The 144,179-nt window shown below is 38.3% G+C and overlaps 11 protein-coding genes across 15 annotated transcripts; 10 read left to right on the top strand and 1 right to left on the bottom strand.

The window, feature by feature from the left end:
• The first annotated feature begins 3,931 nt into the window (after positions 1 to 3,931).
• Positions 3,932 to 8,563, top strand: LOC6053941. The gene is made up of 6 exons (XM_038250979.1): positions 3,932 to 3,936; positions 7,344 to 7,656; positions 7,735 to 7,879; positions 8,208 to 8,294; positions 8,404 to 8,493; positions 8,559 to 8,563. Exons 1-6 carry the CDS (start codon positions 3,932 to 3,934, stop codon positions 8,561 to 8,563), a joined length of 645 nt encoding a protein of 214 aa, XP_038106907.1.
• A 17,739-nt stretch (positions 8,564 to 26,302) lies between these two features.
• Positions 26,303 to 26,940, top strand: LOC6053939 (histone H2B). The gene is made up of 3 exons (XM_038252550.1): positions 26,303 to 26,525; positions 26,571 to 26,598; positions 26,629 to 26,940. Exons 1-3 carry the CDS (start codon positions 26,484 to 26,486, stop codon positions 26,937 to 26,939), a joined length of 381 nt encoding a protein of 126 aa, XP_038108478.1. The 5' UTR covers positions 26,303 to 26,483; the 3' UTR covers position 26,940.
• Positions 26,941 to 32,012: 5,072 nt separating this feature from the next.
• Positions 32,013 to 33,826, top strand: LOC119766782 (leucine-rich repeat extensin-like protein 5). The gene is made up of 2 exons (XM_038252547.1): positions 32,013 to 32,223; positions 32,339 to 33,826. Exons 1-2 carry the CDS (start codon positions 32,221 to 32,223, stop codon positions 33,773 to 33,775), a joined length of 1,440 nt encoding a protein of 479 aa, XP_038108475.1. The 5' UTR covers positions 32,013 to 32,220; the 3' UTR covers positions 33,776 to 33,826.
• An 810-nt stretch (positions 33,827 to 34,636) lies between these two features.
• Positions 34,637 to 35,647, top strand: LOC119766783. Its single transcript, XM_038252549.1, has 2 exons — positions 34,637 to 34,925; positions 34,978 to 35,647. The coding sequence occupies exons 1-2, from the start codon at positions 34,817 to 34,819 to the stop codon at positions 35,277 to 35,279; spliced, it is 411 nt and encodes a 136-aa protein (XP_038108477.1). The 5' UTR covers positions 34,637 to 34,816; the 3' UTR covers positions 35,280 to 35,647.
• Positions 35,648 to 54,965: 19,318 nt separating this feature from the next.
• On the top strand, positions 54,966 to 64,357 carry LOC6041512 (putative gustatory receptor 28b). Its single transcript, XM_038250978.1, has 3 exons — positions 54,966 to 55,829; positions 64,055 to 64,216; positions 64,280 to 64,357. Exons 1-3 carry the CDS (start codon positions 54,966 to 54,968, stop codon positions 64,355 to 64,357), a joined length of 1,104 nt encoding a protein of 367 aa, XP_038106906.1.
• A 320-nt stretch (positions 64,358 to 64,677) lies between these two features.
• On the top strand, positions 64,678 to 71,964 carry LOC6041513 (gustatory and pheromone receptor 39a). The gene is made up of 3 exons (XM_038250977.1): positions 64,678 to 65,544; positions 71,642 to 71,803; positions 71,857 to 71,964. The coding sequence occupies exons 1-3, from the start codon at positions 64,678 to 64,680 to the stop codon at positions 71,962 to 71,964; spliced, it is 1,137 nt and encodes a 378-aa protein (XP_038106905.1).
• Positions 71,965 to 74,161: 2,197 nt separating this feature from the next.
• LOC119766432 (gustatory and pheromone receptor 39a-like) lies at positions 74,162 to 78,961 on the top strand. The gene is made up of 3 exons (XM_038250976.1): positions 74,162 to 74,170; positions 78,639 to 78,800; positions 78,854 to 78,961. The coding sequence occupies exons 1-3, from the start codon at positions 74,162 to 74,164 to the stop codon at positions 78,959 to 78,961; spliced, it is 279 nt and encodes a 92-aa protein (XP_038106904.1).
• Positions 78,962 to 79,114: 153 nt separating this feature from the next.
• LOC6041514 (mediator of RNA polymerase II transcription subunit 12) lies at positions 79,115 to 132,705 on the bottom strand. Its single transcript, XM_038251126.1, is given in 15 exon segments — positions 79,115 to 79,790; positions 79,919 to 80,102; positions 80,164 to 80,293; positions 80,361 to 80,484; positions 80,564 to 80,691; positions 85,485 to 87,027; positions 87,086 to 87,521; positions 87,578 to 87,751; positions 87,809 to 87,935; positions 111,950 to 112,009; positions 112,011 to 112,070; positions 112,133 to 112,206; positions 113,217 to 113,323; positions 127,228 to 128,043; positions 131,437 to 132,705. Coding segments are annotated over 14 exon segments (3,705 nt in total). The 5' UTR covers positions 127,764 to 128,043; positions 131,437 to 132,705; the 3' UTR covers positions 79,115 to 79,768.
• On the top strand, positions 89,011 to 110,297 carry LOC6041515 (gustatory and pheromone receptor 39a). Of its 4 annotated transcripts, none has more exons than XM_038251128.1 (3): positions 89,011 to 89,069; positions 109,036 to 109,197; positions 109,277 to 110,297. In XM_038251128.1, the coding sequence occupies exons 1-3, from the start codon at positions 89,019 to 89,021 to the stop codon at positions 109,394 to 109,396; spliced, it is 333 nt and encodes a 110-aa protein (XP_038107056.1). In that variant the 5' UTR covers positions 89,011 to 89,018; the 3' UTR covers positions 109,397 to 110,297. The 4 variants fall into 4 exon arrangements, with proteins under 4 accessions (XP_038107056.1, XP_038107057.1, XP_038107058.1 ...); XM_038251129.1 differs by lacking the exon at positions 89,011 to 89,069 and adding an exon at positions 93,771 to 93,850; XM_038251130.1 differs by lacking the exon at positions 89,011 to 89,069 and adding an exon at positions 103,062 to 103,092.
• Positions 132,706 to 134,826: 2,121 nt separating the features above from the next.
• LOC6041516 (RIP-like protein) lies at positions 134,827 to 135,815 on the top strand. Its single transcript, XM_001850714.2, has 2 exons — positions 134,827 to 135,099; positions 135,161 to 135,815. The coding sequence occupies exons 1-2, from the start codon at positions 134,980 to 134,982 to the stop codon at positions 135,665 to 135,667; spliced, it is 627 nt and encodes a 208-aa protein (XP_001850766.1). The 5' UTR covers positions 134,827 to 134,979; the 3' UTR covers positions 135,668 to 135,815.
• Positions 135,816 to 138,266: 2,451 nt separating this feature from the next.
• Positions 138,267 to 141,686, top strand: LOC6041517 (U4/U6.U5 tri-snRNP-associated protein 1). 2 transcript variants are annotated; one of them, XR_005277377.1, is made up of 4 exons: positions 138,267 to 138,777; positions 138,836 to 141,189; positions 141,259 to 141,534; positions 141,605 to 141,686. XR_005277377.1 is itself a non-coding variant. In XM_038255178.1 (3 exons), exons 1-3 carry the CDS (start codon positions 138,396 to 138,398, stop codon positions 141,394 to 141,396), a joined length of 2,874 nt encoding a protein of 957 aa, XP_038111106.1. In that variant the 5' UTR covers positions 138,267 to 138,395; the 3' UTR covers positions 141,397 to 141,539. The 2 variants fall into 2 exon arrangements, 1 of the variants encoding a protein (XP_038111106.1); XM_038255178.1 differs by lacking the exon at positions 141,605 to 141,686 and having other exon boundaries at positions 141,259 to 141,539.
• Positions 141,687 to 144,179: the final 2,493 nt, after the last annotated feature.

The following is a 144,179-nucleotide window of genomic DNA, read 5'->3' as shown; positions in this document are numbered from 1 at the left end:
CCGCCGTTGGAGAAATATGACAATTTTCCTATATTTTGACAAAGTTGCCAACTTTGATGAATTTTCAGAATTTTTGGCCACAGTGAATCTCGCTCATAATTAGCATGGGGTTAGTATACATACTAACGAACATGAGAAAAATATTTTGAGCGGGCGGTTTGAAAAAAGTACCCGCCGTTGGAGAAATATGACAATTTTCCTATATTTTGACAAAGTTGCCAACTTTGATGAATTTTCAGAATTTTTGGCCACAGTGAATCTCGCTCATAATTAGCATGGGGTTAGTATACATACTAACGAACATGAGAAAAATATTTTGAGCGGGCGGTTTGAAAAAAGTACCCGCCGAAGGAGAAATATGACAATTTTCCTATATTTTGACAAAGTTGCCAACTTTGATGAATTTTCAGAATTTTTGGCCACAGTGAATCTCGCTCATAATTAGCATGGGGTTAGTATACATACTAACGAACATGAGAAAAATATTTTTGAGCGAGCGGTTTGGAAAAAAAAGTAGCCGTAGTTTGAGTTGATACTGCATCACTTTAATGGTACGTAATTAAAGAACGCTCTCATAATTATTTTTGCCGCAGTAGTGTTTCTACTCGCCACCAGGTTGCGTCGCGGCAACTGCAATGTCTGCATCTTCGAAAACCGAATTTGTATGTACAGATAAATCATATTCTTCTCTGACAGGAAATATATAGTAGGCGTCGACAGATGTGTCAACGTGTTCCCGCTTAAATTTTTTTCGCGAAAGCCGAGCAAATTGGTCTGAAATCGCTTTTGCGAAGGGCTTTATTGGTGGCGGGTTCGCCGGAAAAGGCTCCGGTCGCGTGTTCCTTCGGGTGTTTCGCACGTCTTGGTGGTGGAGGATTGCGTTAGATCGGTCGGGAGTTAAAACACCCGTTTGTTGGGGTGGTGTCGGATACGGAACTAAATTCACGAGTTTGGTCGCAAGTGGCCACGCGTGTTTGGTGGTGGTTGCGGTTTTGCCGGAAAGAGCACCGTGCGCGAGCTCGGTCGGATGTTTCGGGCGTCGTGGTGGTGGAGGAGGACTCCGTGAGGTCGATTTGGAGTGGAAACGCGAGGTTGGCCGGAAGTGTCAACGCGCGTTAGGTGGTGGAGGCGATCATAAACTCGCGAGGTCGGTGAGGATTGAAATAACATCGTTTCCGGAAGGTTTGTGGTCGGTCGGTTGGACTTGACGACGCGCGAGTTTGTGTGGTCGGCCAACATAAATAGAATTGAAAAAGAAAACTAACCAAAAACAAAAAAAAAAACGGTGAATTCTAAGAGACAAGTTGTTTCTTTTAATTTCCCTTTTTTTTGAATAATAATATATATACAACATTTGTTGAGTTTATTTATCATTAGTTTAAATATTTCTTAATTTTCAAAATGACTTTTAATACTATTGATTTCTCATCACAAACTACTTACAACAAAATTTCAGAAGCCCTTAACAAGTACCCTTTTATCGAATTACCTCTCAGTTCTTCTGGTGTAATTTACCACGAGTTGTGCTCAGCAATTGGAATTGGGAAAAAGACTCGAATGCAAAAACACATAATTAAAAAATTAACTATCATGTTGAAAAATATATAATTCAAAAACTCTTGAAAATGGTGTAACATCGTCAGCTCACGATGTGGCACTGGAAATGATAGATCATCATAGTATTATTTCAAATACATTTTTGGATAGTTTGCCTAAACCAAATACACAATTTCACGAAGAAAATTCTAATAATTGGCCAGTTGAGATGTTAGACACAGACACGTCTTTTAACGTAGTTGATACGGATGATTACTTTCCGAACAATGTAATTGATACGGATGATTACTTTCCGAACAATATAATAAATAATGTTATTAATGTCGAATGCGTTGAACAAGAAAATTGTAAACAAATTTTAGATGGAGTAAACGGATCTGAAAGCGTGGAGATACAGCAAACTGTAGAATCATATGTTGAGAAATTCACAGAAAGTTTGACATCAGATGTAACTGAACCGAAAGAACCTTCACATATTGATTTATCGAATTCTTCACATGTTTCCGATGAAAAATCAAAAAAATGCCATCAAGTTAGGCTACCCAAGGGCCAGAATAAGAAAAGCAAAAACAAAACAAATGTGGATAAAAGCCCAAATAACTCCTCAATGAAAAAAGAAAATGAAGCAAACAAAAAAAAGTGTAGATCGATACCAGGTTATAGAAATAACAGAATTTTACCCATGAATAAGAATGATTTTCATGATTCAGGACTTACCATGACCGTTGCACGGGAACTTTTTTCTAAAATGTTTGATAATGAGACTGGTAGATTTACCACATATCAAAAAATTAAAAAATTAAGATCGCAATGTGATACAATCGAAGAAGCTAAAACATTTATTTCATATCATGACTATTTTAGAAAAAAACACCCTACATGTGTGTTATACTTTAGAGAAACAACTTATAGACTTGATAAAAACAAAATTTACAAAACAGTTACAATTCTTGGTCATTGTTATCAAGTTCCTTGCAAAAGATTTATGTTAATTGCTACATTTAATCAGAATGATAGTTCTGACATTGTTTTCAAAGTTTTTGAAGACATACATGAAATTGTACATCCTGATTGCATGGTCTCTCACATCAAAGGGTTAGAACGTTTGGAAGCAGGTGAAGAGATGCTAGTTGAGACGCCAATGGCCTTTAAACAAAAGCAATTAGTAGAAATTGAAAAAGATGCAGAGAAATTTATGGCCACGAAAGATTGTAAAAAAAATATGTCTGATTCCGCTGCTCAAAAATTATCATCACAAATTAGGATGTTTCTGAGAACGCATTCTGATGAACTGCAATCCCTTATTAAATTATCGTTAAGAGAAATGTCCATGGTAAGAAGTCTTTCTGTTAAACCTTTTTGTATAATTATTAACACTGACGAAATGTCAAGAGTAATTTTAGAGGCTAGCAAATTAAATCTTTTGACTGGTTATCTTGATGCAACAGGTGGCACATTTCGAGATCCTAGAAAATCGATAGGCATTAAGGAAACACTTTATATGTACAGCCTCGTAACTCGATTTCCTTGTCATCCTACGGATGTTAAATTGACCACTTTTCCATTGTTTGAAGCATTTACCACTTCTCATACAACGCAGAATATTATTATGATATTATTGACTGTGATTCACAGTTTACAAAGATTAACAAATCGAAAATTGTATACAATATTTTACCAAGTCATAAGTGATTTTTCAATGGCGGGTATTAATGCTCTAATTAGGGCGTTTAATTCAATGGACGTTATTACTTATTTAAAACACTGCTGGGAATTCATCGAAAAATGGATTGAAGACCCTACAACGACTGTTGATTTTGTTATTATTAGATTATGCTCATCGCACATTTCAAAAGCTGCGTATAATGATATAAATCTAGCTTTCCCGAACAAGCAGGACAAGGATAGATATATTTGCAAGAAAGTAATAAAAGCATTGTTTGATTTTCGAGTGCTAAATGATATTTATTCTATGCTAAAACTGTTGTGGAAGGTTTTAACTGAAACAGATTCTGAATTAAAATTAACACTCTACAAAAAACTCAAAGCTTTGATTGAATTTGAAACTGAAATATTGAATAACGACATTGAAGAGGATGATGTTTTCGTCGAAGATGAAAGATTACAAAACGAAAATATGAAGTTCGATCAAGCTACAACGATCGTATGGCTCTAAATGATTACACCAAAGTTGTTGAAGAAAAATACGAATCAATAGATAATTTTAAAGAATCGCATAAACAATTGCATGATTTTATAACTAAAATTATTCGCAAATATATTACATACTTACCACTTATAAGCCCAATAATAGCTTATAAAGAAAATGTAAATCCAAATGATCCCAAAAAAAAAGACGCTAATCGCGCTAACAATGGGGTAATTGAGGCGCATCATAATAACATAAAATCAGCCCTTCGAAATTGCACATTCATAACAAGATTTCCTGTTAGAATTGATGACGCTCTCGTTCATGTATTATTTAAGGATATTAAAGCTAAAATAATCAAATTCAATTTCGGTATTATGAATTCAAAAGCTACCAGAAATTTTAAAGGTATTAAAACACCTACTAAGAAAAACAAGCATCCAATACAAATAAGATCACTTGATAGAGATTTCACTAAGTTTGACGTCCATGCTTCGACTCCAAAATCTATAGTAACAGTTAAGTCGATTGATAACGAAGAATTTATGGAAAACATGGAAATTGATCAAGTAGTTAACACTAAGGAAGGTTATGGAAAAAGACCTATGAGAGGTGAACATTATAAAAAAAAAACCTAAAAAACCACGATTTAATGTTAATGCATCAACACCAAATTCAAAATCAAAAACTTGGATCGTCACGAAGCTGGCCTACGATGAAACCTTTTCAGTTAGATAACGAGACATCAAGATTAAGTACAATACACGAAGAAGATTCATCTCGCATGGAAATAGACATTTTCGAACCACAACAACCAGTAACATCAAGCAGTATTGATAAAACTAATATTCTTACAAAAAAATCGAAATTTGAGGGATTTTCTTTAGCATCGACCAACTTCAAAGGTAGTGATTCACTTTTGCCAAATAGTCTGAAAAGAGACATTAAATACTACATGATTGAACGATCCCAAGACTGTGAAATGTTGAAATTACTGTTTAGTGATAAGGAATATATAACATTCGGATCTTTAAGTACGTTTTGGAAAAATGGTTTCACAAGTTGGATTGACAATTATGGTGCTGATTTTGCTTTACAACTTTTGTGTGGCAAGTATAAGGACACTACATCATGTCTAATGACCTACCACGGACAGTATTTATTTGATCCCGAAAATTCGGTTGATTATGTTAGAGGAACTCTTGTAGAGCATTTAGAGTCTCAGTATATAATTATTCCAATATTTGTCGCAAGCCATTTCTCGGTGGCAATAATTGATCGAAAGAAAAATGAATTTCTATTTATGGATTCGAAAAAAAAAAATTTATCTCGAAGTAAGTACGAGTTCTTGAAGAATTCTGTTATTAATGCTTGCAAAAAATTAACGGATAAAAGAAACTTGAGAAACTCGAAAAACTTGAAAAACTTAAAACTGTTGATGGAACGATTAAATCCTGTCGAGAAAAATATTAATTTTCAAGATGACAATGACCATTGTGGTGTTCATCTGTTTAGAAATGTTAGAAACTTTCTGGAGGAAAAAGAAACATTTTACGATGAAAAATTTAATCCGATTCAGTACCGTCTTGAAATAATAGACTATATAATTAAAAACTCAGATGACGTTGAAAACATATGCCCAAAATGTGGCGTTAAATTAACGGAGTTTACAATTATACATAATTCAATAATTCATGTCAGCAAAACTGATAACTCATTTTGGTGCCAGTGTGAACGGTGTTCTCGGTGGTGGCATTCAGATTGTGCAAAAGAATTGAAAACGTACGATGCAGTATTTGAAAGGTTCATTTGCGTGATGTGCAGAGATTTACCGTTGTCTTCACACAATGAATGATACAATTAACTTTCAAGTAACAGATTTAAGTCTACCTTTACAATTACTATATAATTACTATATACTACAAACATCTTATATGAATTGAATCTACATTTATAATAACAGCTAAGACTTCGAATATTAGGATATTTTTTTGTAGATAATAAAAAAAAACAAAATCTGGAGATTGGTTCTGAAACGATTCTTAAGATTGCAGAAATGGCCCCAGACTAGAGATGGAATAAATGCTACACGCCAAAAAAAAAATCTCTATACATTTATATATAAATATATGTACATTACTACTACTATATAAATACATTTAATTCCACTCCACACACTCCAAGTATTATGTATTGTATAAATCGTCATTAGAAATGGTTTCCAGACATTTGAATGTGTGACACGTATTAAAGCTATAAATTTTGATTGAATAATAAATTAAAAAAAAAATCGAAATATACGAAGTCCTGGCTATTATCATTATTAATTATAGTCGTTATTAAAATAATAAAATCAAAAATAGTCATTGTGATAAAAATAATATTGTTTGATAATTTAAAAATATTAACTTTAAACATACAATTACTACTAAATAATAAGATATGTGGGTTAGGGTAAATCCGCCAGTATGTGATAAATCTCAACAAATTATAACATTTAAATCAGAAGGCACCATCCACAAACCACGTTAACACTTTTTTGGGAATCACAACCCCCCCCCCTCCCCCTCCCCCTCCCCCTCGTGGACAATTGTTTACAAAAAAACAACTTTTCTATATGGAGCGGACAATCGTAATCACCAACCACCCCCCCCCCAGCGGCCAAGTGGTTTATGAATGGTCCCGAAGTAAAATTTGGGAAAAAATACTAAAATGATAAGGAACATACTGCCGGTCACAAGCCCGGATGAAGGACGAGTGACCTAACCTAAAGTAACAATAATACAATGCAATTTACGTCATGTATATTTATACATTGCATTGCATTGCAGGCCAAGGATTGCTACCTAAGAGCTTGCAATGGCACTGACCCTCTTGGGTTGACATCCAGGTAAGGAACATCCTGAAAGGAGCGCAACTAACTACATCAGTAGTTCTGTTAGATCATCAGAATTATCTTGATCAGAACAGTATAGCTCCGAGGCAGCGTGCGCTTCTGGATTGGCAAAAACAATGGGACGATGACACCAAAGGACGTTGGATGTATTCCATACGACCTAAGGCGCAAAGAAAAGCCTGGTTCAAGGGAATGGACTTGACGCGTGGATTCATCAGAACGATGTCCCGCCTTATATCGAACCATTACTAGTCCAAGGCTCATCCGCTTTTGGCCAACTTTTTTAAATTGCAATTTTGATTACCAATATCAAAAACCATGAATATTGATACCAATATTGCCCAAAATCGTATGGTTCGGTAAATGTTCTTCTGGGAGAACCTCCCTGGGGGCACCGGCCACTCCAGGTTGTGGCCAATACTGTCAAAATGGCCATTTGCATTACCATTATTGAAAATCATGAATTTTGATACGCATATTGCCCATTTTCATCACTAGTATCAAACAGGCCTGATATTTTTGCCTGTGGTTAAAACTGCTGTCCCAATTCACCCCATGTGTCTCAATTCGCCCCAGTTGACGGTATGCCGCAAAATCGAAACTCACATTACCGATCAGGATTTCCAGTGAAGGAATCTGGCTTTGCTGAGCCAGACAGGAATCGAACCCATCACCTTCCGCTTACTAGGCGAAACCTATAACATCTCAGCCACGGTTACTCGGCAAATTATTATTTATTAGAGACGACAGCGAAGGAGAAGGCAGCAGTAGCCAGGAGCGCTTTACGGTGACGATGACCTCATCGAGTACGTGTGGTTCCGTAACGGGAGACGCTGAAGATACCGTACAACCGTACAACCGCGAGTTGAGCAACATCTCTGCAGGGGCTTACCGGTGCAAAGCGAACCTGTCACGCGCGAGTCTGTGGTCACTATCGCTTACCTCGAGCGGCCCAGTACGATTACAGACGCCTGTGATACGTCTGTGGTACGATTATCTCGGACAACAACACCGTAGTAGCAGCCGCCCAGCAACCGCTTGGACTGCACTAAAGGTTTCTTTTGATCCGTTTTAATCCCGTTGAGCTCGCTATTCAGTGAACTCAATTTACATCTACCAAGCCTTTAATTAGATCACACTTGTTCTTAACAGGTACTACCAACTACAGAGCGGCAGTCTGCTCATGGCCGACGTGTGCCTCTCCAATGCCGGTCGACAACGTCGCAGCGAAAACCGTTCGCAGTTACAATTCAAGCTGAACTGCGCCAACGAAGCGGGTCGACCGCGGTGGACATTCACACCCCGGTAGGGCAAGATTTCGATCAGTTTGGCCATCTTCACCTAGCAGTTGGTTTTCGTCAACGTTTCGATAGACAAGCACAACGGAGTCTTAACTGCTCAGTCGGGAGTGACTTTCAGCTGTTCAACGTGACCGTACTCGTTCCGCCGGGTTTCTGGAGCAAAATCACCTCCTGCTGATCCCCAATACGAACAAGCTGGTCGTGAGGATTCTGGGTTCAATCTACCCCCAGGAGAGCCGATGGCGCAGGGCTACCGGTACATCCAGTGGCTTGGTCGAATCAACTTCTACTTAAATACTTCCAGATCGACGCCGCCCATCGTCGGAGGCGAGCAACCGGTGTCTGATGCTGTGCTACAAGAACGTTAACCACGACGTCGTCATCCGCGGAGGCTTGAACCGGGTTAACTGTCTGAACATGTGAGTCTGCACGGAGATTGTTGCTCCTCGCTTTCCGTAAAATCTCTTGCTTCACTTACTGATGATGACATTGTATTTCAGTCTGTTACAACAACCTGGCGGGTTTGCTTCCGTTTACGCTGTACAAGGCGTTCATTCGGCGCCTGCTGGATTTTGAGACGAAGCAGAATGGTACGTTTGGGGGTGATGTTTGTATTGAAAGAACTTTTTTTCACGGTTATTTTTGTTTCTTGCAGACTGACCCGTGACGAACCACATGCTGGAACGGAATCATGCTCTCGTACGGTCTACCGGAGAACTGCTACAAGGCTATCAGATCACGTGGATCGACAAGGACAACGTGCCCTACACGGCGAATCAGACGGTGGACGCACAACGCTTCCACTTCCCGAACGTGTGCGCAGAGAAAAGGTCAACTTCTATTGGAAGCACCGGAATGGGCATACCGATCTATGTGAATCTCCTCAACAACGTGGTCGTCATTCCGGAACCATCCGTAGTTGATACTGTTCCGAGGGTGGACGTGACCACCGTGCACCGGGGCAATCACCAGGCCAACGGTGGTTTCGGTGCGGCTTCTGCCACCTTTCCTTGCACGTGTCTCAGCTTGAATCAAACGGAGGTGCGAATTATCGAAAATCCCAAGGTGAGCCTAACATTTCAAAACGGCACAACACTTTTGTAAGCAATAGTGTATCCCTTTTACTAAGGCTACCAACTGTACTGTAAGCAATAACTGTAAGCAATAGTGTATCCCTTTTACTAAGGCTACCAACTGTACGGATTTTTTCCTCACCATACGGATTTTCGACCCTCTTCGCGGATTTTTAACAGGCTGGAATTTTTGTAGGAAATTTCACGCATAATACGGTTTTGTATGGAATTTTATCAACTTTTGAACATTGAATTGCTTTTTTGATTTGGTCAAAGCTTTTGTTAATTAGACATTTTAATTTAACTGTGAGTTTGATTTAAAAAGGGTGAGTTTTCCGGGTTTTTCTCAATTCAAACCTGATTATTTATTTTATTTTATTTTTTCATTCATATGTTAAAAGGACCTTTTAGCAAAACACTCTAGAATTGTTCTTTTAGACACTCCCAGGGTTACAACTTTACCAAAACCAAATCCGCGAAAACCGCGCCGAGTTTTGTCAAAACCGCGAAATCCGCGCCATACCTTTTTGCCGCGAAATTTTAAAACAATTCAGGTTTTTGACGAAGAACTTCGTCTTAGGGCTCTATACAGGGTAGCAATCCAAAATTTCGCGGAGCGAAATGTAACGAAAAGAAACTAAACGCGACTACAAGATTTGCAAGTTCAACACACGTAAAAGTGGTACCCACCAAACGAAATGGGAGATTTCAAGCTTTCTTAATATACCTAATTAATGGCCATGAAACTTTGTTGAAGCACTTAAAAACTGAGTTTAAATTAATAAAACTGCAATTTGGCGATTTTTTCCAAACGCCATCACGATTTGACATAAAAGGAAGTGCCGATCCAAAATCAAGTCAAATCAATTTTGGACGCCGACCTGGAAGGAGCTCCTGCTGCTGCTGATGCGGGCCCGAGGAGGAAACCAGCCACGAGGAATCCACGATCGGACGGAATCAAGTCAATTTTCCCAAGTAGCATTTGGCAACATGATAAATTTGACTAAGTCCAGGTTTTGTTTTGTTTTGCTGTAGAAACATAAAATTGACATTTTAGCAACAATACGTTGCAATGTTGCAAACCTTTCGAATTGAAAACAACTTTGCAACAATGCATTTCATTTTGTAATCGAAACATATTGAAAACTTATTGGTTCCATTGTTGCAACATGTGACTTAGCCCGATTTGTGTGCCAAGAGTAATATTGAAATCAAAAATCCTTAGATACAGTTGAGCCCAACCATTTCACCTTTCATCAATTCAACCATGGTTCAGTGGTAGAGGCAAGGTGTGAAGATCTGAAGGTACCAGTCTAGAATCTCGACTGGGGCACTTAAATTTTTTTGTTAAAAAAGTTTTATTTTTGTTTCACGCAAATTAAACGACAACATAATGGCAACATCATGACAACACAACAAACTACTTTACCGATATATTTAGACAAACAAATTGTTTCTGGAACTTCGTCGTAACAAAGTTGAAACAAGCGGCTAAATGTTGCCAACACAAAATTTTCGTGCGCTTTTTAAGGCACCACGAGTGTTCTAATTATGTTGTGGTTGCACATTTTGGGTGTTACGAAATAGGGTATATGACCCTATTTTGGACCTAGTACCTATTTTGGACCTATTTTAATTAATCGAGGTAGTTCAGGCTTTTAAAGTACGAATTCGCTGAATCCAACCAACAGAAAGTGTAGGCAGGATCGTTTTGTATCTTACCTCTTCAAAAAATGTTAACATTTTTGATTATTTCCGCTTTTTCAGCCACTTTTTCCAACGCCATTCGAACTTCCTTTCATTTTCCTAGCACATCGATTAGGTCCAAAAATTCCGACCTCGTTGCTTATCAGATTTGGCTCGCGACACCTTGATGATTTTTTCTGTTTTGCACTGACACCAAGCAATTTCGTCCGGTTTCCAAGTAATGTAACTGTTGTTTATTTAATTCTTTCTGGTTTTCCGTCACTAAACCATTGAAATAACTATTCTATTATCGAAAAAACTCATTTCTAAATATTTTTTCAAATCAGCCGCGTTGGATCAGTTTTTGGACCTACTTTGCCGTCGGTTCAAGGCTATCACCAACACATGTATAACAAGGTGTTGCCAGTTTAGTTTATCAATTTATTTCGATATTTCATTGAAATTAATTGATAATTTTTAATTTAATATTTTGAATTGAATTTCTTTACTGTAATTATTTGAATGAAATCTAAGCTTTAAAAAGCAAATGATTATCAGGAACAATGAAAATATGTTTTTTAAACGATAAAAATGCAAATTGATGCTAGAGATTTAGATGATTGTTAGGACAGATTGTAAAGTATCCCAAAATTTAAACTGATGTTGATTTATTTTTGTCTTAACATCATTATCACCAATTTAGCCGCATATATTTTTAATTTTTGCTTCAAAAAATGCAAACTGGCTACCCTGTTGGAATTGAAGGGGAAACGATTGAAAAACCTAAAGGGTCTAGTTCATTAAATCGTCAGCTGTCACCGTGACAGGAGCTGTCAACATCGCTTACGAGTGGTTTTTGAAAAAGTCGTATGAATTAAATTTAAAAAAACTTGAGTTAGTTTTAAAAGATCCTAAGCGCTAGTTGTAAACAAATCAATTTTTCGATTAGTTCTCGATCAATTTACGAATTATAAATAAAAAATGCTTTGAATTATCATCTGCACGTCTTTTAAATGCTCTTTAGTGGAAAACAAACAAAATTTGGTTTGGTTAAGAAAAAAATCAATATGTGTCGAAGATCGTGATGGCTTTTAAGACGTATTGCTAACTTATTAGAGAAATATACATGTGGAAAATATATTTTTTGTAAGTTTTATCTGATTTTTGCATATTTATCTATATATAATTTTTAAAAATACAGGTATAACGATTTTTTTCACAATTGGCAGCGTTGGTTTATAATAAATTACACTTTTGAATTTTACCGTGTCAATCATGTTAGAAACACAATTAAACCAGCTAGAAAAATAAAAATCTTCGAAAAAAAATAAGCACAAGAGGTAAATGCGATGTTAACATTATGAATTTTATGATTTGAGACATATAGCCGGGGTGCCTTTGATAGGTTTGATATTTTTCCGCAAAATGAAGAGTAAAAATTGAATACGTACGGAATGGTATGGAATCATACTGACCGTGGTAGAGAAGTGCTCAAAGTACCTCATGAAGAACTTTTCATGAAATTTTGAAAAGATTAAAAAGTTAGTTAACTATAACTAAGAAAATGTTGATAAATAGCATTACTTTCATCTTCTCAACGTGTCATGATTTTTTTTCAATGAACATGATTTTAAATCGTAAAACGGAATGCATTTTCGGATTCTTCAGACAATCTTCACTAGGAAAAGGTAAAATAAGTAATATAAATATTATTAAATATTATTTGTTTTTGAAACGTAATTTAAAAAATCTCATAATTTAAAGGCCAGTAAAACAAATTTCATATAAAATGTGAAAATTTTGATTCATTCTTTAAATTCAGTTATACATGTAATATACATCCATAATTTAATAAACAAAACTAGTTTCAACGAATTTCAGGCAAAGTTCTGAATTTTGAACAATATTACCTAAAATTTATATGTATTATATAAAGCTTATAAACATAATTAACTAAGTATTGACATAAATGATTTTCTTAAAAATCACATCAGCAACCTAAGTGATGGTAAGTTCGAAGTAAAAATAATGTTTGAAAACCTCAAATCTGCTTTTAACAAGACAAACTATGACTATCAAAGGCACCCTGGTATTCAAACAAAGATTTTTTTCAAATATTACATTGTTTTTAAAGTGCAACATGTAGTTAGACTTTTTGTCAAGCAACTGTAAAGTTTAACATGACAGATGAGAAAGTTTCACACCAAGTTACAAGCTATAATCTCCCTTTAAAATTTCTTGATTGTTTAATAATATTTGAACATAAGCTCTGCGTAAAATTTAGAACCTTTTTTCATTGTAACTTGTTATGTACCTGTGTCATTCATTTAATTTTAAGATAAGGTGTTTTTATTGCGAGTAATAACGGGTTGTCTTTTATGTTCTAATGCTTGAACAATTAGGTCGTAAGAATATGCAAATTGTAAATAGGACAGACCCCTGCTAAAGATGCGTGAGTTTCCATTCAATATGATTGAAACACGTTTTCAAATTCAAATCCATTGTTTCATCATAATTGTTTAATTTCTGAAATAAATATTTTCCAAATTATAATCGTGGATAGGCCCTTTGGTTTATCAAACCGAGTTTTTGTAAGTGTGCGTGTTGCCGCCGCACGCCGCAATTCGAGTTGTCCAAATTTCAACCAATCAGAGTGTGGGTCCAAAATAGGTTCAGCGATGTCTCCAAAATACATTCAATAAGTCCAAAAAGCATCCAAAAAATGTTTTACTTGAAATGCTTATTACAATGGAATGGTTAAATTATTTTAAATTTTCAATAGTACACTTTGTTAAGCATAAGTTAAGGCACAAAACAATCCTGAAACGAGCCAAATTAGTTAGACCGTTCCTGAGAACTATGTGAAATATGTTGACGCTTTGCATAGTAGGTCCAAAATAGGGCCATATACCCTAGTTGCATTTAAGGATCCGCAACAAAAAATGTTACTTGGGTTGGACGCCGACCCAGACGGAGCTCCTGATGAAGCAGCAGCAGCAGCAGAGAACACGAACAGCACCAAGTGCATTTCTTGGAAGGAGGAAGAAGTTATTCTCGAATATTCAAAAATCCTGGTAATGTGGAAAAAGTAAAACGATTTCCGGGGATGAGTTGGAAATCATCCGTCTCGGAGGTCTCTTCCACCTCCATCCGTCAAACAACTCGAGGCACGCAACGATGCCTTAGCGCACACGACACACCAAACACGTCTACTCTCTCAGAGCTGTCGAAGACGAGTGCCGACACTCCACCCTCCAGCGCAAAATCTGGCTCGCGCGAATGTATAAAAGAAAAATCCCAGCGCAGAAGCCTCTTCATTCTATCCAGACCACCGACGAGTGAAGGTCGAACCGCGGAGCAGCACCGACAGAGAAGAAGAGCAGCACCAGCAGAGGGGAAGAGCAGCACTACCAGAGGAGAGAAGAAGAGCAGCCCCAAGTCTTCTTCAGTACCGTTCGGGCCGGCGAAGAGTGTGTTTCGCACACATTGCGGCAGAGGAAGATAAATTAAAAGCTGCGGGAGAAGAAAGGCCATCAAGTAGGATCACGAAAAGTGCGGCCGCACTAGATGCAGCAGGTTGAAGGCAACCGGAACCACGTAACGATGAAACTGGGGCAAGCTGCCGAAATAGTATCCGAATGAGTCGCGGATTGGACGAAATCTGCATGGTACACCGCTTATAAATTCAAACGGCCCTTTTCAGGGCCATCAAAACAATCACGAAAGAGTTATTCATCAATTTCAAAATGAATTGCATGCCAAAAGGCCACATGGTCGGTGTGTGTGTGTTGTTTGTGTGTGTGTGTGTGTGTGAGAGGGAGAGAGATGGGAGTAGCGAGAGAGGGAGGGAGAGAGAGTATATTTTTGCGTTACTATATAAGAAATATCGCCCGTAAAACTGCAAACACTTTGCTCTTGGCATTCAGCTAGTGAGGGTGTCACGACACCTGGCGGCGAAATACCTTGCGAGTCATGGCAAGCGTAAGCGTGAGGAGAGAGAGAAGGGGAACAGAGTGCCCAGTCAAATCAATCCGAATTCTGAAACGGAATCTAATTAGAATCGTACACAAATTCCGTTTCAAACGCAACAACCGGTTCGAACACGGAACCGGTTGTTGCGTTTGAAACGGAATTTGTATACGTTTCCAATTAGATTCCGTTTCAGAATTCGGATTGAGTTAACTGGGTGGTGGCGCCACTGAGGCAAGCTGAGGAGGCGATTGCTGATCGTGATGAGGAGGAGGAGGAGGGAGAGCAGGAGATGGAGAACGAGGAGGGAGAGCAGGAGATGGAGGAGGAAGAGGAGATCAAGGCACCGAAACCGCGGAGGCCTGCCAAGACGAGCGCTGAACACGTCAGGGAATTCCGCCAGCGGAAGATACTGAAAGCGCAAGAGGAGGCCGAGCGAGGAGGTACAGTAGCGGCCGGTAACCCAGCAGCAACTGTGGATTTGGAGCCAATGCCCGGCCCGATCACGGGGCTAGTACGGTTCTACCCACGACCTGACCCGGTACAGATTCCATCGGGTTCTGGAAGGGGCACGGTCCAGGCCGATTCCGAGACATTTCTTGGTGAGTTTTTAGCAAAATGTGATAAACTACAGAACAAAGATTTGCTTTAATTTTATTGTCTATTCTTTCAAGACAAGATAACGCCAAACTGTTAAACTATTACCAAGATTTTTAACTTTCGCTCAATTCAACAAAATATTACAACTCAGCAATATAATGCTGATCATGTTTGAAAGTTTTCACATTGCATGCACAATTTGTGTTCTTGAAATGAATTTTCTCTGTATAAAGCGGATGTTTTAACCTATGAATATGAATTTAGTTGGCAGAATAATTGAATTTTGTTCTTAAAACAAACACAGTTAATATATGCAATAAATAATCTGGCAGTGTAGAGTCCATCCTCGGGGTTATCACTGAGCGCCGGCAGCGGCGTTGGGCGATTCGTTGGTGACTTGCGCGAAGCTTCGGAATCCCGGAGGAATCGGCCTGCCCTCGGCTTTGTGGTTGGTGCCTGGTGCTTGGTTCTGGCTGGTGCTTGGGGTTGGGTTCAGGCTGGCTCCTGGATTTTGTTTCTGCCCGCGGCCGGGAATGTGGTTCAGCGGAAGCGGTTGTAGGTTTGGTACCACAAAACGCGGCCTTGGTGGTTGGAACTGCGGGAAATCCGCCGGGTTCGGCGTAGCGTCCTTCTGCTTGGATTGGGGTGCACGCCGGGCTGCGGCTGCTCGTCTCATTTGAATGAATTCCGCCCTCTTCCAACCTCACCACAACGCTCCGGATTCCGGATTCCGGATCAACACCTCCCAAAAACCAAATAGTCTTTTTCAAGACTCACGAATTCTCACGAAAGAGTTATTCTTTTCAATAAAAAGGTGCAGGTGGTTATGTTACACATGACCAGTATGACAAAGAACTTTGCAAGATGATTGTTGAAATTTTCGATTAGAATGTCCGGTCCAAATTCCCCCCTTATAATAACCGTCCTATCGAACTAAGGGGACGGAAATTGCAAGTGGAGCTGAAATAGAAATCGAAGTGAAATCAATTTACTTTCCTTCACCACTCGAAAGTTACCAAGATGCGGGAATGTTTTTGCAAGGCTGTTGCAAGCAATCGGTGGCAGTAAAGGAAATTTGAACAGCAGACATTAAAAACTACCCTTTACAGGGCTCTTAATGATTACGAGATAGTTATTCTAAATTTCCAGAAACAGATTTTCACAGTGGCACAAAAAAGTAGTCTATTTATTACTTCCTGCCTAATAAGCAATATATTTTAACTGCTTAGCATTAGCATATTTTAACTGCTTAATTTCAGATAATGGCCAAATGCAACTTTTTATGTCCAGTATCAAAAATCATTAAGTTTGATACCCATATTGCCCCAACTCTTACGGTCCGGCAAATGTCCCCTCATCGGAACATCCCCGGGGCCTCCGGCCACTTCGGATTGTGGCCACTACTGCCAAAATGTCAAATTTCATGCCCGGTATCAAAAACCATTAGGTTTGATACCCATATTGCCCCAACTCTTACGGTCCAGCAAATGTCCCCCCATCGGAACATCCGCGGGGCCTCCGGCCACTCCGGATTGTGGCCACTACTGCCGAAATGTCAAATTTCATGTCCAGTATCAAAATCCTTAAAGTTTGATACCCATATTCCCCCACCTCTTACGGTTCGGCAAATGTCCCCCCATCGGAACATCCGCGGGGTCTCCGGCCACTCCGGATTGTGGCCACTACTGCCAAAATGTCAAATTTCATGCCCGGTATCAAAAACCATTAGGTTTGATACCCATATTGCCCCAACTCTTACGGTCCAGCAAATGTCCCCCCATCGGAACATCCGCGGGGCCTCCGGCCACTCCGGATTGTGGCCACTACTGCCGAAATGTCAAATTTCATGTCCAGTATCAAAATCCTTAAAGTTTGATACCCATATTCCCCCACCTCTTACGGTTCGGCAAATGTCCCCCCATCGGAACATCCGCGGGGTCTCCGGCCACTCCGGATTGTGGCCACTACTGCCAAAATGTCAAATTTAATGTCCGGTATCAAAAACCATAAAGTTTGATACCCATATTGCCCCAACTCTTAGGGTCCAGAAAATGTCCCCCCATCGGAACATCTGCGGGGCCTCCGGCCACTCCGGATTGTGGCCACTACTGCCGAAATGTCAAATTTCATGTTCAGTATCAAATACCATAAAGTTTGATACCCATATTGCCCCAACTCTTACGGTTCGGCAAATGTCCCCCCATCGGAACATCCGCGGGGCCTCCGGCCACTCCGGATTGTGGCCACTACTGCCGAAATGTAAAATTTCATGCCCAGTATCAAAAACCATAAAGTTTGATACCCATATTGCCCCAACTCTTACGGTCCGGCAAATGTCCTCCCATCGGAACATCCCCGGGGCCTCCGGACACTCCAGGTGGTGGCCACTACTGCCAAAATGTCAAATTTCATGTCCGGTATCAAAAACCATAAAGTTTGATACCCATATTGCCCCAACTCTTACGGTCCAGCAAATGTCCCCCCATCGGAACATCCGCGGGGCCTCCGGCCACTCCGGATTGTGGCCACTACTGCCGAAATGTAAAATTTCATGCCTCCAAGCCATCTGCTCCCGGACCTCCAGGCCGTCTGCTACCGGGCCACCAGGCCATCTGCTTCTGATGTGTCCTCGTCGTCGTCCAGCAATAGAATGAATTTTCGGGACCGACCGAGCCGAGTTTTGTTGGCTCGTCGACGATCCGAAAATTATGTGGTGGAGTGGGGGAGATTTTAGATACATCAATCTCACGTCTCTCGATCGACTGATTGGGAAACGTTCGTTCATCCAACCAGCGTGCACCAAAAAGAGGGGAAATTTGCCGAGAGGGGAATTCGTCACGTAACGTTTTCGCTTCGCGAAAATTTTGGATTGACACCACGTATAGAAACCTTAGGACAAAGTTCTTTGTCAAAAAATGCAATTTCGCGCCATTTGCGCAATTTAATTAAACATTTCTTTTCACAGCGAAAATTTTCTTCAAAAGCAGCAGACCGCCATTTTGTTTTGGGGTGCCGCTCTTGCAGAGCAAAATTCATCGCGCCATGTGCTCTCCTCTCTCTCTCACACACGCGCGCAAAGTCAAACGAAAATTGCGCGACCGAAACCTCTCGCTGAGTCGAGGTTCAGTTGCGATTGACAAGTTGGACGAACAACATCGACGAGGACGAAACGGAAAAATCCGACGGAGAGGACCATTTCCGTGGAGGATTTGATTGGATGCCAGAAATCCGTGGCCAACGTGACGGTTCCGGAACAAAACCCCCAGGAGAGGACCATTTCCGTGGAGGATTTGATTGGCTGCCAGAAATCCGTGGCCAATGGACCGTTCCGGATCAACACCACCCAAAAACCAAAAAGTCTTTTTCAAGACTCACGAATTCTCATGAAAGAGTTATTCTTTTCAATAAAAAAAAATGCAATTTCGCGCAATTTGCGCAATTTAATTAAACATTTCTTTTCACAGCGAAAATTTTCTTCAAAAGCAGCAGACCGCCATTTTGTTTTGGGGTGCCGCTCTTGCAGAGCAAAATTCATCGCGCCATGTGCTCTCTCTCTCTCTCACACACACACGCGCGCAAAGTCAAACGAAAATTGCGCGACCGAAACCCTCTCGCTGAGTCGAGGTTCAGTTGCGATTGACAAGTTGGACGAACAACATCGACGAGGACGAAACGGAAAAATCCGACGAGGAGGACCATTTCCGTGGAGGATTTGATTGGCTGCCAGAAATCCGTGGCCAACGGACCGTTCCGGATCAACACCACCCAAAAACCAAAAAGTCTTTTTCAAGACTCACGAATTCTCACGAAAGAGTTATTCTTTTCAATAAAAAAGTTCAAGATGGTATGTCAGAGACATAACCGAAAGACATAGGACCAAACAATTTGAATGTGTTTTTGGATTGCTAGTGAAATCTGAAATAAGATTATTTTATTTTGTTTCATAGATTTGTCGGCAAAATTGTCATAAATGTTCTCCCAAGGTGAACCTTCTATGAGGGCACCGGCAACTCCAGGTTGTGGCCACTACGGTCGAAATGACAATTTTCATGTTCAGTATCAAAAACCATGAGTTTTGATATCCATATTGCTGTAGCGTCGTGGCCGCTCTCAAGCGCTGCATCTAAGCCGCCGGTAAATCCTCCCAACCACCCGCTTACCGACGATCCGTGTCCTGCACTTCCGGCCCGTAATCGTTCGGACTCGTCGTAGATTCCTCGTCCTCTGCTGCTCCCAATGCCTTCCACCGACTCTCTCTCCCATCACCTTCACACTCCCTCCTGCCAAAGTACTCGATGTAGAGGTATCCAACATTTGGCACTAAGATGGTATGTGTAGGGGTGTTTACAAAGGGCACGACTCTACATCCCCCCCTTACTTTATTAGACCTTAAACGTGATCAGAAACCTCAAAGTTTCAGTACAATCATTTAATTCCATTATTTTGAAAACCCATATATTTAGTTTTATTTGTAAATTGATGATATATATGAATTTACATCACAATCTCTTTGGACGTATCACGTAATCAGACTTTTTTCCTCAGACTTATGAATCTTTGTATGTACTCCTTCCCTGCCACTTTAATTTGTTTTTTTTTCTCCTTCATTCAATATGTACTGTTTGTCATTATATGATACTATTTTTTTTAAATGGAAGGACACACACTCCATGGAAAACCATATTAGGAAAAAAATAGTCGGAATCAGAATACATTTGAAATGCTTAATTGAATTAGATTTTTTTTAATGAATCAAACTCATCAGGATATACCTTAATTGTTTCTCGAATCCACTCATTTCAACTATAAACTCTAAAAACTTCTTGCTTACTCGTTCAAAAATCATTACAGTAACTCATCCTCTGGAACTTCTCAGGATATCCTCATTGAAAAATATTATCCGCGCACCACCAAACCGAAGTGCGCAACACTTCTGTTGCGCGAAAAAATCTGTTGCGCCGAACAAAAATGTAGTGGTTTGTCGTTAGCGTGTACATCAGCCTGTGGCGCAACAGCTTTGACAGGTTGCGTTCGTATTTTGATTTTTGTCTGCTTTCACAATAATACTATGAAAGTAAAATCAGCTCCATATGTCTACTCATGATTCACTTCTCAGAGCTTGCACTGTAGCATCAAAGTCCATTTCTCAGAAAATTGAATCAATTAACTCCTCAGAGTTGGCTTTCATTCTTTCCTCAGAGCTTTATTTACCGACTCCTCTGAGTCAAATTTAAATTAACTCCTCCAAGCTTCAACATGTTTATCCACGGGATTGAAATCTCCTAAACTCCCAGAAATGTAGCAAATGTAAGTAATTTTAAAACTTAGAAAGCAGCACTTTTCAGGATTTTTTTATTTCTTTTTTTTCGAATTTTCCAAAGCAGTAACAAATTTTCTTGATTTCAAAATTGCTTAACCAGCAAACCAACAAAACTCGATTCCTTTAAACCAACTTCCATTCATAGGTTTACATACTCCTCCGAGTCAAGTTACAATTTATCTCGATTTTTTTTTAAATTTCTTGCAGTTGCATTAGACCTGTTTTCAAGCAGGGTTTTTTAAACGCATAAAAAAATGTATAAAAGCAGGAAAAAAAAATCCTTAAGGTTAGTTTGAATTTTACTCATTTACTATTAATAATTATTCAATCAATTAGAACATTTTTTCAATTCCTGAAATCTTTGAACTAATCCAACTTATCGGAACTTTTGAATTTTCGAATTCAAGGGCTTTACCTTTTCAAACAATTCCTTAAATCAACTGCATCAACATATACTCCTCAGAGTAAAAGCTGTAAAGTCAATGCTTAGTAAACTCTTTAGAACTGTAAATTCTAACATCCGTTTTAAATTTAGACAGCAATGTTATTCTATAATATAATCAAAATGATTTTTTTTAACAAGATTCTTCTGCAAAACTCGTCAGATTTTCTCAGAACAACAATATTTTCTCCATACAACTTCACGAATCTCCAATACAACTCCTCAGACTTCTTCAGCAAAACTCCTCAGGGTTTCTCAGAACAACTCCTCAGAGTTCATCAGTTCAACTATTCAGAAGATGCAATAACTCCTCAGAGTCTTGAGTTTGGAAAATTAGTCAGAGAATGCATTACTCCTCAGAGTCTTGAACATAAACTCCTCAGAGTCTTGGATTGGAAAATTACTTAGCACATTCATCAATCCTCAGAGTCTTGTACTTGCCAAATTCCTCAGAAAATGCATCTACTCCTCAGAGCCTTGAACTTGGAAAATTACTTAGAAAATTTATCAACTCCTCAGAGTCTTGTACTTGGTAAACTCCTCAGAGTTGAATCTCACTCCACTCCTCAGAGTTTGAACTCAGCTAACCCCTCAGAGAGCTTGAAATTGTTCTCGGCAAACTCCTCAGAGTTGCGTCTTTACTCACTCCTCAGAGTTTGAACTTAGCTGTCCTCAGAACTAGCTCACTTCTTAGAAATTGGTTAAACTCCTCAGAGTAGCATCCTAATTCACTCCTCAGAGTTTGAACTCATCATACTCCTCACAGTTAGCTCACTACTCAGAGCTTGAAATTGTACTCGGTAAACTCCTCAGAGTTGATTATTTGTTCACTCCTCAGAGTTTGAACTAAGCTTACTCCTCAGAGCTCACTTCTCAGAACTTTTACATTGTTAACTCCTCAGAGTATGTTTTCAGGTTACTTCTCAGATCTTGAACTATCAAGTTTCGTCAAGAATTTAAGTAGACTCCTCCGGGTGTATAAAACATTTGTTAAAACTGGTGCCCCATAAAGTTGAAATCTTGCAGTCGATGAAAGAAAAACTGAAACGATACTTAAAAATCGATTATTTTCAAATAAATGTATCAATACCAAAAGTCAATGTTTCATTGTAACTTAAATCCGAACAAAACGCAAAAAAAAAATTCAGAGATTTTTTTTTGTCTGAACTCAACTTTTACAAAAAAAAACTTTTAACTCCTCAGAGTTTTTTTTTATCAACAGCAACTGCTATTTAAAATGTATTTTGTATATACAATCAACTCCCGGTAAATACGCAATAACCAAAAATTTGCCATAAAATAGAATTGTTTAACACCATTAAACTGCTTTGAATTCCAAATTGAACCAAAACTGACTACTAATGTGAAACATCTTAAATAAATTAAACGTAATTCTACGTCAAATCAAAAACTAGCAACAATGTTTCCTTCAAACTAGTACTGCAGTAACAGAAAAAATAAACAAACATGAAAAGCAAAACCACCTTTCAACATAACACTATTGCCCGTATTCTCGAGAAAGACACGCGGCAAACCAGCCTCGGAACGACGCGCCGCACTTTCGGCAAATGCGCGCTGTCAAATCCCATACTGCACGTTTTGTTTTTGTTGATCTTCTTCTTAGAATCGCCTGGCATTGTTGGCAGATATGTTTTTAATTGCATTAAAAGTGCAGAAAATCGCTGGCAACAATGTCGCGCGGCGTGTACCTTTAAAAGAAACGTACAATACTACAAGGAAGCATAAAAAAACACAACACTAGCGTTACGCCCCGCACTGAAAACTTCCTCCAACTGATAACTTCTTACCGTTCATCCTCGTCGCCAGATGTAGCGTCGTGGCCGCTCTCAAGCGCTGCATCTAAGCCGCCGGTAAATCCTCCCAACCACCCGCTTACCGACGATCCGTGTCCTGCACTTCCGGCCCGTAATCGTTCGGACTCGTCGTAGATTCCTCGTCCTCTGCTGCTCCCAATGCCTTCCACCGAATCTCTCTCCCCATCACCTTCACACTCCCTCCCTGCCAAAGTACTCGATGTAGAGGTATCCAACATTTGGCACTAAGATGGTATGTGTAGGGGTGTTTACAAAGGGCACGACTCTACAATTGCCACAACTCGTATGGTTCTGTTAAAGACCCTCCGGGCCCCGGGGAAACCTGCTTTGAGATCACCGGTCACTCAAGGTTGTGGCCACTACTGTCGGAATGTCAATTTTCATGTATGTACAGTATCAAAAACCATGAATTTTGATACCCATATTGCCACAACTCGTATGTTTCTGTAAATGTCCCCCCAGGCCCCGGAGGAACCTTCTTTGAGGGCACCGGCCACTCCAGGTTGTGGCCACTACTGTCAAAATGGACATTATTATGTTTAGTATCAAAAACCATGAATTTTGATACCCATATTGCCACAACTCGTATGTTTCTGTAAAAGTCCCCCCAGGCCCCGGGGGAACCTTCTTTGAGGGCACCGGCCACTCCAGGTTGTGGCCACTACTGTCAAAATGGCCATTATTATGTTCAGTATCAAAAATCATGAATTTTGATACCCATATTGCCACAACTCGTATGTTTCTGTAAATGTCCCCCCAGGCCCCGGAGGAACCTTCTTTGAGGGCACCGGCCACTCCAGGTTGTGGCCACTACTGTCAAAATGGCCATTATTATGTTTAGTATCAAAAACCATGAATTTTGATACCCATATTGCCACAACTCGTATGTTTCTGTAAAAGTCCCCCCAGGCCCCGGGGGAACCTTCTTTGAGGGCACCGGCCACTCCAGGTTGTGGCCACTACTGTCAAAATGGCCATTATTATGTTCAGTATCAAAAACCATGAATTTTGATACCCATATTGCCACAACTCGTATGTTTCTGTAAATGTCCCCCAGGCCCCGGGGAACCTTCTTTGAGGGCACCGGCCACTCCAGGTTGTGGCCACTACTGTTAAAATGGCCATTATTATGTTCAGTATCAAAAACCATGAATTTTGATACCCATATTGCCACAACTCGTATGTTTCTGTAAATGTCCCCCCAGGCCCCGGAGGAACCTTCTTTGAGGGCACCGGCCACTCCAGGTTGTGGCCACTACTGTCAAAATGGCCATTATTATGTTCAGTATCAAAAACCATGAATTTTGATACCCATATTGCCACAACTCGTATGTTTCTGTAAAAGTCCCCCCAGGCCCCGGGGGAACCTTCTTTGAGGGCACCGGCCACTCCAGGTTGTGGCCACTACTGTCAAAATGGCCATTATTATGTTCAGTATCAAAAACCATGAATTTTGATACCCATATTGCCACAACTCGTATGTTTCTGTAAATGTCCCCCAGGCCCCGGGGGAACCTTCTTTGAGGGCACCGGCCACTCCAGGTTGTGGCCACTACTGTCAAAATGGCCATTATTATGTTCAGTATCAAAACCATGAATTTTGATACCCATATTGCCACAACTCGTATGTTTCTGTAAATGTCCCCCAGGCCCCGGGGAACCTTCTTTGAGGGCACCGGCCACTCCAGGTTGTGGCCACTACTGTCAAAATGGCCATTATTATGTTCAGTATCAAAACCATGAATTTTGATACCCATATTGCCACAACTCGTATGTTTCTGTAAATGTCCCCCAGGCCCCGGGGGAACCTTCTTTGAGGGCATCGGCCACTCCTGGTTTTGGCCACCACTGTCGAATTGGCCATTTTTCATGAGAACCGCCGCATCATAGCGACTTCCACGCCGTCCGCTTCGCTCGAATTTTCTCCTTCTGCTGCCGGTGGTTCTTCCTTCTGGTTGCTGGTCCTCTTCTTCTATTGGCCGCTGCTGCTGCTGCTGCTCCGCGCCGGCCCGACGTGCACAGTTCGAGTGCTCGTTCCAAAGTGACTTGCTTTTGCGAAATTTTCTGCTTAAATAGCGGCACAGCCGGAGAACGGCACAAAAGGGGCGCGGTCTCGAATGCATACGCTCGCTCTGATTGGTCATCTGTCCGATTTGTACTGAAAAATTACTCATTTTGATTGCATGTTTTAAGTGCTTTAACTATGTTTAGTCAGACTATCTATGTAGTTAAACAATAGCTGAAGTCTTCCTCTTTCGATTGGTGGTCCAACCGTCTGGATTGATTCACAGGGAAAAAAGATATAAGCGTTCAAAATGTCCCCTTTTTAACGCTTAAAAGTGACGCTTTGGATCGAATTTCTGAACTGGCCCCCCAATATAGTAAGTAAAGACATAGTCCTATGTCAAAAAAATGCAATTTCGCGCCATTTGCGCAATTTAATTAAACATTTCTTTTCACAGCGAAAATTTTCTTCAAAAGCAGCAGATCGCCATTTTGTTTTGGGGTGCCGCTCTTGCAGAGCAAAATTCATCGCGCCATGTGCTCTCCCTCTCTCTCTCACACACACACGCGCGCAAAGTCAAACGAAAATTGCGCGACCGAAACCCTCTCGCTGAGTCGAGGTTCAGTTGCGATTGACAAGTTGGACGAACAACATCGACGAGGACGAAACGGAAAAATCCGACGAAGAGGACCATTTCCGTGGAGGATTTGATTGGCTGCCAGAAATCCGTGGCCAACGGACCGTTCCGGATCAACACCACCCAAAAACCAAATAGTCTTTTTCAAGACACACGAATTCTCCCGAAAGAGTTATTCTTTTCAAACTATAAAATTGTATTTCGCACCATTTGCGCAATTGAATTAATCATTTATTTTCACAGCGAAAATGTTCATTACCAGTATTGAACATCATGAATTTTGATACCCAAAATCTTATGGTTCGGTAAATGTCCTCCCCTAAGAACCTCCCTGAGGGCACCGGCCACTCCAGGTTGTGGCCAATACAGTGAAAATGGCCATTTAATACCAGTACCAAAAACCAAGAAGTTTGATACCCATTTTGCCCAAAATCTTATGGTTCGATAAATGTCCTCCCCGAAGAACCTCCCTGAGGGCACCGGCCACTCCAGGTTGTGGCCAATACTGTCAAAATGGCCATTTTTATCACCAGTATCAAAATCCAAGAAATTTGATACCCATGTTGTCCAGTCTCGTATGGCCTTCCATCGGAACACCCCTGAGGGTTCTGGCCACTCCGGGTCTTGTGGCCAGAATATTCCGGCTGGCCTGCCTCTGCTTGGGTTGCTCCTTGCTCCAGGCCAGCTGCTTTTCAGCCAACTGCTTCTGGGCCTCCAGGCCATCTGCTTCCAGGTGTTGTTGTTTACTCCTCGGCGTTCAGCGATAGAATGATTTTCCTGGGATGATCGAGCGGGGTTTATTGGCTCGAAATGGTGACGGATACCCCGCCTCTTTGCGCCGGTTATCCCAAACCTCATCATTCGCTTTTTGTTGCAAACGGCAAAGCGAACAAAAGGGGCGGAGCATACGTTAACGCGTTTTGCGCACAAAACCAGTGAACCGTGTCAAAATTTCATCATTTCTCGTTGGACCAGCAAGGAAGACACATCGCACCGAAATTCTCCAAGTCATCATGGCACCGAAGACCGTTGCGGAAAAGGCGTCTGCTGCTGCCGTCTCGGCCTCGAGTTCGACCGTTCCGGCCAGGAAGATCGGCAAGGGCAAGACTAAGAAGGCGCTTTCGAAGAGCAGCGCTTCGGTCATCGCAAGTGGAGGAGCGGACAAGCCGAAGAAGAGGAAGTCCAGCCACGAGGAGCATTTTGGAACGTACCTGTACAAGGTGTTGAAGCAGGTCCATCCGGACACTGGCATCTCGACCGATGCCATCAACATCATGAACAGCTTGATGAACGACATCTTCGAGCGGTTGGTCAGAGAGGCGGCGTTACTGACGCGCTACAACTCGCGGAAGACCTTGACATCCCGGGAGCTCAACACCGCCGTCCGATTGGTACTGCCCGGGGAGCTGGCTTGGAATGCCGCATCCAAGGGGTTGAAGGCCTTTACCAAGTACACCACTTCGAAGTGAAAAGCTGGCGCTGCGACTCATAAACAAACGGCCCTTTTTAGGGCCACTAAATTTCTCACAAAAGAGTTATTTTCAATTTTAATTCGTGGGGCATCAGACTAAAAAGTCTAAACAAAGTATTCATGGGTTCGAACATATTATCTCACCCCCCAGACCCAATGTTACCCCTGATGACGGTACTAAAAAAGAGATGACGTTTAGAAATTTTCACAGCTTCCTTCTCAATAATTGCAATAACATATTTTCAAAATTCTCAGATCATCCTAGTAAAAATCTAGTAACTAGACTGCATAACCTTTCTAAAGTCGAATTTGAACGCAAATTTAGTTACAAGAAGTGAGAGGCGACTCGCTGGTTGAATCTTCTGGATTCTGATGGAAAACTAAACAGTCCAGACTCGATTATCCAAAGGCCTCGGAAATTTTTACTTCGGATAATCTGATTATTATATTCTAGGCAGTCAACTATTCAAATTTAACTAAAATAGGGTCGCTGAACTCGAATTTGAAGAAAAAGTTTCATTCCGAAATAATTGGAATGATGAAGATGATTTTTCTATTTCATGAGTATTTTCACAGAAGAGTGCAAACTTAAAACATCGTCCAACATGAACAACTAGATTTTTTATCGCGAGGTTTGTTTTTTCCATTTTAAACAGAGTAAAATGGCCCTTGGATGGCCGAGGAAGTGGACGAAGCTGGTCGCCATCGCCACAAGGCAAATGCAGTAAGGGCAAGCGGACGCTATCCGGCCACTCCGCAGCTGCTCAAATGACATCCGGAGCTGATGTCAGCCTGGTATAACTAATTACAACAGCAACACGCAGGAATTTCCCTAGAATTTGGAGACCCAGAACTTCAACAACACCCAGAACTTCGGCATTCTAGCTAATCCGTCGCCGTAATACCACACTGCACTTAAAACATCAACTTTAAATTAACCCGCAAAACACATTCTCTTCTTTCAGGGTCCAAAAACACCCGGCCAGAATCTGCACATAACCGTCCGACGTCGTCGCTTCGACGCTGATCGCCCTTGCAGGGTTGATCGCCAACATCAGCTGCGCGTCCGGTGCCCTTGTCACTTAAGAGCAAGGAGAAGCACGGTGCACGGTGTTCAATTTACGGACGGCATCGCTGTGACAAACCATGCCACTAAGGGATCGTGCAGCACCTTCCATCAGGTTTCCTTCGAAGAATTGACCGGCGAGTGCGGTGCGGTCGTCATCTTCCCGCCGAGCAACTCAGCATAGCTACGGCAAACACGTGTGGCCGCCTCACGTGCATCAAACCGGGCCACGACAATGAATGCCAACGTCGCCAACAGGTTCGAGAAAGACGTTTGGATACATGCTCCTTGTTATCGATGGTCCGATCGTGCTGCCGCCGACCCACGAACTCGACCAGCCAATCCAGACGGCGGTGCGCTGAAGGAACCACAAGTGAGTAGCGCCAGATTGACTTGATTTGCTGAAGTTGACTTTTTTTATTTCTTTTAGATTACACGTACCTGGTGCTCGACGAGGTAGATCGGATTCGCAAAATCATCGAGCTGATCTGGCTGGATAGGCAGGTGCTGATTGGGACTGCGACGTGACCGAAGGAGGTTCAGGCGTTGGTGGAAGACTTTTTATACGATTACATTCAAATTAATGCAAGTGCGAATGATTCTGATGATACCTCTTCAGTTGACGCTTAGGCGAGGAACATCCTGGAAGGAGCGTCACTGACTACGTCCGTAGACCTGTTAGATCATTTCTTGATCAAGACAGTATAGCTCTGGTTCCTTGCAAGTGTCCTATTTTCTTACCTCCACGTTGGCTTGGTTTTCATGATGACCTAGCTGGTGGCCTGTGGAAACGGATCGTAAACCTTTGACCACCGCGGGTCAAAGTCGAGACGGCTAAAAGAAAGGGGCGCGACAATGTGGGAATTAATTTGTATGTATGTATGTAACGTATGTAACGCGGCTTCTGTTTACTTCTGTTTACTCCATTTGATTTCGATTTTACTCATTTGATTTTCTTATTTCTCAACGCTTTTCCACTCTATTTTACCAATTCATGCTGCTGTAACAAACTGTCTGTTTTTCCTTAATTTGGCAGCGATGTCAATGTTGTTTATCTTTATTTATCTATTTGAATAATTTTTCATCCTTTTTTTACCTCTTTTTATTAACTATTGTTAATTTCATTATCTACTTAACAAATTACTACAATTACTTACAAATTACTTGATTCTTCAAATAGTATATTTCTGGAGTTTTTTTTGAAAAGGACCAATAAACCAAATTTTCAGTTTTTGCTTTTTGGGTGTTTTTCAATACCCTGACTCAAGGCGGTTCTAAAACACCCAAAACTGGAAATTTGGTTTATTGGACCTTTTAAAAAAACTCCAGATTTCTTTCACTGTCCATTGTTTTCAATCTTCACCCTTTTCTTCAAACAAATGAGGTTCGAGCCCTTACTCAATTTTTGGAATGATCAAAGAATTAACACAAATATTACTATTGTACTTTTGAAAAACTTTTATAAAATGCTTAGGACCAAAAATTGTAACAAAACACCGCGACAAAAGAAATAGCAATATATAAACACGACTCAACACTAGGAAAGATTTCAGGAGAAAACAAAACACAGTAAATAACAATTAGTTTTTGAATTCAAACTAAAAATAAAACAGTTTTTGCTTTAATGAAAGTTGATAGGTTTCCAGCAAAAGGCGGTCGAGAACCGCATCGATGGACCGCCTAGAGACATGTGATGATTCCGATTCGTCATGGAAGTTTAGATGTTAAGTGCATTTTTCTATTACGTATGTACCTGTTTAGCTTGTAAAATGTATGTATAATAAAAGGTTAATTCACGTTCTTAAATACCCTAATCGTCCTCAAAACTCGAGCCCGACATCATACGACCGATGACGATATCGTTGCAGGCCCACATGAAATTTTACTTGACTTTGTAGAAGGTTTAGTAGGCCTTATTTGTCACGATCGTTGCTTCCTTCGCTTTCTCCCTCCCTTACCCACTTATCTCATGAGTGTTTCCCACAACCAAGTAGGTAAACCACACAGAAAAGAGCTCAATACCAATAGACGTATCCAGTTTGAAATGGCCGCTAGGTGGCCAATGGTGTTAGAAATGACAGCTTCCATGTATTTGAAAATGGGAGCTCAGGAAAACTCAATTTTTAAGCAATAAAATGATTATTTATGATAAAAGTATTGATTGATTAGGTGCACAAAATGTGTCTAGAATATTATTAAAATAAAAACTGTTCAAAAAATTTGCAGTTGAGATAAGTACACCATTCGATTCAGCAGGAATTTTGGGCACCAAAAATATATAGTTTTCATATGTTAAGTGTTTTATTTTAGAAGAAAATTAACAAAAAGTATGAAAATCGAGACATTTAGTATGGGAGCTGTCAAATCTCTCACCATCAAAAAGCAGCGTTGAGCTTTCGCTGGATTTGTCTATACTAACGATGCGGTGCACTATTAATTGTAATTTTATTTGTCTGCAATATCGTCTTAGTTAGAGTTTGTATCAGGGCAAGGAGGTGTACAAACCAGAACCTAGAATAAGGACAAATATGTAATTTGACGCCATACAGCTTCTTGGCTGCGACTTTGACGTGGTTCTTGTTGGCGCCCAGACCAGGTCAGACCAGACCAGGTGATTTTTCACGCTCGAAAATTGCAAATTTCGCGGGGACCTCAATTTAAAAACACCAAATTTCACGCAAATTTCGCGGAACGTAAAAAATGTTAAAATAACTCTGAAAATCGTATGTTTAAATCAAAGAAACTACTTTTATTCTTCATTATATATTATTCTTCAATAAACTTGAAAAACTGTACTAAATTTGAACGTGACACCAAAAAATTCTCCTGATTTTCAAAAAAGTTTCCACCTGGTTTATGGATGAGCTCTATATATTTTTTCTCATTTACTGAACTGCTTTTTTTATATTCGACTAGTAAAGCTTACAAGTTTTCGCTGATTTGCTTCTGTCTTATCATTCCACATTTTATTAACTTTCATATCAAAGCAAGATTAAACAATCTTGTTCAGGCAAAATGTGTAAAATAATATGAATTTTCTGCTACAGTTAGCCTATTCAAAATATTTTTTAAAGTTTTCATCTCACTTATCGCAAACTAAATTAAAAATCAATGGGAAAAAGAAATAATCAAATATTGTTAAAATTAATCAGGACTCAGAAAATATTACTAAATTTAGTTAGTTTCTAAAAGACTGAAAAAAAATCTCAAAAGGTTCATATCAATTGAAAACCAATTTATTTTAAGTCTTTATGGATCAAATTTGTATTATTTATTTATGAAAAAATGATTTGAAAAAATGATAAATTCCACGATTTCGCGGTCCGCGTAATCGTGAAGTTTCACTAACCCTATTTATCACCCTTCTGCACATTGGCATCGATGGTTTCTTGGCGCCGACCGCTTCTTGATCTTGGTGGCGGCATCAGCTGCCTTGCACCGTCGGAGCATTTCTGACAGCAACGGCACCGATTCCGGCAGCAACAGCCGATTCCGGGAGGATTGTTTTTTTCGCAGATCCCCAAGGAAGGTGGACTTCTGGCGGCATCGCTGTGGTTCCCGGCTGGAATCGATGAGCTTTTTCAAACCTCCGGTGGTCGCCGCCTTTTGCCTTCGTTGCCAAATGCTGCAGCGTCAACCGTAAATCCGTATTGATGTCTTGGCGCACGAACCGCTCGAAGGCATCTTGTGCAGCAGTAACTGGGTGGATTTTTGGCAAATCTCGCGCATCGCTACGCTTTTCAGCTTCTTCACTTCTCCGGTGGCCGACGCCTTCTTGCTTGCGAGGAGCTTCCGATGCGATGTTTCTCCAGTCGAGTGATGATGTGAAGTGAAGCCTGTTTTCCGTTTCCATTTTCTTTTATATCATCTTTTGTGAGTGTGTGTGTGTGCGTGTGTCAAGAGGGGAGGAGTTTAGATTCCTTCCCCCTCCATGATCTTTTCGCCGCTATAAATATATGCGTCAAAGTCAAGGCAGCAATCAGTCCTTTGCCATCTTAAGGCCAGTGAAGCAGCGCAGCAGAAGGATCGGATCGAACCAGCTTTTTTTCGTCAGCCAGTCCTCTGCCATTTTAAGGCAAGTGAGCAGCCCACCAGACCCTTGGAGTGGATCGAACCAGCTTTTTTTCGTCAGCCAGTCCTCGGCCATCTTAAGGCAAGTGAGCAGCGCAGCGGAACGGAATCTATATTTTGGATTGGAACTTTTTTGTCAGTCATGGTAAGCTCGCGTTGTTTTTTTTCTCATTTGCGAAATAAAATTGCCTAAACAAAAATTAAACGCAAATTTTGAAAAAAAAAAAATAACTAAAACTTTTGTTTTCTATTATTTCCAGAACCGCTTCAGCCCGTACAAAGTACGGTACATAAGAGAAGACATCTACATGGTTGATGGCGGTTGGTTGGCATCACCATGGATGATGGACTCATCATTCCCGTTCCCACCCGTCATGGGCCCGTGGGCGCCTACCATGGGCCAAGTGGCACACGTGTTGCCGCAGTGGACACCACAAGCACTGTGGCCACAACCACTTCAAGGATTGTGGCCACAACCGCCACAAGCAATGTGGCCACAACCGCCACAAGCAATGTGGCCCTATCAACAGGTTCCGCTGCCTGGGCCCGTCGCACCGTACCAGCCCCCAGAGCCGTTCGCAGCTGCACGTATGGCCCAAATGCCACCGCCGCAACAGCAGGCAGCACCGGTGCAATACCGGTCCATGCCAGCCCCACGAGTATCAGCCCAAGAACCGCCGCCGCCGCAAGAACAATATCAGCCACCGGTGCAGTACCGAGCCATGCCGGCACAAATGCCAGCCCAAGGACCGCCGCCGCAGCAACAACTTCAGCCACTGGTACAACAGCAGGCAGCACCGGTGCAATACCGGTCCATGCCAGCCCCACGAGTATCAGCCCAAGAACCGCCGCCGCCGCAAGAACAATATCAGCCACCGGTGCAGTACCGAGCCATGCCGGCACAAATGCCAGCCCAACGACCGCTGCCCCAGGAACATCCGGTTCCCGTCCAAGCGCAAGAATATCTTCAACAACAGCAACCAGCACCGGTTCAGCAACGAACCATGCCGGCACAAGCACCTCGAGCACCGTCCCAAGGACCGCCGCCCCAAGATCAACCGGTTCCCATACATGCACTTCAACATCCGACAATACGGCCCCATGTCACCGCTGTTCAGCGCCCGGCTCCGTTCCCGAATGGCCACTCCCAATGGTCGATGCCACCACCGGGGTATGGTCGAACATATGCCCAGGTCCTGGCAGGACAGCCGCTTCTGAGAGGACGATCAATTAGTCGGCAGCGCTATGACCGTCAACAGCCGCGTCAACAATTTCAGCAACAACACCAGCAACAACCACGCCAGCAACAACCTCCGCCACGTCCGCAACAACAGCAAAATCAACAGCCAAAACAGGTACAACCCCAAGAACCGCAGCAGACACAACCCCAATCTCAGCAACAGCAAACCGATCAACAGCCAAAGCAGGTACATCCCCAAGAGCCGCAGCAGACGCAACCCCAATCTCAGCAACAGCAACACGATCAACAGCCAAAGCAGGTACAGCCCCAAGAACCGCAGCAGACGCAACCCCAATCTCAGCAACAGCAGAATCACCAACAGCATTTGCCACAACCTGATCAACAACAACCTTCAACTTCTGGAACACAAACACAACTAACACCGCCTGTGGACAATTCCAAAGAAAAATCCACCCCTAAGACACCCAAGACACCGAAAAACCCAAAGAAACAATGAATTCCCCGACAATACCAGCTTTGGCAACATCAAACTGAATAAAAATAAATTCCTGTAAACTCAATATTATTTATTTATTTTATTACAAACATAAAGCTTTCAGAGAAATACCTACTTATACTAAATATTACTTACTAATATTAATTATACTAATACAACATTGAAGGGTGATGAGAAATTACTTAACCTTTCCAAGATAATTTCTATGAAGTTTGATCACTTTTATAAAAATAGTAGCTTAGGAAAACAAACATTTTTAAAATAGTGTTGAAATAAGACACTTTTCTTTTCAAATAAGCATTAAAACAACTGAAAACTCAACTTATGTTGCATTAACCGTTAATAATAATTTTAATAATTAATAATTTTGTTTTTGTAAGTCAAGAAAAGGGTGGTCCATTCTGCCCCCAAGTGGATTTTTTAATACTTCTAAGTACAATGATTCCTCTTTTTACGCGGTGGCGTTACGCTTTTCGTCTATTTTGTCGATTTATCTTAAACCATACAATATTTCTACATGCTTCAAAAAGTCTAAGTAGTTATGTCACAGACATAACCGGAATGGCGTAGACTACGTAAAGTTTTGATATGTGAACCATTTCTTAATTTTGATGAATTAGCTAGACACTTGAAATACATTAACGGAATAAGATCGTGAATGCGATCGGTAAATTTAGACGGACCGTGTACGTACCGGTTGTTGAAACACTAGAAAGAGATGGCAAATCTAATGCGAACAAAACCGCAGCTACCATGTAAACATACTTTGAATGTGTTGATAAATCTTTGACTAGACAACATCGAATGGAGGAAGGAAAGAGAAGAACGAAAAACGATTTTTCGCGAACCGAGTGAATGTTTGGTAGCAGAATGAGGGGGAGGGCAGCCTCAGAAAGCTGTGTAATCCGCACGGGGTTGGGCACAAGGTTGATCCGTAGCGCATTGGATTTACTTCCGTAAATATTCCATAAATATCGTAAATATAGGTAAATATTATTCACCTGCACGATATTCGGCACAACATTTTGTTCAGTGTGGATAATGACAGTTAAGAACTGTCACTTGTTTGTTTCCTTCGTTTACAAACTGTCACCGCTCCAATATTTTTCGAGCTTGAGGTTTTTTGACCATCTACTGCCTCGGACTTGGGGTGAGTAATCCTCCGAACTTTTGCTTCATTTCTAATCGTTCCGCCTTCGCAGATTTCACCGGAGGTCGATACGACGGTGCGGATTTGCGCCGGCTGTGCCGAACGCTGCGCGTCGACGCCTTCCGGACGCGAGACCTGCACTGCAACAGTTACGTCGAGAACGAGCAGGAGGACAAGGAAGACGAGGAAGTGTGCCGGTTCTGCTTGAAGGCGGATGGCGGGGCGGCGTTGGTCGAGTTGTTTCCGGGCGGCGGCGGGAGCGTGGCGGATGATGCCGGTGCCGGTGAAGCTGGAGGACGTGACGGATTCGTCGGATTCGTACAGCATTGGCAGCGAGAATGGGGAAGGGGGTGAGGGTTTTGAGTCGGACAGTTCGACGGCGGATAACGGGGAGAAGCGTGGGGAAAAGCGGAAGGTCACGGCACGGTTGCTGCCGTGGATTGGAAGTGACCACGAGGTTACGAAGGTTACAAGTCTAAATGTTTGAACGGAGCGGAGGATGGAGTTCAAGCGAAGGTGAAGGCCAATAATGTGGATATTTACAAAATCCTCCAGCAGAAGGATCCCGCGCGCATCTTTAAGGTGCTTCTGCACATGGTCAGAAAAATGACAAATTCGGCATATAACAACCGTACGCCATGATTATTGTTTTTTTTTTTTCATCATATTTAACAATACAAAAAATACAGCTGAAACCACAAATAAAAAGAAAATCCAAGAAACTTCAATGTTCGTCTCTCATTAAACTCCAGGTGACCAAATTAGGTCAAATAAATTTAAAACATGCATATGAAACAGTCAGATTCGTCTGCAGCGTAATCGCGTGCAGGAAGTAATCGCCGGCGACATTTCCTTGGCTAGGGCAAACGCGTCCCGGACGAGCTTGGCCCTGTCTCCGATGAACATCTGCACCAGCTGCGGGCCGGCCAGCTTCAGGAAGGCCGACTTTGTTTGCGCCACACAGGTACCAGCCGAAAGCGTGCAGCACTCCTTCGGCGGATGAATTCCCAGGTTCTTGAACATGTCCTTGTGCGTCATCGGCAGCACGACGGCCTCAATTAGTTCCTGTATTTGCTTGTCCAACCCGCCAATGAATAGTGATCGGTGGCCGCTCGTCCACCTCCATCGCCTTGACGTGCGCGTCGTACTCGGCCGGAAGTGTCCAGGATGAAGTACGACGTACGAGTCCTTGTTCACTCTCAACGTCCGGCTTGAGCTTCTCCGGAACAAGGCCAATCACAAGCAAAAGATACGTCTGTCAGTGTCGTGTCGTAGTCTTGATGACGGGGCGCTTGCCCTTCCGCTGGTAGTCCAACTCCACCACCGCACGGTCATCTTCCGTCTCTTGCGGGTCCACGTCCAGCAGCTCGATCGGTTTCTACTGATCTTGATATCCCGTCCCGATTACTCCTCGGAATTCAACATAGCATGCCGCAATCCAAAAAATGTGGCCGGAGAACAGCAAAATTTAAGGGATTTTTTTTTGTTTGTAAACAATCAGCAGTGCGCGCGTTTGCGATGACAGCTGTAAAAACACTGAAATAAAATTCATAGAGGAATCGTGTATACACGTGAATATGGATGCACATACGGATCAACTTATGAAATAAATGCAATATATTTGGAGTGACCACCTCGTGGTAATCCGTCACCCCAGAAGTAAATCGTGTCAATTCAATTAGAGGAAGGAAGATATAAGCGTTTGACGGATGACGCCTTCGGCCCGGTTTTTAGGAGTTGGGGGCGAGAGCAGCCTCAGAAAGCTGTGCAGACCGTCGCCCCCGACAACCAAAATTTGTTCCTGAAATTTAAACTGTAATTATTCATTGCGCTGCCTCGCCCGGGTGGGACGAGGGATGGGAAGAGAGGAACTCCGAAGAGTTGGAAAGTTTAACAACTAGAATATGGAAGTTTCACAACCACGGCTTGACCCACGAGAGGCAACTTTTCGGCGAGAAGGAGCAAGCGCGCGCCCCATCTTGTTGCTGCCTCGTCCCGGGTTGGACGATCCAAACGGTCCGGCCATCGAGAGGCAACTGGCTGACGGTGACGACGAGAAAGCGATGCGCATTTCTTTTGCAGTTCTGGTCCTCTCTCTCCTGCTGCTGCTGCTCTGGTCTCTCTCCTGCTGCTGCTGCTCTGGGCTGAGCTTTCCTGCTGCTGCTGCTGCAGCTGCTGCCGGTCCGACGTCTGAGACGTGAATGATAGAATGGGCTGAGCGCGCGTTCTTATATATGATTCCGGTCTGCTACTTCCTCCTTTTTCGCGACCGACACTCGGTCGCGTTGCTCGGATGATTTTCCCTCAAAATAGGTACTTGACATTCCCGTCCGTGAGTGGGAAGCGCTCATTTTGCTTGCAAAATCTCTGCTTTTTGAAAACATTTTAAAACATTCAATTGTTCCAATAGTAAAACTATTTTGCCAACAATGAAAGTTTTATAGCAAATTGCTGAATAATTTTCGAATCGAATGGAACCAAAATCGTGCCGATTCGATTTGAGGGAAGGAAGATATAAGCGATTGACGGATGACGCAATATTCCAGGGCCTTCGGCCCGGGTTTTTTGGAATGACACCCCAGTACCTTCGACAAAGACGTAAGTCTACGTCAAAAGCGTTTTCTGGATCTGAACAAAACCTACAAACTGCTTTAAAAAGATAGCAGAAATGTTCAATTCAATTGTGTTTTTATTAGAGTTTAACAGTTCTGCTCCAGGATGTTACATTTGCAATTCAGAGTTTGGAGAACATTTCAACTGAGATCAAAATTGCAGAAATGTTTCGTCGTTCCAGAGAAATTAACGGAATAAAAAATAAAAAAGAGTTTTCTCTGTACCACCAAATCTCTAAATTTGATTTGAAGGTTCCGTTGTTGTTTCTTTACCTTGGTAATAGCTCTCGGTAACATTCTAATCATTGAATTTTTTTAAAACTATCTAAATTTTTAAATAGCTTATTTAAGAACTTCAAAATAAACAGAATGTTATGTACAGAATTTTACATGTTTGATCATAATTTGAAAAACGGGTCATAAGGTCACAAGAAACACACAATTGTTGAATGAAAAATTTCTATTACAATAATTTTAACGGAATTGATTTATTTTCAAATTAATTATAAACAAACTAACACCAAAATTGAGCATCTATCATCTTCTTTTACATTCACTAATTATTATTTGACAGCAATCTGAGTAACGCTTGAAATATTAGTTCAAATAAACTATAGCTCGAAATGGAAGAGTAAGCATGTTTTTTTTTATAGATTTTCCATATAAAACTATATAGAATGTCAAATAAATAAACTAGTTTTTTTTTCTAGGAGAAAAAAAAGAAAATTTCGCGTCAAGGCAATTACTAAACATTGAAAATTTACGTCAATCTGCAAAAAAAAGTAGTATTTTAGACAAATTATCGGGTCAGTTTTCAAGAGGCCTTAAGAGTCACCGAGACCTCCGACACTAATTTTTATTTGTTCTCTAAATTGAAAATAAAAAATAATTTACAGGGCATGTACATGAATAATCGCAGCATTTTTGAAATCAGGTTTTCGAAAGTAACTGAAACACTTTAGCATAATTCAAGATAAAAATATCCTTTAAAACTAAATATTCAGTACAAACGAAACGAAATTTAAATAAATTCACTTCCGCCGAATTTAGTAAGCAAACATTATTTTACTATTTACATAATCATTTCACAATCTTAAAACTAACTCTTCTATTTTACATCAAATTTGTAATTACACATTGTTAAAAAAAATAATTTGTTCAGTATGAACTGCCGTTCTACGCATAATTGTCCCATGTTCAAAAAGTGCAACTGAGAAAAAACGATTGAAATTTTTCGACCGTTTTTTGTGTTTCTACGCATAATTGTCCCGTGGGTCCCTATTCACCCCAAAAGTCCATAATCATCCCAGTTAGCAATTTATCACTCTAATTTGTAATCTACTTGCTATACAATAGGTAAACAAGACACAATACTTCGTAAAACTGATAATTTTATAAAAGAAAATACTGCGTAGAAGTACAACCATGGGACAAACAGACTTGGTGTTGTTTTTGATAAGTTTCCGAACAAAGTACTAGATTTTATGGGTTTTTCTTAAAGTATACGACAAACTAAACTTAAAAATGTCAAAAAGTCAAAATCATCCAAAAATGACATGGGACAATTATGCGTGGAATGGCAGTGAACACTTTTTCAGTTTTGCTAAACGTTTCCAAAGATAAATAATAAATTCGAAAATTTAAGTATAGTGCTCGCCTTGACTCATAATTTCTTCTCAAAGCTCTATTCCTTTATAAATTTATATTGAAACATTTTGTAAACATGTGATCTAGATCCTCAAGAAATGTTGGTCCAATTTTTTGACCAATTTGCTTGTATACTTGTTTCAATATACGGTTTTAGATTGAATAAATTAAATTTTCTCAAATATCGAAGCTCATCATCAATTTTGTCTTGTTTCTTTCTTTCTTGTTTCCTCAGAAAACGGGAAAAATAAGCATTTCAAACATGTTTAGGCATTTACAGTCCAGACACGTTTATCCGAAGGCCTTTGAAATATTTCACTTCGGAAAATCGAATCACGAATAAAATTTTCGTTGTCTTATTTTAGAGACTTTCAAGCTATGACTCCTAAACTACTCTTTAAAAAATCGATTTTTTAAATTTAATATGGCGGTAAAAATTGTTGTTAAAAAATACTCTAAAACTGGTTTTCACACTATCATGTAGCAGAATGTTATTACACAATTGACGGTACTGACTTAACTGGATTAAACTTAACAATGATTGATTTTGAATGATTTTACTCTAAAACTGGTTTTAAATCACACAATCATGTAGTAGTGGGAGTGTTAACCAAAACTCCACTTAGAGTTGCAATGGGCCAGGCTTTCACGGATACTAAAAACAAACAAAAAAATTCTCCTTAATAATCATGTTTTTAAACTTCTGGCGATTTCACTAATCTTGTTCAATAATACATTAGCATGTTTAGCATGTTTTGAGGATAAAGTACAGTGATTTTTTATTGCACGGTTACACAAATTTCCAGATTTTTGTAGTGGACTAACTTTATAAACGTGATCTAACTGGATGAAATTAAGGTTGGAAAGTTCCTTCAGCCAAATCTAATGAAATATACGAATGTTTCCGTAAACGGAATGGACAGTCTTCTATGGTGGCCTCAGAATGAGCCGTCTTAACCTGCTTTCAAAAAACATTTGAAAAATTTATTGTAGTAGGGTCATACTTTTAGATTTTCTCTTAATGTAGATGTTAGATGTTTTTTAATTCAAATTATTTTTGACGCACTTTGGTTTTTCCTATTCTGATACCTTGCCTTGCCGGTGGTGAGTACCAGATTGATCGCAATGTGGTTCAGCAGATATTCCAAAAGTCAAAATAGCTCGACTGGCGCAGTTGGTAGGTTGGTGTTCGACGTGCTCCTTGGGCTGCGAACAGTGTCGTCGAGGACCTTGACGGAGAGAGCGGAGTTCCGCGAAGATATGCATTTCTGCGACCACGTAGCTTTTAAGCATCGAGATCTATATCAAAAGGAAGGAAAATACATTTGAGAGTCTTAATTATTTTTACAACAAAAAAGGTAAAGTGGTAATGCTACAGGCATAACCATCATGACGAAGAACTTCGGACACAAAAGTTCTTGGCCTAAAAATCAATCACGAAACCGTTATTTCTTAAGATTTATTTGGGGAGCGTTTTGCCTTCCTCACCTTACTGAGGAAAGGCTATAAAATCACTCGAAAAATGAACGTCTTAATTCGACCTCGTAGACACACCTTCACGTATACCTATCGACTCAAAATCATGTTCTGAGCAAATGTCTGTGTGGATGTGTGTAGGTGGGTGGACAAAAAAATTGTCACTCGATTATCTCCGGACTGGATGAACGGATTTTGACCGTATTAGTCTCATTCGATCCGTCTTGGGGTCCCATAGGTCTCTATTTAAAATCAGCAAGTTTAGTTAAGTACTTCAAAAGTTATGCTAAAAAGCGATTTTGGCGTATGTCCGGAAGATTGTAAAAAGGGTGATTTTTGCAAGAAACCCTATCATGTTATACATTTTCAGAAAGGTATTAAAAAGACCTTTCAAATGAGCCTAAAACATCAAGGATCTGATAACCCTATCAAAAGTTATTAGCACTTAAATGTTATTTATACACTTTTTGGAGGCCGGATCTCAGATATTTCAGTAAAAATGCAGGAAGTTGCTGTGTCCTATCCCTCGCCTAGACCAGACCAAAATCCATGATAAAGCTGTCAGACCAAATCTGTCAGACCAAGACTGTCAGACCAAAGAGCAAAAAGTAAACAATCTTGATCTTCGACGTAGGTGCACACAAATCAAGAAAAGAAAATTTGTAAAAGAATTTTATTTTTCCAATTCAATAACTGATTTTGGGCATGAATGTACGCCAGAAAATGATTGAACAGTGCGGTTTCCTGTACACCGACAATTAAATATGCAGTTTAAAGCCTTATATTTCGACTATAATTTTTGATCGCGTTTTCGGGTTACACCTGAACAATCTTGAAATTATTTTTGTGGATTTATGATTCCTCTTGTTCCATCATTCCCTTGTAAAAATGATGTCCGGGTCCATCATGCGACCCATCGTTTGTTAGATAATTGGAAGACCTTTCAAATGAGCCTAAAACATCAAGGATCTGACAATCCTATCAAAAGTTATTGGCAATTGAGTGTTATTTATATACTTTCTGGAGGCCGGATCTGAGATATTGTGATAAAAATATTGTCTGAATCTTCCATGTGAACTTTCGTTGGATAGGTTTTTTTTTATCAGACCTTGCCAATGAGCCAGAAAAATTGAAGGTCTGCGAACCCTATCAAAAGAAATCAGTAATAAAATTGATTTGTTAAACATGTTAAGGGAATGTTGCTATTTTTACTGAATGTATTGACTTTATGAATGTGAGGAAGGCACCAACCACCTAAAGGTGGATTAAGTATCGTTTTTTTATTACGTAACGCAGAAAATCGGATTTTGCCCCCTCCCACCCTCGTAACAAAATTTTGTATGGAGCGCAACACGGCCTCCGACCCCCTTTCCCCCCAACTGCGTTACGTAATAAAAGAACGCTCCCTTTCTGCTAAAAAAACCCAGTTAAATCAATCCGAATTCTGAAACGGAATCTACCTAATTAGAATCGTATACAAATTCCGTTTCAAATGCAGCAACCGGTTCGAAAACAGAATTTGTATACGATTCTAATCACATTTCGTTTCAGAATTCGGATTGATTTGACTGGGAAGATGATCTTATAGTATTTTGACGTTGGATAATGTCTAAAGATTTCAAACCTTGTTTCAAACGCTTCTTCAGCTAATCGAAATGGCAAGATTTTCGGGCCAGTTGATATATAGTAGTTTATGCAACAAGTTGCAAAAAGAGGATTTTTTCAGCACGAGTCGTACATTTATCCAACGAGGTTCACCGAGTTGGATAAATACGACGAGTGCTGATAAAATCAAGTTTTGCAACGAGTTCCATACAACATTTTTGCAATTTCAAAAACACCCATTGAGTGGAATTTTAAGTCGAATTTTCATTTATTTTGTCAATAAATCGTTAAAATCAATAAAATGTTGAAAAGTGTTACTTTTCGAAACAAGTGCTGAAAAGTTCAACTTTTCAGCACCCATTTCAGTGCTGAAAAGTAGAACTTTTCAGCATTTATTTTGAAAAGTGTTGCTATTCGATTCTGTTATTTTTGGTACAAAAAAGTAGGCTATTTCGTCGTTCAAGAATGACAGGAAAAGTAAGTAGTTTCACGACGGAATTGCAAAAAAATCATTTCATCAATTCTCTGTTAAACTTTCAGCATTGAACAATTTTTAAGAAATATTTTGCAAAAAATAAAAAGGCGTTATCAGGACTACAATTCCTTACAAAGAGTCATTCTGAACCATGTGTTAAAGACACAACACACAAACCCTAGAGTTTGATACTCATATTGCCTCAACTCTTATGGTTCCGCAAATGTCCCCTTATCGGAACATCCACGGGGCCTCCGGCCACTCCAGGTGGTGGCCACTACTGCAAAAATGTCAAATTTCATGTCCAGTATTAAAATCCCTAAAGTTTGATACCCATATTTATTGTCCCAACACGCAAATGTCCCCTTATCGGAACATCTCCGGGGACTCCGGTCACTCCAAGTGGTGGCCACTACTGCCGAAATGTAAAATTTGGCAAAGAGAGAGCGGTTCCGTCCCGCAGTCTTCATGGCAACACGATGCACGAAATCCGGCCGCTTCCTCAACCCGGATGGGAAGGACAGGTATGATAAAGGATCACTAATTCGTGTGGAAGAATTTGCAGGGTGAGAGCAGCTACCTCGAGCTGTGAAATCCGTCACCGGTTTGGGGGAGCGGGGTGAAGGCAGCTCGCCGAGCTGTGAAATCCGTCACCCCGCGCCTCCTTCCTTGGTTCCGTCCCGTAAAATCTCCATTGCAACGTCGTCCGATCGTGGATTCCTCGTGGCTGGTTTCCTCCTCGGTCCCGCATCAACAGCAGCAGGAGCTCCTTCCAGGTCGGCGTCCAAAATTGATTTGACTTGATTTTGGATCGGCACTTCGTTTTATATCAAATCGTGATGGCGTTTGGCGAAGCAGCAGCACAAAAGGAAAAAATCGCCAAATTGGCAAAGCGAACAAAAGGGGCGGAGCATACGTTGACGCGTTTTGCGCACAAAACCAGTGAACCGTGTCAAAATTTCATCATTTCTCGTTGGACCAGCAAGGAAGACACATCGCACCGAAATTCTCCAAGTCATCATGGCACCGAAGACCGTTGCGGAAAAGGCGTCTGCTGCTACCAGGAAGATCGGCAAGAAGGCGCTTTCGAAGAGCAGCGCTTCGGCCATCGCAAGTGGAGGAGTGGACAAGGAACATGCGTGTACAAGATGCAGGTCCACCCGGACACGGGCATTTCGTCCATTGCCATGTCCAGCGTCGGATGGATCAACCGATACCTACGGAAAGGCAACTATGCCGATCGCATCGCTGCCGTGTTGGAATATCGACGGTGGAAGTTCTCGAGCTGGATGGAAACGCTTCACGGGACAACAAGAAGACCCGGGTCATCCCGCTATCGCGATTTTTCACTTCCCGTGCCTACGCACACACACAAGCGCGCATGACATTTCAACTCAATCAGAATTCGATTTCACTGAGAGATACCACCAGATTTCCAAATTTGGGATTAATCCACGGGTTTTTTTTATACATAACTTTAAAATGGCCATTTCGACAGTGGTGGCCACAACCACCAAAACACGCACGTACCGACTTCGCCGAATTTTCTCGGTGCTTTACGGCCAATCAAAAACTCACAAGAAACACTTTTAACGGGAAAAAAAATTAAAACACGTCGACGCCTACTAGATGTTTGTCAGGGATGCCTGATTCAGATTCATTTATCTGTAATTCCGAAATTCGATTACTGAACCTACAAAGAAGATCTTACGACGCAACCTGGTGACGAGTAGGAACACTAATTCTGCAATGATCATTATGAGAGCGTTCATTAATTACGTACCAAAAAATTATGATGTTTATACGCTTTTCTCACTAGTGTTGGTTAGTATGTATACTAACCCAATGCTAATTATGAGCAAGATTCACTGTTGCCAAAAATTCTGAAAATTCATCAAAGTTGGCAACTTTGTAAAAATATAGGAAAATTGTCATATTTCTCCAACGGCGGGTACTTTTTTTTTTCAAACCGCCCGCTCAAAAATATTTTTCTCATGTTCGTTAGTATGTATACTAACCCCATGCTAATTATGAGCGAGATTCACTGTGGCCAAAAATTCTGAAAATTCATCAAAGTTGGCATCTTAATGGTTTTATTTTAATTTAATTTGCTTAAGTTATTTTAAACTGATGGCTTATCATTTTTTCTTTATCAACCTAACGGAGACAGAAAATAATGCAAAGAAGTTGAAAATGTACAAATTGATGATTTATTTGCGTTACGTACTTAAAGAAAGCTCCCTTTGGGGTAGAAAATTAGTTGCTGTTAGTTCCGCTATTCGCCACTAGGGCCCAGTGGCGCTGGCGGCAGTTTAGAGAAAATCTGCGCACTCCCAAAACTGCGGAGTTCTTGTGGGTCAAATTCCGCCATTAGAACTGCAGCCAGGCAGAGACACAGACAGCAGCAGCGAATCGGCGGAGAGAGCTGTCAAAAGTGCGCGTGTGTGTGTGGGTGCGCACTAGTATGTCCCAAAATGATAAAATTTATATTTACCGAGCCAAAAAGTCTATTTTTCTTAACATTTTTATTATTAAAACCACTGTTACTTTAAAAGGATTGGACAGATTTAGTAAACAATTTTTGTATTTCTTTTAGGAGAGTAGATCCATCCTACATACATTTTTTGTGAGTCTTTTTGTAACATCTTACGCTATTTCCCCCAAAATTTTGAACGAACAAAATCGTGGGCTCACCTTAAAATTTTACTATTAAACTTAAAATTCATAAAATCTCATAAAAGTGGCGTGCTTTTTTTTCTTTAATCCTTTCAGGCCTGAATTTTCAAAAAAATATTTATTTTTATTTAATTATGGGAAAATGATTCTTTTGACCACACGAAAATTATAAGCTAGTTTTGGAAATTTTCATACATGGGTCATTAGGGTGTAATATCAAAATCGATTTTCCAGCACAGCAATTTTTCAGTTCCTTTTGGGGTCCTAAACAACTCCCCAAAGTTTGGGAACGATTGGTTTAGTCCTCGCTTTGCGCAAAGCGATTCAATTTTCCATATAAATTTGTATGGGAAAAATCATTTTTTTGAATTTTAATATTTAAAAAATCCAGGTTTCACGCTGTACTAAAACCGGATTCATATTCGGATGCTCTGGAAGGTGCTCTGCAACTTTCCCGAAGAGGGTATGGTGCTAGCTTGTCCCTGAAAGAAGATACAGCGTCCTCAAAACTCGTCTAAAACGTGATTTTCGAGCAAAAAACACGTTTTAGACGAGTTTTGAACACGCTGTATCTTTTTTTAAGAGCAAGTTAGCACCATACTCTCTTCGGTAAAGTTGTAGAGCACCTTCTAGAGCATCCGAATATGAATTCGGTTTGAGTACAGCGTGAAACGTGGATTTTATAAATATCAAAATCCAAAAAAATGGTTTTTCCCATACAAATTTATATGGAAAATTGAATCGCTTTGCGCAAAGCGAGGACTAAACCAATCGTTCCCAAACTTTGGGGAGTGGTTAAGGACCCTAAAAGGAACTAAAAAATTGCTGTGCTCGCTAAATTTGGACAACTTTATTTTTTTCCATACAATCATATTACACCCTAATGGGTCATATATGACCCATCAGGCCCAAAGGGTTAAGTGATTTTTTTCAGAAAGCCCGTCAAATTTTCTACAAGTTGGTCACTGGCCACTTTTTGATACGATTCAACTACTTCGAGATACATGCAATTATGTACAGCAATTAGGTTTTACCTATTAGGTTTTACAGCGTGACGTCACATGCGCACACGCACACACATTTTAACTGAGATACACGTGCAAAAAATGTAAACAGTGCAGCCAAGCTGTCAAATTTCTAACCTAAAAAACCAGGAAGGTGCTGTGTCCTATCCCTCGCCTAGACCAGACCAAAATCCATGATAAAGCTATCAGACCAAATCTGTCAGACCAAGACTGTCAGACCAAAGAGCAAAAAGTAAACAATCTTGGTCTTCGACGTAGGTGCACACAAATCATGAAAAGAAAATTTGAAAAAGAATTTTAATTTTCCAATTCAATTACTGGTTTTGGGCTGCAAAATTTAATGTACGCCAGAAAATGTTAAACAGTGCGGCGTCATGTACACCGACAATTACATAAGCAGTTAGACGCTTTATTCTTTCACTTTTATTTTTGATCGCGTTTTCGGTTTACACCTGAACAATCTTGAAATTATTCATGCGGATTTGTGATTCCTCTCGTTCAATCATTTCCTTGTAAAAAACGAGTTGGCGTGAAAACTAATAGGGTTTTACGCCGTGACGTCATTTGACAGCTCGTGCGCACTGTTTACATGGTCTTCGTCGATTGTTGACGAATTTCCCCGCGCTCGGAACTCCACTGACCTCATGTCCGCTTCCGTCGTGTCCTGATCCGGATCGAGCTTAACGTGAAGACATCCATCATTGTCATGATTTTTCGTTCAAAGATATAACTTTTGCGTCGCTTTCAATATTTTGACAAAATTCCTTCAACAAGTTGTTTAAAATAGTGACATACACATGCTGATTCTTTTTGGTTACGATTATCTCATTCCTTGTAAAATTATGGAAATCCTCATTAATCAATGATTGCCAACTAGGACGTCAATGACTGTGCCACAAAATTATATAAATTTTGAAGCACATTTGATTTAGATCAAAAATTCTTTCAGTGGCTTTATGAAGACAACAACCGGCACATGCTGATTCCTTTTGGTGCTGAAATTCGTTAAATTGAATTTAATACAGAATATTTTATAGTGATGATTATTTTCTTCGAAAATGATCAACGGCTTCACCTTAAGTATTAGGTTTTACGCCGACTCAATTTTTAGGTTAGAAATTTGACAGCTTGGCTGCACTGTTTACATTTTTTGCACGTGTGTCTCAGTAAAAATGTGTGTGCGTGTGCGCTCGTGACGTCACGCTGTAAAACCTAATAACCTTCAAACTACGCGAAAGTGATGAAAATTTCAATTAATATTTAATAAAAAAGCATTTTGTAATTTAATAAACAACAAAAGGGGCGCAGAAGTGAGCACCGAAGTCTTCTGTGCGACATCGACAAACAAAAGTAATATTTCACTTAATCGATACATCTAAGGAAGCGTTCTTTTATTACGTAACGAAGTTGGAGGAAGGGGGGGGGGCGATTGCCGTGTTACGTTCCATACATTTTTTTTAAATTTGTATTTGGGTCCAAAAATCCTAATTTTTGCGTTACGTTATAAAAGAACGCTCCCTAAAGCTAATTTAGTGAGTGTTTGTAAATTTAATTTCACTCTTCACAAACAATTTCTATTGGTTTAACTAATAACTTTTGATTTTATAATTTAGTTTAAGCAGAATGCTTCTGAATGTTAATGAAGTACAAATAATGAAAATCATCAACAAAATTTAACTTATCAAAAAAAAGTTCCATACAACGTTGATCAAATCTGGAGTTTTTTTAAAGGTCCAATAAACCAAATTTCCAGTTTTTGCATTTTGGGTGTTTTTGAAACCGTCTTGAGCCAGGGTTATTAAAAAACACCCAAAAAGCAAAAACTGAAAATTTGGTTTATTGGACCTTTTCAAAAAAAAAACTCCAGAAATCTGCGCTTTCTGCTTTGGAGCGACGACCAGTAAACAGGTATGGTACCTGTAGTTAATGTTACATATTATGCTTTAGGGGAAGTATACCCTTTTTAGTCAAACTCCTATTTTCGACATATGGAGAGTTTGATGCTCGATTAATGCTCTAAAAATACTATTTAGGCTATAAACTTACCTGCAACAGCACCACCTCGAGTATGCACGCAAATGTAGGCCACTTACTGGCAAAAAAAGATCAAATGTTATGCAATTTTGATCATAATTTCTATTTTGCGAGACCTTTTCCCATCATTTTGTTGGCACACACATCCACACGCAAGATGAGAGCTTAACTGCTTATCGAAAGTCGCCATCAATAACTTGTCACTTGCGCTAACGTTTTCAAAGCGCTTAAGATGAAATTCCTTCCAACTTCCGGCAACATGTTCTTTTCAACATTAATTAGTCACTCACATGAAAAATAGTCCAGAAACACGACAATAACTAGCAAGCGCCATCAAAAAACAAACGCGCCAAGTCTTTTGACGTTTGACTTTTGACGACCCATTCCAATCGAAGGCTGATGAAAACCGAGCGAGAAGCGATGGCAAATAAAGAACAAAGGGTGGCCACCAACACCACCACCAGCGCCTGCACTATGGGGTTTCAGGCGGCCATAAATCGAAAAACCGACATACTCTAATTATTTTTTTGGTATTTTTTTCGAAAATAAACATTCTAACAAAGAAAAATCCGGAGTCTGAAAGTTGTAGGTTCAAAATTCACTGAATTGCAGACCTTCAAAGGCGAAAATGGTAAGAAAAAACATGTTTTTTGACAAAAAAATGATTATTTTTCATAGTTGTACTGTGTAGCTGTTTATGTATTTTTTCCTGCATCATTATATATACTTATGTGCACTTTTTGAGTTATGCCATTTTGAACATTTTGATTCATGCAAGGAAATTAATGATTTCGCGTATACGCTTGGTTAAAATCACATTATTTACCTGCGGAGGCAGAAATGACGTACCTGCTATGTATGTTTTGAAATTGATTTGATATTCATGACTTTGTTGGTACTTAGGTACGTTTAATAAAATTAGAAATTCCTATTCTAAGTATTTTACAGAAACGATTCGTCGAATATTCGTATCAGTTCGTTGTTGTGTTCTTTTGAAAACGAAAACGAAACTATTGGCACTACGCCCCCCGGGGCATGGCCTTCCTCTAACGTGGGATTTCTGCTCCAGCGCCTCTGACGAGACAGGAGAAACCGGGACCGACGTTTTACTTCACCATCCGATAGAAGCTCAGTGGATAAGGCGGGAATCGAACCCGCGTCTCATAGCATCATCGGGATCGGCAGCCGAAGCCGCTACCCCTGCGCCACGAGACCCACACTCTTTTGAAAGTATGGATAATAATACCGTAGTGTCCCTGTACGATATAACGAAGCACTATTCTGAAAACGTGAGAACTGCTTTCGAGTATATTTGTAAGAATTACAACATTGCAGAACCATCACATGATCAACTCGGGGAAAACCACAGAGGAAAAACTACGCACGTTGTTCTGTAGCTTCAAAACGAGGTATACAAAAGCCCATAGAAGAAGTTCATATTTTAAGTAATCTAACGACAATCGGTTACATAGTGATTTTGATTTAGAAGAATTTATCTTGGAAAACGTAAATTTTGCAAATGGATCAACAAAAAACGTGGACGAGAATCCATACAATGTTCCATAAAATAAACCGTCTAAAATTCTAAAACACCGCAAAAAATCAAATTTTAATTGGAGGGGGGGGGGTTTCTTCAAAGAGAGGTGGATTTTAACTCAAGAAAAAGGGGAGGGAGATTGAACGTAAATCAGAAACTTTAACATAGCATAAACCGCCATTCCGTGCATCAAATAGACAGAGCAAGAATATTAAAATTCACCACTTTAATGCATGTGGCCTCAAATATATGAAAAAATCGAAAATTAAACTTTTTTTTTGGAAAAATATCAAATTTCATTTGTTTTCATTATACTAAGTACAAACAACACAAAAAAGTCACAAAAAAGCAAAAAAATATTTTTGGCCGCTCGCTTATATGGAAATACCCCATAGTGGCCTGTTGGAGCGAGCCAGTGCACAGTGGTCCGAAACCGAAATCTAGCGTGACAAAATTGATAGCGGCCACACGTTAAGATTTAGAGCTTTGGTGTCTTGGGGACAAATGATCAGGGTCAATAGGGGCATCTTTTGGTATGGTGGGCATTAGGTGGTCCAAATTTTGGTTCAGAATTTTATTTGGCGGGATGAGATAGCGCTTTGGCGTCTTCAGAAAATAGAGAACACCATTTTGAGCAACTTTGTTGAAGAACACAAAGCTCTATCTTCAAACGGGAAGTTTCTAGAGCCATTTTTGTAATTTAGGTTGAAGTGTTTATGAAAAAATGAGTTTTTTGAATTTATCAACTCAGGCTTGTGTCGTAGCGAGTTGGTGTCTTCTAGACATTTGTAGAGCTTATCAAAACACACATTTATCTTCCAAGAGAGTAAAAATCGGACCTTTAAAACGAAAGTTATAGCCAAAATACGACGAAAAAGACGCCATTTTGAAATGTAAATAACTCAAAAAGGTGGTAGAGTTTGACCTCGCTCTTCGAAGCATCTGAAAGTACACATTTTAGAGTACATTTGCTGAAAATATCTCGGGGGTCTTTTTTGTTTAACTTATTTAATCTCAATTTGAAAATGAGCATTTTTTAATCGTTTTTTGCCCATAACTTTTGATAGAATTGACCAAAATTCATTTTTCAAGAACAAAAATGTTCATTTTGACAAGCTCTACAATTGTCTAGAAGGGTTCAAAAATGTACAAATTGATCTAGTGGTTGTAAAAGAAGAAACAAGTTTTGGCTGAAATATTTCAGGAATAAATTTAATTATTTTTTTGATTCCTGAAATATTTCAGCCAAAACTTGTTTTTTCTTTTACAACCACTAGATCATTTTGTACATTTTTGAGCCCTTCTAGACAATTGTAGAGCTTGTCAAAATGAACATTTTTGTTCTTGAAAAATGAATTTTGGTCAATTCTATCAAAAGTTATGGGCAAAAAACGATTAAAAAATGCTCATTTTCAAATTGAGATTAAATAAGTTAAACAAAAAAGACCCCCGAGATATTTTCAGCAAATGTACTCTAAAATGTGTACTTTCAGATGCTTCTAAGAGCGAGGTCAAACTCTACCATCTTTTTGAGTTATTTACATTTCAAAATGGCGTCTTTTTCGTCGTATTTTGGCTATAACTTTCGTTTTAAAGGTCCGATTTTTACTCTCTTGGAAGATAAATGTGTGTTTTGATAAGCTCTACAAATGTCTAGAAGACACCAACTCGCTACGACACAAGCCTGAGTTGATAAATTCAAAAAACTCATTTTTTCATAAACACTTCAACCTAAATTACAAAAATGGCTCTAGAAACTTCCCGTTTGAAGATAGAGCTTTGTGTTCTTCAGCAAAGTTGCTCAAAATGGTGTTCTCTACAATTTTTCTGAAGACGCCAAAGCGCTATCTCGTCATCCCGCCAAAATAAAAATTCTGAACCACCCTAAAATTTGGACCACCCTAATGCCCACCATACCAAAAGATGCCCCTATTGACCCTGATCATTTGTCCCGAAGACACCAAAGCTCTAAATCTTAACGTGTGGCCACTATCAATTTTGTCACGCTAGATTTCGGTTTCGGACCACTGTGCAGTGATGCCAGGAAACTTTCTCTATAAATGATGCTGCACTTTTATAGAAAGTTATTTTTTTCCTTTTGCAGGCATTTAAAAAAATATTTCTCAAATGTATTCTAATCATACGAGAAGGCATTGGGCCACGCCCATTTTTCTATTTTCAGCTTAGTTCTTTTTTCTTCCAGCGCTCTTTTGGGTCTGTTCAGCACTAAACAGACCCAAAAGAGCGCTAGAAGAAAAAAGAACTAAGCTGAAAATAGAAAAATGGGCGTGGCCCAATGCCTTCTCGTATGATTAGAATACATTTGAGAAATATTTTTTTAAATGCCTGCAAAAGGACAAGAATAACTTTCTATAAAAGTGCAGCATCATTCAAACACGACCGCTTATCAGAATAAAAATGGGTATATTTCGCCTACCTGTTTTGGCTCAAAAGGTCACGTGAGCGCAATTAATTTCCTTTTATTTTGTAAATGTAAAATTAAGTTCAGTAAAATTGAACGAAAATCGTTTGTCAGACCTCATCTCTACAATATATTTATGAACAATGGCACAGTTTTTTTCTAAAGGTCAATTTTGTTTTATTTTTGTTGAAAAGATGTTATCAGCATAATTAATCTAATTTAAACAAACATTTATCCGAATGCAAACAACATTTGCTTGATGTGATACTAGATCGCCTTAATTAATTTAAATTAAATATTAATGGTAGTTTCTAATTCTGTGGACATTTTTTTGCATATTTTACAAAACAAAAACAGTCTTAATCAATTTGCTTTCCGTTCTGGTTATCAAAAACAAACGACAAAAAAACAAAATCTCAATGGACACCTTCGGCAGCTTACGGCACCCCCTTCTCATTCTCAACTACATGTACCTGACCTGTTTCCGGTCCGCCGGAGATCGCGTCGTTATGAGTCGTCGCAGGTTTCGCCTCAGCCTAGTAATATCGCTGGTCAGCTTGCTAGTCAGCACGTTTTTCAACATCTACGCCAAGCTGGTTCTGAGCAAAGAAGCTGTAAAGAACAACAGCTTCAGCTCCGTAATGGCCATGAAGGCGGTCGCCATGGTTGTTGGAAATGTGCTGATTATCTACGAGTCGTACCGGAAACGGTTCACCGAGCTGCGGTTTCTCAACGGATTGTGCCAGTACGAGCGCGAATGTTCGTATCGATTGGACTACCACGCAAAAGCCGGTAAGGCCACGCGGCAAACCGATTTGATTCTGATCCAGTACCTGCTGATGGGATCTTCGCAGACCATGTCGTGGGGTGCTCGCGACCCGTTGCAGATTGGCGTTCGGCTTTCCTACATGTTCAAAACCATAAGCATGAGTGTGTTTGCGGTTTACTTTTGCCACCTGAGTGACAGCATCGCACGGCACGTGCAAATGTTACGGGAGGAGCAGTTTGGCGAGATCAGGGGCGGTAATGTGCGGGATTATTTGGAACGGTGTCAAAAGCTGGAGGATTTAATCGGGCTGGCTGATCGTGTTTACGCCAAAAGAATAGCGCTGTACATACTGGAACTGTTTATATCTTTGGCGGACGTAGTCGTTACGACGTATCTGATCTTTGCGAACAATAGGTTTGTGGTGAATCCGACGGTTCACTGCACCTTTATGGTTATTTGGTGGGGGCCGGCGGTAGTTTACTGTGCGATGTTGTGTAGAAATTGCACAACTCTAAGGGATATTTTGGTAAGTAGCTCGCAATTTATCAAATTGTCGTTTCAATGTAAAATTTTCATATTTTGTTATCTGATTATGGGGATTTTTCTGAGAAAATGATGAAAATGGACAAATTCAGAGAGTAAATTAGTGTAAAAAATGCTACCATCTTGCATCTGAAGTCAATCGACATTAAACGATTCATTAGCAACCTTTAAAAAACACTTAGAAGAATTAAAATTTGCATGGCAATAAAAAATAACACCTGAAACACCACCACCAGTTATGAAATTGTTGTCTCTGCAAAGGCACCTTCTGGTGCTACTTAGCCTCACTGGGGTAGCTCCACTTCCAACAGTTCTAACTAAATCCACTAAATATAAAAACTTTTTACGCTACGGATACACTTTGTATGCACTTATTTTGCATACTCTGTTAGCAAGTAGCGAAGTCCACCAGATCGTGGTTCGATATGCACGGAAACTTAACGCAACGTTCGATAAAATTACATCTTTTGTAATATTAACTCAGTTTCTTCACTGGGAAATTGTACTCATTGTGGTGGTGATTCACAACTGCTTGAACTTTAGAAAGCTGGATCGTTTCATCGATACTATTTACCAGATTGAGCAAAAAATTGTTATTCTGGAAAATCGGCGATCTTTTTTAATTCTAAAATGCCTCGTAGGTGCTTCAGTAACAGTGAGAATTATATTCCTGACTTATAGTTTCACGCAATCAACCATGCTTGTTATGAATGAGATTTGTACCACCTTCAATGATCTTCTTTTTGACCTGTACAACTTGCACGTACTCGTTCAAGTCTGGTGCCTGAGAAGGTGCTTTAAAACGCTTAATCCGAGGTTTATTGATGCACTAACCTCTGGAGAATTCAACATGATCTTTGAAGTGCTACAACTCACTGATCAGCTGTACACTGCGCTGCGGATCTTCAACGGATATTACGGGCTGTTCATGCTGGGAGTGTGCTTGGATTCATAAGGACCAGTCTGGCGAGCTATTTGGCCATGTTGGCCTTTTTGGAACGTTGGGATGGTGGCAGAGTAATCTTCGTAATAGTTTTAACTGTTGGTTCTTATACGATTTTCAACTGCGGAATAGTTTATGCAATTTTCTACGTGTGTCACACGACCATTGATGAGGTAAGTCTTTGTCAACCATTTACTAACGTAAAATTTCATGAATTTTTCAATGATACAAGTGGCATTACTAGTCGGTAGTGGCACCAGTCTAAACGGTTCAGTAATGGCAATGCTTGCAAAGCGACGTCGTCTGATTCTCCCACTCAGCGTGGGCGGAGTTTTCCCATTCCCAAGTTTGCTAGAAGAGGACAACCGAAATAGTCGTTTCTGGATCAAAAATCTATACTTCTTGTATTCTTCAATGGTTCAGACTATATCTTGTACCATCGAAGTCTCCCAGTTTTTTGTGCTCCCTGATGAAACCCAAAAAGACTATCAAACCTCAAAGTTCGTAATGGTTACCGGATGTTGCCATCTGCAGATTATTCTACTTTTCATGGCCATCCACAGTGCGTTTAACATCCGCCGGCTTGCTCTGCTTTCAACAACCAACGACAAGATCCATCAACAGATCCCACTCCACTCAGATCAACTGTCACGTTACGTCACTTTGGTAACAGTCACTTGCGTAGCCGTGAGATGCTGTGAACTGTTCTTACAATCGAACCACGGAATACTGCAAACCTTCGTCCACCTTAACAACCTCTTCAAGGACTCCCTGTTCGATTTGTACAACGTGCACGTTTTCGTACAGGTCTGGCAGCTGCGAGGATACTTTCGGCTGCTCAATCAAAAGTTTCGAGTGGCTCTGAGCGCCAGGAAGCACCTCGAAATCGTGCAAACCTTACAGCTCAGTGAACTCCTGCACGCGGCGGTACGTGCCTTCAACCGGTATTACGGACTGTACATGCTGGAGGTGACCGTCGTGGCGTTTCTTCGCTGTAGCCTGTCGGCGTACTTCATCACGGTGAAGTACCGCGAGGGTTGGTTCGAGCTTCAATTGGTGTGCCAGCTGGGACTGTTTGCGGTGTGGAACAGTGGAATGATCTATCTGATTTTTGCCATTTGCCATGACACCGTTCGGGAGGTAATTTGAACTTTTAGTACCGTCATCTGGAACGAAACGGGACAAAGCAGAACATCTTATATAGTGCATCGTTTTCCAAATATCAAGCTTTCAAGTGCTCTAAAAACTGCTGTCCCTCTTCAGGCTGTAGTCCCGATTCACCCCAGATGACGGTAGTTCTTTAAAACGCACCGTTTTGTAGAATCATCGAAATGTTTTCCAGCCATAGTAATTCCTGACATTCTTGCTTTTTTGAGAAAAAAATAGTTTACCTCAGTGTAACCTCATTACAAATTTCACGCAATTTTCGCGGAACGATAAAAATGTTGAAATAACTCTGAAAATCTCTGAAAATCTTATGTTTAAATCACAGAAACTACTTTTGTGCTTCATTATATATTATTCTTCAATACACTTAAAAAATCTTTAAAAAAAATTGAATGTGACACAAAAAAATTGTCCTAATTTTCAAAAAAGATTCCACCTAATTTATGGATGAGCTCAATATATATTTTGAAACAAAATGTAAAGCATGCGTATTCTCATTTATTGAACTGCTTTTTTAAATATCCGACCAATAAAATTGAAAAGCTTTCGCTGATTTGCTTTATTTTATTAAATTTCATATCAAAGAATTTTTTAATTTGTCCAGCAAAAAATAGTGAAATAATTAGAATTTCTTGCGACATTTGGCACATTAACATTTTTTAAAGGTACACAGAAAAAAAGCAATTCCCGTAATCGTGAATTAAGTTCACGAATGTAAGATCCACGAAGGAATTTATTCATGAGTATGGTGCATTTGCACCATAAACGTGAATATATTCCTTCGTGGTTCTCATAATCGTGAACTGATTTCACGGTTTCAAGAATTGATTTTTTTCTGTGTATTTATCTCCCTTTACAAAAGAGCAGTTCTCTAGGATTTCGGTCATTCGTTTTTTTTTGTATTTTTTAATCCGACTGAAACTTTTTTGGTGCCTTCGGTATGCCCAAAGAAGCCATTTTGCATCATTAGTTTGTCCATAAAATTTTCCATACAAATTTGGCAGCTGTCCATACAAAAATGATGTATGAAAATTCAAAAATCTGTATCTTTGGAAGGAATTTTTTGATCGATTTGGTGTCTTGGGCAAAGTTGTAGGTATGGATATGGACTACACTGGAAAAAAATGATACACGGTAAAAAAATTGGTGATTTTTTGTTTGACTTTTTGTCACTAAAACTTGATTTGCAAAAAAACACTATTTTTAATTTTTTTAATTTTTTGGTATGTCATGGAAAATTGATGTTTTCTAAGTCTCACCCAAACAGCCCACCATTTTTTATTGTCGATATCTCAGCAACTAATGGTCCGATTTTCAATGTTAATATATGTTCACAATATTCACATTTGTGAAATTTTCCGATCTTTTCGAAAACAAAATTTTCAAAATTTTTAAACCAAGAGTAACATTTTAAAAGGGCGTAATATTGAATGTTTGGCCCTTTTGAAATGTAAGTCTTGATTTGAAAATTTTGAAAATATTGTTTTTCAAAAAGATCTGAAAATTTCACAAATGTTTCATATTGCAACATTGAAAATCGGACCATTACTTGCTGAGATATCGACATTGAAAAATGGTGGGCTGTTTGGGTGTGACTTAGAAAACATCAATTTTCCTGTTTTTAAACCTTTGCATTGCAATATCTCAGCAACTAAAGGTCGTATCAACAAAGTCCCAAGAAGCAAAATATAGAAAATTTCCCCGCTTTTCAAAAATATTTTTTTCCTAAAGTGTGCAAACATGTGCACTAATTTTAAAAAATGAAAAATTGCGACTATTTTCAAAAAAGTCACCTAAATATGGAATTAACTTGAAAACGGTGCACTTTTTCAACATTTCACTAAAGTACTTTTTGATTGCAAATTTGATTTTACATCGAAAAATGAAGTTGAAACATTTTGCGACCAATATTTCGATTTTTTGAAAAAAAATCTTTATTTATTCAAAAATTCATAACTCGATCAAAGATTTTTTGCACAACCTGGAAATTTCTGAAAAGTTGGCATTTTATGTCTTCTAAAACATATCAAAAAATAAAAAAAAATAAAAATAGTGTTTTTTTGCAAATCAAGTTTTAGTGATAAAAAGTTAAATAAAAAAATCACCAATTTTTTTTTACAGTGTATCATTTCTTTTCAGTGTAGTCTGTATCCATGCCTACAACTTTGCCCAAAACACCAAATCGATCAAAAAATTCCTTCAAAAGATACAGATTTTTGTTATTTTTCATGCATCATTTTTGTATGGACAGCTGCCAAATTTGTATGGAAAATTGTATGGACAAACTGATGATGCAAAATGGCTTCTTTGGGCATACCGAAGGCACCAAAAAAGTTTCAGTCGGATTAAAAAATACAAAAATTAAAATTGAAGAAAAAAGACTGATTTCGTAGAGAATTGCTCAAAATTTAAATTTTAAATCAAAAGGCAAAAATAATTTAATTTGTACCTAAATCTACATTTCAATTCAAAATAAAAACAAAACAAATAGTAGTATATATAGTCTACCCAAATAATCAAACCTTTCATTTTATTTGAATAAAACAAAGCTTGATTCTTTTAATTTATTTTGAAACTATACCTACCTTTCAAATAAAATAGCAGTAAAATTTTCATAACAGCGAATGAAAATGTTACTAAACATTGCTTTAAAAAAAACTGAACAATTTTTCAAATGGTTCCCATGAAGGTGTTCAATTGAAAACTAAAAAAATTTACTTGAATGGATGAAATATTTATTATAAATTGTTATTTTGAAAAAAATGAGAAAATTGATAAATTTTACAAATTTTAAGCCGTCATCGTTAAAAATCACTAACACTATTTTCATAATTAAACAAGGGTATTTATTCAGTTCATAAGATTATATTTATTCCTATTTGAGCTTGATAAATCATTTTTAAAAAATGATTACAGTTTCACACAAACATAACATTTTACGAAATTTCGCGAAAAAAGCCAAATTTTCTGGATTTTACGCTGGCCGCGAAATCATGAAATTTCTCTAACCCTATTCATTAGTCTCTATTTTTAAATAGCGATAAATATCTCGGAAAATATAGTCACAAGTGGACACAAGCTTCAAATTTTCTTTTTTTTCTGAAGAGCGAGTTTTTCACCAATGTGTAACAGGTCGTATCGAGGTGCTCCGATTTGGATGAAACTTTCAGCGTTTGTTTATCTATACATGAGATGAACTCATGCCAAATATGAGCCCTCTACGACAAAGGGAAGTGGGGTAAAACGGGCTTCGAAGTTTGAGGTCGAAAAAACACAAACAATCTTAAAATTGCTCGCATTTCCGTAAAACTTCATCAATTCCAACTCTCTTAGATGCATTCGAAAGGTCTTTTGAAGCACTTCAAAATGTGCTATAGACATCCAGGATTGGATCGAATTTTTCTCTTAGCTTTTGCAAATTACTGTCAAAAATGGGTTTTTTTGAAACCTTAATATCTTTTTCCAACAGCCTCCAACACCCATACTCCCATAGGTCAAAAGATAGGTAATTACATGGACTATGAGCCTACGGTGTTAACTTTTTGGCCAATCGCAGTTTTTCTCATAGTTTTTCGATTTTTCTAGAACAAACATTTTACAACGTTAGTTTTTACCCTGTAGGCCGCCATATCGGCACTTTTTGGTCTCAATTTTGCATATTCGGAATCCTCGGACAATTTCACGTAAGTTAGAAGTATTGGAGTTTTAAATTTGATTGGATAAATTGCCATTTAGAATGAATCAAAATATTTTTTAACAATTTGTTGGATTAGGGGTAAAACAGGTTTTCGCCTACTTGATACAGCATTTGACGTATTGATCACAGGGTAAATAAGATCTATTTCTTTTTTCAAAAATGTTTTATTTAATTATTTTTGAAATCTAAATTACAACTCCAATACATCTAACTTACGTGAAATTGTCCGAGGATTCCGAATATGACAAAATTGAGACCAAAAAGTGCCGTCTTCTTGGCATGCAGGGCAAACACTAACGTTGTAAAATGTTTGTTGTAGAAAAATCGAAAAACTATGAGAAAAACTGCGATTGGCCAAAAAGTTAACACCGTAGGCTCATAGTCCATGTAATTACATATCTTTTGACCTATGGTAGTATGGGTGTTGGAGGCTGTTGGAAAAAGATATTAAGGTTTTAAAAAAACCCATTTTTGACAGTAATTTGCAAAAGCTAAGAGAAAAATTCGAACCAATCCTGGATGTCTATAGCACATTTTGAAGTGCTTCAAAAGACCTTTCGAATGCATCTAAGAGAGTTGGAATTGATGAAGTTTTACGGAAATGCGAGCAATTTTAAGATTGTTTGTGTTTTTTCGACCTCAAACTTCGAAGCCCGTTTTACCCCACTTCCCTTTGTCGTAGAGGGCTCATATTTAGCATGAGTTCATCTCATGCATAGACAAACAAACGCTGAAAGTTTCATCCAAATCGGAGCACCTCGATACGACCTCTAGAACAAACCGAGCAATATTTACAAATACTGCCTCTGAAGAATTTCAGATCTTATCTATAAAAAAATATTGTGAAATTTTGGTTTAGAAAAATATGAATTTTGCACTTTCTTTGATGCTTTTCAAAAAAATGTGTGTATAATATTCACAAATTTAATGAATTTATTTCATAAAGAGTCAGAGCCGAAGTGTAAACAAACAGTCTATCCTGCTTACGTCAATGAATGTTTACATTAGGAACGAGCAGGACAGACTCTTTGTATACACTTCGGTTTTGGTCCATTTACATTGTTTTGCTTGATCTAAAAAAAATAAAAAATTTAAGATATATTTTTCGAGTTTTCTGTATTTCTTTTATCAAAAAAAAAAAAAAAAAAAAACAAACATATAAAAATATAAATGATAATATTTTACTTGATTTTTGTTACATTTTACATTCTCTCAAAAATAAGCAGCTTGTAAAAAATCAGTTTTCTTAAATCGTTTTTTAAAATATACTTGTTTTGGTTTTCAAAGTAATATCGTCGCCATCGTGCTAACTTGTCGTACGTGCATTTTGGGCCAAATTGAGTTAAGAACGCCATTTTGTGCAGCTCACAATGCCTCACCTTTTGACCATCACAGTTCCCAAAATTCGATTTCAATCCTGAGATATTCAACAAAAACCGAAAAAACTCCGTGCATTTTTGTCACTTTACATATGAAAGTAGTTTCAATCTTGTCGTGCTATCTTGTCACTCCCTGAAAATTGATGTAAGTGCGACAAAAGGCCAAAGGGATTTCAGGCCAGGAAAGTCAGGATGAGTTTGTCGCACGTACAAGCTAGACTACCGTAAACATGTGTAATTATAACTCGGGACTCCAGCAACCAACTTCAACCAAACTTTGGAACAATGCACAGAATGATGAGCCAAACAAAACGTGTTTGTTATTGTTTACATTGCGTGCTCTCGTTTTTGAAGATTCAAGGTCAAACATTAAAACGCGTTTTTCTCGGAACGTCAAAATGGCGGGTGCGACAAGATAGCACGACGACGTCGATATATGCTTTATTTTTTACAAGAATATTCAACTTTTTTTCCACATCCTTACAAAATAAGCAGTTTTTTTAATTTAAAAAAATCGAGTTTTAAGATGGAAATGGTAGTTTATGCAACAAGTTGCAAAAAGAGGATTTTTCAACACGAGTCGTACATTTATCCAACGAGGTTCACCGAGTTGGATAAATACGAAGAGTGCTGAAAAAATCAAGTTTTGCAACGAGTTCCATACAACATTTTTTGCAATTCCAAAAAACACACACTGAGTGAAATTTTATGTCAAATTTTCATGTATTTTGTCAATAAATCGTTTAAATAAAAAAAAAATGTTGAAAAGTGTTACTTTTCGAAACAAGTGCTGAAAAGTTCAACTTTTCAGCACCCATTTGAGTGCTGAAAAGTAGAACTTTTCAGCATTTTTTTTGAAAAGTGTTGCTATTTAATTCTGTTATTTTTGGTACAGAAAAGTAGGCTATTTCGTCGTTCAAGAATGACAGGAAAATTAAGTAGTTTCACGACGGAATTGCAAAAAGTTTTTTTTTCAGGGGCTTTCTTTGCTTTTTTTAAAAGGAATATTATTTATATTGATTACTGTGAATTTTTTTTGCCATTATAGTTTTTTGAAAAATAAATTTATTTCTAAAATAATTTTTGTAGAGGAAAATTTAAACTATCTACAGACTTTATAGTCAAAATTATCAAATTTGTGTAATGATATCAATTAGTTGGATATTAAAAGGGTTAATAAATTCCTTAAAATTTTGCCATCGGGGGAATGAATCGATAAAGGTTGAGAAACATAATAATTATTGAAGCACAATTATTACACAATTTTCGAAAAAGAAGACTAAAACTTTCTTAGTAGCTGCGCACTCTTAAAAAATCAAAAGGTTATTCTTCATTCAAATAATTTGAAATTATGTTTATAGAAAAGAGTTTAGACTTTACAATTTTTTTTATTTAGAGTGACGAAAGAAAACTTATTTTTCACAAAATTTAAACTTAAAAGTGGCTGCATCTTAACAAATAGAAATCCAATCAAAATGTTTAAAAATGCCGGAACATGACAACTGTGAAATTTACCTGAAATTGTGTAAAATCATTTTTGATTGCTAATTTGATTTTACACATAAATTTAATTCATGGAATATTGTTTGACATTTTTTGGCATTTGGATAAAACAATAATAAAAAAACATAAGTCCACTATAGACATAGACAAATGAAAAATTAAAAAATCTTATTTTGTGTTTTTTTTTTGGTTTATCAATATATTTTTTAGAAAAAGTCATAATCAAAAACTATGCCGAAGACATCAAATCGATCAGAAAATTACTTTATAAGATATTTTTTTTGATTTTGGAAAAAACTAATGCGACAAAAAAAGCTTATTTAGGACAAAGTTTCATACAAATAAATATAATATTAACAATCTCGAAAAATTACGAATTTTAGAGAATTACTCAGTAATATTTTTAAAAATAAAATCATTATTTTGAAAGGATCACTTTTCTATGATTTGAACGCTACACAAAGCCACGAAAAGCAATCAAGAAAAGCGTTAAAATTATGCACTCTAGCTGATTGCTTTCATGGAGACGCATGGTGCCGCAAAAGCTAATTACCAAAAGACTTGTCGCAAATTGAATGCTCGCATCATCAATCATGGCTGCAAAAATAAACAAGTGCTCTGGATATAAGTTTGCTGATTTCTGCAAACCTGCCCCCTTTCGAGATTTGATAGTCATGGTACTCAGAATTACCAGCAGAAATCTACTCAAACTGCAACCAATTCTGTACGGTTGGTTGAAGTTGCTAGGATTTTGCTACATCAGTTATAACCGAAAAAATCGAAAAATTGTGGTGATCCAATATGCAGCGCTGTATTTGGTGAATTCTATGCTGATTTCACTCGGTGGAATTGTATTCATGTTTACACAAATTGCTAGCGACGAGGGAAGCTTTGAGATGTTGGTGAATCCAACCAAGAGCAAAACCATCTTTGGCGTGGAAATTGCCGTTACAGTCGTGGTCATTGTGTACTTTATCTGTCTTCGAGTTTATAACTTCAGAAATCGGAAAAGATACACCAAACTGCTAAACATGTTGGAAAGTTTGAGTGTTGAATTCCGAGTTAATTATGCGCGACTATTTTGGCTAAGTAACGGTGGACTCGGAATGCTGATCATTGTGCACAACTTGATACGGTGGCCGTTCTATTTGAAACTGTACAAAACCCGATCATCGACTTTGCTGGTGATTCACTTTACTGTGCAATCAATTACCGTTGTTGTGGCAGAGCTTGAAATTTTAGCAGTTTTGTGCTCTCTAAATCAGGTTTTAAAATCGTTAAAGTTAATACAGAACAAATTTTGCCTTGTTGAATTGCTGGAGGCTTATTCAAAATTCTACCAATGCTGCATGCTGGTGAACAGATATTATGGGTTTCCTTTTTTGTTGGCACTGAGCCACCAACTCATTTGGACGGTGATTTACTTTTACAAAACATTGATCGCAAACCACGGACTGACTCTGCTAACTATCATTTTGAGGATAATTGACCCATTCTGGGGGGTATCAACTGCATTGATAGTTCTAATTATAACCTATTTCGATAGAATCATGAAAAAGGTTAAATTTTTTAACGACCCAAATCTATCAAAATCCGTAATATAATCATTACTCTTACAGGCTAATGAAACGGTGCTGTGCACCAGAAACTACCACGACTATAACGTGGCCGATAACAGGACGACCAGACAAATCAACAAGTTTTTGCTGAAAAATTTGCACCAGAAGAAAAAGTTTTCCGCGTACGGATTTTTCGATATTGACAACAGTGTTATTTATATGGTATTTTAAAAATAAATGTTTGTGACTTTTTTAGGATAACAACTTTATTTTCGTTATTTACAGATTTTCAGCTCAATAGTGACATATTTGGTAATTTTGGTGCAGTTTAAACAGCTGGAGACTGAGCTTGATGGAACATAGATCAATTTGCTTGATAACAAAAGTGGATTCTCTTAATATATTGTTTTGCGATAATAATTTTCGTTGCATTTCCATATTTGTCCTTGAAGTAGTCCTTTTCGCATATTGTTTCTCTCATGTTTTATAATTTTTGATCTCCTAAGTGGTTTTATTTTTTTGTTCCCATTTTAGTATTGTCAGCTGCCAGTTATCAACTTAAACGAACACTTCATCATTTCAATGGCACTTCTTTCTATCAGCAAATGCATTTTCTAAATAGGATTGCAACTAACTGTTACCAAAGTTAAACCCCCGTTTACTTTCAATCGTTTGCCATCACGATGCACTTCGCCGAATCTCAGCATCATTTGGTGCGAATTTTAACCATTCTCGGGTACCCGGTTCTTCGCGAGTTCAAATCCGATCACTCCAAGCGATGCTTTTTTGCGTACGCAATCTTCACCAAAATCATCTCGCTGGGAACGATATTTTTCCACTTTTGCGATCCGATCCTGTTTCCGCACAATAAGGCAACCCTTATTTTCTTCATTTGGTTCGCCGAAAGTGTGGTCAACCAGATCTGCATGACGGTGCTGACGCTCAACAACATCATAAAAGATAACTCACTGCGCAAGGTGTCCACCCTGCTGGAAGATCTTCAGTCGACCTTTGCCATCGATTGCTCCCAACTTCGCCGCACTTCCGACGTCGTCACGTTTTTCGTAATAATTCTTTACTTTTTTGTGTTCATACCAGTCGTCTTTCTGAGCAAAAATGCCTTCAGCGTACCTTCTTTGGTCATAAAAATCCTGTACACAATAGACGGCATAAGTTTCACGCTCTACGAAGTTTACCTACTGATGCTGCTTTGGTCCCTGGAAAAGCTCATAATCGCGATAAACTTTCGGATGATTTTCGCGTTTACCCTGGGAAAATCCCAACCGGTGGTTCCCCTGCTAACCGGACACAGTAAAGTGCTTCAGTGTGTTGAACTGATCAACCGATCGTTTGGGCTGTTTCTACTGTTGATGACGTTGGAGATGCTGTTCTTGCTGACGGGGAATTTGTACTGTCACGTGTTCGGGATATGGCCGGTGGTGGAAACGGAACGGGCCTACCTGACCACCATCAAGACACTCATCTGGATTGGGCCTCAGCTGGCACTGTGGCTGGCGGTGATTATAAAGTGCAATCGCTTCTATTACTTGGTAAGTTGGATGCTGGTTCTTGGAAGGGTAGGATTTGTGGAAAGTGCCGTCCACAAATGATGTAGGTTTTTTCGACATTTTTTATGTTTTATATGTTTGGAAAATATTTAATTATTTTTTGCAAAAAAAAAGTTCAAACAGCGTACAAATTGGAATTAAAATAGGATAACCTTATTTGTGATTTAAATTCTTATTCATTCAATTTTTAATTCTCTAAAATTTGAACCAGAATGAAAAAAAAACAAAGCAAAATCGTAAAATTTCTTATGTTTGATTTTTTTCAGTTTTTTTATAGCTCGCTAACAAACTTTTTCTAAACGTGGTGGCCACCAGATTATGGTTACGAAAATCCCGAATTTCTTTCGAGACCAAAAGGTTTTTTTTATTGAAAAGTTTTTACATAAAATAGAAATGTTGATTATTGTGCTTGAACTGTGGACTGTCGAATGCCTTTCTTTTAAAATATGATTTTTTTAAACAACTTGATTGTGTAAATTATAGAGAACCAGCAATTATCTACCTGATTTTTTATTTAACCCAAATTTGGTGGGTATTTTCTTTGACAAGTGCCATAAAAAGAATCAAAAAGATTTTTTATAATTGGTTTTGTATTATCGTCAAAATCATAGTCTTTGATGCACCCAAAACTGGGCATCGGCATACGAGAGGATAAAGAGCACGATTCGGTAGTAAAATGGTACTGTGTGCGGACGGAGAGGATAAATCCCGAAATCACCGAGAGTACTTTACTCATGGTTCATTTTCCAAAAAAGTTCATCTATCAAAAAAAAAAAGTACCGGTACCGAGACTCGAACCCAAGACCTTCGGCATATTGTACCGTGCCTTTGCCGTATGGGCCACCACGATTCGGTGACTAAGTGGTGGACGTTTGTCCATGTAAGCCACTCATAGGATGAACTGTTCCAATGAACGAATGAACACGCGAGAGGACTATACTCTCGCAATATAGCACTTTTCTCACGTTTCTTTTCGTGAGGACTATCCCCTCGTCCTTTAACTTTGGGTGTGGGAATTCTAGAAAGAAATGTAAAAGCGTAAACCAATATTACATTTTTTAATTTTTTACACTGAAACGGGATTGCACCAAATATTTACTTTTATATGTTTTCATTATTGAGAATGTCATCTTTTGAGTTGTAACATAATATGGTGAAAAATCATTTGGCAGTGCGACAATTTGTTAAAAAATCGTAATTTTCGGAATATGTCGAAATTAAAGTCAAACATTGATGTTTGCTTAATTTGTTTAGATGAAGAATCTAATTTAAAACTAACAAGAACTCCATTTTTGTTTTCATATTTTATCCATCTAATGACTGTTAAAAGTGCATTAAAAGTGACTTTTTTTCGAGCCTATAAATTTATGATTTAAAATATTGAAAATACTGTTAGCACTATATTATTTATTGACATTGTAAACAATATGATCTATTGAAAGATTCCTATACAACTATTTCAAAATATCATAAAATCCAAATTGCTAAGACATTTTAAAATTTTAAAAATATACTGTAAACGGATATATATGGCTTCATATAATTTATTAAAAATTATTTAATGTCGATTTTCAAGCACAACAATGTAATCAAATTCCAGATTTTTTCTCGGTTTTCTCCCCGAGGTGGCCATCCTGTGCAAATCGGGAGTACAGTCTGAAAAGGTGCACGAAAAAAAAAACACAATTCAATTTGCTTTGACGAGTTAGCAAATAATTTCCCTTTTCACGTAATAGAGGAGAAATTCAACTCGCGACAAAATTTTGAGGTTAGGAATTTTGCCAGATATGATTTTCATAAAGTATTCGTCTCCGTTTCTCTCCCACAGAAAACTGGGGACAATGTATCTGTCAGACTAGGCCAAACTGTTAAAGTCACTCACAAAATTAACTTCGAGTGATTTGATGTCTTTTCTGACGTCACGATTTTCTCCACTATAGTGTTTGTTTACTCACTCGATGGATTTGTTGATTTGATAAACCAGTCCTGTGTGAACATTGAATTTCAATTGAGTGGTCGATTTCACTGCACTTTACCTCTTCACTACACCAATTTTGCTTTTTAGTTTGACTTAGTTTCAAAAGCTTGTTAAGTCTCCATCAAACAACTCTGAGATGAGAATGACAACAGTCATTTCTGCAGTTACCCCTCACAGTAGAATTTCTGCCAGAGTAGTAGAGAACTACACTGTAAACAGCGAAAAATTTCGCTAGATTTTCTGCTGTCACATATTTTTGCCAGTAATTTTGGATTTGAATTTGCTCTGACGCTGGTTTCAGCGAAAAACTTCGCTGGTTCAGTGTAATTTTTCGCAAATATCAGCAAAATCGAACCAGGAAAATCCTTCTGCTGATTTGGCGATGGATACCTTTTCCGTGTGCAGTAATTTTATAAGCACCGTGGGTTTCCCACAGTGGGTACTGGACCCCACAAGTGAGTCCTGACGAGTTCCTGGAATGGCCGTGGGCCCCACCATGGATGCATGAAAGGTGATGCCTAGGCAAAGATAGTCTCAAAAAATATTTTGTTATAGAGCAGTTCTCTCAGATTTCGGTCATTCGTTTTTTTTTTGTATTTTTTAATCCGACTGAAACTTTTTTGGTGCCTTCGGTATGTCCAAAGAATCCATTTTGCATCATTAGTTTGTCCATATAACTTTCCATACATATTTGGCAGCTGGCCATACAAAAATGATGTGTGAAAATTCAAAAATCTGTATCTTTTGAAGGATTTTTTTGATCGATTTGGTGTCTTCGGCAAGGTTGTAGGTATGGATATGGACTACACTGAAAAAAAAATGATACACGGTAAAAAAAATTTTGGTGATTTTTTATTTAACTTTTTGTCGCTAAAACTTGATTTGCAAAAACACTATTTTTAATTTTTTATGTGTTTTAGAGGACATCAAATGCCAACTTTTCAGAAATTTCCAGAATGGGAAAAAAATCTTTGAGCGAGTTATGAATTTTTGAATCAATACTGTTTTTTTTCAAAAAATCGAAAAATTGGTCGCAAAAATGTTTCAACTTCATTTTTCGATGTAAAATCAAATTTTCAATCAAAAAGTACTTTAGTGAAATTTTGATAAAGTGCACCGTTTTCAAGTTAAATCCATTTTTAGGTGACTTTTTAAAAAATAGTCGAAGTTTTTTATTTTTTTAAATTAGTGCACATGTTTGCCCACCTTTGAAAAAAATATTTTTGAAGAGCTGAGAAAATTCTCTATATTTTGCATTTTTGAACTTTGTTGATACGACCCTTAGTTGCTGAGATATTTCCATGCGAAGGTTTAAAAACAGGAAAATTGATGTTTTTTAAGTCCCACCCAAACAACACACCATTTCCTAATGTCGATATCTCAGCAACTATTGGTCCGATTTTCAATGTTAAAATATGAAACATTCGTGAAATTTTCCGATCTCTTCGAAAAAAATATTTTCAAAATTTTCAATCCAAGACTAACATTTCAAAAGGGCCAAACATTCAATATAATGCCATAAGAACCAGTTTTGGGTTTGGCTTTGTAACTATTATTAAAAAAAAAAACAGTTCTGTTTCTTCTTGGTTGAATATTCTTGGTCCTTGTTCTGGACGAGGTTCCACTTTCATATCACGGGTCCATATGTTGAGAAGTGCATTAAAATAGGTTCCGCTTTGGAGCAAAATAAATTGCTTGTCTCGTGTGAAACGGCACCCCATTCGAAATCGACTTTTTCTGATCATACTCAAATTTGGTAAAGCTGTTTATTTATTTAGGACAGCGGGGATCATTGTTGATTCCTTCTCTGAAGTACGCTGTTTTGTCTTCAAAGCATAACTTTTTCATAGTTAATCGAACTGTTTATTTATTGAGCTAAAGTGGGGCCAATTGAATAGAATTCTGGTGATGTGATTAATTATCACCGTTTCAAATACCTGTCAGGTGTGGTCATAATTAATCAATTTAAGCTCCACCGTGATGTTGTTATCGTTTTATTATTATTGTGGAGCTAGTTTCATTTAGAACCATGACAGGTGAAGATTCTTTGCGATCCATTTTACGCTTGAATAACCTATTTGCCTTTACCGCGATACGGCTCGATCCACAAGTGAATCAATATGAAACTTCTGGAACTATGTCCACTTTTGCAACACTCAATCTTGTTTTGTACGGTAGCATATATTCTGTATATTTATGGCAACTTACGAAAAATGTTGAAACTGATTTTGCGCGTTACGGTATTGTGCCTATTTTTATGAGAATGCTCACTTTTCAAATAGTTTTATTTCAATACTTTTTGAAAATAATGAACAACTTCATACGGCGTAACAATATGGTCAAACTGCTAAACGTGCTAAAGTCGTTGCAAACGAGAACTATCATTTATGGAGGATTTTTGGATTTCAAACAAGTTCAGTCAATGTCAAAGCGATGGCTTATTATATGCTCAGTTTTGAATTGCTGTGTTTTTGTTTGCACGACGTTTATATATGTAATTACTGGAAGCATCCTAAACCCTTTCAACGCAACAATTCACACGTTGTTCATGGTAGTTACATTTTCCAACGACATATACCTTATACTATTCAACACTCTCGTATACATGCTAAGGAAAAACATATCAGAAATAAAAGTTCTAATGATGGAAGCGAAACGCGAAGACTGGTATCCTATTAGCCGCTTGCACCAAGAATCTGTTGCACTGTACCCTCTGTTGATTAAATGCTTTTCTCTTCCATTGATATCGTATGTGGTACAAATGCTCGTTTCGGGTACACTTCAATTGTTTGAAATTTTCCAATACGCTTACGGGTTGCAAGAGAACGACACGCTGACAATCATCGCAGAAGTTAGCATGTCAGTGCTCTCCATTGCACCGTGGATCGCTAAACTTTGCGTGACAATTTTGCATACCGGGAGGGCAGCCAAAGAGGTAAGATGCCGCTATTTTATTAGATTACTTTTACGTTTAATTGTCGTTGAAATTAAGGTACATTATTTAATTGCAATTTGATTAAAAACCAAACAGATAATTAAAAGAAAACTTGTTTCTCATGCCAGAAAGCACCCACACTTGAAACACGATGGCCAACAGTGATCCTTTGAGAACAATTTTGGCGGTGACAAATTTGCTCGCAATTACGTTGGTTTATTTCGATAAAAGAACTGCAAAATATCGTCGCGCTAAAAACCGTCACTTTATTGTTTTCATTAATGTTGCTTTTATAACAATTTTGTCCATCTTTTACCAGTGGTATGTGCTGAGCACTTTCAAAAGCGACTTTGAGCTAAATGGAGTCATTGTTAGCTTGCTAGGTATATTGGATGGAGAATCTGTAGTCGCTTGGATCTACGTTATGTTTCTAAATACGATTCTAAAATCAAAGTATGTATTACTGTCATTGAACAAGATATTTGCCATTCAAAGAAAGATAAAATCAAATCCTGTGAGCGAAATTAAACGCACTAGAATAGTTTTGCTTGTACAATTGCAGATATTTTTGAGTGTATTTTACAATTTTGTATTTATAACTGGCTCGCAAATCTACTCATCGAATTGGACGCGAAAATGGGTTTTCATCGGAATTGATCTGACTTTTGCCACTTTTGGTGTGCTAGGCGATCTGTTCATAATTATGTTTAACACGTTCCTAATTACGATACGCACAAATCTTCAAGTCATTAATGAACGGTTAAAAAAGTGCTCCACACAAGCAGACGACTTGACACTTTTGATGGAGTCGTACTTTGACACGGTGTCCCTGGTTCACTCACTGGGAAAGGCTTTTTCGGTTCCCGTTTTGTTTGCAATATTTACCACATTTTTCGAAGGTACCTTTCAATTGTACCAGATTTTTGCAATGGTAACGACCTCAAATTACATGGAGCTGGGTGCTCTCATCAAGGAAGTGGCCAGCAGCTTTGGCGTTTGGATGTAGCTACAGCTGGTCAAGCTTTGCTTTACCATGAAATTGGCCAGTAGCGTTAGTGATGAGGTAATCTTAGCAATTTAAAATTAATAAAGCATAAAAAAAAAACATCAAAAGTCAACCTTCTTTGCAACCTCTTACTTTATGTTTTTTTCTCTCTTAATAACAGGCCAACGAGACCGCACTCTGCACGAGACACTTTGACGATTACAGCATGCAAAACACCAAAGTGACGAGGCAAATCAACAAGTTTCTGCTGAAGAATCTTCACCAGAAGAAGAAGTTTTCCGCGTACGGATTCTTCGACATTGACAACAGTGTGATTTACACGGTACTTCTTTTGGTGGGGTTTTGATAGATTTGATTTTATTACTTTTTTTGCAGGTTTTTAGCTCGATAGTTACTTACTTGGTGATATTGATTCAGTTCAAGCAGTTGGAAAATGATTTAACGAATGAGAATGGAGGTGGCAACGACACAAGTGCAACATGAATTTTCCATTTTTAAATGATAATGCAAAAGTTTATTTAGTGACATAATATTTGTTTGAAAATTACAAATTACGTGCTGAAATAAATGATTCAAGCAGTTCTCTAGATTAAGAAAAAACAAAGAAATTTCAAATCATAGCTATTTTGGGAGCTATCCGTACAATGTAGCGTTGAAAATAATCGAAAACTGATATCATGAGAAAGGATGTCCAATTGGGTGGTCAAAGTTTAGGCTTCCTTGGGGCTACCCTCTGAAATCAAAGATTGGCCCACCTCTATTCAAAATTTGAAATTTGAGCTCGTTCTGACCGCGGGAACCCCTCCCTCTAATCACTTGAAATTTTTATGTAGAAAAAAAAATCGTCATCATATATGAAGAAAAGCAACTGTATTACTTTTACCTGTTTTACCTGGGGAAAGTGCCATAGTTATCCGATTCTTACCATTTTTCAGAAGTAGAACCTTCATTTAAGGTGAAGCCGGTGATCATTTTCGAAGAAATTTGATCATCATAGTGATATTCTGTATTAAATTCAATTTAACGAATTTCAGCACCAAAAGGAATCAGATGATCTAAATCAATTGTGCTTCAAAATTTATATAATTTTGTGGCACAGTCATTGACGTCCTAGTTGGCAATCATTGATTAATGACGATTTCCATAACTTTACAAGGAATGGGATAATCGAATCAGCATGTGTAGGACACTATTATAATTAACTTGTTGAAGGAATTTTGTCAAAATATTGAAAGCGACGCAAAATTTATATCTTTGAACGAAAAATCATGACAATGATGGAAGTCTTCACGTTAATTCAGTACAACTTTCCTCAAACCACCATATTTTAAGGAGGAATGTCGGATGTGGACCACCCTACTGTCCATACAATATAAGGGAGCATTCTTTTATTACTAAACGCAGTAAGGGATGATGGGGGGGTCGAAGGCTGTGTTACTCCCTTTCATTTTTTTTAATTTGTATGGAAATTGTGATACGATAGGGGGGGAAGGAGAGGTAAAAAACCCTATTTTTGCGTTAAGTAATAAAAGCACGCTCCCATACCATTGAAAATAATCGAATGATGATATCATGAAAAAAGGTCCAATCGATTTCTGGTGCACAGAAAAAAAAAATCATGGTAATATTACATCTGGGAAGGGGTACATCTTTTATGTCAGAAAAAAGGTGTTATTTTACCTCTGGAAATGTGTAATTTTACCACTTTTTTGGTGTAATGTCACATTTTCAGTCTAAATTGAGGTAAAATTACATCATAAAAGAGGTAATATTCAACCTTCCAAAACTAAAGCTTCCAAATTGACATTATTTTTTTCTGTGTGGTGACCGAGCCACGTAGATCAGTGGTAACGCTTCCGCCTCGTAAGCGGTAGAACGAGGTTCAAATCACGGTTCGGACCTTACTCGGACCAACACAACTGATGATCTTTTCCCTTCTGGAATCGATTGCTTAGTAAAGGGAAGGTAATTATCATCACAAACTGGACCTTATCACCACCCAATAATGTAAATATGGAAGCTGTAATTTTTGAAGGTTGAATATTACCTCTTTTATGATGTAATTTTACCTCAATTTAGACTGAAAAAGTGACATTACACCAGAAAAGTGGTAAAATTACACATTTCCAGAGGTAAAATTACACCTTTTTTCTGACATAAAAGATGTACCCCTTCCCAGATGTAATATTACCATGTTTTTTTTTTTCTGTGTATGGAATGTTAACATTAACCTTAACATGTTAAGTTGAGAAGCGTTACAGTCGCCGAATGCTGCCCGCTAACTGAGCTGAACGAAACAATACGAGATAAAGGTGGGCTAAACGCTCTTTTTAGGAACCGCTCATTTTCGCTCGCTCTTTAAAATGAGCCGCTTTTTTGAACGGCTCTTTCGCTCTTTTTTATTAATTAGGTTGAAAATCCTATTTTAAAGAATGGTGTGATTTTTTATGTTTTTATTAGACTGTGTTGGACATTATTTTTTTTAAAGGTTCATAACGAGAAGATTCACTTCAAAACCTTAGGTCTAAAAGTTCGAATAATTGGATGGTGAAAGCACCCAAACTTAAATCTAGAGTTTTGGAGAACTGCGTTTATTTCTGCTAAAATGAAACAAATTTTAGCAAGAGTAAATGTTCTCCGAACTCTTTTCTACATTATTATTTAATCAAAAAGTCTATGAATGCCAAAGGTAAATCGGACAAGTGGAGTTAATATATGTTTATATAGTAGTTTTCGGCAAATTTTCCAGGTGATGCATTTTTAAGTGTTCAAATTTGTACTCCGGTATTTCTTTAATGTGTCTTTCAATCAGTTGTGCAATGAAAAGTTTTTTATTTTGTTTAGAAAATCATTTACTTTTAAAGTAATTTAGGCACGCGAAAAAGTTCACCGTGACATAGTTCTGACAAATTTGAAATAGTTTAAGCATTGAAAAAAATGAAATCACAGTTTCAATCCTCAAAGACAAATTTCATGCTATAATTTGTTGGAAATTCAATAAATGATATTTATAAACATTAAAATAGACAATAGTTCAAAGATCATTTCATCTTGGAATGGTTCTTTCAAAAGACCGGAGTTTCAAAAAGAACCGTGGCTCTTTTTTTGGGTGAGCCATGCTTAGTTCGCTCTTTTTTGTGAACCGGCTCTGTGAGCGGCTCGCACTTTTTTGCCAACCTCTAATATAAAAATAAAAGTTATTCAAATTTATTAACAACAATTACTTTTCATATTTCTTTAATTTTAACATGAAATCAAATGAATGTTTGGAAATAGTTTATTTATTTATTGAACTTGATTTTTGCATCCAACCCCTCGGTCACATCGTTATGTTTTGGGTTTTTGACGTTTGTCTGTTTCTTAACTGGGCTCAGTTATCGAGTGCCCAGTTAAAAAGCAGTTCAGTTACCGAACAAGTACTGTATAAGTTCGTTATAATCACGGCGTGTTTTCTAGAACAACCTTATCAGGAAAAAATAGTCATCGCCACTTTCAAATGTGTCTTATAGGAAATTTTCTCAGCTTTCCAATGCTTCTAAAAGCGAAATGTTTCATCGGGAAATTTCTGAGATATCTCTATTATAAGTTTTTTGGTTTTAAATTCCTTTATTATTTATTGGAAACCTTATACTAACAGTTCAAAAAACTTATCAAATGATGTGTTTCATGAGTTTGCACATTTTGATGAGTAAGACAAGAAACAACTTTGAAGAAGGTTGCAAACCGCTAAACATTTTGAATATTATGTTTTGTCTATGTTTTTGAATATATGGGATTTATTCAAAAATTACAACAGTGTAAAAATTTATTTTTTACAAGAATTATTTGATAGTTACATATTTTTTGTGTACAAATATCACGTGTCTACTCTGATTTAGCTTGTTCATCCGAAACATTGGCAGGTTTGTGATTGTTAATGGTATTATTGAATTTTAATGCATAAATTTGATATTTTCTTAAGCAAACATTAACCAGGAACATAAATACAAATATGATTTGAAATCGAAAATGTACTACATATTACTGTAGCAACTTCAAAAGTCATATTTTCATGAGTATACAATAAAGATAAAATTTTATAAAACGTTTTCTGTAGAAAATGCACTTAAAAGTAGCAATAAAACTCGAGTCTTCCAATTCAGAATTCTGAAAACACCATCACAAACATTTATTTTTGTTTGAACAAAAATTAAATAGTATTTTAACAAAAAAAATCTAACAAAAACTTTCTTTCCAAACTATTTGAACAAAAATTAAGACATATATATTTTTTAAAGATGAGATTGAAGATGAGAGTCTTATAAACTTCTAAAATATTGCTTATTCCTTGATCATTTAATACAAAAAAAAAACTGAAACAATCATTTCATACTAATGAAAAGTATTTCTCCTAAAGCTAGCAACAGTAATTTGCAGTATAATTTCGAGTATAAAACATGTTTTGTATCCATGTAACTAGTTGGTGTTTGATTAAGGGAATATGATATTTATTCATAAAAATCTTGTAATACCCTATCAATCTCAAACCTGTAGAAATTTCGGTTGTATCAGCTAATTCCAAGCTGAATCAGAGCAGACCAGTGTTATTTGTACACAAAAATTATGTAATAATCTATTTGTTCTTGTAAAAATAATATTTGAATACGGTTTTATTATTATATTATTTGAATAAATCCCACATATTCAAAAATTCGGTTAAAACTTAATTATCAAAATGTTTAGCGGTTTGCAACCTTCTACAAAGTTGTTTCTTGTCTTATTTTGCACATTTTGGTCAGTAAAATACACATGAAACACATCATTTGACAAGTTTCCTGGACTGTTATTTAAAAGTTTCCAATAAATGATCAAGGATTTTAAAAGAAAAAACTTAAAATAGAGATATCTCAGAAATTTCCCGATGAAACATTTCGCTCTTAGAAGCGTTGGAAAGCTAAGAAAATTTCCTATAAGACACTTTTAAAAGTAGTGATGACTATTTTTTCTCCATAAGGTTGCCCAGAAAACACGCCGTGATAATATGTCACTCAACATTTTTTCTTTAGTTTTATTCGGTAGACAAAGTCATGTTGAGAACAATCTTACGTGACTTAAAACAACAAAGAATTCTAGTAAAGATTGGTGAAATTGAGCAGTTCTCTACGAAATCGATCTTTTTTTTTTAATTTTAATTTTTGTATTTTTTAATCCGGCTGAAACTCTTTTGGTACCTTCGGTATGCCCAAAGAAGCCATTTTGCATAATTAGTTTGTCCATATAATTTTCCATACAAATTTGACAGCTGTCCATACAAAAATGATATATGAAAATTCAAAAATCTCGGGGAAATGTCATTCGGGGAAATGAGCTAGACCCTGAAAAATTACTTAGCTTAAATGATTGAACACATTTTTTAGATAATCGTCAAAAAAAAAAGAGAGCGATACCGTTCCGGTTTAGTCCAAAAATGTACTGATTTGACATCGAAAAACTCACGCTTTTAATTGTGTTTAATTATTTTTATTTGTTTTTTTACTGTTGGGGTAACAAAAACATCACTCGATTATAAAAACCACTTAAGATGCAGTATTTTATGTAAAAGAATAACTTCACTTCACACTTCATGGACGCCCAAGCTTCCCAAAAAACTTCAACTCGCTGGTTCTCGGGCATAACTCAACCAATCGAGACGATTCTTGTTTCCAGTGATTTGTAATAATGTCTAGATGGTCCTAAAATTTAACAGAACTTGATTTGAGCAAATGCGTAATTTCTGCGACCGAAAACATCGTTCCAACTTTTTTTAAACGACTGCCGTGGAATTCTTGGCGATTTTTTTTAACACGCGTGAAAAAAATTGGAGCGATTTATTTTATGTAAGGCCGAAAGAAGATTTGTCTTATGCAATTTAAACAAAAGTGTTCCAAGTTTTTGTTTCTTAAACCTTTTTTGACTTTTTTATTAATGAGTGTTGTGAGTTAATTTATTCTACAGTCGTATACTGCAAATGTTGAACATGTTTTTAGCTGTTTTCACGGTTATAGTGTCCATTAAATTAAGGTACATTAATTTATTGAAATTTATTTAAAAAAAACACTAATGCCACGACACACTATTTTTGCTCATTATTTTTCAAATGATAAAAAGAGAATCCAGATCCATTCAGGTATGTCACATTTCAGAAAGCAGCCACACTCGGAACACGATGGCCAACAGTGATCCTCTGAGAACAATTTTGGCGGTGACAAATTTGCTCGCAATTACATTGGTCCATTTCGATAAACGAACTGCGAAATATCGGCACGCTAAAAATCGACATTTGATCATTTTTATAAATGTAACGTTCATAACAATTTTGTCAATCTTATACCAGTGGTACGTTCTAAGCTCGATCAAAAGCAGGGTCGAACTGTACGGAGTCATTTTCGGCATGCTAGTTATAATGGATAGTGAAACTGCACTCGCTTGGAGCTACGTTATGGTTCTAAATGCGATTCTTAAATCAAAGTATATTCTAAAGTCAATGAACACGATACTTGCCGTTCAAAGCAAGATAAAATCAAATCCTGCCAACGATCTTAAACGTCGTAGAATAGTTTTGCTTTTACAAGTGTGGATGTTTTTAAGTGTGTTTTACTATTTTGTATTTATAACCGGTTTGCAAATCTTCTCATCGAAATGGACTCGAACTTGGGTTCGCATCGGAGTTGATATGATTTTTGCTACGTGTGGCGTACTTAGTGAATTGTACGTAATAATGTTTGACACCTTCCTATTGACGGTTCAAATGGATCTTCAAATGATTAAGCATCGGATGAAAAAGTGCTCCAAAGAAGCGGACGACTTAACACTTTTGATGGAGTCGTACTTTGAAGCGATGGCTCTAATCAATTTATTGGGGAAAGCTTTTACATTGCCCATATTGTTTGCAATATTCAGCACATTTTTCGAAGGAACCACTCAGTTATACCAGGTTTTTGTCTACACTAACTTAGAGCTGGGCTCTCTAATTAAGGAAGTGGCCAGCTTTGGCGTTTGGCTGTGGCCACAGCTAACCAAGCTTTGCATTACCACGAAGTTAGCTGGTAGCGTGAGTGATGAGGTAGTATCAAAGTTTTAAAAAATATATATTTTACGTTCAGGTTTCGAAATCTTTACCAACTCTTCCTTAATCACAGGCCAATGAGATTGCACTTTGCACGAGACACTTTGACGATTGCAGCATGCAAAACACCAAAGTGACGAGGCAAATCAACAAGTTTCTGCTGAAGAATCTTCACCAGAAGAAGAAGTTTTCCGCGTACGGATTCTTCGACATTGACAACAGTGTTATTTATACGGTATTGAAAGATTAATTTTCAATTATCGAGTATACTATTTTTTTGTTTTTTAGGTATTTAGCTCCATCGTAACTTATTTAGTGATTTTGATTCAGTTTAAGCAGTTGGAAAATGATTTCACTAACCAAAATGGAGGTGGTAACAACACGAGTTCAACATAGAGTTTAAATTATTTTCTTCAGTGCATTTATTCTAATCATTCAAATTTTGAAGTTTGCTGTCACAAACGATTTGGCCAATAATCGAATAAAATGTCATCTTGACCCAGAAAGGACAAAAGGGAACGTTCGGATAGATTTCACAACACCACGCTGTAAACGTTTCACAAAAATATATATTCCTCTTCTTGTATCCTTACTTCTTAGTCCGGTGCTCTGTATATTAATCTCTATCACTATCCAAACAAGTTAGTGTAATAAAATTAACGATAACGCTCGTTCTCTCACTCTCTCTTTCATTCAAACCTCTTTTCTAGTACAGTGTAGTTAACAAATTACTAAATTCGCATTCTCTTCCTGACTCTGGTCCGTTTCGAACAAACGCGCATTTGTAACAACGCAAAGTAACGGCCAATTTCGTCCTATGTCTTAGCAGCTATTTAATTTGGCAAAAAAAAGTTAATTTAAAAAATAAAGTAACAGAAACGGAAACTAAAATCTAGCGTACAGCAATGCACCGCCAGGCAATGATATTCGACGGGTTATTGTATAACGATTTTGTTTTTTTTTCTTCAATGGAGCGAACTAAACAGAAAATGCTTTAACGTGGTGCGGCGGGCACAACTTTTTGTCCTGTATGTGTGTGAGTGTATAGTGGGAAAGGGTATTGTAATCTCTCAGGTAACGAACTTGGTGGTCACCCTCACCGCACACTGCTGTGAGTTACTTGGGGTAAAAGCCACTTGAACCGAAGGCACTCGGTGGAAACGTCGCCATCTCACTGTCAGGGTCTGCGGGGACAAACACGCCTCAAAACGAGTGTGGTTCCGTTCTTGAAATAGTTTGAAATAAGCAAAATGGGACTCTCCTTAGACTATCGTACGTAGCAATTGTGTGTGTCATATTTAATTGATGAAAATTGATTTAGAGGTAGGATAACAAAAGGAAAACAAAACTCACTGCATTCCGCTGGAGCCCTGCTTGGGACTGTTGGCGTTGCTGCCGCAGCGGCTGCTGCTGCTAGAACCGGGAAGGGCCGGCATCGTCGTGGCCACGGCCTTCAACACCTCTTCCTGTAGCGAGGTAGGCGGATCCGACAGGATGTCCGTCGTCGTCGACAGTTGGCGCAACTTGTTTGAAACCGCTGAAGAAAAAAATGCAAAAAACTGTTCAAACTGTTCGAAACTTGTTCAAGCGATACCAACCTGGCCTCAGCTCCACCAGCGAACAGTGCTGGTCAACCCACAGCTGCGACGATCGGCACATCTCGTCCAAACTGGCGACCGAAACCGTCTGGTTGAAGGTGTTCATCAACGGTTCAAATATCAAGCCAAACTAAAAATAAATAAATTAAATTCATAATTAATACCAATCATCCTAAAACCAATCAAGCAATACTAACAATCCAGAACTTCCAGTTGTCGAGCGTCCGCTGTCGCACGTACTGCTGGTACAGCTCCTTGACGCGTCCCGTCCGCTGGCGCGACACCGGGGCACCACTTGCCGGGAGTGCCGTCTGCAGGTTGCTGTTAATTGATTAAAATGATCAGCCGTCACACGTCAACACACTCCATTAGCGTTATTAGAAGAAGAAAAAAAACTTACTTCAGCGAGTTGTTGAGCGTATCGATTTCCCTCCGCAGGGCGTCCATCTTTTCGTTTGTGGCGGACCGTTCCACGCGGAGCTGCTTAATGTACTCGGCGCCCTTCTGCAGCATGGCCGCTTTGCTTAGCTGGAGTGGGGTTTGAAATAGGTCATTCTAGGTTTGTAAAGAGCCTTAGGAATATTTTAATTTGGTCATTTTGGCCATTTAGGCCTTTTTGGTCATTTTGGTCGTTTTTGCCATTCCTACAATTTTGGTCATTTTAGTCATTTTGGTTATTTTAGTCATTTTGGTCATTTTAGTCATTTTGGTCATTTTAGTCATTTTGGCATTTTTGGTTATTTCTGTCTGTGCCTTTGGTCATTAAGGTCATTTTGGTCATTCTGGTCATCTCGGCTTTTTTGCCATTTCTACTATTTTGGTCATTTTTGTTATTTGGTAATTTTAGTAATTTTAGACATTTCGGTCATTTTGATCTTTTTGGTCATTTTGGCCATTTAGGTCATTCTGGATATTTTGGCCATATTGGTAATTTTGGTCATTCTGGTCATTTTGGTCATTTTGGTAATTTTAGTCATTTTGACCATTTTGGTCATTCAAGCCATTTTGGCCACTTTGGCATTTTTTTCTATTTTGGTAATTTTGGGCATTCAGGCCATTTTGGTTATTTTGGTCATTATGGCCATTTCGGTTATTTTGGATATTTTGGCCATTTTGATAATTTTGGTCATTTTGACCATTTTGGTCATTTTAGTCATTTTGGTAATTTTGGTCATCTCGGCTTTTTGCCATTTCTCCTATTTTGGTCATTTTAGTTATTTGGTAGTTTTGATCATTTTGATCATTTTAGCCATTTAGGTGATTCTGGGCATTTTGACCACTTTGGCCATATTGGTAATTTTGGTCATTCTGGTCATTTTGACCATTTTGGTCATTCAAGCCTTTTTGGCCATTTTGGCCACTTTGGCATTTTTTTCATTTTGGTCATTTTGGTAATTTTAGTCATTTTAGACATTTCGGTCATTTAGATCTTTTTGGTCATTTTGGCCATTTAGTTCATTCTGGATATTTTGGCCATATTGGTAATTTTGGTCATTCTGGTAATTTTGGTCATTCTGGTCATTTTGGTCATTTTGGTCATTTTGGTAATTTTAGTCATTTTGACCATTTTGGTCATTCAAGCCATTTTGGCCACTTTGGCATTTTTTTTCTATTTTGGTAATTTTGGGCATTCAGGCCATTTTGGTTATTTTGGTCATTCTGGCCATTTTGGATATTTTGGCCATTTTGATAATTTTGGTCATTTTGACCATTTTGGTCGTTTTTGCCATATTGGTCATTCAGGTCATTCTGGTCATGTTGGTAATTTTAGTCATTTTGGTAATTTTGGTCATCTCGGCTTTTTTGCCATTTCTCCTATTTTGGTATTTTTTGTTATTTGGTAGTTTTGATCATTTTGATCATTTTAGCCATTTAGGTCATTCTGGTCATTTTGGTCATTTTAGTCATTTTGACCATTTTGGCCATTCAAGCCATTTTGGCCACTTTGGCATTTTTTCATTTTGGTAATTTTGGTCATTCAGGCCGTTTTGGTCATTTTGGTCATTCTGGCAATTTTGGTCATTTTGGATATTTTGGCCATTTTGATAATTTTTGTCATTTTGGTCATTCTGGCCATTTTGGTTATTTTGGCCACTTTGTCCTTTTTGGTCATTCTGGTCATTTTAGTAATTTTGGTCTTTCAGGCCATTTTGGTCATTTTGGATATTTTGGCCATTTTGGTAATTTTGGTCTTTTTTTCCATTTCTACAATTTTGGTCATTTTGGTCATTTCAGCCATTTGGGTCATTTTAGTCATTTTGGCCTTTTTGTCATTTCTGTCACTTTGGCCTTTGGTCATTTAGGTCATTCTGGTCATGTTGGTCATTTTAGTCATTTTGGTAATTTTGGTCATCTCGGCTTTTTGGCCGTTTCTCCTAATTTGGTCATTTTGTTTATTTGGTAATTTTGGGGCCATTCATAAACCACGTGGACACTTTTTTGGTAATCTCGAACCCCCCCCCCCCTCTCGGACAATTGTCCATACAAAAAAAATCTTTTTTGTATGGAGCATGGATAAGGCTACCAACTGTACGGATTTTTTCCTTACCATACGGATTTTCGAACCTCTTCGCGGATTTTTAACAGGCCGGAATTTGTGTAGGGAATTTTACGCATAATACGGATTTGTACGGAATTTAACAACTTTTTAATCATTGAATTGCTTTTTTGATTTGGTCGAAGCTTTTGTTAACTAGAAATTTTTATTTTTCTGTAAGTTTGATTTAAAAAGGGAGAGTTTTCTAGGGTTTCCTCAATTCAAACTTGATTATCAATAATTCTAGAGTTTTTGAACTATTGTCTTTCATATGTTGATAGGACCTATAAAAACTCTGGAATTGTTCTTTTAGAAATTCCTTACTAAATATATTTATCCATTTCCAAAGGCTTTCTAAAACTTGTTAAAACATTTGAACATTTGAATTAACAAATCTAGAGTTTTTTTAAAGGTCCTATAAAATGTTATGTTTTACATGTTTTAAGACCTTTTCAATAAAAAAAACTCTGGAAAATTGTTCGTGAAAACACTAAGAACGATAAACAAAATTGACATTTCGTAAACTTTTAAACGTTTAACAAAAAAAAATGAAGAACATAATGATTTGATTCAAATTACGGGTTATTTTATGAATACTTTTAAACGTGCAAGTCATAAGCACTCTGATAGCATGTAGCATTAGGGTGTAATATCAAAATCGATTTTCCAGCACAGCACTTTTCCAGTTCCTTTTGGGGTCCTAAACAACTCCCCAAAGTTTGGGCATGATTGGTTTAGTCCTCACTTTGCGCAAAGCGATTCAATTTTCCATATAAATTTGTATGGGAAAAACCATTTTTTTGAATTTTGGTATTTATAAAATCCACGTTTCAAGCTGAACTAAATCCGGATTCATATTCGGATGCTCTGAAAGGTGCTCTACAACTTTCCCGAAAAGAGTATGGTGCTAGCATGTCCCTGAAAGAAGATACAGCGTCCTCAAAACTCGTCTAAAACGTGATTTTCGAGCAAAAAACACGTTTTAGACGAGTTTTGAACACGCTGTATCTTTTTTTAGGAGCAAGTTAGCACCATACTCTCTTCGGGAAAGTTGTAGAGCACCTTCCAGAGCATCCGAATATGAATCCGGTTTTAGTACAGCGTGAAACGTGGATTTTATAAATATCGAAATCCAAAAAAATGGTTTTTCCCATACAAATTTATATGGAAAATTGAATCGCTTTGCGCAAAGTGAGGACTAAACCAATCCTTCCCAAACTTTGGGGAGTTGTTTAGGACCCCAAAAGGAACTGAAAAATTGCTGTGCTCGCTAAATTTGGACAACTTCATTTTTTTCCATACAACCATATTACACCCTAATGTAGCATGCTGTAAAAACGACACAGTTTTATATTTTTAGTTCTCAAATATATTAAATTCAATTTATCTAAATAATACATTGACAGTCATATCGGCAAAGTGTACGGATTTTTTCTCAGCAAGAATTGGTAGCCTTAAGCATGGACAATCGCCATACCCCCCCCCCCCCTCAGGTGTCCACGTGGTTTATGGATGGTCCCTTTAGTCATTTTGGATATTTCGGTCATTTTGATCATTTTGGCCACCTTGGCCACTTTGGTCATATTGGTAATTTTGGTTATTCTGTTAATTTTGGTCATTTTAGTCATTTTGACCATTTTGGTTATTCAGACAATTTTGGCCACTTTGGCAGTTTTTTTTTCATTTTGGTCATTTTGGTAATTTTGGTCATTCAGGGCATTTTGGCCATTCTGCCCATTTAGGATATTTTTGCCATTTTGATATTTTTTGTCATTTTGGTCATTCTGGCCATTTTGGTCATTTTGGCCACTTTGTCCTTTTTGGTCATTCTGGTCATTTCGGTCATTTTTGTAATTTTGGTTATTCAGACCATTTTGGTAATTTTTGATATTTTGCCCATTTTGGTGATCCTGGTCATCTTAGTTATTATGGCCACTTAGGCCATTTTGGTAATATTGGTAATTTTGACTATTTTGGTATTTTGGTCATTTTGATAATTTTGGTAATTTTGGTCATTCAGGCCATTTTGGTCATTTTGACCATTTTGGTTATTTTGGTAATTTTGGTCATTCAGGCCATTTTGGTCATTTTGGCCATTTTGGATATTTTGGCCATTTTGGATATTTTGGCCATTCTGGTAATTTTTGTCATTTTGGTCTTTCTAGATATTTTGTCTATTTTGGTCATTTTGATCATTCTGGCCATTTTGGTCACTTTGGCCTCTTTGTCTATTTTGGCCAGTCTGGCCATTTTTGCCATTATGATCATTTAAGTAATTTTGGTCATTCAGAGCATTTTGGCCATTTTGATAATTTTTGTCATTTTGGTCATTCTGGCCATTTGGGACATTTAGACCATTTTGGTCATTTTTTGAATATTTGGCCATTTTGGTCATTTTGGTTATTCTGGCCTTTTTTGTTAATATGGCCACTTAGGCCATTTTGGTTATTTTGGTTATTCAGGTCATTTTGGTCTTTTTGGCCATTTTGGGCATTTTGATCACTAAGGTCTTTTAGGTCATAATGGTAATTTTGGTGATATTGGTCATTCTGGTAATTTTGGTCATTTTGGTAATTCTGGTCATTCAGGCCATTTTGGTCATTTTTGATATTTTGGCCATTTTGGTCACTCTGGATATTTTGATCATTTTAGCATTTTTGTCATTTCGGTCATCCTGGTAATTTTGACCATTTTGGTAATTTTGATCATTTTTGGTAATTTCGGCATATGTCAGTCATACAAATTCAAATGCATGCTGGTTCAATAAATAACACCCAACTCATACCTTCGCGTTCGGATTCTGCTGCAGCTGCGGAATCAGCGAGTGCAGCATATCGAACCCGTTCTTAATGTTGTACCGCCGCTTCTGCTCGGCATGAATGTGCCCCGACCGCCGCTGGCTTTCACTGCGCGCCTGCTGCTGGTGGAACTTGTTACCCACGCCACTTCCACTGCTACTGTTGCTGTTGTTACCCTCCAGTCCGAGCATCGGCGAGTCCAGATCGAGCGCCATCGACTCCGTCGACAGTCCCCCAGACGACCCGGCCGAGGACGTTGAGGCTGCAAACGTCAGTACCGAGCTGTGCTGCTGCTGCTGCTGCTGGTGAGAGCTGCTCTGGTTCAGTTGCAGCTGGGACGAGGCCGGCGAGATTGGGCTGCCCAGCGAAACCTGTTGGCACATTTGAGACTGCTGCTTCTGCTGCTGCTGTTGAGCAATATGGGATTGCTGCGGCGATAAGCTGCCGATGGCACTGGACGAAGAGCTGTGCTGCTTCATGTTGAGCAAGGTGCTTGCACTGGTTGTGGTGAGCAGTTGGGCCAGCAGGGCGCTGGTTCCCACGTTGAGCACCGGTTCGCTGGTGGTGCTGTGCAACGCCGGCAGCAGATTCGTCCCCGAGATGCCCATTTGACCCTGTTGTTGTTGTTGTTGCTGCTGCTGCTTGAGGATCATCGAGTTGCTGCGGCCGCGCAGTTTTGCGGGATGAGGCGCCTTGGACGACTGCAGCCGGGGAACGGCAAAGTTCTCCTCGTTTTTCGGGGGTAAGGGGAACGTCGCGTTGATTGGCAAACTGTTGGAGCGGAACATTTCCTTCGTGGGATGGGGAGGAAGCCGCTTTTGCTGGGGGGAAGTTTGCTGTTGTTGTTGTTGTTGGTGCTGCTGTTGCAGTTGGAGATCTTGAAGCTGCTGCTGGGACTGTTCCAGGCAGGGTTGCTGGGGTTGTTGTTGTTGCTGTTGTTGGATGGCCGCCGCCTGCACTTGATGGCCGTGGGGAGGCGAAGCGTGTCGCATACTCCGGCTGCCTCCGCCGTAGCCGCCCATCGTTTGAGAGGGAATTTTGTACGGCTGCGGTTGGTGGTTGTGGTACGACTTGTAGCTCGAAGTCTGCGTCGGATGTAGCGATCCCTTGTACGGTTCTTGCATGCCACCGGGCGGGGAAATTGGTGGGTAGTTTTGGGCCACCGGCATTGAGTTTGAGCGTGGTTGGGGCTTTTGTAGGTTGGGCTGTTGGTTCTGCTGCACCGGCAACGACTGACTGTGCGTTAGAAGCTTCGCGTTCATGGCCTGCAAATTGCTTGCTCCGACCATGCCGGTGTTGGAAAGATTCATGGGATTCGGCCCGGAAGGCTGGGACTGCTGAAGCAAGTTATAGTTCAACAGGTTCTGAGTGGCTGGCGTCCCAGACATTTGAATGATTCCTCCCTGGGGGAGCTGATAACCGTAGGGGTTGTGGAGCACGTTTTGGCTCAAATTAGGCTGCGAAACCATGGCGTAAGCCATCGTCTGATGCGTCGTAGGAGCACACTTGTCGTAGTTGTGGGGTTCTCGTCTGAAACACAATATTGTATTAAACCTCGAATACATTGAAACCCTATTCAAAATCTTACCCCAAAATCTTCGGAAACGCCCGGGAGAACTTCGGCTTAGACTCTTTGCCAAGCTCGTCCGCCCCGGACAGCAACCCAATCTGCTGCGACTGCTCACTAGGATTGGTGTTTGCAGGTACGTTTGCCGCCACTAACTGATTGGCCAGATACGACCCAAGTACGTTGTTTAGCTGCTGTTGCTGAACGGAACTGGCCGCGTTGGCGGCCCCACCAGCGTTCAAGTTTTGAGAGAAAACCTTGGCCGAATAGTGGATCGTAGCGGGAGCTTGTTGTTGTTGCTGCTGACCTATACTCATGGCCGTCAACGGGCCCGTAATCACAGAGTTGGAACCGCCGCCACTGGGTCGATTGGAAGGGAGTTGCTGCTGCTGGGACAACGCACCCGGTGCGTCGGTAATCTCCTGGATGCTACCGCTACTGTTCATCTGATTGGATCCTGTTCAGAGACAAACAATGAGTACTTCATTTCAAAATTACAAGAATGCCACCAACCTGAAGGATAGTTGTACTCAATCGCCTTCAGAATATCTTCCGAGCCCTCTTCCGGGACCGGTGGTAGCCTGGGAAAGTTGAGAAAATCCAGGTCCAGGTCCATCAAATCGTCAAAGTTGGGTTGCAGTGGGCCCAAGCTCGGTTGGATAAAGTCGGCACGACCGGCACCGCGCGCTGCAAAGACAAATTGGTGAAAAAAAGTACGACGCGTTTCAAGTCGGAAGCACCTACCAATTTCTCTCGAATCGGGAAACGGATATTGCGCCAACGTGGACAGCAGGGTGTCGGCGGACATATTATCGGTAATCATAAACTCATTGCCACTCGGTGACCACTCTAAAAAATCTAACTCACTAGTCTGGAAGGATGCGAGGGGAAATCTGTTAGACAACATTTTCTATACTCTGCAATGAAACAGCTGAATCTTGATTGCTTTTCGCGGAAGTCCGGATTCAATGTAATTTCCCTGAATTAATCAGATTGTAATTGGCTACAACAGAGCATGAGTAAATAACAGTGTTTATCTTGTCCAAAAGTGCTTGTTATGGTTAGAGATCAATAAAACTTACCAACAAACAAAACATACGGTAATACGTAACGTTCAGCAATGGTCCGGTTGGACTCTTTGGAAGACATTTTACGAATTTGCAACTGGTTGGCCCATTCCGCGGTTTATTTTGATAAGAAAACGAATCGATATCGTGCCCTGAAGACTTATAGTGTTGTCATATTAGCAAATGCGGCGTTTTTAACCGTGTTGACGGGGGTTTATACGTGGCGCAACCTGCAAATACCAGCAGATGGATACGCTGGGTACGGAAAAATGTTTACCCTTTTGATAGTCATCGACAGTGAGCTCAGTTTCTTCTGGTGTTACAGTATGATTTTGAATGGAGTGCGTCAAAAGAAGAATACCTTAAAACTGTTCAATTTGATGAGTGCAATTCGTCAAACTTGGCAAGAGACAATCCGGTATCGCGTCAGGCTTTTTATAGTTCTAAACATAGCTTTGAACCTGATTTTTACTTACGGAATCTCGATTCTTCGTTTGGACTTTTCCAAAGACCTGTATCTAGTGGGATTCAACTTGATGTTCTGTGTTTTTAGCACCATCAACGACATGTACTTGATACTGTTCAACACGCTCGTGGTTAGGATTCGTGCTGAGCTAACCATCGCCAGTGAGCGCATTGCCGAATCAATCCGCAACGGAAGAGACATCCGACTACAAGCTCAACACTACTTCCGCATCCTGCAGCTACCCCACCTGCTCACAAAGTCCCTCGGACTGCCCGTGCTGTTCTTCATAGCGCTGAGCTTCTTCGAGGGAACCATTCAAACGCTCCAAATGTACCAACTACTGGGCAGCTCGCTCGGACGCTCGTCGCTGGGGGAAATCCTCGGTGAAGTTGTGAACTACGCTGTCTGGTACCTTCCGTTCATGGTGAAGCTGCTGGTGACGATGCAGTTGGCGCACAGCGCGACACAGCAGGTAGGCCTTTATTTTCGGGAGTGATTGATTAATAAATCATAACGTAAATGGGAAGTGGTTTTCTGGATAAACGGGACCGTTTACAGTTTACTAAAACAGTCCATATGGTCGAAATGGCAGGACATGATCTTCTACAGTTGATTTTTCGTGTAAGCGGAGCCATTGGACACAGCTCTATAGTGTTTGATAAAGTTTCCAACAGTTATTGTGCGTCTAACACAAGGAATTTCTTCGCAAATGCGTTGATACTCTTTCTAATGCAAATGTGCTACTTTTACTACGTGTATGCTACTATAGAGCATAGATTCAACACATACGGACACGTGTTCGCTATCATTCTGATCGTGGATAGTATCTTGTGCTTCTGCTTGTGTTACCTCATGATCTACAATGGATTTACGCGTTCTAAATCCATTCTTAAGCTGCTGAATCAATTAAAAGTAATCATGAAAAATGTGCGGTGCGAAATAAATGGCCCTCAATATCGAAGACTATGACAGAACGTAACTCCGATCATCGTGCTCAGCATCATCCACAACTTCCTGTTCACGTGCGGATTCCAACTGATGACGCTCGGTTACACCACCACAGTGTTCGACACGGCCATCGACGCGATCTTCTTCGTGCAAGCCGTTCTCTGTGACATGTACTTCCTGTTGTTCAACGTGTTCCTGCTCATCCTACGCACCGAACTGTCCCACATCGGACACCGCCTGCAGCTGGCAACGAACCGACCCAGACAGCAGGTTACGCTCTTCCGAGCGTACTTTGAGCTGATCCAGCTGATCGCCCTCCTGACCAAGTCCTTCGCCAATCCGGTGCTGTTCTCGCTGGCGATGCTCTTCTACGAGGGAACGTTCCAGCTGTTTCAGCTGTACTTTTTGGTGTTTAACCGACCGAGCACGACGGCACCGGCCAACAATGCCGTCGACATTACCAGCTACGCCCTCTGGCTGGCACCGTTTGCGGCCAAACTGGTGCTGACGCTGAACAATGCGAGCGCCGTACCGGAAGCGGTGAGTTGGGGTTGATTGATGATACAGTCATGCCTCGGTTTTGCACTGCCCTGGTTTTGCACCGTTCAGCTGCCTCGGTTAAGCACGGCCCAGTGCTTAAGGGGTTACATACATGTATATTGGCAAAAAAGTCAGAGGTTAGTATGAGCACACACTTCAACTTTTTTTAACTCTTTTTTCATGGCATTAAAATATACATTTTCACCTACTTTCAAAACAAATTTGAAGATATTTGGTTGCATCGTTGCTGAGATATAGCAATTTTAAGTTAGCAGTTTCAAAAAACGGGTGCCACGATATCTCAACATTGTCTTGACCAAATCGGCTCAAAATTTTGGTGAATACTCGTTAAACCGATTCCGTGTGCATGACGAAGCCCGATTTTCAAAAAGTTTATTATAAAAAAAGAAAAAATATTTTTGTGTTTTTCATATTAAAAAACCGTTTGTTTTTGATTTTTGTATTTTTTTTAAAAGCTAATTTTAAAAAAGCTTCGTCATGCACACGGGATACATCTTGAAAGTCTTCATCTAAAATTTCAGCAAATTTGGTCCATCCCATCTCGAGATATCGTGGCACCCGTAAATCAACTCGGGATTTAGAGAAAACCGCCAACAAAGTTTGACAGCCCGCTTTGCACATGGCAAAATTTTGAACTTAAATCGTCTCTTACTCAGTTTAATCATTAAATGTTTCCATGAAACTTTCAGGAGTGATTAAAAATCATGTTTTGAGTGGATTTATCAAAAAATCTGTAATATAAAATTTGGTGATTTTCTACACCCCTTAACTGAATCACAGAGCTTATGGGATTTTGGCTATATGGGAGACATTGGCTTTAATCGTATGAAAAATCATGCAAAAATCAAAATATTATAGTGTTTTGGAATCGGGATGTTGTCAGCTATCCATTGAAATTATAATTTCATGAAAATTTTCACAAAAATACGTATTTTTCCTGTATTTTGAAAATACAATGTTTCTCGAAAAAATACTCAAAATTATTGTTATTGCAATATGGGTATCAAGTGATTGGATTTTTTTCATACATTTCGAATGTAAAATATTTTTTTAAAAAACACTAAAAATTTTCACAAAATTACGTATTTTCGAATAAAAAAATACTCAAAATTTCAGTTTTTACAATATGGGTATCAAACGATTGAGATTTTTTCATACATTTCGAATGCAATAACAATATTTTTTGAAAATACTCAAAATTTTCACAAAACTACGTATTTTAGAAAAAAATACTCAAAATTTCCGTTTTTACAACGTGGGTATCAAACGATCGGAATTTTTCATACATTTTGACTGTAATAACAATATTTTTTGAAAAAACTAAAAATTTTCACAAAACTACGTATTTTTGAAAAAATACTCAAAATTTCCGTTTTACAATGCGGGTATCGAACGATCGGGATTTTTTCATACATTTCGAATGTAATAACAACTGTTTTTAAAAATACTCAAAATTTTCACAAAACTACGTATTTTTGAAAAACTTCTCAAAATTTCAGTTTTTACAATGTGGGTATCAAACGATCGGGAATTTTTCATACATTTCGAATGTGATAACAATATTTTTTTGAAAATACTCAAAATTTTCACAAAACTACGTATTTTTACAAAAATACGTAGTTTTTTTTAAACTTTGAGTATTTTCATTTTTTTATAACTTTCGAAATGTATGAAAAAATCCCGATCGTTTGATACCCACATTGTGAAAACGGAAATTTTGAGTATTTTTTACATTCGAAATGTATGAAAAAATCCCGATCGTTTGATACCCACTTTGTAAAAACGGAAATTCTGAGTATTTTTTATCGAAAATACGTAGTTTTGTGAAAATTTTGAGTATTTTCTTAAAAATGTTCTTATTACATTCGAAATGTATGAAAAAATCCCAATCGTTTGATATCCGTATTGTACAAATTTAAATTTAGAGTATTTTTTTCGAAAAGACGTAGTTTTGTGAAAATTTGGAGTATTTTCTAAAAATGTTGTTATTACATTCAAAATGTATGAAAAAAACCTGATCATTTGATACCCATATTGCAATAACAATATATTTTTGGTTTATTTAGAGAAAAAAATGCATTTTCGAAATACAGGAAAAATACGTATTTTTGTGAAAAATTTCATGAAATAATAATTTTAATGGATAGCTGACATCATCCCGATTCCAAAACACTATAATTTTTTTGATGTTTGCATGATTTTTCATACGATTAAAGCCAATGTCTCCCATATAGCCAAAATCCCATAAGTTCTGCGCCTCGGTTATGCACGCCTCGGTTTTGCATCCCCCATATGCGGTGCTAAACCGAGGCATGACTGTATGTCAAGTTTCTAGGAAACTTTTCGATTAAAAATAACAGAAACAAGTTACTTGGATCCAGTAATCCCGATATAAGCCAGGATTGCTTGAAGCAAAGCTAAAGTATTGAAAATCCAACAATCACGTCAGAAGTTCAGAGTACTTGAGTGAAACATATAATTAAAATCTGACAATTCTTCCAAAGTCGAGAACATAAGTAAAATTCACTATCAATTCTAGAAATTTATAGAAGAGCTTGTGAAAATTTGTGCTCTGACAACTCTTGAATGATTTGAAGACCGGATGTAAGAAAAGGCTAAACCACCTACAGGTGAATTCAGTAACGTTGTTTCATTACACCTATATTTTCTAGCTGGTGGTCTTCAATGCATACAACTTGATGATACGTCAAGCCGAGAACAAAAGCGATGATCAACAATGCCATCGTAATTGTGACATTCGGAAGGGTTGTTATTGTACTAGAAAAACAAATGAAATTACCGTAGTGTAAGTTTCCAAGCAAATTCTGAAAATAAGCTTCAGCAGTCAGTAGTCTCGGAATGGAACCATTACCGACGGTAATCCGTATGAATAACGTTCTCGGATTCTGTTCGGTTCAATTTGATCGAAAATATGGGCGCTACTGCGAAGGCGGTAGACAAATGTTTCTTGTTCGAATCGCTTTTACCATAGTGCTTCATGTGTACTATCTGTGGTACGCTTCGGAAACTAGAGAGGGTAGAATAAGGCAAAGTAATGTCATTTATGGACTCATGTTGGAGGCAGAAAGTCACTTGTGGTTTGTTCGGAACTACATTATAGCATTGAACGGCATGATTTATTCGAAAAAAGTTGTTAAAATGTTAAATACGTCACGGCACATTAGTTGGGAAGTAGAAAGAAAGTTTAATCATATTAATTTTCATAACACAATAACTAAAAAGCAAATTTGGCTAAGTGCAATAACAACTGTGATTGTGAATCTTCTTTTACTAGTCTGTCTTTATGGTATCAATAGCAATTTTAACTCATTCTTCAACATGTCCGTTGATTTGTTATTTAATGTTATGGGTACGGAAACCGATTTATATCTATTAATGTTCAGCTTTTTTGTTATTAAAATTAGAGCAGAGTTAGTGTTTTTCAACAAATACATGCAGCAAAAGATTTGCTTGCAGCAAGTGAAATTGATGTTCGAGATCTACGCTGAAATAATCTCCCAAATGGGCTTGCTTGCGCAGTCCTTCGCCGTACCGATTATGTTCAACAGTATGTTGCTGTTCTACGAGGCAACAATGGCCCTTTTCCGCATGTACTGCATGTTCACAGATGTGTATGATCCGGAGAGTGCCGCAGCGGAAATAGCCAGCTACTGCATTTGGTTCATACCGTTTGCGATTAAAATGACGTTAACCATGAAAATGGCTACTCTAACTACTGAAAAGGTGAGTATCGAGCAGGATTCTAATTTTAGAATTACAATTCGATATTAAATTGATTAGGTCATTATTTATTAAATTTCACTAAAATAGATCAATTGATGTGATGAGCCAGGACAAGATGTAAAAACATCAAGTCATGCCTCTAAACCTTAGAAGAATATTGGACGTTACATTCAACATAACTAATCGTAATCAGTGACTAGTTCAACACAGTTGGCAATGGATGAAAACCCTCTCGCCATAGTTCTGCAGTTTGGCAGTACTTTCGCACATTCTCCAGTGTATTTTAATAAGAAATTTAACCGTTATTGTCCAGTGAGTAGATGGTATTTGACTCCTAATGTCATATTCTGTGCAATAATACAGTCATTCCAAGTGTATTACGTATACAGAACGTTCGATGCATCATGTGAAGCAAACGGAACTGTACTAGCACTTTTATACCTATTGGACATTCAGTTGACGATCTGTCTAAGCTACGTCATGATTAGGCTTAGTGATTTTTCACGCTCGAAAATTGCAAATTTCACGGGGACCTCAATTTCAAAACACCAAATTTCACGCAAATTTCGCGGAACGTGAAAAATGTTAAAATAACTTTAAAAACCTTATGTTTGAATCACAAAACTGCTTTTTATGCTACATTTTATATTATTGAAATAAACTAACAACAATTAGAATAAATTTGAACCTGACACAAAAAAAAATCTCCTAATTTTCCAAAAAGATTCCACCTGGTTAATGGAGGCCATGCTCTATATATATTTTTAACAAAAATTAAGGGCATGCTTATTCTCATTTATTGAACTGTTTTTTTATTTGACCAATAAAGCTAAAAAGTTTTCGCGAATTTGCATAATTTTACTGAATTTCATATCAAAGCAAGATTCAACAATCTTGTCCAGCCAAAATAAATTCAAAGCCAATAAGTTGAATTTTTTGCGACATTTAGCACATTAAAAATAATTTAAATTTTTATTCAAAATGAAATTTTTAACATTTTTATTTTATTTCACTTGCTCTTGTTAGTGCTTTGGTTATAGAAGTTGTTCCAAAATGGATTATGATGCAACACACAGCTGAAAGGAACTCCAAAACTCTGTTATGAATTGCAAAAGAACTGATTGTATCTTGATTATTCACCAAGAAATCCGAATTGAATTGAAAAAAAAATCAAAATGATTCAGAAAAATTAGAAAAGTTTTAAAAAGTTGATTTCAAAGAAAAACATGCCCTTCATTTTAATTTGAATAAAACAATGCTTGATTCTTTAAATTTCTTATGAAACTATACCTTTCAAATAAAATAGCAGGAAATTTTTATTACAGCGAATGAAAATATTACTAAACTAACCTAAAGAAACATAACAACGTCCTTCCTTAATCTGTTTCCAATGAATTACAAATTACTAAACTTAGTAAATTTAAAAAAAATTGAACAATTCATCAAATAGTTCATATTCATATCTAGCATTTCAATTGTAAACTAATAAAATTTACTTAAATAGTCTGTGTGTGTGTGTGTGTGTGTGTGTGTGTGTGTGTGTGTGTGTGCAACCAACCAAACGGGACCACGCGGTTGCTTCTTACAAATTGAGTTGTTTCCATGTATTTTTAGATCTACATTCTATACATTCAAATAACTCGCATAGGCATTTGAAAGGTGTTAGCTCTGCCGAGCTTCGGTGACCCCTTTCTACGCTGGCTAGCCGAGCGCGAGGTACTTCAGCTTTGTCGACAAGCCCCGCCCTGAAGAACGTTTGCACCAATCGGATTCAAAAGTTATTTAGAACTTCCGAACCCTTGACAAATGGACAAGGACCCAGCGCGTATATAGTTGATAGCAACAGTATTCCTAATTCCAGTCATAGCTCACCAAGCCGTGATGGCCTAGTGGTTAGCATTTTTGCTTACCAATCCAAAGGACGGGGGATCAAACCCCGACTCGAGCGACTGTGATTTTTCGTTCATGTTCAGAGTTTCAAGATTTATATTTCCTATACTTTCTCGTTGGGAGCAGATGGGAATCGAACCCAGGACCATTCGCTTACCAAGTGAACACCGTAAACAGTCAGCCACGGCCGCTCCATAAAATTTACTTAAATAGTCTGTATGGGTAAAATATTTATTATGCTGTTATTTTGAAAAAAATATTTGAGAAAATTGTTAAATTTCATGTTACGCCGTCTTTGAAATCGTCAAAATCACTAACCCTATGTTTGTAATTAAACCAGGGTATTCACTCGCTTATTTCTACAGTATTTTATGAGATTATTTTTATTCTTATTCTAGTTTCATAAATCATTTTGAGAAAAATAGTTACAGTTTCACACAAACATAAAATTTCACGGGATTTCGCGGGAAAAGCCAAATTTCACGGATTTCACGCTGTCCGCGAAATCGTGAAATTTCACTAACCCTAGATGATTTTCAATGGAGTCAAACAAACAAAAACTCTCGTAAAACTACTAAACCTGATGAAGAACGTTATCGAACGAAATAAGTTCGAGCTAGGAGGTCCAAAGTATTCGAAAATGTGACGCAATACCATCCTAACAATCGTTTTGAGTGCAATCCTTACTGTGGCGATCAACGGTGTAATACCTTGGGCATTCCAAGTAATCAAAACGAGCGAAGATTATGCCCTAGCATCGATATACGTCCTTGTCGCGTTTGCCATCGATGCGTACTTCATTTTGAACAACACGTTGCTAGTAGTGTTGCGAACAGAACTCAGCTTCATCGAAGATCGACTCAAGCTTGGCTGCACAGGACGAGCCAATCGCCTGCTCGACTGCCCAAGGCAGCTGGGTGTACTAACCAACGCGTACAAAGACGTGCTCCCGTTGATGAGTTTGTTTGCGAAATTTGTCGCCGTACCGCTCGCGTACTCGACACTGTTGCTGATTTTCGAAGGAACTGTGCAACTGTTTCAGTTTTACATTCTGGTGGCGGCCCACCAGTTCGATGGGATCAAGGTCGTGGACATTTTGTCCTACGTACTGTGGTTTGTGCCTTTTGCTGGGAAACTGTGCGTGACAATGCATTTGTCAACCAGTACAACTGAAAAGGTGAGTGAATTTTTGTCATCACACAATGAGTATGTTAAATAGTACTGAATATTGCAAACTACTTTGATATTATCTTACGATTAACCATTAAGAGATTAATGAAATGCCTTCATTCAACTAATTGGAACGAGCCACAGAACAGTTCCATCAACAATGGAAGACGATTCCTTTGATATCATTGTAAGAGCGAGCAATGCTCTTGCACTTATTCCGGTGAACTTCAATAAGGAATCCAATCGTTATTGCTCTTCAAGCAGATTTTTTCTCATCATAAACATTGCCTTTTACGTGCTTGTGCAAATATATAATCAAACCACGAATTTTTATGTGCCTGCATTAACTGTTTCGATAATAATTTACATAATTGATAATCACATATTTTTCTGTTTCAACTATTGCCTTGCTTTAAACGGCGTTTTACATTCAAAGGCCATTTCAAAATTCCTAAATTTGTTGAGGAGTGTTCGCCAGCAAAATCGATTGCAATTCGGTGGACCACGGTACACAGAGCTAAACAAAACATGGCTTGTACTGACGAGCTTAGTCCTACGCCATGTCATTCACTGCGTATTTCATTCGACTGTTGGTATCATCAGTACAACTGAAGAAATGTTGATGGAAGTGCTCTGCTCGATGCTAGCCATATCCGGTGATACATATTTTGTGTTGATCAACGCTATTCTGATAGTGCTGAGGGCAGAACTGAGACATGTCTATAATCTTCTTGCACATGCTAAGCCGGTGCAAGTTCGCCAACTTTTCAAAGCCCACATGGACGTTCTAGCGCTGATGCAGCTGTTCACAAAGTGCTTCGCAACGCCAGTTCTGTACTGCGTCTTTATGCTGTTCTACGACGGAACCCAGCAGCTCTTCCAGTGCTACGTGGTGATGGCCACCAGTCACGACGATTACTCTGTGATGGAAGTGGTGTACTACGTGTCCTGGTACGTCCCACTAGTGGCGAAATTAATCATAACGATGCACCTGGCTGCCAGTATCAGTGAGCTGGTGAGTGTTTTTTTTTTTCCTATGAGTATGACAACATTATCATCAAGTTTGGAGCAATTGGTTCACCAAATGGGGTGACAACTTCAACGATTAGTTTAAATATTAATGTGTACGGAGTTGATGCGACAAAAGTCGTGATAATCCTATGATTGCTTATTTCTTAATTTAATTAATTGTATAGTTCAGTTCTAGTCGAACATCACAGTCATCATGCAAGACGATCCATTTGGCGTGATCTTCAAAGCGAGTAATATTCTGGTGCATATTCCGGTAAACTTTGATACAGCATCCGGGCACTACCATTTCTCTAGTAGATTTTTCCTTATCATAAACATTGCATTTTTCGTCATTGTGCAAACATGTCATCGCAATATGTACGATTATGGCACTCGCATTTCTGTGTCAACAATAATGTACATCATTGACGATCAGCTATCGTACTGCTTGCACTACAGCATGACACTGAATGGAGTTTTGCAGTCGGGCAATATTTACAAATTTTTAAATATGCTGAGTAGTCTTCGCCAGAAGAATAGATCCGATTTTGGTGGTCCTCAATACACCAGAATGAAATCAACGATCACATGGTTTCTGGTATTGAGCCTAACATTCCGTTTCGGAATTCACTGCGTGTTTCAGTGGGGCATCGGCATCGTATCTACCGCGGAAGCACTGCTCATTGAAGTCTTTTCCGCTATGCTCGCAATCGCCAGCGATACATACTTCATACTGATCAACTCCATTTTGATTGTTTTGCGAACAGAGCTGAGATTCATCAATGATCTTCTTAAGCATATCAAGAGTCCGGAGCAAGTTCGTGTACTATCGAAGGCTCACATGGACCTTCTACCGTTGATGCAGCTGTTCATGAAATGCTTCGCGATGCCAGTTTTGTACTGCATTATGATGCTGTTCTTCGAGGGAACCATACTGCTGTTCCAGCTGTACGTTCTGACAAACAGTAGTGACGGGGACTACTCGTTAATGGAAATTTTCTACTACGTCATATGGTATGTGCCGTTTGCCATCAAGTTGATCATAACGATGCATCAGGCAGCAAGCACCAGTAATCAGGTGAGTAATTCCGAGGAAATCTTTTTGTCGTACTCAAACAGTACTTGGAAAAGAAATAACTGACAGGTGGAATAACAAGCATGCACAGAGGGAAGCTCCCTTCAAACATGAACATCAACGAGCAATCCTGAGTACCAATCTGAACAGAGATGGAAGAAGATCCGTTGAAAACCATTGTAAGGATGAGCAACCTCGTTGGACACATCTCAGTGCGTCTGAAACACGAGCGATATATTGCCTCAAGTAGACGAGCGTTAGTGGCCAACATAGTCACTCTGTTAGTTTTGCAAATGATGTTTGAATATAATACCTACACTTCATGGAATCAAATCGTGGCAGCATACGGATTATGGATGGTGACACTGATACAGCTGGATGTTTATTTGACCTTCGGTTTGAACTATCTTATGGTGCTAAATGGAGCAGTGCAATCGAAGAACTTTGTAAAACTGCTCAATCGAATGAGAAGAATTATCCAAAAATCACATTTCGCTAAAACACGATACAAAAGGTTATGGCGAATTACCAGTGCAGCCACACTATTGAATGTTGTGCTAAACTTTGGAATTCATTGTGCTTATCCGTGGTTTTCTAATTTAATAACAACAAAGGATGAATTAATTCGAGAAATTTTGCTATCTTTCCTCGTAACATTCGGAGACACATTTTATATTTTCTTCAATGCAGTGCTAACTGTTCTGCAAATTGAGTTCATCTATATTAAAACTTATCTCGTCGATACCAACGCTAATCAGCTTGAGCAAGCTAAACTTTTGCGAAGAACGTACAACGATGCCGTGCTGGTGATGAATCTTGTAACGAAATGTTTCGCACTGCCCATTGTTTACTCAGCGCTGTTGCTGTCCTTCGAGGGAACTGTTCAACTGTTTCAGTTTTTTCTTTTGCTTAGAAGTGAGCACAAATCCAGACACGACCTGAAGGAGATGCTGTACTATCTCTTGTGGTTCGTTCCATACCTAGTCAAGTTTTTCGTCACGATCAATATGGCTAACAGCACCAGCGAAAAGGTGAGTGTAAGGTCAGCTGTGGAAAGCATTGATTTGCTGCATGTCAGTCGGAACAACTAAGCAGACACTTAAATAATTAAATACAACGCATCACCAACATAAATAAATTAGCCAACTGTCTGCGAAAAACATGGAGCTCGTAAGGGTAGTTGTAATTTTGAGCATAATGGAAGGAGATCCAATTGAACTGTTTTGCCTTCCGCACGTTACTGAGGAAAGGCAAACTTCTCAATTAGACCTCCTAGATCCACCTTCATGTATACCTATCGCCTCAGAATAAAATGTCTGTGTGTGTGGTGGGATGTTGATCAAAAAATTGTCACTCGATTACCTCGACCCTATCAAAAATTATAAGCACTTAATTGTTATTTACGCACTTTTTGGAGGCCGGATCTCAGATATTTTGATGAAAACGTTGTCCGGATCTCTCATGCGACCTATCGTTGAATAGGAATTCAAAAGAGCTTTCCAACGCGTCCAAAACATTGAAGATCTGACAACCCTATCAAAAGTTATAAGCACTTAAGTGTTATTTACGCACTTTTAGGATTTTCGATAGCACCCTTTAAATGTGAGGAAGGCGTCTTCATAACTTGAGGCAGCGTTGCCAGATCTTCAAAATTTTAGAACCGTTACACAGGTATTTTAATTAAAAATGCAACGATTGTCATAACTCGAAACAGGGCGGCCAGACCTTTGAAATTTTAGTCTTGTTGGAAAGTTCTTACCATTACCAATTCAATAGCGACGTATGGGACCTTAAATCAAGTCGAATGCGACGTGTTTGACCAAAATCGGTTGGGCCATGACTGAGAAAATTGAGTGACACATACACACACATAGACAGACATTTTCTTCAGTTTTTGTTCCTAAGTCAAAGGTATAAATGAAGGTGGGCTTACGAGCTTTCTATGAAAAGTTCACCAAGCGCCAGTGATACAGTGAGTCATAAGTATATGGAAGCTTGTATGGTGAAGAAGAGCTCGTGAAAACATGAATATTTCAGTGATACATTAATTTGATGACACAATAAAATCAATTGTCATGTCTCCGGTATTGATGATGAAACACCTTCTCAACAGCACCATAACGAAAAATAATTAGAGCCTAGTTATGATATCGACTATGATGCAAAAGGACCTGCTTGAAATTATTTTGAAAATTAATAACTACTTTGGTCACGTAACAGTTCAATCGTGTAGTACCTCGAATCGCTACCACTCTTCGGGGAAGAAATACGTGATTGCCAATACGATTCTTTTTGTTTTCATACAAGCTTTCTTTCTATACTATACACTCTTAACGTTTAAAGTGCGCTTTTTTGACACGTATGGAGTGGTTTTGGGCATAATGTTCCAACTCGACGGCCAACTTACGCTTTGTTTAAGCTACGTCACAGTATTGAACGGTGCTTTACGTTCTAAAGACATAATGAAGCTACTAAACGCGTTGAGAAGCATTCGGGAGAAGATCAAAGTTGAGTTGGGTGGACCACACTACGCATCAGTGTGGCTTAAGGTCGCCGTTACCGTGTTACTAGCTGGAATATTTTATATGTTGCTATATGTGGTATTTCCGTGGGCGCTCCTTGTTATTACCCGCGAGGAAGACAAGAAAATGGAAGTTGTGTTTATAGTGCTAACAGTTGCCAGAGATGCATACTGGATGATGATTTCCATGATACTCATAGTGATGAAAACGGAAATAAGCTTTATTGGCCATTGCTTAAAATCACGTGATCAAACTCAATTTCAGTTTCTTTTAAGAGCACTTACGGAAATCGTATCGCTAAGGGACTTGTTCGCGAAATGCTTTAGCATACCAATTATGTTTGCTTTAATGATGCTTTTTTTCGACGGTACTCTTCAACTTTTCCAGTTTTTTTCTACTGATTGAAAGTGCAGAGATAGGCGGTGAAATAGTGGGAGTTATATTTTACATTTTGTGGTTTTTACCATACACAGTAAAGCTCTGTGCGGTGATACATTTGGCGACCATAACCAGCAACAAGGTGAGTGCTAGTCATTAATCTATCAACTCAGTGAAGTCACATGATGGGTTTGACATGACCTTGTTAACCCATTCGAGTGAGTATCAATTATTCATTAAACTCGCCGGCAGGCAAACCTCCACGAGTTCAAAACTATTAACCAGTTTGTCACAGAACAATGCTCGAACAAGATCCACTCGAAGCCATTCTAAGAGTGAGCAGGATTCTTGGGCATGTGACGGTCAAGTTTGATCGAACCACATCAAAATACGGCTTCTTCATGATTGCAAACGTAACTCTGATAGCAACGATGCAAGTGTTGTACGCGTGGTATGTGCACGTTACCCTCACCCAGAGAGTCGAAATTTACGGCTTCGCGTACAGCTTGCTCATCATCCTGGACAGTCAGTTGTGCTTCTGCGGGTGTTACATTATGATTTTCAACGGATTGGTGCAGTCGAAAAATACGATCAAACTTTTGAACATCATAAATTACGTCCGACGAGAGAGAAGAAGAAAGTTTGCGACCGTCAAAAAAGTACTGACGTGACGAAAGGTGTTGACACTAGAGGTATCAAGCGTGTTGTTTAATGTTGCAGTGATTTGGGGCGTGCAGTTTATGTCTACCGACTACAACAACGTGTGGACGTTTTCAGCTATCAATGCCATATTTGTTATAATGGTGATAATCGCAGACATGTACCTCATACTGTTCAACGCATTCATAGTGATACTGGAAGAAGAGTTTTCGTCCATCAGCGCGTGTATTAAACAAGCAGTTGAAAATGTACAGTTTGAACAGCTGAAGCTGCTAGCAAACTTTCACGGGAAAACAACCCAGTTGATGAGCCTGGTAACGAAAGCGTTCTCGCTACCGATACTGTTTTACGTACTGCTGACGTTCTTCGAAGGAACGCTCCAGATGTTCCAAATGTACTTTATGCTGCTCGATGTTTACGGTAGGCTGACTCCGAGCCAGATTGCCGAGGACATTATATGCTACTTCTCGTGGCTTGGTCCACTGATGGTCAAGTTGGTGGTGACAATGCACTTGGCTACCAGGGCAAGTGAAGTGGTAAGTCGACTGATTGCGATCTGCAATAACCGTTATTGAATTTGCGTTAGTTTTTTTTTTAATTAATATTCGTTGGCCTCTTAAACGTATATTAGGGCAACTACATATCGCAATTCCTGTGTGGACAGCTACGAAGATGAACCTTAGAGAGCAGTTTCGTATTCTGTATTCATCCATGATATTTACTGGATTGAACTCGTTTTGGATAGGGAATCATTCAATGCTTTATGGACTGTTCAACTACGGTTACCGTAACGTACTAACTGCCATCGCTGTTGTGCACGTGATATTGGAAAGCTGTGCTGATTGCAGCTTTGGCCGCGTGTTGAATTTTGCGGAACAAATAACGGTGATTGGAGTCGAGTTCTTTATAGAATACCAAACATTGCTGTATTTGTTCATATTGAGAAATTATTACGTTTTCTATGGCTCCAAACATCACCGTTTACTGTCAAAACTAGGATACTTATGCCGGATATTTAACGTCAACAGTACAAAACTTCGATATAAATACTATTTCTATATTGGATTGATAATCATTCCCAAATTTTTGCTAGTGTTACCGTACTACCAAGTGCTACAAGACATCATGGCAGTATTCATGGAGGGTACACTTGTCTTTAACACGTTCTCTATATCAATTTGCGTGATTGAAAGTAGCTTCATAATAAGCACACTTGGAAGCCTTTTTGACCAATTGCAAAGAGCAGATTTCAACGATACAATTCGATACAATTACAGCATCACTTTGCTTGAGCTCATCGACGAAATAAATGACTTCTATGGACTGATATTTCTGCTGGTGTGCGTGCAGCAACTGTCTTGGATGACCGTTCTGGTCTACAAATACTGGCTTTACCCCTCCGAGATGATACTATTCCAGGACAAGTATCTTCAAATGTTGAGTAAACTATCATGGAGCACCACCTGTTTTGCTCTGATCGACTTGGTTTACACAAGTCAAAGCACAATTTCCAAGGTTTGTTTATTCTTATCTTAGATTCAACATTATTGAGTTTTGCATTATTCTTAGTTCAGTAAACAATTACCAACTGATAGTGATCGACTGGTTCACATTCGTAGCGGAACAATGCTCATTAGTGAAACAGCTTTGTGTTGGAACGCTTCGAAAGATTCGTGCAAATGTATCTCGAAGAGCAGTTCCGTTTTCTGTATTCCATGATGAAATTTACGGGAATAAATTCACGCTCGCCAGGGAACAACTCAAAACGCGACAAGTTGTTCAATCACGGTTACCGTAACCTGCTAACAGTCGTTTGTTTCGTGCAAGTGTTGATCGGAAACGGTACATTTGAACGTGTAGTGCATCGCGCCGAACAGTTCACCGTGATAGGATTGGAGTTTTTCCTAATATGTCAAACTTTAACGTGTCTGTTGATACTGAGAAACTACTATCTCATCTATTCCAAGGAGCATCAAAGATTGCTGGCGAAATTGGGAAATTTGTGCCAACTGTTCAACTGTAACGTTTCGAGAATTCGCTTAAAAACCTATTTAAGTATCGTACTGGCCGTTGTGCCCAAGTTACTAATCGTGGTTCCGTACTATCTAGTTTTGCGAGACCTGATTGCAATTTTCATGGTATTAACTCTAATTTTCAACACATTCTCAATAACGGTGTGCGTAATTGAAAGCACCTTTGTAATCGGCATTCTTGGAGGTCTGTTTTACAATTTGGACAAAGAGTACATCGACGATGCCACTCGATACGATTACAGTATAACGCTACTTGAAACGATCGACGAAATCAACGAATTCTATGGCATAGTTTTCCTGTTAGTGTGTGTCCAGAAACTGTCCTGGATCACGGTGGTCGTCTACAAGTACTGGATATATCCCAAGGAGATGATATTTTTCCAGGGCGTGGTAATGCAACAATTAAGCAGAATGGCGTGGAGTACAACATTTATCGCGCTGTTGGATTTGGTGTTCACGTGTCAGAGGACCATTTCAAAGGTTTGTCGTTTACTGATAGCAGGAAAATTTGTCACGATTGTTATCGTCGTAATTCCTATTTGCAATAATTGCAACACCACTTTCAGTCTGTCGCTAAACGCAGTCCAGAATGTTCCATCAGTTCAAGTTTTTCGGTGTTGTTCTGACCCTTTCCGGGTTGCAACCCTTGCGGTACAGTGGAGTCCCTGAATCGGACAAATTTTGGAGCTACCTTTACGTGAACGCACTGACATTCGGCAGCATCGTACAATTCTTCGTTGAAGGATTCTCCAATGAAAGTAGCTTTTCCCGGATTGTGAATCGAGCCCAGCGAGATACCGTGCTAGGGTTGGAGATTTGGTTACTGTTCCAAACGCTGGCGTCGTTGTGGATTATGAGAAACTCTTGTTTGCTATACTGGGAGAAACACGAACAATTGCTAGCAAAGTTGGAAAATTTGTGCCTGTTGTTTGGCTACAACTTGCATCATATGCGGTGGAAGTACTACTTGATTGTTACGTTTCTGATTGTAACCAAAGCAATCTCAGTTATAATTTATATCTAGGCTTAGTGATTTTTCACGCTCGAAAATTGCAAATTTCACGGGGACCTCAATTTCAAAACACCAAATTTCACGCAAATTTCGCGGAACGTGAAAAATGTTAAAATAACTTTAAAAACCTTATGTTTGAATCACAAAACTGCTTTTTATGCTACATTTTATATTATTGAAATAAACTAACAACAATTAGAATAAATTTGAACCTGACACAAAAAAAAATCTCCTAATTTTCCAAAAAGATTCCACCTGGTTAATGGAGGCCATGCTCTATATATATTTTTAACAAAAATTAAGGGCATGCTTATTCTCATTTATTGAACTGTTTTTTTTTATATTTGACCAATAAAGCTAAAAAGTTTTCGCGAATTTGCATAATTTTACTGAATTTCATATCAAAGCAAGATTCAACAATCTTGTCCAGCCAAAATAAATTCAAAGCCAATAAGTTGAATTTTTTGCGACATTTAGCACATTAAAAATAATTTAAATTTTTTATTCAAAATGAAATTTTTAACATTTTTATTTTATTTCACTTGCTCTTGTTAGTGCTTTGGTTATAGAAGTTGTTCCAAAATGGATTATGATGCAACACACAGCTGAAAGGAACTCCAAAACTCTGTTATGAATTGCAAAAGAACTGATTGTATCTTGATTATTCACCAAGAAATCCGAATTGAATTGAAAAAAAAATCAAAATGATTCAGAAAAATTAGAAAAGTTTTAAAAGTTGATTTCAAAGAAAAACATGCCCTTCATTTTAATTTGAATAAAACAATGCTTGATTCTTTAAATTTCTTATGAAACTATACCTTTCAAATAAAATAGCAGGAAATTTTTATTACAGCGAATGAAAATATTACTAAACTAACCTAAAGAAACATAACAACGTCCTTCCTTAATCTGTTTCCAATGAATTACAAATTACTAAACTTAGTAAATTTAAAAAAAATTGAACAATTCATCAAATAGTTCATATTCATATCTAGCATTTCAATTGTAAACTAATAAAATTTACTTAAATAGTCTGTGTGTGTGTGTGTGTGTGTGTGTGTGTGTGTGTGTGTGTGTGTGTGTGCAACCAACCAAACGGGACCACGCGGTTGCTTCTTACAAATTGAGTTGTTTCCATGTATTTTTAGATCTACATTCTATACATTCAAATAACTCGCATAGGCATTTGAAAGGTGTTAGCTCTGCCGAGCTTCGGTGACCCCTTTCTACGCTGGCTAGCCGAGCGCGAGGTACTTCAGCTTTGTCGACAAGCCCCGCCCTGAAGAACGTTTGCACCAATCGGATTCAAAAGTTATTTAGAACTTCCGAACCCTTGACAAATGGACAAGGACCCAGCGCGTATATAGTTGATAGCAACAGTATTCCTAATTCCAGTCATAGCTCACCAAGCCGTGATGGCCTAGTGGTTAGCATTTTTGCTTACCAATCCAAAGGACGGGGGATCAAACCCCGACTCGAGCGACTGTGATTTTTCGTTCATGTTCAGAGTTTCAAGATTTATATTTCCTATACTTTCTCGTTGGGAGCAGATGGGAATCGAACCCAGGACCATTCGCTTACCAAGTGAACACCGTAAACAGTCAGCCACGGCCGCTCCATAAAATTTACTTAAATAGTCTGTATGGGTAAAATATTTATTATGCTGTTATTTTGAAAAAAAAAATATTTGAGAAAATTGTTAAATTTCATGTTACGCCGTCTTTGAAATCGTCAAAAATCACTAACCCTATGTTTGTAATTAAACCAGGGTATTCACTCGCTTATTTCTACAGTATTTTATGAGATTATTTTTATTCTTATTCTAGTTTCATAAATCATTTTGAGAAAAATAGTTACAGTTTCACACAAACATAAAATTTCACGGGATTTCGCGGGAAAAGCCAAATTTCACGGATTTCACGCTGTCCGCGAAATCGTGAAATTTCACTAACCCTATTTATATCGTAGAGTTACCGGAGGTGTCAGTACTGCTAATGATGTTGTCAATTACATTCAACGGATTCACCATACTGACAAGTATGATCGAGACATCTATCGTCATAAACACATTGGGAGTTCTTTTTTCCCATATAAACAATGCAAAAACAAGTGAAGTAATGTTCAACCGCTACGCCGTAGTCCTGCTTGAGATGATGGATGAGGTTAATCATTTATATGGACTCATATTCCTGCTGGGAGTCACCCATCAGTTTACGTGGCTCATGGTAGTGCTGTACAAAAACTGGATATTCCCAGAAGAAATGGCCCTCTTTCGGAATGAGTACCTGCGATGTTTGAATCGCATAGTAATTAGTCCTACAATCGTAATTCTGCTCGACTTCATGTTTACGTGTCACCGCACTAGTCAACAGGTAATCTAATTAGGGATTTTTATTTTGGTATCAATCAATCTGATGTCCCTCAATCTCATCAAATCACCCAAAAAATCATTCATTCCGGAAACGTCTGTTGTGGAGAATGGATTCGTTACATTTTCTGATTCGCTGCGGTCGCGTCTTAACGGTGACTCCGTTCCAGTACAATCCCAGCTCGGGCCATTTCGGACTGTGTCCCATTTGGGAGCGGTATTCGGCAGCGATCTGGATTCTTTCCGCCGTTAAGGTCGTTCTTGTGGCTTATAACAATTTTTTCAACGCAAAAGCCAACTTTTTGACGCAGACAAGCACCAGCACCATGATCATCGTTCTGAATGCGACCTATTTAACTGTGATAGCTTCCTACTGGCAGCTGTCCAACTTTGTTGGTCGTTCCGAGGCCTTGCGTTGTCTGGAGCAGATTCGGGATTTGCTGAGACAGTTTAGACCATCGTTGGGGGTATCTGGGAAGGGCACCCCAATTATCGTTGCAGGATGTCTGCTGTGCAGTAATGTTGTGCTCTTAGGTTTGTACGCAGTTGCGTATGGGATTACCGGAAATTGGATCGGTTTGGTGGCCGCATTTCTTTACCAAATTGAAAGTGAATCAATCTGTGTTGCCACCACCTACATAAGCTACTTGGTGACACTGTTGACAAACATGTACGACGATCTGGAGGATCAGTTTGAGCTGGGTGGAGCGAAGAATCGCCATTCTGCAGAATTCTTCAGGTTGATCAAACTCAACGATCATCTGACGGAAGCCATCAGGAAGGTGGCGCTGGTTTATGGCGGTACTGTGATGTACCTCTTGAACGGAACGGTCATGTTCATGGCGGTAAACATTTACTACCTGTTCTGCGTGAGCTACTACAGCAACGAGTTCGGTGGTACATCACAGGTCATCCTCATGACAGGACTGATCATATGGATGGGAAATTTGAGCACTTGTTCGTACTATGTGTGCAACGCATGTCACAGATGTAGCAAGAAGGTCGCTCTACCTCACGCGTTGACGCGAAACTACAGATTCCACCAACTTTTCCCTTCTTTTTCCAGGCCAACGAGGCAGCCCTCTCCACGCGACACTTTGACGACTACTCGATGAAGAACACCAAGCTGGCGAAGCAGATCAACAAGTTCCTCCTGAAGAACCTGCACCAGAAGAAAAAGTTCTCCGCGTTCGGCTTCTTCAACATCGACAACAGTGTAATCTACACGGTAAGGATTGCGGCGCCAGCCTTGAGCTATTAACCGATGTTTTCGTTTTTGCGGGTTTATTTTTCCTGGCCACACGCAGGTATTCAGCTCCATCATCACCTATCTCGTGATACTGATACAGTTCAAGCAGCTGGAGAACGATTTGACCCATGGCAACAGCGGCAACGAAACCATTTCGGCGGCGGGTGGCAGTACATAAGTTATGTGTGCGTTATCTTGGGGGAGCGAGCGATTGTATCATAAGAAACTGCACGCACAGATTGTGAGGGAGCACTACTTTTTGAAATTTGCACCCTGTTTTCGCATTAAGTGGACCTTGAGACTAGGCCAAGTATGTCAATCAGACTCGATAAGCACTCCAAAGTTTGACACGTTGACCGTTAGAAGTCTATCTAGTAAGAAACATCTATGTGAAACATTTGGAACTCTAAAAAATAGTAAGAAGTACAGTTTGACAATTTGGTATTGACAGAGTGAACTCGCTAATTGGAACGACTGACAGCTGTCAAAAACAAACAACCACGAGCTCGGAAATAGTCTCTTATAGGATCCCAGCATAGCAAATTGTTTGGAAGCGGAAAATGTTGGATAGACCTCAAAATGTTCCTATGCAATGGCCAGGCCTACTGCGTCGAGTTAACCGCAGAGATGATTCGTTGAAAAAATGTGGATTGAGCTTGAGCAGAGAGAATTTGAAAATGTGAACGTTTGTATAAGATTTTCAAACTCGCAGACGCGCCGCCTTGGTTTGAATGGAGAATTAGGTGGTTCATTAATTTTGTTTACAAGTTGATTTTTGCATTAAACCTTACAAGGATCTAACAGCTTTGCTTCTTAATTCAGCAAATTGAAGCAAATTCAACGGCAATTTACAGTGTAGTTTTCCACAAATCTACATGATAATCGAAGTGTACAAATATAAGCGATTCTTGGATAAAAGCGATCCCTTATGATTTGGAACATATGTTAATAAAAAAGGCTGTTGAGTCAAAATTACGGCTAACAAAAATTTATGTCAAAAAGTGTAGCGTCACACCAAAACTTTCCGCTGAAAGTATAACAATCAGTTTTATTAAAACACTGTTTGCCAAAATAAAAAAGAAGCATTTTGGTTATATTGCTAAATCCCATAAAATCCACGTGGGTAATTCTCCGCCAACTCACTCAGCAGTTGCCCCGACCCCTCTTCGATTTGCGTGAAACTTTGTCCTAAGGGGTAACTTTTGTCCCTGATCACGAATCCGAGGTCCGTTTTTTGATATCTCGTGACGGAGGGGCGGTACGACCCCTTCCATTTTTGCACATGCGAAAAGAGGTGTTTTTCAATAATTTGCAGCCTGAAACGGTGATGAGATAGAAATTTGGTGTCAAGGACTTTTATGTAAAATTAGACGCCCGATTTGATGGCGTACTCAGAATTCCGAAAAACGTATTTTCATCGAAAAACACTAAAAAGTTTTAAAATTCTCCCATTTTCCGTTACTCGACTGTAAAATTTTGGAACATGTCATTTTATGGGAAATTTAATGTACTTTTCGAATCTACATTGTCCCAGAAGGGTCATTTTTCATTTAGAACAAAATTTTTCATTTTAAAATTTCGTGTTTTTAACTTTGCAGGGTTATTTTTTAGAGTGTAACAATGTTCTACAAAGTTGTAGAGCAGACAATTACAAAAATTTTGATATATATACATAAGGGGTTTGCTCATAAACATCACAAGTTATCACGATTTTACGAAAAAAAGTTTTAAAAAAGTTGGTCGTCATCGATCATGGCCGTTCATGGTCACCCGCGACAGACACGGACGACGAAACAAAGAGAAACGCAAAAAGTAACTTTTTCAAAACTTTTTTTCGTAAAATCGCGATAACTTGTGATGTTTATAAGCAAACCCCTTATGTCTATATATCAAAATTTTTGTAATTGTCTGTTCTACAACTTTGTAGAACATTGTTACACTCTCTAAAAATAACCCTGCAAAGTTAGAAAAACACGAAATTTTAAAATGAAAATTTTTGTTCTAAATGAAAAAATGACCCTTCTGGGACAATGTAGATTCGAAAAGTACATTAAATTTCCCATAAAATGACATGTTCCAAAATTTTTTACAGTCGAGTAACGGAAAATGGGAGAATTTTTAAAACTTTTTAGTGTTTTTTCGATGAAAATACGTTTTTTCGGAATTCTGAGTACGCCATCAAATCGGGCGTCTAATTTTACATAAAAGTCCCTTTGACACCAAATTTCTATCTCATCACCGTTTCAGGCTGCAAATTATTGAAAACACCTCTTTTTCGCATGTTCAAAATGGAAGGGGTCGTACCGTCCCTCCGTCACGAGATATCAAAAAACGGACCTCGGATTCTTGATCAGGGACAAAAGTTACCCCTTAGGACAAAGTTTCACGCAAATCGAAGAGGGGTCGGGGCAACTTTTCCCGATTTCGTGTGAGTTGGTAGAGAATTACCCACGTCTAATTTCGGCAAAACAATTACACTCATTCAGGACAGTGAACAGTGCCGCAACCGGTTAGAACCGGTTCAGGAAACGTGCCCGTGCCATAATCACATGATGTATACGACGATGTCTGGGCGGTACAGCTTGTCGGACATCGCGTTTATTGGACTGCTGATAAGACGGACAGGGTGCGCTCCAGAATTGCGTATAGTTTTGCGAGACTCCTCCCTTAGATCATAAATTCGACTGCATCAAGATTCAACTGTCTTGAAAAAAAAAGGTCTGCTACTTACTGTATCTACAATATTAGTTGCTCCCAACGCTCGGTTCACGTAGAATCGGCGCCATTTTTTTGTACTCTGCCTTAATAACGTTGCACTTGCGTTTCCAGTACTTTCCTTCGAGTAAAATTGCCTGTTGTGGGAGGGAAAATTTCGTTTATTTTAAAGAAGCTGATCAAACAATAGATGTATTACCTGAGGCGTATTGTGTACGTCTACGTCTAGTGGAGATGCGAACTGACAGACTAGAGTTCTCCGTTTCATGATAACTTTAACGAAAGGCAAAACAAAAATACATTTTAAGCCAACTATTATAAAGATTTAACTAAATTACACTTTACAGAAACTCACCAAGCGATAACGCCTCTTCATGCTTTTCTTATACCTACTGCGTCTCATGACGCAAATTTCAGGAACGTCTTTTTCCATTATTAAAATCATGAATTTTGTTTGAATTGTTTTTTTGTAAAGTTTTAATTGTCTGCTTCCTATGCAGAACTGTCTCCCTAAACCTTAACCTCTAAACGGTTCTAATGCCAATTCACTCTCCAAATCTTCTAAGCCTGTTGATATTCACTCGCTAATCTGATTTGCCTCCCCAAACAGCAAACTTCACACAACCGAAACCTTATCAAATCTTTCCCAAACCACCAAGAACAAAATGTTCTTCCGCGCCAAAACCTCCACCGTGCTCCAACTCTGACCAATTACTGACGGGCACTTGCACAGGCTCGAAAGATTTGAGATTTGGCCGGTTGGCTACCACCGACACCACACTCTACCTTTCCCGCAACTGTACTTTTCCCGGGCGCGTCCGATTAGACCAAGAGAATGGCCTATCAGTACTTTGTAAGCCGGGGCAGTGAAGACCCACACCGCACAGCGATTGTTGATACGGTGATAACATGGTCTAGCACGAGCGGCTTATTACTAAAGCAGTGTCTTGAGGTTTTTGTCTGCCGTGGCTCGGTTTGATTAGGCAGGATTTATGAAGAATAACTTTAATTTATATCAAAAATGCATTAGGTAACCCCTTAACTTGTTGTTCAGATTAGGACACTTGAAATCAATCAGTATACTGGACTGAAGGTAAAACATCCCATAAATCTCTTATCAAACGAAGAGATTGAATGGATCGTGGCTGGTGGAGTAGCTTCTACAGATTGTCGTTTGATGCCAATTTGACGATTGTTTCCTTACTCTTGATAACAAACTGCGAAATCGCACAAAAAAAACTTATATCTACCTTCTTCTCATATGACTAATGCGCTTCACTTACATTGCATGTGCCAGCATCTCCAGATGACGTTGTTGAGCCGGATTTTCTCCTTCCACCGCAGCCGGATGCCCTTGAACGGGTTCCATTTGGGCGATGTCAGCTTTTGTCTGTAATTTGAAAAAAAGTGAAGTAAGTAATTGCACGGATCGCGGATAGCGTGAAATTATAAAATGTGGAAATTTCCGTAACATGCCGTGAAATTCGATTTCCTCAAACCAAATTTTGCATCTACAAAGCCTTTTTATGTAAACTTAATTAATTTTCAATAAAAAGACGTAATATAAACGAATAAACACTTAAAGTTATTCATAGAATGAATTATAGGAAAAGAAACATTACAATAAAATTGGACTTAACTTTTCTTCTAAATTGATAGCATTTATCAAAAACTGTCCCCCCAAAATTGAGCTAGGAAGGCCAATACAAAAATTTGAAAGATATAATAAAAAATTATATTGAAAACATAATTGGAACATTGCCTAACGCAGATAGAATTCTTGCAAGCAAATCCGAAATTTTAAAATATTGTTTTCAAAATCGATTACTTTTTTTGTACAAAATTGTTTACAATTTTTTGGATTTTGATGCAAATGATTTAAAAATCTACAAAATTTTAAATGATTTTGAGAGAAAATATCGTCAACACAGACTTTAACCGTTAAATACAATTGTTTCAAAAATAGCAATTTTTCAAGACAATGCGCATTGCTTTACTAAAAAACCAAAAAATCCAAACAAAAACTGAGACAGTTTAAAATTAAAAAAAAACTGTTCAATTTATTTGAGATTCCTTCAAAATTTTCCAGAAAATAGCAGGTAGCAAAGATAGTCATTATGTAAAAACAAATCTAGAAAAAAAACTCATACAGCCGCTTAAAGCAGGCCTGCCCAACGTCCGGCCCGCGGGCCGGAACCGGCCCGTGAAGCCATTTCATCCGGCCCGCGACGGCTTTTCAAAAAAATACTATATTAATTAATTATTTTTTCAAAATAAAAAAAAAGATTCACATAAAATTTTTGCACATTAAAAAAATTAAATCTTTTTGTTGTTTTTGCAACAAAGTGTTGCTATTTCAATTTTTTTTTAATTTTGCCTTTGTACTTTTTCAATTTTGGTTTGAAATTCAAACATTTTTTTATGTTGTAATTTAATTCTTATTATTTTTTTTATTGATATTTTCAGAATCAATTATCAAACTGATAAACTGAGCAAGAAAACAAAATTATCCATTTTATAAAAAATATGAAAAAATAGATTGTTGTCTAAAAATTTACAAAAAGACACTAAATATTTTTTTCTGAGCTTACTTCGAATTGAAATTTTATTTTTTTGAATAACTTGATTAACATTTATTTTTTAATAAATGAATAAGCAAAAAATAGTGTATGTTTCAGAACAACTTTACAGTGTTAAAGTTTTGGTTAAAATAAAAGCTTGAAAACGCGAATTATTTAAAGTGAAAATAAAAATCACTGCACAAAAGGTATTTTTTTGTAAAGAAGATTGGATACATATTTTAATTAAATAAATTTTATCATGTCTTATTGATTTTTTTAATATATTGGTGTGTTGAGGAAGTTGAACTATAATTACAATACAATTTTAAACAAAAACAAATATTAAAAATATAATATATATATATATATTTTTTTTTAAAGATAACTTTGTTTATCTTTCTTATAATCAAGATTTATGAACCTTATTTGCAATACTTGTTTATTTTTTTTACTTTTAAATAACTTGATAAAAATCGTTTGATGAAAAAAGAATTGTTGATTTTTTCCAACTTTTATTAAACATAGTTCCGGCCCGCCACAGCTTCAGAAAAATCAAATCAAAAGGTTGGGCACCCCTGGAAAGGTTTATTTTAGATTTTTTCCCTTGTTGCTTTTATTTATATTGGTTTAGAGATATTTGTGCAATTGGCATGCAACTTAGTCAAATTCGTGAGCTATGAACAACTTTAACATAAAAACTCAATTCCTACCTGTCGCATTTTTGAGTACTGCATTATCGTTTTTTTTGGACAATTTTACAAAAAAAGAACAGTTGGAATTAGATTCTAAGTTACAAGTTTTATGTGTTATTGAAAAAGAGAATTAAAAAATATCTTCAGATTTATAGATATTTTCTTGAAATAAGAATTTTGGTAACATTGTTTATTTTTCAATCCTTTTTGCTGAAAAATTTGTTTTAAAGACAGCAAAAAATACATTTTTGAAAAAGGAAAAAAGATGTCCTTAACGCTCTGGAAGGCATCATTCTCGATCGGCCATTTGGCAGCCATGTTTGTTGTAGAAAAACATTCAAATCTTGATTCAGAATGTTTTAATAAAAAAATGGGTTTCTTTGTGTTGTTTGTAGAAGCATTTTACATAAAAAGATTATTTTTTTCATTTCAATTTACTATTTGTGGACCTTGAACTCAGAACCATCATTGACAGTCATTGCCCCAAAAGTGAAAGACACGGGCTAAGCGGGCTAAATTACTTAGGAAAACATACCTATAATCTAGCAATTTTAGAATTTTAATAGGGGTGTTCCATACACTTTCCTCTTGAAAATTAGTCATTTTTGAATGAAGTTATGTATCTCGATATTTTTCAGCGTTTGTATGCTAGATCTCATCTTCCGAATGCAACCTGGCTTAAAAATAGCCTGTGCTTTTTTGCGATATTTGAATTTTAAAATTGCATCTTTTTAACCTTAAAATGGCTGACACGTTTGACGCTTAAGAATAAATAAATATTTTTTTTTTGTTTAAGTGTTTGTTTTTTAGAGACCTCTAAGTGCCCCCAAGAACACTTGTCTCTAAAACTTTGAAATGCTACGCCGAAAAAACGAATTTTTGAGGGAGTATTCTGATGTTTTTAAAGTTAGATTTTTAAAATCACTCTAATCTTGAACCACCCTGATGATCAATCAAGGCAAAAGTGGAAGTAACCAAAACTTCGAAACTAAAATTGTTATGAGATTCATTTCCCACATAATTTATTTATTTTTTACACCCAAATTTTGACTCATAAAAACTGTGTTGTTCTAAACATTTTGAACTAAAATCTAGTAATAAAGTGCTCAAAAGGAAGTAAGCAAGCATGTTGTTATGGAAAGTAAAGCAAATTTGATGAAAATCGGTCCAAATCCCAACCTGTCAAAGATAAGAAACATTCCCCTAAAGCTTTATTGCACTCAAAACTCATCCAGAAAAATATTTGTCCAGGGCCATGCGTCTCCATTATTCAACCGAACAATGGAGATGCATGGCATTTTAGTCAAAAATCGCTTGAAACCAAATGACAACTTCATAGAAATCGCCTACATTTAGTCAAACCCGACACACTAAACCCTTCCCCAGTACCAGCATCAATCCATGTAAGTAGTGACGACTACACGAGCCCGACCCAAACCACACGCGACGGCGCACTTCACTCAAACAAGCAAGAGCAAACCTCGCGGCGCCACCTCTCTCTCTAACGCGCGAGTGAAAAAAAAACTATTAAATTCGCGTGTGTAGTAGTCTCGGACGCAAAACAGCGATTCTAAAACGGAGGGGCTCGTGCACATTTCGCAGACCCTCCTCCCACCGATACAAACTTGAAAACCGATGTGCTGGTGTACGTTAGAAGTAAATCTGAGCCGCGAGCTGCTGTAAACAACAATACACGGGCACCCGATGAAAAACGATGATGATGTTGTATTTAATAATAAAAGCTACAAGGGAACAATCCAGCAGCGCCGTGCCCCTTTTTTAGCGAGCGAGCGAGCGTCGCGGCGCGGCTTTCTGTCGGAATTTCACGATCAACTTTTGCCAGTTGTAGTTGTCGAGGTGAAATGGGTGTGGTGCGCGGTGTTAAGGGGGTGTGTATAACCTTCAGAACCTGGGGAGCTGTGCGCATTTTGGACTTGCACCGGGGGAAGTTGCATTTGGCGATGCCGTTTTTGCTTGTTGGTATTGGAAGAAAGTTGTAAAACGATGGAATTCGAATTGCAAGTTGTATATTTTTTTTAAACTGTTATTACAATAGACAAGAATATTATTGACTTGTTTTGAAAGTTTTTTTTTAAAGCTTGTTGATTCTTAAATCAATCTTTAGTCAACTCTCTAAAGGAGGTATTAGACTATGACAAACAAACTCGCACTTTTTGACAGTTCGACAGTTTGCCTTCTTTGTTTGATTGCCTGCATATTTTTTTGCAAAAGCAACAGCCTGCAAAAAAATCAGCTTTGCTTTTGAGTTTGGGAAACTGAAATTCACTACGAAATCGGTCGGATTTCACCCAATTTTATATTTTATATGTATTTTTTTATTTGGCTTAAATTTTGTAGCGGCCTTACCTATGACCATAGAAGCCATTTTGAATTTTCCGGGATATGGGAAAAATATTTTTGAAATCCCAGGAAATTTTCGAAACAATCATATAATCTATGTTTAAATTATATTGGTTATGTTTTCAATCTTAAAGGTATATAATTAGCACAAAAATATTAATTGGTGATAATTAGGGTTAGTGATTTTTCAAGATTTCGCGGACAGCGTAAAATTCGTGAAACTTGAAGATTTCCGTGAAATTTATTAATTTCTCAAATCATTGCTTAGAAATAACAACATAATTAATATTTCATCCATGAAAATGAAAAGTAAATTTTACTAATTTTCAATGAAAAAGCCATTTGAAGAATTGGTAGCAAAACATACATTAACATAAAATTGTTACAACTTTTACTGAGAAGTGAACACTACGAATACTTCAATGATGTTAACAAAAATCAGTCAAAGTAAAAAATATATTCTCGTAATCATCAAGTTATCACAAGAATGAATTGATACCAAAAAGGTTTTTTTACAAATGTTGGTTTTTGGAAGTTAAAAAATTCGCTTTTTTTTGTTTGGGCTGTTCTGGTTTTGAATAACAATTTGAAGATTTCGTTACAGATTACATTATTGTTGGTTTGTGTGAGTGAGAAAAAATCCTCAAAAAATATTTTTACTACTAACATTACTTTACAAAAGTTATTATAATCATTTTGGTTGGACAACATTGTTAAGTCTTGCTTTGATATGTAATTCAATAAAATGAAAAAGATAAAATAGAAGCAAATTAGCAAAAACTATTTAGCTATATTAGTCGAATATTTAAACAAGCATTTCAATAACTGAGAATACGCCCTACATTTTGTTTAAAAATATTTACAGAGCCCATCCATGAAGCAATAGATTTTTTTTAGAAATTAAGATTTTTTTTTGTGTTCAAATTTAGTTAAGAATTGTTATTAGTTAGAGTTAATATTCGAAAATCTGTCAATTTCGAACGAATTTTCTTATCGATTTAGTGCCTTCGGCAAAGTTTTAGGTATTGGTGAGAACTATTCAGAAACAAGTTAGTACACGGTAAAAAATGTCGATTTCATAATTAATTTATTTTTACGAAAACTCAACTCAACTTTTTGCCTTCCTCACGTTACTGAGGAAAATGAACTGCTCGAAAAATGACTTAACTTCTCAACTAGACCTCATAGACCCACCTTCATGTATACCTATCGACTCAGAATCAAATTCTGAGCAAATTTCTGTGTGTGTGGTGGGATGTTGATCAAATATGAGGTAAAATTACATCATAAAAGAGGTTATATTAAACCTTCCAAAACTACAGCTTCCAAATTTACATTATTTTTTACTGTGAACCCGCAACTTCTGAGCCATAGAGATTTATGGAATTTTATTAAATTCGCGTTCCTGAGTCAATTTCACATTAGAAACATGCAAAAAATCTTTGAATCAGGTTGATTTCCAAGGATACTAGACATCACCAGATAAATGCAGCTGCTTCATTTGTTCACCTATTATTTTTATAAGGATTTAAATGGATGAAAAAAGCATTTCTACGCATGTCTCTAATTTAAAATTGACAGGAATACGAATTTAATAAAATTATCATAAGACAAACTGTTTGTACAATCGTTACACTACACAGCTAAAAAAATAGTAATCCCGCTGCGTATATAAGACCTGGGTGTAAAATAAATATTGCATTATTGTATGCAATTTTATGTGATTTTACACTCTGCCCATCAGTATGGGAAACCTACTTGACCGAAATGTCAAGCTTATACAGTATGTAAAAAAAGTATTTACACCCCTTGGGCACTATGCACATTTTGTGATAAAACATGTAAACAATTTAATGTTGACATAAACCTAGTACTACGTTTTGTTCAGAAACTCATGCCGAACATTTTGCAGCAAAAAGCTCATGAAAATATGTTTTCTATAAAAAGTTATATAACAAATACTATTACAAAAATAAAAAAGGTGCAAAAAAAGTTTGTACACCTTTCGAAAAATTAACATAAATAAAGTTATTTGTTGACAAATCACCATAAATCCAGTCTCCCAACTCCAAATAGGCATCCTTGACTGATTAAAAATATAATTTGGATTGAATAGAAAGTTTACTAATTACTTAGTATAAAAGTTTATATAACTCTGGAAATTCTAAATAAAACTTATCTAAACTTAATTTTGCAAACTTTCAATTTAACTAAATGTCAATATATTACCATAGAATTGCTAAATAAACATTCTGGAGTGGGTATAACACCGTTTTGGGGTCTTTGTATCGCTAGAATAGATTTTTCGTTGGAATTTCGTACCAACCCGGAATTACGTCGTCGGAAAATCCGTCGGCATTCGAACCGGTCCACAATTAACAAGTCAACCTATGTGGCATTAAAATTTCCGATCTTTTGATACCCAGACATCTAGGAAAACCCACGTTTTTAAATACCTAGGCAAAAACGTTGTTATGGTTTCGTTTGAGCAATCTGCCAAAAATGTATGAAATTTCGTAATTTTTGTTCTCGTGGATCAAACTTACTTTTTGCCCAGGTATTTAAAAACGTGGGTTTTATAGAAAACCTAGATGTATGGGTATCAAAAGATCGGAAATTTTATGCCCTTTCCGATGCCACATAGGTTAACTTGGGGTGGGGTGTAAATACTTTTTTTACATACTGTATATGCGTTTATCCTTTCCATTTTTCATCGGTCTGATGGCCGAGCGGGCTAAGGCGCCAGTCCATGAGTCCCGTCAGTTGCAACTTTTTTTTTGTGTTTACAAAAATTGTACATGCAGCTTGTAATATTAAGTGTTTTTTTGACGAAGGTGATTTGCATGCTTTTGCATGCGATTTTACCATCGGATTTTTTGCTGTGTACTATGAATAACTGTCTTGAACTATTTCTCCATTTTATTTTAATATATTTAAATACAAAACAAAGGTTATTTCCAGTTATTGACCGTTTATCATCAAATCATTACGTCCAGGAAATCAACCAAACAAACTGGTCGCACTTTGCCATTTGGAACTGCGACTCAAATCTTGATAAGTGCGGGCACTTTCTGCCTCTCCCCCCTGTTGCGATGGGAAAATTGAAGCGTCAGACACCGTTTGCGTTCGACACATTGCATCGCAATAACCACCCGCAATCGGGGAGGCTTAGTTGAGTTGTTTACTTCTCGCGCGATGGCAAGTTGTTCAATCTAGAAACAAGCCCTTGCCGCCGATGATGCGGGAGAGACCGGCCAGCCAGCCAGCGAGGGTGAGCGAATATTAATAACAAATTTATTTGTTTTGATAGAGCGAGTTCGAAGCTCGAGCAGCGTGAAGCAGCGGGCGCGAAATCTATATTTGTGTGCTAATAAATGCGCTTGCACCTTAAACTTGAGTGGCGGAGGGGGAGAATGCGGATCATAATTATTAAAGCAATTTTATTGGAAACATCAGCTTTGAAATTTATTTTGCATCTCCGTTGAGAATATACTTTACCTGCCTGCCCCATACTGCGTTTTGAAATGTTCAACTTTTCAGAACGTAGTCAAGCGCAAAAAGACGGTGAAAGCAGGTTATAAATCAACTGAACCAAATTTAAATTTGAAGAAGTGCTTTTTTCAACACGCTGATTTCGTAACGTTTTTTCGACGCTTTGATTAGCAATAACAGTAGCGTCCCTGGCTTCAACCGGGTGATAAGACTCGTTTCGTCGGCGCTAACGGTCTGACACATCCTTTTCATTTTCCACAGTCGTGTACCCCGCCCCTCAAATGCTGAGGTGATGTAATTACACGCACTGGCCGAGTGACTGCAAACCGGTGTGATCCGAACCATTTTTGCGATGTACTTATAGCTTGTTTTGATTTTTAAAATGGTAGATTTATGTCTTGCACAAACCCATCAAGGATTTTCTTTCTGACGATGAAGTTTGAACATTTGGAATCCATCATCGCCTTATCACCATTACCAAATCGTCGTCGTCGTCGTCGTCCGTTAAACCGTTTGTTGCTATTGCCATCTCGCTCTGACATTGGCCACGGGCAAATCCGACTCCGATTCCGACGATGACCCAAAAGGTTATCACCGGCGACTGACACGTTGTGGTTTCTTAAAACAATCGCTTATCACGCCGGCGGTAACACACTTGAGCCACTTTGTTCGGTTTATTTTCAACGTGTAAATTGAGTTTGTTTATGTATAATCGGACCGGGTAGACGCGCGAGGGATTATCAAGCGCGAATCGGATTTCCAAACGAAGATTACAACGACGATTCTTTGTCCTGCCACCATGTGCTCGGATTTCGCGCAGAATGTTTACAGACAGTTGTCGTCACTGGTTCTATTAGCTGAGCTTCAGCGTAATCTTGATTGGGAGTAGCGGAAAGGTACAGATCCGATTAGGACTTGGACTTGTTAACTCAACACGTTTTTTTAGCTAAATAAAACGGATCGTTTCTCTTCTTGGAACATTATAAATCAAGTGTATTGAACTCAACCTTGAGAGATATCACAAATTGTACATTATCACTTAATGATGACAGTACCAAATCAGCTTTTATTGGACTGCTGATTCAACCTAAAGTTTTGGACTTTGGTGTTCATATTAGGGTGGCCAATATCCCAATATAAAGTAAGAGAAAATGTACATGGAACTTGCCATTCAACAATGTCTGATTCCTAATTTACTGATCTCAATCTATAACGACAAGGAAAACAATTGGTCGGTGGTCACCCTGTGTAATGAGTAAAGCCCCAAACTAATAAAAACGATCGAAACGGATCATAAAGCGCTGATAAGATTGTCACCCCAAGCCCAGCGCGGTCGAGAGGCTTCGTTCCTGGGTATGCTGTTTTGCCATATACCACACTAATGACCGTCATCCAGAGCGCACTTAGTGTGAGTGTGAGCGGCTTATCAGTTGAACGGTAAACAGTTGGGATTTTCTCAACGATTTCCGGGCTTTGCGAAGGGCCTTCGTAGGAGTAGAAAATTGACCACTTTATTTGAATCCAGTTTTTGGGATACACATAGAAAACCAAACCAAACATTTAAAATATGGTGGTCAACGCAGAAAAATGCATCTTAATTTTTTTTCAATGGATTGGACTCGTACCTCCATTAAATTTTGAACCTGTTTGAAAAATATTTTCCCCGGCTTTTTTTGAGCTAATTTTGAATACATTGTTTAAATTTTTGCATTTTCAATCAAATGAGGCACCTTTAATCTCCTTACAAATTTTGAATTTTGGTACCACAGATCAGGAAAGGGCGTTATTTTTTTTTACATTCATTGATATCTTGCAAAAATAACCAACTTTCCCCGAATTCCGGAAATTGATTTATTTGTATTATTTTTTTTAGTTCAAACCAAAATCAAACTGTGACCAAAAAACCCACTTTGTGTCATTGGTTCACCCATACAAGTTTCCATCAGGGTATAATATGGTTGTATAGAAAAAAAAAGTTGTCCAAATTTAGTAAGCACAGCAACTTTTTAAGTTCCTTTTGGGGTCTTAAACAACTCCCTTTTCGACACCAAACTTTAAAAAATCGTTAAAAATCCAGTTTTTGATCGATTCCGGTTCTGTTGGTCACAAATGAAAACTCCATGAAGTTTGATACGTCGGATAATAGGGTTTCTCTCATATTCCGGGAGTATCCCCAAGGGGCCACCAGGAACCATTCCCAGAATGGAAAAAAAATGGATCAGCGAACAACGGCATGCCCCTAGATTGACATATCTTTCAATTCCATGAAGTTTGATATGTCGGATGATAGGGTTTATCTCGTATTCCGTGAGTGTCCCCAAGGGGCCACCAGGAACCATTTCTAAAATGACCAGAATGGGTCAGCGAACAACGGCATGACCGTAGATTGACATATATTTCAATTTCATGAAGTTTGTTATGTCGGATGATAGGGTTTATCTCATATTCCAAGAGTGTCCCCAAGGGACCACCGGTAACCGGTTCCAGATTGGTCAGGATGGCTCAACGAACAACGACATTACCAAAGATGGATATATCTTCAACAAAAAATTCAATTGGCCGTTCATCGGGTACCCGGGAACCAGTACCAGGTTACCTGGAAGTGGCTACTAACTAAGTTTTATCTATCAATTTCAACTATCATGAGAGTATTGGTATCACATAAACGTGAAAAACGGTAAAGCATAAAGCAACGGTTGAAATTTGCCGGAAATACAGGTCGTCAAAGTTGTGGTCTCAAAAAAGTACTTTTTGGGTTGTAGCCGTTTCTCGGTGGCCACAGTGACCAAGTCCGGCTTTCTAGGCCGTTTTCGGAAAAAGACGTCCTAAGCTTTCATTTGTGACCAAAAGAACCGGAATCGGTCAAAAACTGGATTTTTGACGATTTTTTAAAGTTTGGGGTCGAATAGGACCCCAATACCTTTAAAGTAACTTTTTTTATGGACGCTCCCCTAGAGGACGTCCGAGGTTTATTTGTTTTGTGAAATGTGTATTTATACTATAAATTTAATGTTATGGCAAATTTAATTTTCAGAAAGGCCGAAAGAGACCCCAATACCGTAGGAAGGTCAGAGAAGACGTTTTTGCGTGAAAAGATTTGTTTTCGCCAACTTCAACGATAAAAAGCGGTACTTAACCCTTTTTTTAATTAAATATACTTTATTGAATCTTTCTTATAATAATTACATTTGGTTTACATAATAAGTGGTCAGCTGTGACTCTTCAGCTTTAGTTTGCTTTTCGTGATTTAAACACTGTTTATTTTTATAACTTTAAAAGTATATGGGTCATTCCAGGTCAACTGAGTACACTTTTGGACCGATTTGGACCAAGCTTGAAGAGAACGTTCATCTATTGATAGTTAACAGAAATCCCATGTTTGGTGCTCTTTTTTGACGATTTTCAAAAAAAACTTTTAATTCTTTTAATCATAACTTTGCAAATACTTAAGCAAAAGACTTTCTACAGGTTGCATTTTATAAAAAAAATGTCTAAGGAATTTGATAAAAATAAAATTTTAACCCTTAAATGCCCACTCATATTATATTTTAACGTTTTAAGCATTAAAATTCAGTTTTGACCAATTCCAAATATTTTTATTTGTTTTATTTTGTCACCATCGTATTCCCCGTACAATTTTACATAGTAATCAATGTGGACCTCAAACTAAAAAGAACTATTGGTAAGATACAGCGATTTTACTGAAAAAAGTTTGATTTTACGCAGCACTCGGAAGTACATGGTGTACTTTTCAACAAAAAGGGATGAATCTCGCATAGTTCGGTTTTTATATGTGAGAAACTAATTTCGGATTTGAATTCATAGGACAGAGTGCAGCGCAAAATCAAACTTTTTCAGTAAAATCGCTGTAGTTAATTTTAGTTAGAGGTCTATATTGATTATTATGTAAAATTGTCCGGGGAACAAGATGGTGATAAAATAAAACAAATAAAAATATAAGGAATTGGTCAAAATGTAATTTTAATACTTAAAACGTTAAAATATAATATTTGGGTTAAAATTTCATTTTCATCGAATTTCTTGGGCAATTTTCTTTAAAATACAACTTGTAGAATGTCTTTTGCTCAAATAGTAGCAAAGTTATGATTAAAAGAAAAAAAAAGTTTTCTAGAAAATTGTCAAAAAGAGGGTGGTGCCAAAAATAGAGGGATGGTCCAATCGGCACCAAACTTGAGATTTCTGTTAACTATCAATAGATGAACCTCCAAGTTTGGTCCAAATCGGTGAAGGTCGAGTCCAAAAGTGTACTCAGTTGACCTGGAATGACCCATATGATTTATCATTTTTGTAACACTAGGTACAATGAGGGAAGAATGTAAAGAAAACATAACCTATTCAGATATAGCACATTTTTCCCTGAATTTCAAACATTTTTCTTGAATCTTCTGATCCAACATTTTTATTTCTGCTAATTCATGAACCTCACTTGATCTTGTCCAGCCAGGAACATTCAAAACCATTTTGAGTACCTTGTTTTGGACACGCTGGAGCTTCAAAATATGAGTTCTTGCGCAACATTCCGGTACTTAACCCTTAACCGATTTCGCTCAAAATTTTGACAGTTACTTATTATTGCTTGAGAAATCGAATCAAGGGGTATCCCTGAGGTCGTTTTTTTTATTGTCACCAAGGTCGGCAAGACTAAGGCTGGTACAAATATATTAGAAAGTGTTTGACTGTTCAAAAATCTTACCAAGGGAAGATATAGTGAAATGAATACGAATGAAAAAAGAACGGCATAAACTTTGAAAATAATTTGAGATTAATTTTTGAGGATTTCCAATATTTTCAACGCAATTAATAACGATGGTAATATTACATCTGGAAATGTATTTTTTTTTTGAGAATAATTACTCAGAAAAATAGTAGGTAATATTCAACCAAAAAAAATCCATCTTTTTTTACTGTGTATGAGAAGCTTTGAATGTAACAAAGTGGCTATCTCAACAAAATTTAACCACGAAGTGACGTTGTTTCATTAAAATTATGGAATCTTTCACGGACGAATTGTTCCTCGGAATGTAAATTTTCTATATTTATCACATTCTTCCAAAAATATCTTTCCCTAAAACGACAAACAATGTTGATAAGCAAGACAAAACGACTGGCGCAAAGAAAAAAAACTTATCAGCAGATGAATATTCTTGCAACGAAATAAAACAGCAAAAAACTTGCACCAAATTTCAAGAGAAACCAGTTTGCGCCAGTTAAATATCTTTCTTCCAACTCAACCAACGGCAACGGGCGTCATTCACGGACTCGGTTTCGGATTTGCGTAAAGCAAATAATGAAGCTATTCTCGGGCGCCGGTTTGAGCTGGTTTTGATTGACAAGACGATGTTGGCTGAGCAGTTGACAGGAGAGCAGCGCAGCCGCCGCCGGTGAATTAGCGTCATCAAATCGATTTAATTTGAGTCAATTACAAGAGTTGGGTGAAAAATAAATAAGATTGACAAAAACAAAAAAAAAATACTGAAAGTGGCAGAAATTATTGCTGCCGAATAATTTTAAATTCATAATTTAGTGACCACCCTAAAAAACCTGAAAAAGAAACGCAACACCAAAAAACAGTTGATGATGTTTTTTGAGAAATGCGTACTAATTGAAAGTTGTTATTTTTAGCGATGTTGCGAATTTGTCGCTTACGTTATCGTTGGCGTATGTGATTTTTTTTAACTTTATTTCACGCGGAGTCGCGCCAACACGGCGGGGGTGTGTTTTGAACAGTCCGACGTTTACTACAGTAGCAAGTGCTTGAAAAAGTGTGACGTCTAATGGGAAAGGGTGGCACCGAAGCACTGAAAGTGCTTTGCTAATACAAGAGAGGATTAATTATGGTTAGTATCTCTTCTATTAGTACATCAACAAGAGATTAGATTGCACATGTATGATTTCATGTATTCGAACGATTACAAATTACTTGTCCTATTGAGCGGTTATCTAAGGGAAGAGTAATTATTTTCTATTTGTTTTTTCTATGTTTCGACAAAATATTAAAAGTTGCTATCTCTTCAAGATTGATTATTCAAAAACCGATGGTGGACATTATTTTTCAGAGCAGAAAATCTTACAAATATTAAACTGGGTTTGTACATAGACACCGTTGGCAACTGGATACACCCCCTTTTGAGATATGAGAAATAGTCCCCCTTTCAACCGATACTCACGTGTAGGTGACGTTGAGCGTGTTGAACACCTTCGACAGGTCCGTATCGATTTCCACCTGGGACGAGTTGTACCGGCTGGTCAGCTGCAGCGGCTTCTGTGCGTACCGGATCAGTTCGGTGCTCGGCATATTCCCTCCCCTCGTGGCACTCTGCGGCCGCAGCGGAACGATCGCATTCATGCTCGTTGGCATCATGGCCGTGGCCAGCGACGACGACGACGACGCCGAGGACGACGGCGAGTCCATGTGTGAGTCCACGAGCCGCTTGGAAATGATGTTCGAGATGACCGTGTCGACGATGGCCGGCTTGACGTCCTCGACCACGACCTGCATGCCCAGATCGTCGTCGTCTTCGTCCTCGGGCCCTTCCGCCTCAAAGTGCGACACCATAAACTGACCCGAGTGGATCGTTTCGCCGGTGAACCGCCTCCGATCTTCGCTCAAGCTTCTTCCACCGAGGCCACTTCCACCGGCGCCAGCCATCCCATATCCAGTGGCACCACTTCGCTCCATCCTGGTCGTACGTCCCGGTGTCATTGCCTGGACAGAGCGCGTACGCACACAAAACAAACACGTTTTGCTACCCTTGTTACTTTGTACACTTGCTGATCTACAGGTTCATTCAGAGAACCACACTATCACACACCACCAGAGAAAGAAGAGCACACAATCACACACACGCGAAACCAAACTCGCAAGTCACTGTTGATCAATATAGACTGCGAGCAGGAGCAACAGCAAGGAATTATTTCACACTATGAGCTAGAAGATATCACAACTGATCCATATCACGGGCGCTGCTGCGGTGCGAAGGATGCTGTTGAATAAAAAAAGGTTGAGAACAAAAAAACCGGATTAGAAGTAATATGACATGTAAAATAATTAAATATAACACTTTTTTTTCGAAATATTGAACATTGAACAATGGTCCAAATAGAAACAGGGTCCTAAAGCACAACCGGCATCTGGGGCGAATTGGGACATCTGTTTTAGCCTAGTTACAGCACAATATTTGGATATTTTTTATTGGTTTTGGATAGAACAAATACAGATTACTAAATATAGTACATCGATTATTAAATTTCAAGCTGTATTCCCTATTCGCCCCAGATGCACTATGGGCCATCTCCATACAAACAGGCGGCCAAATTATTTTTTTGCTTTTTAAATGTTTTTTCATAAAAATTTGAGTAATTGTATGGTATTGAAATGATATACGTCCAGTTTTATGACTTTTCATGTCTTTCAATAGTTGATTGTTTATAATAAATAGTCTATTCATACATTTGCAAATGCAACAGAATTGCGTATATATTGTATTGCAAGTTTATATTTTTAAATTATGGATAAGCTAATACATCCCCACTTTAAGGACACAACCCCTCCCTCCTATTTCTTTCACCCCCCCTCCTCCTCCTCTAACAAAATTTTGTTAAGCGTAATAAATTCATTTTAAGTCAAATATTTATTATTTACTGCTGTGTGTTTCTTTTTGTGAGTCCATGTCATATAACTTGAGACCCCCCCCCCCTTCCTCCACCCTTATGGGCAAAATTGCGAAAATTTTAATTGTTAAAATCAAATAACAGAAAAATTAATTTTATTCAAAATTACTAACTAATCCTAATGTTCTTGTTCATGAAAATTCATTTGATGTCAGAAACTCTTCAGGATATGTTAAGGTAGGTACTTTTTATGATGTTTTGTACTAACCAACATAGAACTTAGATGTGGATCAGTTTCATAGATTGATCACAGCAGACATGCATCGGCACTAAGAGCTCTTCTTAAAGGAACTCAGCTATTTCTGTTTGGCATTTAAGTTTAAAGTAATGTTGTTCTTGTTGCCAGTCAAAAACGTCTTGTTTTTAGCATGAATAATGTGTAGAAAACATTGGTTCATTGGAAAAACCGACGTCAGGTATATTTTCATGTGATTGTTCTCATAAGCTCTCAAGAAGAACGTCTTAAAAGATCTTTGAGTGCACTTAACGGTTCTTACCCTATATCTCACTTGGTTTATAATATAGCCTCTCAAATATAAGGTTCAATTGTACGCATTTCCGTGATCTGAACCACAACGTAACGTTTACACTCCCTTCTTATAATTCCTGTTGATAAATCCGATGTTCAGGTAAATTAAAAATATCACTAATATTTGGAATTTATTCTATAGGGATTCATCCATTAATCACGTAGACATTTTTTTTAAATCTCAGCTCCCTCCCCTTCTCATGGTCAATTGTCCATAAAAAAAACTTTTTTGGATGGAGCGTGGACAATTGCCAACCCCGTACAATCGAACCATATATTTCGATGCCTCTGTGCTCTTGTACTAAGCTTACTGGTTTTCCTATCTAGATAGCATAAGAGAGCACAGATGCATCGATTTGTTATTTGTTTATTTGTATCCATGGAAACACAGCAAACGTGCATCGATTGGTTTAAATGCAAAATGCTCTAAATATGAGTTATTTGCTAAAAGTAATTCATTGATTTAGCACGTAGTGTGCCATGAGAAAACAACACCAGGTGGCCCTTAGTATTGAAGGATGAACCAATCATGTTTAAAAACAGATGCGATACAGCCGCACTTTAAATTAGGCTTAAATTATCCTTAATATTGTATACCAATGATGATTAATATCAACATTTTCAAATATTCAATATTCTTTCTTCACAAAAACTGGAATATCTCAGCTCAGAGTTGATGAAACTTCAAAGTTGCTTAGACGAAAATCTTCGGCGGAAAATTTCCTACAAGATGCATGTATTCTCACATATGAGGAAATTTTTGTGTTCAATACCGAGGGAAAAGATTGAAAAAAAGTAAAGCAAAAACTCGTATTTTTCGACATAAAAGCTACCGGGAAAGTGAAAACAAGGGTTTAAAAGGCCAAATCGATACATTAACTTGTTTATTGGACCACAGACCATCATTTAATGGTATAGGCTATTTGAAATTTAAAAATTTTCCATTTTTCTAAGCAGATTTTGTGAAATTGTCGAAAAAACTGACTTTTTTCAAAAAAATGCCCAGGGAACGTGGTAAACAATTTTTCCGAAAGTTTTTATGTATGAGAGAGTTGTTTCCAACATGATTTTCTATCATTTGAGAACTGAGCACATTGAATTCCTCGACTTCGTGTTTTTTTTGGACACGCTAATGTAACCCCTTAAGCGTTAAAGTTAACCTCTATTTTATATTTGTTTTTCATTAGCTTTTTTGTTGTTTAAAGTTAGATTATAATTTTTGTTTGTCAAACTTTGTCAAAAATAATAAAAATCATTTGACTCACCATATTTTTTATGTGACCCACAATTTATTAGGATATTATTTCTCAAACAGTCTTTTTCATTTTCAAAAAGACAAAAATAGTGAAAATTATCTTACATTTAAATTGAATTGAGAGAAAATATTTTTAAATTTAACAAAAATTAACAAAATCATTCAAGAGTTACAAAACAATGTTTAAAAAAGTGTGCTTGGGTTTCCCGACTCTTCTCAACTTTTAAGCAATAAATCAAAAATTCCCGACGTTTACCCGATTTTTTGTGGATTTTTACAATTCCAGACATTTTTCCGATTTTCCCGATTTCCCGACTTGAGTGGCCACCACGCCAAATGTATTTTATTCAATGCAAAAATGTGAAACAACTTGAATAAAATAAATGTGATCGCTTTAATGATAAAACGAAAAGTACAACAAGGATGAGGTGCATTTAGCCATACCAGTTAACATGTAAAAGAATGTTCAATAAAGATATATTTAATTTAAATAGAAAACAGATTAATCAATTTAACCCTCTAATTTTTGTTAGTGCTCAAGACTCGTTGAGATTTCCCAAAAAAAAAGTATTTCCCGTTTCCCGGGAAATTTGAAAATTTCCCGAGCATTCCGGAAATTCAAGCGTTATATGATTTTATTCGATTCAATTTACTGATCATATTTTTATTTCTCAACATAATAATTTACGAAGCATTCATAACATTAAATGTTATGCTTATTTTTGCCTGCTGAACAACTATGTATTAGATTCGTGGGGTATTTGAAACAAATGAAATAGAGACGATTCAAATCAAGCAAAACTTGAAAACAACAGATAACGATCAACCGGTTGCAATTTTCTAATAACGTGTTTCATTCCTTTAAGTCCACGTGACTCACAAAACAAATTAATCAACATTTAATTTATAACTAAGACGTACCACACACTGATTCGTAGCGGGCTCATCCACCAGGCTTAGCACGCAGAGACACCACCACCGTCGTCGTCACAGGTACTTTCCGGAATTTCCAATATTTTCCTTCCGCACTTTGCCCCGTTTCGATGACCAAACCTGACCCGCGGCGATGCCTCAATTCTACGATAACAAAACGCGAGACGATAAAATCGTGGACACACAACAACGGGCTTGCTAGTATGCTAGTAAACGAGAGAACCGACAGAAAAACAACAAAGCAGCAGCACAAAATTGCGTGATTTTGGGGGTCCTCGCGCTTAACGACTGCACATACAGGTCAGGATGAAGGTGATGTATCCAAAGGAGGACCTTCTGGCCATGTCTCCGGAGTCTTTGAAGAGCAACACTATTTCCAAAACCTTTTTTTCCGCACACCGACGAGTAAAAGTTGTTTTCGCGTTAAATTTTCCTTTCAAGCACGGCGAGCGAGCAGCTTGCGACAAATTTCTCTCACTTTCCAAGCACGGATAGGGCGGCGCGGGCGGGGAGGAGTACAGGTTCCGCAGCTATTTATAGCCGATTCCTGGCCACTCGCGACGTGCAGCGTAACCTTGAAAGTTTGTTGTCGAAGCTGGAGCTGCTCCGAGTTGCTTTCCCCAAAGGGCCTGACTACCGATGATGGCCGCGCAAACTGATGACGTTATATCACTTCTCTTGCCAGATTGGCCACACAATCTTCTTTCCCCTTGCGCTTCTCCTCGCGTCTCTGTTCCGAGGACAAGCTTCAAAATAACCTCAGAATTGCTGCTCACTCACACACTTGGACAACGGTTCGTTTCTCTTGCTTGGCCACCAGCGGGCCCTTTTTCGACTTTGAGCCCTGGGACCGACCTGGGATTCCTCCGCGCAAACGATTACTTCAACCAATCCTCCAGCGAGGCAAGAATGCCCCAAGATGGTTCCCCTTCGGAGCGCACTGATAAGAGCCACCAACACCACCAGCGCAATTCAGTCTCGATCAATCCACAAACTCCGGAATCGTTTACGGAATTTCACCACCCAAAACCCAACGTCACGCAATCGCCCGACAACGGAATTCCTACGCACTATCCGTAGCGATTGACACCCGAGGGGGGTACTCTACCGTATGGACCGATATTGACCGCGACCACGACACACGGGCAGGAGCAGCAGGAACAGCGCACTTGGAACTGACTTCGAACTCGAGCTGACACGACGTACAGCGAGAGGAAGGAAAAAAAAGTCGTTTTGGATGGTGGCGAGAGCAAAACAACATCCAGCCAAGGGCGAGCGAAACGTCAACGGCAGTGACATGACAGCAGAGGGGAATTTTAATGGGGTGGCTAAAAGGAAATTTTATAACTGGGAACGACGGATAGATGGCGTCGCTGTTGTTTTACTTCAAAGAAATTTTATTCAGTTTTGTTTGATTTTCTAGAAAGCAAACAATAAATAATGAAATTGATGGACTTGTTTGCCGCAGAACTACTTTAGTTGAATAAATATTTAGTAAAAAATGGAATGAGTCTGAATTTCCTATGAATCCTACAAAAACTTACAAAAGAACGGAAAAAGAAAGCTGAATTTCTCGCGAAGGTAAAATTTCATAGGTTCCACAGCTATTTATTGCCAATTCCTGGTAGCGTAACCTTGAAATTTGTTGTCTGCGTGATCCCACTTTGTGAATAACAACAACAAAAGTTGCAACATTCGATTTGGTTATTTGTTAATTTTGTATTTTAGTATTTTAGTATTTTAGTATTTTAGTATTTTTGTATTTTTGTATTTTTGTATTTTTGTATTTTTGTATTTTTGTATTTTTGTATTTTTGTATTTTTGTATTTTTGTATTTTTGTATTTTTGTATTTTTGTATTTTTGTATTTTTGTATTTTTGTATTTTTGTATTTTTGTATTTTTGTATTTTTGTATTTTTGTATTTTTGTATTTTTGTATTTTTGTATTTTTGTATTTTTGTATTTTGTATTTTTGTATTTTTGTATTTTGTATTTTTGTATTTTTGTATTTTTGTATTTTGTATTTTTGTATTTTGTATTTTTGTATTTTTGTATTTTTGTATTTTTGTATTTTTATTTTTATTTTTGTATTTTTGTATTTTTGTATTTTTGTATTTTTGTATTTATGTATTTGTATTTTTGTATTTTGTATTTTTGTATTTTTGTATTTTTGTATTTTTGTATTTTGTATTTTGTATTTTTGTATTTTTGTATTTTTGTATTTTTGTATTTTTGTATTTTTGTATTTTTGTATTTTTGTATTTTTTTTGTATTTTGTATTTTGTATTTTTGTATTTTTGTATTTTATTTTTGTTTGTATTTTTGTATTTTTGTATTTTTGTATTTTTGTATTTTGTATTTTTGTATTTTGTATTTTTGTATTTTTATATTTTGTATTTTTGTATTTTGTATTTTTATTTTTGTATTTTTGTATTTTTGTATTTTTGTATTTTTGTATTTTTGTATTTTTGTATTTTTGTATTTTTGTATTTTTGTATTTTTGTATTTTTGTATTTTTGTATTTTTGTATTTATGTATTTATGTATTTTTGTATTTTTGTATTTTGTATTTTTGTATTTTTGTATTTCAATATTTATTATTTTAATATTTATTATGAATTATTGATCTCAGTTGAAAGGTTTTAAAAATTTCTGAATTGCAATTGTATCATCCTGGAGCAGAACTGGTAAAATCTAATAAACACCAATTAAATTATTTATTTTTTTGTATTTTAACATTTTTTTTATTTTACTAATTCTTAAGATTTTTTCAAGGCGTCCTATACGATATGGAATTCCGTATGATTATAAAATTTTTGCTCTTAAGGTGAAGCTGTTGATCATTTTCGAAGAAAATTGATCATCACTATAAAATATTCTGTATTAAATTTTATTTAACGAATTTCAGCACCAAAAGGAATCAGCATGTGCCGGTTGTTGCCGTCTTGAAGCCACTGAAGGAATTTTTGGTCTTAATCAATTGTGCTTCAAAATTTATATAATTTTGTGGCACAGTCGTTGACGTCCTAGTTGGCAATCATTGATTAATGACGATTTCCATAACTTTACAAGGAATGGGATAATCGTTACCAAAAGGAATAAGCATGTGTAGGGCACTATTCTAAACAACCTGTAGAAGGAATTTTGTCAAAATATGGAAAGCGACGCAAAATTTATAACTTTGAACGAAAATCATGACAATGGTGGAAGTCTTCAGAACAAAAATGAAGCAGTTTATGTTTTTCTTCTCGAAGTTTTTCTTTCGGAGCAATAACGCCATCTATATTTGGTATGCTAAAAAACTGTTATACGATAATCAAACTATGGCCTCACCTTTTTTGTAGCCGTCTTTGACAAAACTGTGACTGTCAAAATTTTCATAACATATGTTTACATCTCGATATCCTCTGTGGAAAGTTGGCGCGCGTTTTGCAAAAGAATCGATTTTATTAATTTACGTGCCTCGATCAACGTTTAACTCCTATTTTTGACTACTTTTGTACCTTATTAGTGTAACAGTGTCGGAACCAGTATGGAACTAGTCAATTCTCCCCCAGTTTACCACACCAGCAGCGCCCAAAAGGCTCGCTCCAAATTGGCAGCCCACCGATTCAAGTATGGCTCCCCGAAGCTGGTGGACGCCATGCGCGAGGTCAGTCCATGTCCTTCAAACCCCCATCTCTTCCCCACTAACCATCCCGCTCTCCACCTAGAAATGCCGCATCCGGATCAAGGAAGCCCGCAACGAGCACCTGTTCCAGAAGCGCAACATCATCCAGGAGGAGAAGGAACTGCTTGAAACCATCGTCCGGCAGGAACTTTCCGAGCTGGAGCAGGACATCCAGCTGCAGGAGCTCATCTTCCGGGAGCTGATCGCCGACGCGGACGAGTGGCTGTTTGCCGAGTACGAAAAATCCGAGAACTACCAGATTGACGAGTACGGCCAGGAGGAAGTTTTCTGTCCGGTTTGCCAGCGGGCCGGGCTGAAGGCGGTAAAGGTGGTCGGGATTGTGCGCTGTGAGTGTGGCGTCCAGTTGCGACTGCCGGAGGGCGCCGGGCAGATGGAACAGTTTGGAAGGTTGCTGCGGGACACGGTCGAAGGGCACGGTTCTCGGTGTGAGAGCGATTTGCAGTTTTTCGTGGAACCGGGAAGTGACGATTGTGGAGTGCTTAGTGCGTTCTGTCCGGGCTGTGACTATTACAAGAATTTGACCAACTGATAGGATGGTGATTGTGTGACTCATTTTGTTTAATTGATACGTTTGTTTGCCCAGTTGAAACTACAATATCTTTATATTATTTATTTGTAAGCAAATTCAGTGCTAGCGTTAATAAATTTATGTTCCTGTGTAAAAATATTTCATAGAATGTTGAACTGGTAATTGCTGTGTCGGTATTCGAAAAATATTTCACAGAGTTACTCTGGGATTATTTCCTTTTATGGTGCTTTCTTGGTATTTTTTTTTATTTTCCTTTTGTTCCAACTCAAAATATTCAAAAATTTAAAATAAACAAAAATCATAAATTAAAAACTAAAGTTCAGTTATTCAAATATTCAAAACATTGAAAATAAAAAAAACAGAAATCCAAAAATTTAGAAAATTTAAAGTTTAAATATCAAGCTTCAAAAGATTATAAATAGATAGAAATATTTGAAAATTATAAAAGTTAAAAACTCAATTTCTTTAATTTAACATTTAAATTCCTAAATTATTAACTTCTTAACTTCTTAAATTCAATTCTTTCTTAAATTCTCAAATTCTCAAATTCTTAAATTCTGAAGTTCTGAAATTCTTAAATTCTTAAATTCTTAAATTCTTAAATTCTTAAATTCTTAAATTCTGAAATTCTGAAATTCTGAAATTCTGAAATTCTGAAATTCTGAAATTCTGAAATTTTTAAATTCTTAAATTCTTAAATTCTTAAATTCTTAAATTCTTAAATTCTTAAATTCTTAAATTCTTAAATTCTTAAATTCTTAAATTCTTAAATTCTTAAATTCTTAAATTCTTAAATTCTTAAATTCATAAATTCTTAAATTCTTAAATTCTTCAATTCTTAAATTCTTAAATTCTTAAATTCTTAAATTCTTAAATTCTTAAATTCTTAAATTCTTAAATTCTTAAATTCTTAAATTCTTAAATTCTTAAATTCTTAAATTCTTAAATTCTTAAATTCTTAAATTCTTAAATTCTTAAATTCTTAAATTCTTAAATTCTTAAATTCTTAAATTCTTAAATTCTTAAATTCTTAAATTCTTAAATTCTTAAATTCTTAAATTCTTAAATTCTTAAATTCTTAAATTCTTAAATTCTTAAATTCTTAAATTCTTAAATTCTTAAATTCTTAAATTCTTAAATTCTTAAATTCTTAAATTCTTAAATTCTTAAATTCTTAAGTTCTTAAATTCTTAAATTCTTAAATTCTTAAATTCTTAAATTCTTAAATTCTTAAATTCTTAAATTCTTAAATTCTTAAATTCTTAAATTCTTAAACTCTGAAATTCTGAAATTCTTAAATTCTTCAATTCATAAATTCTTAAATTCTTAAATTCTTAAATTCTTAAATTCTTAAATTCTTAAATTCCTTAATTCTTAAATCCTTCAATTCTTAAATTCTTCTTGAAAAATATTTGCAACGGCCTTAATGCTTTTGAATTTTAAAAATTTTGAAATCATTAATTTATTACTTTTATATTTGTTTTTAAATTTTCCAAAATATTTTTTTTTAATTTTTATTTTTTGTGTATTATCTAGAATAAAATTTCAAAAGGTCCTATCTGCATAGGAAACCCATGAGGGATACACTCAAACCCCGATGGTTTGACACCAACTGTTGTCAAACGAACGGGGTCACGTTTTAGTTTGACACCCCTTTTACACGGAGTTCACACACACCACGAAACGTTTGTTTTGATAGTGTGCGTGAGCGCTGTGTAAAAAGTGACAGTTCGTCACTTTTTAGTTTGACTTTGACCAACCAACGGGGTACAAACTAAAAAAGTGTCAAACGAAAAAGTGACCAACCACCGGGGGTTGAGTGTAGTTTTTTTTTAAATTTAATCTTGATTTTTATTTGAAATATAATTTCATTTAATTTCTTTTTTTTTTTTAATTTCTTGTTTAATAGGTTTTTTATTTCTCTATTTTGAAATTGAAATTTAAAAATGTATGAATTTTGAAATGACTTTTAATCGTGTTTTTTTTTTACCGTTGTCATACAAATCAAACTTTGAGGCCCTTCTTGACAGATAGCATTCTACATGACGTTCCAAGGGGACCATAGTTGTTCCATCGTAAAATGTTGTCTTGTTTTTTTTTTTGCATTGCAATGAAGAAAAAGTGATGAGGAATCAAGTGAGGAATGGTCTCGGGAATGGTCAAACGTGTTTTTTACCGTTGATTTGAAAATTGTCACAGGTCAGTAAGATCCTATTCATAATATTTAAAATTATTTATATGTTTGCAATTTTCAGTCGTACTTAAATAAGCAAATCCAAATTAATTGATTTTTCATCAAAACATATTGCAAACAAGCACCGCTCCAAGAAAAGTCAAACGCCACTTCCCGTTTTTGTTCCTTTTCAGCTGCGTACCGCTCAAGAAACATCTTTTTGTGACCCTTTCCTTAACCATTTCTTGGGTGTTTTTTTATTTAGAGTTTTGGGTTCCAAATTGAATTTGATTTAAATTTTTCATTTACCACATAAAGAATATTTCTCTGGGTGTTTTAATAAAATATAAAACCAATGCTCACCTTTTTCTACTCACCACCTTGCTCCCGTATAACAGTTTCCCGCTGTCAAAACTCCTCACCTTCGCAATCTGTCAAAATGTTTGTAAACGTTTAGAGCCGTCGTCTCCGTCGTGTTTTCGTTTGCCGAGTTTGGGTTTCGCAAATTGCAAGGAATTTTCAGATTTTTTATCGTTCCGGAACCATCTTCCGGCAATGGGTTCCTCCAAGAAGCACAAGAAGGAATCGAAGAAGCACAAGCGTCGCTCGCGGAGCCGTTCGCCGCACGAGAAACGCCGCAGCCGTTCGTACGCCGAGGAGCACGAATTTGTGGTGGAGGATGGGGAGGAGGAGGAGCAGCAGCAGGTCGTGGAAGATAATGGCCACCGGAGGGAGAAGGACCGGTACGAGGGGGAGGAAAAGGTGAGCCGCCACAAGAAGCACAAGAAGGACCGCGACCGGCATCACCACAGTAAGAAGCGGAGGGTGAGGGAGGAGGATGGGGAGGGGTTGGAGGTTGAAGTTGGTGGGAGTAGCAGCCGGAAGAAGCGACATCGGACCAAGGAGTATGTAGAGGTTGCGGATGATAGCAGCGATAGTAAGTAAAATTTTTGTGCGTGATTCTGTGGGGAAATTAACGGTTTACTTTCTTTTAGGTTCGGATTGCGTGGAAGTTCCGGTTGATGAGGATATTCCGGTTCCACCGCCGCCAATTATGCGTCGCTATCCGACGCCGGAACCGGCGCCAGCGTTCGCTGGCCGACGGTCGTCTCCGTCGCCACCACCGAGGGTGGCCGCTCCAAGCCATCGAAGGCGGTCACCTTCTCCGCCGAGGGTTGCTGCTCCGTCGAGCAGGAAACGATCTCCGTCGCCACCGAGGGTGGCTCCGCCAAGTCGTAGAAGGTCGCCGTCGCCACCAAGGGTGGCCCCTCCCAGTCGTCGGAGGTCACCTTCGCCGCAGCGCAATACCCGCCGCAGGTCACCGCCACCACAGCCGGAGCAGCGAAAACGGACTCCGTCGCCGATTCCGGAGAATGGCGCCGGTGATTGCCTGTCGGTTGAGGAAACCAACAAGCTGCGTGCCAAGCTGGGCTTGAAACCGCTGGAGGTCGGTCCGTCGGATGCGGCCAAGGAGAGTAGCAGCAGCAGCCGGAAGCCGGACGAAGACGCCCCGAGGAATGAGCGAACCGGAGCCAGTTACGAAAAGATCAAGGACGATTGGGGCGAATTCTACCACAAACCCGCGACTAACCTGAAGGAAAAGACCAAGGAGGAGAAAATTCGGGAAAAGCTAAAGGAGAGGAAGGAGAAGCGGGCTGTTGAAGAAAAGCTGAAACGTCTGCAAACGCTCGGCGAGGACGAAGACATGGACGACGTCAAGAATTGGGTCAGCCGGAGCAGGGACAAGGATCGGCTTAAGAAGGAAGCCGACGAGCGCGCCAAACTGCTGGACCAAATGGACGAAGAGTTTGGCGTGGGCGACCTCGTTGACCAGGAAGTGCGTCAAACGCGGAAGAATGCCTACAAGGATCGCGATCTGCGGGGACTGCGCGTTGAGCACGACGTGGAAGAGTTTAAGGAAGGTCGGCAGGTGATTCTGACGCTGAAGGATGCGGACGTGTTGGACGAAGAGGCGGGCGACACGCTGGTCAACGTGAACATGATGGACGACGAGCGGTACAAGAAGAACGTTGAAAACAGGAAGCAAAACCCGAACCATTACGGCTACAACGTGTACGACGAGGAGGTGGACGAGTTCGGGATGGTTAAGGAGAGGGATATTCTTGGCAAATACAACGACGAGCTGGGCGAGCGCAAAAAGTCCAGCTTCACGATCGGCTCGAACGCGGAGCACGAAGCGGCCGAGAAGCGCCGCCAGCTGGAGATTCGCGCCAAACTGCAGAACAAAAAGCTCGACTCGCTCAACACCGTGCCGCTGGCGCTTGCTTCCGAATACTTTAACGAAACCGAAATTGCCTCGTTTAAAAAGCCAAAGAAGAAGGTGCGCAAAATCCGCCAAAAGCTGCGCGCCGACGATCTGCTGGCCTCGGTTCCGGAGGCAGCTTCCAGTGCGGATCTGGGCTCGCGAGCGAATCGACGCGGTGGAGAGCCCCCTCCGACGAAGAGTGAGATCCGGAACGTAAAGCGACGGGACATTCTGATTACGGACGACACTCCGACGTTTGACGACGATTTGAGCGGGGTGCGCGTTGACGAGGACGATGAAGACTTGCAGGCGGTTCTGTCGAAGGCTCGCAGGTTGAAGCAGAAGGAGGCAATCATTTCCAAGGCACTGCCGTTCGATCCGGACCAGATCAAGCACGAGATCAAGCCGGAAGCGGACTCCGAGGACGAGAGCGGAACGTTCGACACGCGAACTCGCGACGGAGCGATGCTGCTGAACGCGACGGCCGAATTCTGCAGGACGCTGGGCGATATCCCGACGTACGGATTGGCCGGCAATCGCGACGAAGACGTCAACGAGATGATGGACTTTGAGCAGGAGCACGAGGAGCGCGAACCAGACTACCAGGAACCGGGCGGAAGCTCGTGGAACTACGTCAACACCGAGCGTGAGCAGGAAGAGCAAGCCCGGTCCGGCCAGGTCCCCGTTGAGGACGTTGCCATCCTGGACGAAGAACCGGACGTGGCCTCGAGCGTCGCCGGCGCCCTCAAACTCGCCAACTCCAAGGGCTACCTCGAGAAGGAAGAGTCCAACCGGCCGAGCAACGCGCGCTTCGCCCACCTCCAGGCCCAGAACTACTCGATCGAGGACAAGAACTACGGCGACGAGGACAAGTACTCGCGGCGTGACCGCTTCTCCGGGCCGATCAGCGACTTCCGCGAAAAGGAAACGTTCAAGCCGAACGTCAAGCTCGAGTACATCGACGACAGTGGCCACCTGCTGACGCCGAAGGAGGCGTTCCGCTACCTGTCACACAAGTTCCACGGCAAGGGCCCCGGCAAGAACAAGGTCGAGAAGCGGCTCAAGAAGAGCGAGCAGGAGGGGGTGAGTCCAACAAGAACCCTTAAATTGCTCAAACAAATTCTAATTCCTTTTTTTTCAATCTCATTCCAGCTGATGAAGAAGATGAGCTCGACGGACACGCCGCTCGGCACGCTCAACATGCTGCAGGCCAAGCAGAAGGAAACGCAGTCGCCCTTTATCGTGCTGTCCGGCAAGCAGAACACGAGCATCGTCAAGCATAAGCGCTGAGAAGGGGGTCGAGAAAGTCATAGTGTGTGTGTGTGAAAAAGTAATCAATTGAACCTAAACTATTTAGTGCTAGCTGATAAGTGGGCGCGCAGCCGACTGCTTGTAGCTCTTTTGCGCGGAATAAAGATTTATTTGCAGGTAGATCAAACTTAGTGTGTTTCAATGTTAACTTTTTATTTATGGTTGTGGATGTGGTTTTGATTTGCAGGCAGGTGGATGGTTACGTTCCCCTTTGGTTGCCGATGACAAGGGTCTCCGAAAGTGGTAAGTGTTGTATGAATATAATTTAAGCGCATAATCTTTCCAGCAGGGATGGAATAATCGCAAAAAAAAAATCAATTTCGCTTGCGAACTTACTTCACCTGCGAAAGAGAGAGGAGGCAAATCACGCAAAAGAAAATCGCTCCCGAAATTCTCCAAGAAAATCAATCTGCTGATGATTTTTTGTGAGTTTCCTTGTCAGCACCACTTAATAATAGAGTTATCTAAGACCGATCTCACGCACACTAGCACGCCATTTGTTTTGCTATAGATTGTTGTTATAGATAACTCTATATTTATTTCAATTTGTTTATAGAGTTATCTAAGCCCGCTCTCACGCACACTAGCACGCCATTTGTTTTGCTGGCCGGTACAAAATTTAACCTCAATCTTTTTCGTGTACGTACACGCAATACATGCGCACGTAGATAACTCTATACACATTGCCCATCAACAAAATGTGACAGGTAGTTTTTTGACGTGTGACGTTACACTTGCAAGTGTAGTAGTGAAAAAGATGTTCCGCCGAATAATCAAGATGATGATTTTTTTTCGAATCTTTTTACCGATCTTTCGTTCGCGAGAGAGAAGAGCCATGCTCCCTTCGGATGTTTTCTCTTGATGAACGTCCAGAGGTTTTCTTTTGATGGTGATTATGCCATCGCTGCTTTCCAGCGTAATTAGCTAGAAATCCACTGGATAATTCGACGGTAACATTTCAAAAGGCATCATGTACATTTTGACACTTTCTGGGTTATTGCATATTCTAAAAGTACTCCTAATAAGCTATCTCTCCACCAAAAATGAGCAAAAGTTACTTCAGTAAAGTCTGTTTAATCATGATTTTAAATAAAGTAACATAAACTAAATCTCTGCCATCAGCAGTCCCTGTTTATATCAAGGGAATGGTGGAAAGAGAGGAATCATAAATCCGTATAAATAATTTCAAGATTTTTCAGGTGTAAACCGAAAACGCGATCAAAAATTAAAGTGGAAGAATAAGGCTTTTAACTGCTTATTTAATTGTCGGTGTACAGGACGCCGCACTGTTTAATCATTTTCTGACTTCCATTCAATTTTGCAGTCCAAACCCAGTCATTGAATTGGAAAAATAAAATTCTTTTTCAAATTTTCTTTTCTTGATTTGTGTGCACCTACGTCGAAGACCAAGATTGTTTACTTTTTGCTCTTTGGTCTGACAGTCTTGGTCTGACAGATTTGGTCTGTCAGCTTTATCATGGATTTTGGTCTGGTCTAGGCGAGGGATAGGACACAGCACCTTCCTGGTTTATATAGCCCTGTCAACCTGTCAAACAAAAGACTACATAAACCTCGTGACGAAAAAAAAAAGCATCATGAACAAAGCGCCATGTAGGGGAGAGTGGGGAGACTTGATCCCCGGGGAGACTTGATCCCAAGCCTGTATCTCGTCAGCATGTGGGTAAAACAATTTGCTTTGTTCTAGAAAGTTGTGCGAAATTGACTAAAACTCATTGTAGAAAACAAAGAAAAAAATTAAAAAATGTTTGGATTGAGTTACACACATTTTTCTAAGAAGTGCTGCAAAAAACTTCCAAGAGATCTTTTTTCTTTGTTTTGATAAGTATAGAAAACACTCAAAAATTATTCAAAAAAATATTTTTTATGCATGAATTGTTTGATAAACATATCAACTCCAAAACCCTTACGCATTTGACGTTAAATTTATCGTCATACTATTTTTACAATCAATTGTTTAAAAAAGTGCGTTAAGGGAGACTTGATCCCTGCATTTTTACAGTCACTGGAATCAGCCCCAAGATTAAAAAATTTGGCTGGGTTTTCGTACATAGTTTCCTTTAGTATAGTTGTACATAACTAACTGCAGTTTGAACCATTTTTCAAAAGTTTTGTAAACAAAACTACCAGCTTTTGTAAACATGCTCAATTTAGGTCTAAAAAGAAAATTTTAAGTTTTTAAATATTTTACATGCTAAACTTGTTATATTTTGAACACAAACGTACAGGTTTAATGTGAAATTGCTGTATCTTATAGAAAATTAAAAGTTTGGATGAATAAAAAACATTTTGCTTAAGATTTCTTCAAAATGTTGAAAGGGGGATCAAATTACCCCCAACATTTAGAAAATGCCGGTTTAAAATATTTTTTTAAAAAGCTTGGCTTTATTCGAAGAGTTTGTCTGATGAAATACCCTTATCAGCCAAACATAGTTGAATGTTTAAGCTTTCAATTCATGCAAAAAGATCATAGTTTTGTGAGAAATTGACAGAGTTATGTGCGATACAAAAAAAGGGGATCAAGTCTCCCTACTCTCCCCTACATTCGGCGAAGAAAAACGAATCATAACAAAGCGTCCCCCTCAATGACAGCAGGGTGATATATACGTTGGTGATTTCAAAAGAAGTTATTGCCCGTATTCCCGAGAAAGACACGCGGCAAACCAGCCTCGGAACGACTCGCCGCACTTTCGGCAAATGCGCGCTGTCAAATCCCATACTGCACTTTTTGTTTTTGTTGATCT

The sequence above is a fragment of the Culex quinquefasciatus genome, chromosome 2, assembly GCF_015732765.1.
Source record: "Culex quinquefasciatus strain JHB chromosome 2, VPISU_Cqui_1.0_pri_paternal, whole genome shotgun sequence".
In the NCBI taxonomy this organism is placed as follows: Eukaryota; Metazoa; Arthropoda; class Insecta; order Diptera; family Culicidae; genus Culex; species Culex quinquefasciatus.
The sequence above is the reverse complement of the archived record's forward strand: the minus strand, read 5'-3'. Positions and strand labels throughout refer to the sequence as shown.

Coding starts and splice junctions, on each gene's coding strand:
- LOC6053941 (XM_038250979.1), top strand. Junction 7,657..7,734: donor CCGCTTGGACTGCACTAAAG/GTTTCTTTTGAT, acceptor GCCTTTAATTAG/ATCACACTTGTTCTTAACAG. Junction 8,295..8,403: donor CGACGTCGTCATCCGCGGAG/GCTTGAACCGGG, acceptor ATTGTATTTCAG/TCTGTTACAACAACCTGGCG.
- LOC6053939 (XM_038252550.1), top strand. CDS start 26,484: ATGGCACCGAAGACCGTTGCGGAAAAGGCGTCTGCTGCTGCC. Junction 26,526..26,570: donor AAAAGGCGTCTGCTGCTGCC/GTCTCGGCCTCG, acceptor AAGATCGGCAAG/GGCAAGACTAAGAAGGCGCT. Junction 26,599..26,628: donor TAAGAAGGCGCTTTCGAAGA/GCAGCGCTTCGG, acceptor CAAGTGGAGGAG/CGGACAAGCCGAAGAAGAGG.
- LOC119766783 (XM_038252549.1), top strand. CDS start 34,817: ATGACAGTTAAGAACTGTCACTTGTTTGTTTCCTTCGTTTACAAACTG. Junction 34,926..34,977: donor TCTACTGCCTCGGACTTGGG/GTGAGTAATCCT, acceptor CCGCCTTCGCAG/ATTTCACCGGAGGTCGATAC.
- LOC6041512 (XM_038250978.1), top strand. CDS start 54,966: ATGGCAATGCTTGCAAAGCGACGTCGTCTGATTCTCCCACTCAGCGTG. Junction 55,830..64,054: donor GCCATGACACCGTTCGGGAG/GTAATTTGAACT, acceptor TTACTCTTACAG/GCTAATGAAACGGTGCTGTG. Junction 64,217..64,279: donor ACAACAGTGTTATTTATATG/GTATTTTAAAAA, acceptor CGTTATTTACAG/ATTTTCAGCTCAATAGTGAC.
- LOC6041513 (XM_038250977.1), top strand. CDS start 64,678: ATGCACTTCGCCGAATCTCAGCATCATTTGGTGCGAATTTTAACCATT. Junction 65,545..71,641: donor GCAATCGCTTCTATTACTTG/GTAAGTTGGATG, acceptor TCTTAATAACAG/GCCAACGAGACCGCACTCTG. Junction 71,804..71,856: donor ACAACAGTGTGATTTACACG/GTACTTCTTTTG, acceptor CTTTTTTTGCAG/GTTTTTAGCTCGATAGTTAC.
- LOC119766432 (XM_038250976.1), top strand. Junction 78,801..78,853: donor ACAACAGTGTTATTTATACG/GTATTGAAAGAT, acceptor TTTGTTTTTTAG/GTATTTAGCTCCATCGTAAC.
- LOC6041515 (XM_038251127.1), top strand. CDS start 104,959: ATGATATTTTTCCAGGGCGTGGTAATGCAACAATTAAGCAGAATGGCG. Junction 105,070..109,035: donor GTCAGAGGACCATTTCAAAG/GTTTGTCGTTTA, acceptor TTCTTTTTCCAG/GCCAACGAGGCAGCCCTCTC. Junction 109,198..109,276: donor ACAACAGTGTAATCTACACG/GTAAGGATTGCG, acceptor GGCCACACGCAG/GTATTCAGCTCCATCATCAC.
- LOC6041516 (XM_001850714.2), top strand. CDS start 134,980: ATGGAACTAGTCAATTCTCCCCCAGTTTACCACACCAGCAGCGCCCAA. Junction 135,100..135,160: donor TGGTGGACGCCATGCGCGAG/GTCAGTCCATGT, acceptor CTCTCCACCTAG/AAATGCCGCATCCGGATCAA.
- LOC6041517 (XM_038255178.1), top strand. CDS start 138,396: ATGGGTTCCTCCAAGAAGCACAAGAAGGAATCGAAGAAGCACAAGCGT. Junction 138,778..138,835: donor TGCGGATGATAGCAGCGATA/GTAAGTAAAATT, acceptor ACTTTCTTTTAG/GTTCGGATTGCGTGGAAGTT. Junction 141,190..141,258: donor AGAAGAGCGAGCAGGAGGGG/GTGAGTCCAACA, acceptor ATCTCATTCCAG/CTGATGAAGAAGATGAGCTC.